This window comes from Melanostigma gelatinosum (genome assembly GCF_949748355.1).
Source record: "Melanostigma gelatinosum genome assembly, chromosome: 8".
Taxonomy (NCBI): Eukaryota; Metazoa; Chordata; class Actinopteri; order Perciformes; family Zoarcidae; genus Melanostigma; species Melanostigma gelatinosum.
The window spans coordinates 6,464,993-6,597,333 of NC_136641.1; the positions used below are offsets into that span (position 1 = coordinate 6,464,993).

At 43.6% G+C, this 132,341-nt stretch overlaps 3 protein-coding genes across 5 annotated transcripts in view; all 3 read left to right on the plus strand.

Annotated features, from left to right (window-relative positions):
• The window catches only part of calcrl2 (calcitonin receptor-like 2), a 24,933-nt gene extending 19,571 nt beyond the window's left edge, over positions 1–5,362 (plus strand). Inside the window, exons 12-13 of one of the 2 annotated variants that reach the window (XM_079273524.1) lie at positions 380–421; positions 1,087–5,362. In XM_079273524.1, the coding sequence (XP_079129650.1) occupies positions 380–421; positions 1,087–1,368 (324 nt within the window). In that variant the 3' untranslated portion in view covers positions 1,369–5,362. The remainder of the gene's footprint in view (positions 1–379; positions 422–1,086) is intronic. The other variant, XM_079273525.1, reaches the window with a different exon arrangement.
• A 25,375-nt stretch (positions 5,363–30,737) lies between these two features.
• Positions 30,738–87,642, plus strand: LOC306780845 (vitamin D3 receptor A). Its single transcript, XM_079273345.1, has 10 exons — positions 30,738–30,782; positions 31,681–31,849; positions 72,301–72,448; positions 73,094–73,224; positions 80,683–80,867; positions 82,152–82,251; positions 83,466–83,643; positions 85,758–85,909; positions 86,520–86,636; positions 87,272–87,642. Exons 3-10 carry the CDS (start codon positions 72,303–72,305, stop codon positions 87,523–87,525), a joined length of 1,263 nt encoding a protein of 420 aa, XP_079129471.1. The 5' UTR covers positions 30,738–30,782; positions 31,681–31,849; positions 72,301–72,302; the 3' UTR covers positions 87,526–87,642.
• Positions 87,643–120,099: 32,457 nt separating this feature from the next.
• The window catches only part of hdac7a (histone deacetylase 7a), a 60,720-nt gene continuing 48,478 nt past the window's right edge, over positions 120,100–132,341 (plus strand). For both annotated transcript variants that reach the window (XM_079273889.1, XM_079273890.1), the window contains exon 1: positions 120,100–120,222. In XM_079273889.1, the coding sequence (XP_079130015.1) occupies positions 120,204–120,222 (19 nt within the window). In that variant the 5' untranslated portion in view covers positions 120,100–120,203. The remainder of the gene's footprint in view (positions 120,223–132,341) is intronic.

The window sequence follows — 132,341 nt, forward strand, 5'->3', positions numbered from 1 at the left end:
GGATTTGTATTGAAAGCCATTCAACTCCATTTTCACTTTCATTTAGCAACAGCATCAAACTAAAGAGCTATTTTATCAGTTTTCCCAACAACGCAAAGCATGGTAGAGCCACTCTCTGCTCTTCAATTGGAATAAACAAGTGCTATTCTGCATCTTGCTTTTGGAAATAACACCTTCATCTGCTCTGTGTATCACTATTCGAATAAACAGGTTTCTAAATCAAATTCACAGCAGCTAGAGGAAAATCAGGTATCCCTCATTTGGTCCGTGCTTTTCGCATAAAACACGAGGATTCATTGACATTTATTAGTTACAGGATGATCTCACTGTGACATCTGTTCCCGTATGAATATTTAATCAATGTCCTATTGCTTTGCAGGGACTCCTGGTGGCAATTATATTCTGTTTCTGCAATGCTGAGGTACATGCAAACTATCATATTTGATGCATCACAGGTATTTTAAACTCCGTTGTTATAACTCCAGATAATGTAAACTGTTGTGTTATATACGATACAAAAATTCTGCATAGAGATGCTGTGATAAACCACACCCACAGGGGGAAACAATCAGCCCCACAATATGCAACCAAAGGCTAACAAATTGCCTGTAGCCAGCTAAAAAGCATCAGTCTCAGCATGTCAAAGGGTTATTATAGCACCCTGTTTACCAGGGGTGCAGGTGATAACTAAAATGATGAATACACCTCATATGACAAACTTTTGTTTTTTTAAATTATGACGCTACTGTTAGCTAAGACCCTTGCAAACTGATGTATCCACATCCACACTATGACACAAGTTGCATACCGTCAAAATAGCTTGAAACTGACCTTTGGACAAAATGCTTGCTGGACACGTAACGTTAGGCATACCGAGCATTTCCCCATTCTTCCTGCTGATGCCTCGTGTACTTATTGCCCGGTTCCTCTTTTTTTTTTGAGTTCGGCAGCTTATAAAGACTTAGTTCTGGGTTCTTGATGAATTGCTTTCCTCTCTGGTGTGGTCGTAACTTAATTTCGCCCTGTCTCTAAGTAACCTCTAGCTATTTCAAACGAGACTAAACTTAAACTCTGTTGACGTCCCAGGCCCAGACAGCGCTGCGGAGGAAGTGGGCCCAGTGGAAGTCCGCCTGTGGTAAAACCGGCTGGGGGGAAACACCCACCTCCAACAACCACTTCAACTACCACAACAACTCCTCCATTACCGAAACCAGCCGAGCCACCAGCTGCTCGGAGGGGCCTCCCGTCGTGCCCTCCGAACCAAAAGAAAGCAGCCACTTCCTGTCCCAGGAGAGAGCCAACGGGCAGCAGGAGTGCAGCAACAGGGAAGTGGACATGCTCAACAAGATGGAGGCCACCGACATTTGACCGGGAGGAAAACGCAGAGTTGACGGTTGCTGTGCCAAAACAACACACACACAAACACACACTCGCTTATTTGTGCACACAGAAAGACAGAAAAACAAACAAAAAAAACCCCAGATAGGCCAGGTGAATTTTCAAAATAAAGGCTAACTGATTGGGCACTTGTGAACTAAAAGCTCCAGTTTCTGGACTCTGTATTAACTGATGAGAAAAAGATCATTTATATGATGGTGTCATCCTGTAATCCTAGTCTAATAATGTGTTGTGTCGCTGGAATAAAGTCCACTTGTGTATTTTTCCATTTTGATATATCAAATGCAGAGCTGTTTGTGTAATCTGTTCACCCCGTACACCACTGTGACATGATGAATGTCATAGCCCAGTGATGTTTTCTATATCTTTTATATTCTATTATCTAAGGCAGCAGTTCCCAAACTTTTTAGGCCGCGCACCCCCTTCTACATCCCGACCGGGTTCACGCACCCCCAATCCCCCACACCTTAAAAAAGAAGAAGCAACAGAGCCTATTTATAGCGCATAGAAATCGGACCAATGAGAGAACAGTTTGCTCGCGCGTGGCGTTTGTTTACACTATTTAGTCCGCTGTTAAATGTTGCAGTGTGAACACAAACCGAACAAAGGGGCAACTGCAACATTGTAGCACATTAAACCCTGAATCAGAACAAAGCAAACAAACTGAAGGTGTGAAAACGGCCTGAAACACTGCAACAAAGTTTCAATGACTTTCAGTTACACAAGGCGTCACTTTTAAAGAGCAAGAAGGATGGCGAGCACACAGGCTCAGAGGCAGATTGCATCACATTTAATTTACAATTAACCACACATAGAATGAGACTGCAGTTGTTTTGGCTGTTTTGTAACTCCTCCAATTTCGATATTAAGCATGCTTGGTGTTCAGGTGGCGACGTAAATAAGAGCTTCAGACAGATGTCAGCCAGAACCTCACTGCACACCACGCACTGTGGCTTTGGGCAATCTGCGTTGCCAATCCAAGTGAAGCCCAGACACAGATCATTTTCATCATATTTCCTCTTTTTTTTCCCAGTCTGATGCTCTCTCGTTTCCTCTTTTTTTTACCTTGACTCCGCGATGGGCCTATGTGCTCCCGATTTGTCTGTGCAATCCCTTCCTCCTTCCTCCGTCTCATCTTCCTCTGACTCCCGTTCGACTTCTTCTCCCGGTCTCTCCCCAACGCACCTCTCTCTCTCTCTCTCTCTCTCTCTCTCTCCCTCTCTCTCTCTGTCTCTCTCCTCTTTTATGACTGATAGCTTCAGATGTCCCACCTGACAGTTTCCCAGATTTTCAGCCAGTTTATCATATTTGCATGAATGTTGCTGAATTAATGAAGTTAGCTGTTAACTGACGTTAGCTGCACAAGCTAGGCTAGCTAGTGTACGTAAAAGACAGTCTGGCGGCAGGAGCTGAAGTGCATTTATTTATTAAATTGTATAAGGGCACTTATCATACAGTAGTAACTGGAGTCGGGAGATTAGACATCTTGTATCAGCCAACGACTCTCTTTATTATTGTTTTCTCCCTTGGCCAGAGGCGTGGGTTTTATTTTGTGAAAACTATATTTAATATTAATTATTACACCATTCGACCACCATTACATTTTTCCTCTCGCGCACCCCCTAGAAGCAGCTTGGGGTCGAAGCACCCAGGGGTGTGCGCACCACACTTTGTGAATCCCTGATCTAAGGAAAGATAGTGTTATCATCGCTGACCTTCAAAAACAAGCCAGCATCCCCATTTTAACCTGCCTGTCAGAAAACAAAAACCACCAAACTGAAGACAAGTAATATTGTGTAATTGAGGATTTTAATTTCCCCACAACAAGCAACAGAAATAGGATATAGTCTCAGTACGAGGAAGTGTACAATGGCCCAAAACGTTTTAGACATAGGCTACTTCATTTTGTAGAGCATATCAGATTTATCTGCCCTAGAAAGTCAAAACACAGTAAATACCAGAATCTGACTTTTTGACTTGTGTTTTACCATACACATGTTTTATACTATCTAGAAATGTATTATTTCTGCTAAAACAGGGTGTAAAAACTTAGCTAAAACCTAGAAGTCGTCGTAACAAAAAGACAGCCAACACAACCGCTAAAGCAAGAGGGCTACATCACGTTCAAGCTAGCTGGTGAAGTAGCCACAGATAGCATTAGCATTAGCTAAGACTAAAACTAAATCTATTTTCTGACTTTTCCAGTCAGGACAGAGAAAAAAAATGAACGCTAACGTAAACCCAGCAAAAGTCATGTTAATGGTTGCCTTCCCAGTACAGCAGAGTAGCATTAGCTATCATGTCAGTGTTGAACTTGTATTGAGTTCATGTGATTTGATGAGGTTCAGTTACTTTTGAATTACGTTATTATGTTAAAATGTATTGAGCTACAAATTAATGAATTATATTGGTTTCAAATTAAAACCTCTTTTTCTCAACTTCAACATTTCAGCGTTTGCTGTTCGGCTTTGTAGGGCAGTGATGTTGAAAACAGATGTCACATTTCAATTTTGGTAAAACTATCTCTTGGCATGTGAATGGTCAGAAGAAATGTCGTATCCCAACATTGTCGCTGTAAAATAAGGTTCCTCGAGTTGATGGTCACTCACAATGTGTGCTAACACAAATCTTCAGGTTGCCAAAATGACTTATTTATGTTTATGGTAAATAACATAAATTCAAAAACAGACCTCATTTGAACATGAAATGTACTATGTTGAAAGGGCTTCTGACGTTGAGCTTAAGATAGTGGCAATCTGTACGTAACTATGAAATCTAACCATCGTAGGACATTCTGGCTACATGACAGCTAAACACGTATGTAAAGTAGTGGGAAGATCATTTTGAGGCTCAACTGATTCAAACTGATTTACTGAACTAAATGATGTGCCGAAAACTATGGGTCACAACTATTCTAATTCAACCCGGGAGCAGAGCTTTTAGGGCTGGAGAATCACTGATGCAGATAATGATAATGGAGCTGTGGAGTGCTGCAGTAAACTCAGTCACTCTCCTCACTCACTCCATTGAAAACAAACACAGGGTTTTGGGGGATTTTTGGCAAAAGGTAGCACACATACTACAGACACTTTGTTGTGTGAAATAATGTATATGGGGGAGCGTGTGCACATGTGTTTTTAGCAAATAGACCCTCCAACTTTGTTACAATTGGTGTAGAAAGAAATGTTGCTGATTTAATATCCCACAATCTTCACTTTCTATTATGACATTTATTGTAATACGATGGGAAATCTTAATGTGAAATAAAGCTTTTATACCCAGAACATTTAGGATGAAAACAAAGATGAGACACATTTCTGTTTGCAGACGGAACAAGACTATGCCAAATTTTTATATGAATGTTTTTCCATCTTTTAATAAAAGCACTTCCGTCTGCACGAGAATGAGACTATTTAAAAGATTTTTCACGTCTTTATTATTATAGTGTTCCTGTTGCTTTGTAATGTTCTGTGTTATTATTGTGACTATTAAAAAGGTCGTTTCACCATTTGTAATGGCATGTAATATTGTTACAATATTTTGTTTGCAAATACAATTCCCTGCCACTTCACATTGAATTTAATAGTTTTTCCATTGCTTGTGTACTGTGCTATATGTACACTGGCAGGCTGACAGTACCAGCACCTTTTTCAGTTTCCACCGGAATACTGAGCAAGTCTAATGTTTGAAAGTGAGCTTGCAACAAATGCATTTTGGTGTTCTTCCAGGAGGCATCCACACAACATACTGGGAATACAAATGTCCCAGTGTGGATACAGCAGGCTACACAACTGAAGAATGTCGGATCGCTGCACAGGGACGCCACCCTGTACCCGTTTGCCAATGCTGCCCTGTCGAGAAAACGCCTGTCTTAGATATATTTGTAAAGAAATTTGAAAAACATTCCAATAAAACGTCAAAAGAAAAGTTCAATTCAAGCATACTATTGGATATACATTTTTAACACTGCCATTTGTGTGGAAATAAAGTGGTTTGAACGTAAACATGTGGTATTTAGTGAGATGTATTTCTGGGTTGTGATTATTTAATCTGTGCCACAGTCTGGTTTTTCAGGGTTGATATATTCATATGAGCAACATGTAAGGGAAATAGTATGGCATGGTGCGCAGTGCTGCTTTGTGTTACAGATGTGGCTGCTGTTTCGACAAGCAGCTGCAGTCTATTGACTTTTGCTTTACACGTTAACGTGCACAATTGTGTAATATGTTGTTGTTATGATTTAAAAGAACGAGGTCCCACCGAGATTTGAACTCGGATCGCTGGATTCAAAGTCCAGAGTGCTAACCATTACACCATGGGACCAGATGGTACAGGCGGCATGGCTCGTCAGAATATCATGCTGAAGTGTCTCATATCAGTGCTTCTCTGTGGTACACCTAGTTCAGCTCTCAAATTGAGCCAACAAGACACCAACAAAGTATACATATTGCATGATGAAATGAGATTAAATTAATTATATTCACATTAAGTATAAAACATGCTGCCTGCATCTCCTGAGTTAAAGGGAAAATACACATAAATTGTGCGTAAAGTGTCTATTCTTTGATTTGAGGGTTGCTGGAAGTTAATAATACCTGACTGACAGTCAATTAAGATATTTTACAAAGCAAAAACTCTGAACTGAATTTGTATCTTCAAATGGCACATTTTTTAAATGTTTAAGGTTCTATAAAGATGTATTTCTCAATAATTCCACACAATGACTAATGCATAATGTTCAGAATAAAATGGGTAATATCACAATATTTAAGATGCTACAAAAATATTTTTCTCAATAATTCCAGACAATGACATATTGATATAATGATATATTATGTGTTGATGACATTGTTGACTCCACCCATACTGAAAATTAGACATTTTTCTGATTTCATTATGCAATGTGTATACTTTGTTGGTATCTTATTCTGAAAACCGGATGTTCGTCTGTAGAAAACCGGAAGTTGTCTCACGTTAATCTTTCCACTAACTTTGCAAAATCCTTCGCTCGCTCCCGATCTGCGCCGTTTGAATACGTTTACCGTAAGTTTCAGCGTATAGGTGCACTAAAATTTAAGTGTCTGCTGAGTTGACCACGGAGATCTGAGTGTCTGCTGACTTGACCGCAGTGCCGCGCGGTGCGTTATCTGTTCAGAGAAGCGGAAATCCTCTTATCTTAAATAGGTTAAATAGGTAACGTTAATGTCCAGGTCATGTGGCCGTTAATGTATCTGAAAAACTTTTAATGAAAGTAAAGTGTAATAGCACGTCGAGATGCGTCACTCTCCCTTTACTTGCGTTTCGGTATCAAACGCCGCTGACGTTGGGGAGAGCATTTCTAACTGCACATGTATTTCAAAACGTTAAACGTAATTAATGAAAAGAAAAAACGAGTTTGGGTAAAGCACCTTAACGATAGATAGTTGTAAGATCTGTGACAGAGGGGAGTTTACTCACATCTCTAATATTGGATGCAAATGTTAATTACGCAGTAGTAAGCACTGATGTTTTGGAGCCATGTCTCTACCTTTTTTTGCTGCCGGTAACTCGTTCAGAATTTCATAAATAAAAAGCCCCAAACATGTATAGTTTTTTTGCTTCACACAGCCTACTAGTTTGTATGGAAGCCCATTTCCACCACTGTGATGAAAAAATAACAATCCTCTAAGTCAGGGGTGTCAAACTCATTTTCACTCTGGGGCCACATCAGCATCACGGTCGCCCTCAAAGGGCCGGTTGTAAATGTAAGACGGTGTAAATGTAACTACGGTACTCCTAACATAGTTAGTTTAGTTTCCCGGGATATCTGTGACTTCCACAACACGTACTTCCAGTTGTGTGATTTCTCCTCCGCCATTGTTTCCTGTTGCTGGTGCAAAATGCATTCTGGGATATTTGGCTGTCCCAAGTACAGACAAGTCACCTCCGATGCATCCCGGGTAAAATGGGCAGAGCGAGCCACATCCGGGCATTAGGGCCGTGCTTGGCTCGATGTGAACTTTGAATTGGAACAGTACTTGGGCTGAGACTGATGGCGTTTCAGTACAGAGAAGTACGCATGTTGAGAAACTTGTTGGAAATCCTCTTTATGGGCTGTTGCATCTCCTGTCCACCTGTTGTGATAGTTTTAATGTCGGCACACAGACAACATGCCATCTCATCACTTCGACTTTCTATCTCATAATTTCGACCATGGGGATATTTTTATTTTCACATCTAACTTTAAATTTTTGTAAAAAAAAAAAAAAAAAAAATTATTATTATTTTTTTTTTGCTGGCGGATTCGTGGGCCACATAAAATGACGTGGTGGGCCGGGTCCGGCCCGCGGGCCGTATGTTTGACACCCCTGCTCTAAGTCATCATGATGAGAAACTTTCTCAAAATAATTATGAGATAGTATCTCACAGACATAAGTTATTAAGTCATAATTATGAGTTGCTAAGTCATAATGATGACATAGTAAGTCATTATTTTGAGAAAGTTTCTCATTGTAATGATTTACAGGATTGTTATTTTTTCAGCCATCCATATAGGCTGTAATGGGGTGTGAGCTATCTCCAAACCTTTTGTATCTTTGGTTCTAGCCACATAGAGTTGTAGTAACTAAAATGCCACGTGGGGGCAGCAGATGATCTATCTATCTATCCATCCATCCATCTATCTATCTATCCATTATTTGAACAAAACCACGCCTTCTATTAGGGTTGTGATTAAGTTATGGTCATGTTTTCTGGCCAGCTGTGATGGATGATGGATTAACACATCCAATTTAAACTGCTCTTATTTCTACTGCTCAGCCTCTCTCTCTCTCTCTCTCTCTCTCTCTCTCTCTCTCTCTCTCTCTCTCTCTCTCTCTCTCTCTCTCTCTCTCTCTCTCTCTCTCTCTTACATTTACTTACTGTTACTGTAACACACATCTCTCTCTCTCTCTCTCTCTCTCTCTCTCTCTCTCTCTCTCTCTCTCTCTCTCTCTCTCTCTCTCTCTCTATACCAGCAGTAACAGCTTAATGCACACAAACAGGCACACACTCATCCCTATAGCTTCCCAATCCCTATAACACGTGCGCATCCACATACACACGCGAGGGATCGTTGGTAAATCAATTTGGTGGTTCCAGCATATGGAAGTAGGTCTCAGAATGAAAATAATATCGTGGGATTATTTGCTTTCAGCTCCCTGTTATGTGATTTCATAATTTCACACATTTTTACCTTTAAAATAAAATCACTACAATTCTATGTGATCATATTGTGAGAGTGGTTCAGATATAATAATGAAAGGCCAGAAGGAACGGAATGAAAGATGAATTGTTTTCTTACTAAAACAATGAAATTCCTGTTGCTTGTTTCCTTGATAGGTGGTATGAAGAATCTAAAAGGGGGAAAAAAGGGTGAGTACAAGTGTGGATATACCACATAGATACACACAATACACGCTGTGCAGGCGTAGTCACAGCGAGATTAAATGGATTTTATGTCATGCTCCAGTAAACGCATCTTTTATTTTTCATGCTATATTTTGATAGATGTTGTACTTCTGCTGCCGTGACACTGTGCGGATCAATACCTTTGATCTTATCTTATCCCTTGCTCGATCAGGTGGTTATAGGCATTTCTATATTTAGCTCCGGATCACTGGCACAAGGGGTTTCCAAACAAAAGGTCACTGGGTCACTGGGAGTCGGCAGATTCCCCTTTGGTCCAGTTTAAGATGTTCTTTACTCAAATCAGTTCACAAATTACTACGAAAACTAGTGTGAGATGAGAGAAAAATAGATCCTCTCACCCTGAGGAGACTCAAGTCAGTTCCAAGTGAGCCAGATTAGCTTTCTTTTGTTTTGAAAAATAACGTTAATAACATCTATAAATTTGAACACCAGATTCATGTAGATTAGATAACATGACACATTTCTGTGGTATTAAATACTGTATAAAGAACCGCGATTGAAAATCCAAAACATCAGAACATATTTTGTAAAAGTGAATACATTTTTGTTTTAAAAATAAATTTTAAAAAGCGGCATTTAAGGAACATGTATGACTTCCAGAGCTAGCAATTCAGTACAAGAAACGGTTTTTAATGCTCGTATTATGTGAATCATTTCACTACATTCTCTTCTTCGCCGAAATGGATTATAAAGGTTAAGATTTTTCACCTACTCGGTTGTCTTAATTGGAGGTGATTTAAACTACGGTAGCTGCTTTGTGTCAGTCAATATCCAGAATATCCAAAAAAGGGAGTCCTCTGCTGCACACAGGGTCAGGGTAAAGGTTTTAGATAAAGGTTTCATTTTATGCCAAAGTCACAACTGGTGGCACCAACTGACCTCAGGAGCACAGGCCTCTCAAATGTCACACTGGGCAAGCATAAAGAGGAAGTATCCCATTGGGGTGGTGGCTTTATTCTGGGCTGACGGAAAGGTTACAAAAATGTCACTTGGAACAAAAAGGACAGACGCATAGCCGAACATGTATCTACTCGTGTAGAGGCAGAGTACATTGAAAAATGTAGCCCTCATCAGAACTTGAAATATTTTTGTAGATTACCTTAAATAACCCCCATTTGTGTGTCCAGGTGCGCTTGACACATTTTCTTCCAACTATTACGTAACTGTGCAGCCTCTCTCACGATGACAACACGCTCTTCTGTGTTACAAGTGAGATAGTCGTAGCCGTCGTGCATTTTATCAACCACCAACGAGAGGCACATGAACAAGAATGTGTTTATAAAATCAGCTGTCATCAACTGTTTTGTCTTTTGTCAACAGAGTTGGTTGTTGGCTTTTAGCCAAGCTCTGGAGATGGCAATGTCGGTTGGGCCGGATCACTTCTCTTTGGTCTAGATTGAAACAACTGTTGCATGCATTGCCTTTAAATTTTGCACAGACATCCTCAGTCCCCAGAAGACGCAGCATATTGCCTTTGGAGATCCCCTTATTTTGTTTCTCTAGAGCCAGATAGACATTTGAGGTTTTAAGTGAAACCTCAGGAGGTATTGTAAAAACTTCGGTGATCCCGTAACTTTCCATTTAGCGCCACCATCATGTCAAAGTTTTGATTTGTCCAATACTTTAGTTTGTGTCCAAATACCTGCAAACGTATGACATTCCCTCCATCGTCAGTCGTACTTTGTGTCGTGTGCTAATTAGCTAATGCTACCATGCTAACATGCTAGGTTAAGATAACCTGCAAAACATCGACATGCTAGCATTGTTGTTGTGAGCATGTTAGCTAGCTTAGTTTAGTTAGGATTTAGCTATTTTTTCATGTTTATATTTCACATCCTCAGTGTCGTCTCGTAGTTTTGGCAATTTAAATGTCCTTGACTAATACATTATGTCACAGTTGCCGTCGAAATTACCAAAATACGGACAGACAAAAACCTTGTAAAATAGCCAAATCTATTAACCTTGTGCGGTTTTCAAAAGGCCAAATAATCAGTTTGATCTGAATCACCCAATGCATTATTGAATGAGTTCTATCCCTTCTTACTACACTGTGAATATAAATATATTCATATATCAACAAATACAAACATATCAAGCCTAAAGAATCATGCAGAATGTAGGGATAGTGTTTACGAAACGAGCACAGCCCCAGAGCACCTTTGGACCCCCCTGCCCCCTTTCTCAACCTCGCTCTGAACTGCCTTGATCTCATTTTGACACCTCTCTCACACTCTCTTGTTCAAGCGTGGCAGGATGTGGTCTCAAAAATTCTGGCATTGACGCACCACCGTTTTTCTCATTTCCTCTCATTCTCATGCTTTCTTCGTGACGAAAATCCTGTACATGCATCTTGATATACATTGTACGAGCACCGCCTTGGTTCCCCCTCGGCGGTGACTGGCCTTTTTTCTCCAGATCTCCTCCTCCTCCTCTGTTCCCGCCATCATCTCGCTCTCCCGCCTGCCTCTTCCTCCACACTGGTTGACACACGAAGCTCCTTCACCGCAGCTCTGCCACATGTGATCTTGTCACTCTGTATCTTTGTTTCGAGCCTGTCTGGCTGTGGGGAGAGTCACCCTGTCCGACCTCCACAGAGGAGACGGTAGTAATTTAAAGCAAACAAAAGCGGCATCCTCGGCTCTGGTAGGCGGGATTGGGGTTGACTATCGTTGGGATTAACCTGCTACCCGAATGAGATCATGACTTCAGATTTTGTGTTGACCTTCCGGTTCCCAGACGACCCTCTTAAGCCAGTGAGCCACGGTTACCCCCCCCCCCCCCCATATTGTAATAAATATGTTACAATATGCAAAATGCAATGAAATCTATTCATTAAAATTGTGAAAATTGTGAACGTTTTTTAACAACAGCTGAAAATCTATTAATGGAATAACTATCAATTTATATTTAAATTAATTATATTAATTTCATTTATAATCACATTCATTCTTACTATTTGTTTTTCTTTACTAATTCTCTCATTTTTATTATTCTCAATGATCATCATATCATTTTTATTTAACTTAAATATTTTAGCATCTACTTTCTTTCGTTATCTATTTGTTGTACACAATTCTTACAGACAGCTGCAGAACACATGGCGGGTTCATCCATCTAGATATTATATATCCATCTATATTTATGCTAAAAACCCAGGAAACAAAACTTATGAAGAAAAAAGTGCTTGTGTACTTGCTTGAGTAATGGCCCACAGGCCAAGAACGTAAATCCAACTGTGGTTTGTTTCCCCCCCCAAAAATCTGCTTCAATGGGGCTTTTGACATTTCTCTCAGTCCACTAAAAGCTGATATTCTGCAGGAAAAACATTGTTGTTTATTGAAAAAGTGCCCGTCTTTGACACAGAACCTTTTAGACCAAATGTTGATTCAACACCATTCAACAAATACACACAAATCAGTGTCTATCCTGCTATTTTCTTTTAAGGTAAATTCCGCGTGTCGACATTTTGCCCGTACAGCATCATTATGCATCCTCACACTCCATGAGCCACTTACCAATGGGAGGCTCGCTCCCAAAAAGAGCAACTATTCAAACACCACGCAACACAAACACCGCCTATTCATTCCTGTGGAGTAGAAAGAGCTCTAAATCTGTCTCAAGCTGTGTTTTTGCTCCCAGACTCCCTCCAGGTGGGACACCTCTGATAAAACCCACAGACTGCACACTGTACCGAGGAGAACTCCCACAGACAGGCTCATACTGTGAGCGAGGACTGTGTGTGTGTGTGTGTGTGTGTGTGTGTGTGTGTGTGTGTCTGCGAGGAGGCGAGACAGTCAGACAAATTAAACTGAGACATAAGGAAAAGCATCTATGGCAAGAAAATACATGAACACACATCTAAATTATTCACTTTAATGAAGTGGTGTGACGTTGACTAAATCTATAATTATTACCAAATAAACTTGTGGCAAGACACCTTCCGATGTGTGTTGACGGCTTTGCAGAGCAGCTGAGGTTGGTGGCAGATATCGCAGAGGTGAGTTGAAACATGGACGGATGAAAGCTCAGGAGGCCTTCATGGCCTTTCGTGTCTCTGGGAAAAGAAAAGGGAAGCCGATCAATGCTGCCCTTCTCTACCTTGTATCCATGACATCGTCATGTGCACCACCGTGCACCACCGGCCTGCTAATTGTAACAGTGCGGATTGTGGTATACGTGATGCTTTTTGTTTCTGTGCAGAATAACAGACATGCAGGAAGGCGTCTAAAGACCCCTGGGCATGAACATTTTCAGCATGGGCATTGTTTTTTCTTAGCAACCATTCATGAGTGCATGAAGCTGTAGACATATATTGCATGAAGTGCTCACAGATAAACACCTCTGGATTTAATTAGGCAGAAATGTATCACTTTTTCACCAGCAAGGACCACACCGTCGAATATAAGCGTTTTACAGATTCGTGAAAGGAACACATGATTGAGAAGCGAGGCGTGAACTTCACGTTCTCCTCGGGACCCTACGTAAAGAAGGAGAAGAGAGGAAGAGGAAGTGGCTATGTATGAGGAGCGGTCCCACTCCTGACATTCTGTTAGTTAACTCCAATTAGGTGAAAGTACAGGAAAACACCCGTAGAGCTTTGAATAAAACATGTGTCATCAAGTTCGTCAAATTCTCATTCGTCGTATTTAACGTTTTCTATTACACGTGAGCTTTTCTTGCTGTCACATGCCAAAACATTACTCCCCTTAAAACCACACATTTTACACTTTAGTTTAGTGTGTGGATTAAACAAACGAGACATGATGTGTTAATTAGTGAGCTTTAGAGGGGCTAATAGTCGGAGACCGAACCCAAACCAGAGATTGAGTGGTATAAATATTGCCATCCAAGAAAGCGAGTAAGTAGTTTCCCAAAAATAAAAACACACAGTTTCCTCTGCCACAGAACCTCTGGATCCCCTCACAGCAAGACAGCTCTTTCACAAAGGGCGATCGTTCATTTTTGAAATAAGGGAAAGTCTTAGATTCTCTCTTTCTTTCCCAAAGTTTAAAATGATTTCAGATCGCAGCATCTCAAAACAGTCTCACAGGGCTTCTTGCCTGGATGAAATGTTGCCGTAACAGTTCATCCTCCTGTCTGATTGGCTTAGAAAGTCTTGGGCTGTAATCCGTTCGAGGTTAGGTCAGGCTAAGTGGTTTTCTCATAGAAGGAACAGTGTTAATCGTCTCATTTTTAGCACTTTAACAGTTGAGTGACCACACACTGGACTTCATGCTCTTTATTTGTAAGAGGTCCACCTACGAGTCTGTGGTGACTGAAAACCTCAAGAGGAATGTCAGAACTTCTACCAAGATTAAAGATTTTCTATTTCCACGCGTCCACGTCACAAGAAGACAGTGTTTTCCTGCCGGATGGAAAAGCCTCTGGAGCAGCATGTAGACCATCATGAGACATTAACTTTCCACTGAAACCCAGACTAATGAGGTTTCTTTGAGGCTGGCAGCTTCTTAAGACAGGGTGGGTGAGCCCCTGCAACCATCCAAAGGAAGGGATATTAGACTGCGAACGAATTACTGACAAGACCTTAAGTCTTGTTTCACCATTTATAATAAAAAAGAAACATTGGCGGCTGCCAAATTAAATACGCTTAAGTATTAGAGGTTTGGAAACCTTTTTGCTTTTCTGCTAGGTTGAATGTTGTAAGCACTGTAATCGAAGTGGGATTTTTCTTTTGTTTCATGCGAAATGTTGTCAGACCCCCCCACCCTCAGGAAAACACTGTCAGCTCTGCTAACGCTGTTAGCGCTGTTAGCGTTGTTCACTGCAAGCCACTGGCTCAGCCATCGCCATGTTGAAAGCCGTTTGGAGGCAGTTGAAATACTCCCAATCTCCTATTCAGCATCTTTAAATCAATACATAAAAGAGTTAAGTATGTTGTTAGTTGGCGGGTAAGTACATAAATGAGTAAATGAGTAACAGTAAGTACATATAACATCAGTAAATAGTGTACGCACATGTGTGAACAGCTGAAGATGCAATAGTTACACAGGAACCTGGGAAAAGTTCAGTTCAGGTTATATCCAAGCATGCTTATCCCAGCGTCTGACTTCTTGGTGACAACAGCGTCTCCTCCCACTCTCAGGCCTCCTCTGCACGCTAGCGTGCAACAAATACAGCAAGCGGCGACACACAAACATTTACCCGAGGCAGGCCAGGGAGCCAACAGCGCTGTCTAGGGAGCCCTGTTCCTATTCTCTCCTCCCGAGTCAACCTCTTCCACCTCACAGCGTTTTAAAACTTCACATTTCACAAATTAATCGTTTGCATTGCGTAACAGCTGTGTGGCTATGTAGCGGCGGCAGAACTTCATCTGTGGTGTAAATATGAAGCCGGGACATAAAAAGGGCAAAGTGCTGCAAATACTGATTGTTTTTTGAAAGAAAAGAGAGAGAGAAAGTTGGGAACATTGTATCAGTGAGCATCATGATTTTGCTGTGTGTTGGTTCGAGGGTGTATGCTTTTTTTTCCCACGGTATGCATCCGTGTGGAGTGTGTCCATGTTTGTGTGTGTCTCTTTTTGTCTGGTATCCAGTTGCAGGCTTGAGTCAGGAGGGGTTGGCACACCAGTGTGTAATTTTCTATGTATAACTCTGGCTCCGAGGCATGATGGTCAGGGTTGCCAGAATATGTTCTTTCTTCGAAACACAGCAAGCGCAAAGCACAAATACACAAACATATGGACACAAACATATACACTCACATGACCTCTGGGAACACGTATAGTTTTTCATTCGACTTTGCAGCTGGTGAAAAATACACAACTCTTAATCCTCCCTCCCTCTCTCTCTCTCTCTCTCCCCCCCTGTGGGGAAATCATGCAGGATAATGTAGGAAACAGTTACGCTTACAGAGAAGTGCACCTGCTGTCTTGGAAGGAGAACAACACGTCACGACAGTTTGTGCTTTGCTCTTGCAACTTTGTTTGCTGTTGCATGAGCAAAAGGGCCGAGGAAATAACTGCAGCAATGTGCAGCCACACACAGCACATCCTCAGTGTTACTGATTGTTAATAATAAGTGGGTCATTTGCACCTTTGAATGTCATATGCGCATCGTTTTCTTCAACTTACAATACATTTGTGACAGATGTAAGGTCAGACTTGAGCTTGTTGGGTCCAATACTGTGTCAAAATATTTCACTTTTGGTAAATCACCCAACAGTATTATAAAAAAGCAGCCAGACGCGGCTGGTTCAATACTAGTTTTCCAAATTGTTGTTGTTTCAGCTATGATCATGAGAATTCCAGATTATGTAAGGGCCTTTATTACTGCTACATACTGCAGTGAACTTTCGGCCTTTTAAAAGTCACGTGTGCACAATGTGACGGATTGAGTTTACTTGTTAAAGATGCTGTATGTACGGGATTCAGAGTACTCATATAGCAGTAAACAAGTATTTGCTGTGTAATAGAGATAGCGGAGCAAGAGAGTGGTGCAGGGGTGACGTGGTGCAGGCCAACCCCGGAATTTAGCATCGCACTCGGGCCCTCGACAAAAATCCACTGGGATTCTCATTGGATTTTGGGTTATTGCAGAAAATAAGCTCTGTTGCAAATACAAGTTTATTATTAGAAATGATTGTATTATTACATGTTTTGTTCAGCAAGACAATCTTGACAATTGAACACGACTTTTATGATTTCTGAAGCGTGAATGCAATCGTCAGAAGTAAAAGTTAACGTCGGGCTATAAATGAACGACACCACGGGCACATGAGCGCGAGTCTACACATCAAGGCTGTGAAGGTGGACAAGTCAGCGTGATGACGTTTTGTAGTCTCATTCAGCCACTCGAGACACGTTAAAGCTTCAAAATCGTAGAAGAAAATGTTATAATGTTTTAAACTAGACCCCACACTTTATGTCAGGCAGCTAACCAAAAACCAATTCAATAAACCCACTGCCTTCGAGGCAAGGGAACCGGAAGTGCACAAATGCTCATTTCCAAGTTTTAGGTTAAGATAAGCTAGCTCATGGCCGCCACTCTTGACTGCGCTCGTACGGCGGTTACAGCTGACCTTCTGGTCTCCCCTGAGGTTAACACTGTTAACTCTGTCAGCACTGTTGCCATTTTTTGCACTGTTAGCTACTAGCCGCTGGCTCAGCCAGCTCCATGTTGAGAGCCGCGTTGAGGCAATAGTTATGCTCTGTATGCCGTGCTAAGCACTTTTTATGTTCGATGGAGATCTCAGCTCAGTTGGACTCAATTAATTCAGTTCATTTACATTTAATGCATGCTACCTATGCAATACAGCCACATTAGTACTCTTGATATCAACAGCTGCCAGTAAGCAATGGATATCAGCAGAATATCACAGATGCCCCTTTCAATAACAATCCACGTCATCACCTTCTCTTTCTTATCCTCGTGTATGCTCATTCACATGCTCCCTGCTCTCTGTAACCTCTCGAGCTTAGCATGGGCTTCAGGATGTGGTGATCTGTGTCACATGCGTCCGCTCACGAATGTGCTCATGTTTATGCTCGAGTTATGCATGACAAACAGAGGAGAGTTGCACACTGAGACCGTCCAGACTTCTGCCCTGAAGCTCCTGTTGACATCAAGGAGAACTTGCTTGTGCGCTCCTCTGAAAAGAGGGGTGTCCTCACCAAGTCATTTTACAATTCTGCAGAAATCATTAAAGTCGTCAAGAAATCGCTTTGCATTTACAGATCTTAGCAAATTGTGGATCTGTGGTGTAAATTGCGTGCTTTGGGATACACTGATAAAAAGTAAAGATACAGAATTTACAAGTAAGATAAAGGACAAAAGCCTAAATGTGAGTGACATGTGAAAGTGATATTTTCCAGTGGATTCTGGGCAAGAAAAATAGACAAGAAAAGCGAATGGAGAAGATTACAGAATAAAGACAAATTAAGAAAGTGTTGACACCACACAGCCCGCAGTGGAAGGTAATGCTGGCCAACCTAAGACACAATGTCAACAAAAAATGAAATAACCAACAATGGAGGGTGGAGGATGGACTGGTTGAAGGGAGAAAGGATCCGTTGTGTCCTTTGAAACCTGCTGCCAGTTTCCAGCCGTGGGGAACTACATAAAAACAGAAATCTTAGCGGTAGGAAATTGCCAGTATTGAGTGAAAGTGTATGATTTCATAGTTCACTGAAATTGAATGAAAAAGGGACAAAAATGCCACGGAAAAAAGATCTAAAATAGGAGCCAAGAAATGCACTCGAAGTCCGCTTACCCCGCTGGGCAGCTGTGCGTTATAAAAAGACAATCCTCATCTTTTATACATGAAGTTTATAATATCGCAGCAGTCGTTGAGCTCGTTCTGGCCGGGGATCCTCATGAGAAAGCGTGTCGTTTGTGCACCATGGGCTTCAAACTGCCGGCACTATGCTGTCATGTGAGGATCCATTTTGGGTTCTGATGCAATGCCGGCGGAGCATTACATGACACGTTCTATGAAACACGGCACCGGAACGAGGGATGTTTTCAGGGGATGATGCGTGGCAAATAAAGAGGGGGAAGTGAAGTGCAGAAGAGCACTTTCAGTAGTCAAATTCCTCCCATCTATTTGTTGTGGGAGGGGAATCTTCACTGTTTGCAAACACAGACGGATTCACTTGACGCTGTGATCCGGGCCTCCTCTTCGCCACTCATGACGGATCCCAGTAGGGCAGAGGTCATGAGGGAGCAGAGGGAGAGGGAGGGCTGGAATGAAAAACAGCAAGAAGAGAGCAGACCCTGCCTTGTCATTTTTCTTTTAATGTCTACCCAAATGAGAAAAAACTGCGCGAAATGAAACGTTCCTTTGCAAGCTCAGACGTGAGGCAACACACTGCAGACAGCTGGAAACTGTTTGATTATTGATTGAATGATCGACATGACATATTTGAATCCTGCGTCCTCATTGCTACCACATCCATGTTTCTCTGCAGCAATAAGTGCTTCTGCTGTGCGGACTGAGCCGAACGAGGACGACAGAAAGCACGGCGGGCGGCAAGAAGTGAGGCAAGAGACGAGGACAAAAGGAGAGGGGTTTGGTTTGGTGTTGTGCAACAGCTCGACATTGATCAGGACTCTCGACTGATGACGCGGCAGTCCGTTGTTTCATCTGTCTGCAGCGTGCGGCCTCTCTTTTCTGTCTTTTCTCTCCTCCAAGTCAACTGGCTACAGGAAACTTTTTCTTTTCCATTCGTCTCCATATTTCCAATACAAAGTCAATTCAAAATGTGTCAATAATCTGTGCGCTGTTGTACCGGAATCTAAAGAACTTCCACAACCTTTTCTTTCAAAATATTAAGAATGGAGTGCATGTGTCTGGTTGTATATACTATGGTGAGGCTGATGCGGAGCTTTTTTGGATTAAGGTGGATTGAAATTCAGTATCTGGTGCTAATATGTGTAATAGTTAAGTATGATTTAAGGTACTTTGCAATTTTCATTCTTATGCTACTTTATATTTCTGCTCCACAACACTTCAGAGGGAACTATTCCACTTTGTACTCCTCTGCATTGATGTGAAAGTTGTAGCCAAATCAAATACTCTTTGTAAAATAGTGATATACTTCTCACATGGGTTATTGGTATCATCGTTTGACGCACAGGGAGGTGAAAGAAGTAAAGTTGAATAAAAAAAAGATTAGTCTTTATACATCGTTGTATTAATTCGGCAAAGGTATAGCTGTGTAGTATACTGGTGTATTATAGGAGGATAGTGTTTCTCACAATGAAGGAAGACAAATATTCCTTTACGTTTAAAATGAAGACAATTTGTATTTCATCTTTAGTTTTCTTCTTTTGACAAAAAACAAACCAAAAAAATATCCCCAAAAAACGATTTTCCTCCCTTCAGTGCTCGGGACACTGACAGAGGTTATTTTTGCTGACACTTGCTACACACAGGTTGCGTGTTGTGAGCTGATTAATGACTGCGTAGCTTTGTGCACTGGGCTGCATTCCGTCTGGCTGGAGGTGTCGGTGCAGGGTGTGTATCCTCTAGCCAGCCCGGCCACTTCACATTAAAAGCTTCCTGAAGAGCTGAAATGAGTGGAAATAATCCATCAAACATATTCCCCCTCGGATATAACACACCATATATTGGATTTCACTTTGGACCAGCACAATCTTAGAATTCAAGGTGCTTAATATCATATCGCGATATATAATCATATAATCATATAATCATGTAGTGATTAGGGGTGTAACGGTACGCGTATTCGTATTGAACCGTTCGGTACGAGGCTCACGGTTCGGTACGCATGACGAACCGAATACGTTTGAAAAAAAAAAAAAAAAGATAAAAAAAAACAACCTTTATTTAACCAGGTAGTCCCATTGAGATTAAAAATCTCTTTTGCAAGATGTAAGTAACAATACTACATAACATTAAGGAGCAGTTTTTGTTTTTTATGCTGATGTGTTGCTAAGAAGACACCCCAGAAGACGGGTCACTCAGGTATAGTTCCATCATTGTTCAAAGTCAAAGAATAACTTCATGATGTTAGTTGTAATGAATAAATATATTTTAAAATCAGTACATTTCTCTGCATTTATAGTTTTCTACTGTACCGAAACGTACCGAACCGTGGCTCCACCGTATCGTACCGAATCCAACCGTGAATTTTCTGAACCGTTACACCCCTATTAGTGATATATAGTAATGAGGGTTCTAACTTTCAGATGGTTCGACCCAGAACCCAACATGAAGAGTTATACCTACAACCAAAGGATCCACCCAGACTCCCCGATGTGAGGTTCTACAGAGAACCCTTCTATGGTGTAATGGTTCCACCCATAACCCTCTCCGGAGGTTCTATCCAGAACATTTCCATCTTCTAAGGATGCAAACAAGAACCCAGCCACTGGGTTTTATCGAGAACCCTTTTGTATTTCAAGGGTTTCATCTATAACCAATGAGTTATAGATGAAATGTGGGTGGGTTATAGTTACATTAATGAACAGTCGGCACAGGTGACACATCCTCTGGGAAATATCAAACATGTATGTGCCCCTCGAAAAAAAAAGAATTCTGTGGGCCAAACATTCCAATCTTGGGTTCTGTGTTTATGTTCCTTAAAGTGGACTGCAGAGTCAGTGGGATCTTGGTGGTCAAAGGTTTTTACTTTTATTGTACCATCAGTCTCAGATTTACAACTTCCTTTATGTGGCTGGTAAGGATTCGGAGCGCTGGACACAAAGGGAGGCAGATCGTGAAAGGTGGGCAGTGACATCTGCTGCGCAGATTTCACTGTCTATGTGACATTCCTATCATATCCACATTCTTGAAACCTGCCCAACACATTTTCTCCTCACTCCTCCCCTGCAGAAACACGTACGGGAAGAAGGAACTGAATGAGTAGAACAATGTGTTCAAGGAATTACATGATATTCCAGAGTCGCCACCCTGCGACCCTGCATAGATTCAATACAGAAGAAAACATATGACGACATTCAGAACTTTTGTTCTACTCTCCTAATTGGCTGTGGTCACGTCTAGTTCTCAAATCACAAACTATCTTTTGACTGCGCCTCCTGATTGGATGAAGGGACACAGTTGTGCAATCCACAATTTGTTGTTTGATTCAGGTTCTTGTAAATGTAATATTTCACAAAATGTGCATGCAATCCATGCTGGAATACTCGTCATACTGTCAAATAATTTGCTCTTTTTCCTCAGCTATCAAACTCCCCCATGTCTAATTGGAAAGAATGCAACAAGTTGTGAATATGGTTCGAGTTTATTGATGTTGGAGGCCGACGATGACATTGTTGAGGAGTTGGAGGTCGAGGCAGAGTTGAGGGGCACACAAATGTAGAAGGGGGCAGAGGGAAAAGCTCGGTCGTGGCTGAGGCAGCTCCCTCCCCGGACCGTGTGATGCTCTGTGTGGCTCAAGTCTGCCCAAATATCCCTCAGAAACTTGAGAGTGGTCACACTGCTACCAATCTTCTCCCTGCACACTGGGAAAGTCGATCAAAGAGTGTTTTGCCGACTGCTGTAGCATTTCCTGTATGGTTTGTGCTGTTGCGCTGCTCCTTGTGCTTTTATTTTTTATATTTTGACTGCAGCTGAAAAATCAAGTGTGAGGACTGCATTCATCCAAGTAAAGGTCCAGTGATGTGCGAGAGCCAGTGGGCCAGGGCTCGGCCCGCCTGCGACTATTTGCTTTTCCAGCTGTTTACTAGACTCACCCCGTGAGCGGGAGAGAAAGTGGTGTGTACGTGCATGTGTGTTCGGAGGTGGGGAGGAGGGGGCGGCGTCGGAGGAGTGAGATGGAGAGATTCCGAGCTCTAGGAAGGAAGACAGTGAGGAAGAGACAGCTACAGAGAAAGTGTTTGTGTGTGTTGAATTTAAGTGAGAGTGTCTCCTGTTCCCATTACGCTGTAGTGTGTAGTGTGTGCAGAGTGGAAACACCCTTAGGACAAGCCAGGTACCTCATACAGTATATACACTCTCTCATACACACACGCAAACACAGAGAAAGATGAAGTCCTTTGTGCGCATGCCCCCCACGCAAACACGCCCATATGACTGGCTGCCCCTCATATAGACTAATCCGCCTCTCAGAAACAAAGCCACAAGGGATGGCCTAGATTCCAGCACATGCACACACAGGCAGGCTGCAAGGAAAGCTACCACGCAACACATAGCCTATACATTTAAATGTCGAGCACTTAAGCTGTGGAGCGTGAACATGCAGTTACAGTTGTATTTATTGTATTCACTCTTCAACAATTATGAAAGTCAACACTGATTTATGCTCCGCTCTAAAAAAATCCTTGTGTTGGATGGTCGTTAAACCTGGAGGCTATGAAGAAACAACGTGAGGGGGGGGGGGGGGGGGGGTCAGGTCTGGGCTGTACAGAACCATGCTGTTTGGAATGTGATGGGTGCACTTGTTGGAGCTACGAAGGTCTCTTGAAGCTACACCAGCTCTTGGTCAAACCACATATTTACCATTGACTATAACAAACTCGCCATATTATATTTAACCACTTAGCTTTGACATTTGTTTTTAGGCACTTGGCCACCATAATCAGAATCAAGGCAAGGCAAGTTTATTTGTATAGCACATTTCAACAACAAGGTAATTCAAAGTGCTTCACATAAAACCATTAAAAGCATCAAAACACAAGGCAAAAGAAAAGGAGATTTAAAAACAATTAACAACATTCATTGCATTAAAACATTAAAAAACAGTGTAAGAAATAAAATATAGTAGTAAACTGCAGAAAATTGAGTAATATATTAATTGAATGTGGTTCAATTAAAGGCAGCAGCAAACTGAAAAGTCTTCAATCTTGATTTAAAGGAGCTGAGGGTCTCAGCAGACCTAATCAGAACCGTTTATTGCCAATGTATGTTTCACATACAAGCAATTTGTCATGGCGGGTGGTGCATAACACCAGACAATAAAATTAAACAATCAACACAGTGCAAGAAATATAAACATATAAAAATTTACAATAGAATATAAAGTGACAAGTGTATTTAAATATGAAGGGATGTGCAGGGGAGTGACCGGTGGGAAATTGTGCTGGGCATGACAGAGTCAGTGGGACCCGGGCTCTGTTGAGCCCGACTGCCGACGGGAAGAAGCTGTTCGTGTGTCATGAGGTCTTGGTCCTGATGGACCGCAGCCTCCTGCCAGATGGAAAGGGCACGAGCAGTTTGTGTCCAGGGTGAGAGGGGTCGGCTACAGTCTTTCTTGCTCGCTTCACGGTCCTGGAAGCGAGCAAGTCTTGGAGGGACGGCAGATTGCAGCCAATCACCCTCTCGGCAGAGCGGATGATGCGCTGCAGCCTGCCCTTGTCCTTGGCAGTGGCTGCAGCATACCAGACTAAAAGATTAGCATCATAATGTTTGCAACAGTTACATTAGCCTCAAGGAAGTTAACTTTGGAACTAGAGAGCCCTCACAATATTCCTGTAATGGATGTAATGTAAACCATATTGTAATATAGTAGGCTATAATAAGAAGTATAGTACAGTACAGTATTGTACAGTTTATAGTATAGTACAGTATAGAGCAGGGGTGGGCAATTCTTTTTCCCAAGGGGCCACATGAGAAACAGGGACTGTTGTGGAGGGCCGGACCAATAGACTGAACTCAATCCTGCTCAATGTTATTCCACCTCTTTAATAAAAGCAGTATGTTGTATGGTTTTTATAAGCTGCGAGTGGTAAGAGTAAATGTTATGCTCAGTGGTGGAATGTAACTAAGTATATTTGCTTAAGTACTGTACTTATGTACAAATTCAAGGTACTTTACTTGAAAATACAAATTGTATTTGTATTCTATTTAACTTTGTACTGGACTAAACAGAATCACAAAGTTATAGCTGTTTTATAATTCAATAACAATAAAGATTCAGCCCCTATTTCTCTATGCTATGCTAACCTGAGGACACCGAACGATTTGAACGTGGAACAATAACAAAAAACAGCTGGGGCCGAAAGTTCCCGGCGTTCCGAACGTTCCCGGCGTTCCGAACGTCCTTTTGAACCCGGAACAATAACAAAAAACAGCTGGGGCCGAACGTTCCCGGCGTTCCCAACGTTCCCGGTGTTCCCAGCGTTCCGAACGTTCCCGGCGTTCCGAACGTTCCCGGCGTTCCGAACGTTCCCGGCGTTCCGAACGTTCCCGGCGTTCCGAACGTTCCCGGCGTTCCGAACGTTCCCGGCGTTCCGAACGTTCCCGGCGTTCCGAACGTTCCCGGCGTTCCGAACGTTCCCGGCGTTCCGAACGTCCTTTTGAACCCGGAACAATAACAAAAAACAGCTGGGGCCGAACGTTCCCGGCGTTCCGAACGTTCCCGGCGTTCCGAACGTTCCCGGCGTTCCGAACGTTCCCGGCGTTCCGAACGTTCCCGGCGTTCCGAACGTTCCCGGCGTTCCGAACGTTCCCGGCGTTCCGAACGTCCTTTTGAAGCCGGAACAATAACAAAAAACAGCTGGGGCCGAACGTTCCCGGCGTTCCCAACGTTCCCGGCATTCCCGGCATTCCGAACGTTCCCGCGTTCCGAACGTTCCCGCGTTCCGAACATTCCCGGCGTTCCGAACTTTCCCGGCGTTCCGAACGTTCCCGGCGTTCCAAACGTCCTTTTGAACCCGGAACAATAACAAAAAACAGCTGGGGCCGAACGTTCCCGGCGTTCCCAACGTTCCCGGCGTTCCGAACATTCCCGGCGTTCCCAACGTTCCCGGCGTTCCGAACGTTCCCGGCGTTCCGAACGTCCTTTTGAACCCGGAACAATAACAAAAAACAGCTGGGGCCGAACGTTCCCGGCGTTCCCGGCATTCTCAACGTTCCCAACGTTCCCGGCGTTCCCGGCGTTCCCGGCGTTCCCGGCGTTCCCGGCGTTCCGAACGTTCCCGGCGTTCCCAACGTTCCCGGTGTTCCCAGCGTTCCGAACGTTCCCGGCGTTCCGAACGTTCCCGGCGTTCCGAACGTTCCCGGCGTTCCGAACGTTCCCGGCGTTCCGAACGTTCCCGGCGTTCCGAACGTTCCCGGCGTTCCGAACGTCCTTTTGAACCCGGAACAATAACAAAAAACAGCTGGGGCCGAACGTTCCCGGCATTCCCGGCATTCCGAACGTTCCCGCGTTCCGAACGTTCCCGCGTTCCGAACGTTCCCGCGTTCCGAACATTCCCGGCGTTCCGAACTTTCCCGGCGTTCCGAACGTTCCCGGCGTTCCAAACGTCCTTTTGAACCCGGAACAATAACAAAAAACAGCTGGGGCCGAACGTTCCCGGCGTTCCCAACGTTCCCGGCGTTCCGAACATTCCCGGCGTTCCCAACGTTCCCGGCGTTCCGAACGTTCCCGGCGTTCCGAACGTCCTTTTGAACCCGGAACAATAACAAAAAACAGCTGGGGCCGAACGTTCCCGGCGTTCCCGGCATTCTCAACGTTCCCAACGTTCCCGGCGTTCCCGGCGTTCCCGGCGTTCCCGGCGTTCCCGGCGTTCCGAACGTTCCCGGCGTTCCCGGCGTTCCCGGCGTTCCCGGCGTTCCCGGCGTTCCGAACGTTCCCGGCGTTCCGAACGTTCCCGGCGTTCCGAACGTCCTTTTGAACCCGGAACAATAACAAAAAACAGCTGGGGCCGAACGTTCCCGGCGTTCCCGGCGTTCCCAACGTTCCCGGCGTTCCGAACGTTCCCGGCGTTCCGAACGTTCCCGGCGTTCCGAACATTCCCGGCATTCCCAACGTTCCCGGCGTTCCCAACGTTCCCGGCGTTCCGAACTTTCCCGGCGTTCCGAACGTTCCCGGCGTTCCGAACGTTCCCGGCGTTCCGAACGTCCTTTTGAACCCGGAACAATAACAAAAAACAGCTGGGGCCGAACGTTCCCGGCGTTCCGAACGTTCCCGGCGTTCCGAACATTCCCGGCGTTCCCAACGTTCCCGGCGTTCCCAACGTTCCCGGCGTTCCCAACGTTCCCGGCGTTCCCAACGTTCCCGGCGTTCCGAACGTCCTTTTGAAGCCGGAACAATAACAAAAAACAGCTGGGGCCGAACGTTCCCGGCGTTCCCAATGTTCCCGGCATTCCCGGCGTTCCGAACGTTCCGAACATTCCCGGCGTTCCGAACGTTCCCGGCGTTCCGAACGTTCCCGCCGTTCCGAACGTCCTTTTGAACCCGGAACAATAACAAAAAACAGCTGGGGCCGAACGTTCCCGGCGTTCCCAACGTTCCTGCGTTCCCGGCGTTTCCCGAACGTTCCCGGCATTCCGAACGTTCCCGGCATTCCGAACGTCCTTTTGAACCCGGAACAATAACAAAAAACAGCTGGGGCCGAACGTTCCCGGCGTTCCCAACGTTCCCGGCGTTCCGAACGTCCTTTTGAACCCGGAACAATAACAAAAAACAGCTGGGGCCGAACGTTCCCGGCGTTCCCAACGTTCCCGGCGTTCCCGGCGTTCCGAACGTTCCCGGCGTTCCGAACGTTCCCGGCGTTCCGAACGTTCCCGGCGTTCCGAACGTTCCCGGCGTTCCGAACGTTCCCGGCGTTCCGAACGTTCCCGGCGTTCCGAACGTTCCCGGCGTTCCGAACGTCCTTTTGAACCCGGAACAATAACAAAAAACAGCTGGGGCCGAACGTTCCCGGCGTTCCCAACGTTCCCGCGTTCCCGGCGTTTCCCGAACGTTCCCGGCATTCCGAACGTTCCCGGCATTCCGAACGTCCTTTTGAACCCGGAACAATAACAAAAAACAGCTGGGGCCGAACGTTCCCGGCGTTCCCAACGTTCCCGGCGTTCCGAACGTCCTTTTGATCCCGGAACAATAACAAAAAACAGCTGGGGCCGAACGTTCCCGGCGTTCCCAACGTTCCCGGCGTTCCCGGCGTTCCGAACGTTCCCGGCGTTCCGAACGTTCCCGGCGTTCCGAACGTTCCCGGCGTTCCGAACGTTCCCGGCGTTCCGAACGTCCTTTTGAACCCGGAACAATAACAAAAAACAGCTGGGGCCGAACGTTCCCGGCTTCCCAACGTTCCCGGCGTTCCCGGCGTTCCGAACATTCCCGGCGTTCCGAACATTCCCGGCGTTCCGAACATTCCCGGCGTTCCGAACTTTCCCGGCGTTCCGAACGTTCCCGGCGTTACGAACGTTCCCGGCGTTCCGAACGTCCTTTTGAACCCGGAACAATAACAAAAAACAGCTGGGGCCGGCGTTCCCAACGTTCCCGGCGTTCCCAACGTTCCCGGCGTTCCGAACGTCCTTTTGAACCCGGAACAATAACAAAAAACAGCTGGGGCCGGCATTCCCAACGTTCCCGGCGTTCAGTTTCAAGTAATGACTGGGTTACTTTCGGTGCTGCTTTAGTATTGATCATGTTTTGATATTTGAGTCATGTTGTGGATGATCAGATGGAGTTATGATGGTAGCAGTCGCCCAATTGCAGATTCAGCTTGAGCAAAACCTTTGCCTATTGTGTTCAAATCAGGCCCATAGGAGTTACATTCTATGAGAATGTAAAGAAGTTACATTGTATTAGAATGTAGCTTCTTTACATTCCAATAGAATGTAAAAAAGCTACAGTGTATAGAATGATTCTTTTGAAGTTATTCCTTTTTTAAATGTTTTAGACGAGTCACTTATCACTTTAAAAGAGTGATTATAGCTGATTTAACTCATAGACATGAGATTGATCTTCTCATGTCACTCATACAATGATATAAATTCATTCCCGTTTTATTGATCTTACGAAAAGTTACTCCTCATTTTTCGCGCGTTTTTCCTGCAAACGTCCAGCAACATGAGTCTGTTTTGGCTTGTTACATGCATACTGTCTTTTCAAAATAAACTTCCATCTTCACAGGAAACAACAAAGGTTTAGGCGATGAAACTACTTAGTTAGGTTTAGGAAAAGGTCGTAGTTTGCGTTAAAATATCTACGGAAGCGGCGTTGCTTAAGTACGGAAGTCACGTCACAAATAAATCAACATTGGCTTCTCGTTTCACACACGGCACAAACTGCGGCCTCCTGGAGGAAACACCAGTGTTTGTTTGACCCATCCACCTCTCCTCATCCCACCCGTCCTCTGTGGAATTCTACTCATGTAGTCGCTCGCTAGCTATAGCATGTAGCATCCTGGGCATCACTGGGAATCAAAACAAGAGCTTTGAGAGCTTTGAGAGCACTTGTTTGCAATTGCGCATTAACGTGATTAATCAATGATTTAACTTGCTGCTAGCACCACTGATTCACCAAACCTGCTTGCTTGCAGTCTGTGTTCCACCACAGTCCCCTACGCTGCTCTCATGATTCATTTTGTTTCTAAAGATAGATTTGATTTTGTAGCGAGTAACGAAGGTTTCAGGGGAAATGTATCGGAGTCAAAGTATCAGTTTTCTTTGCAAAATGTAGTGAAGTAAAAGTAAAAGTCAACAGAAATATGAATAGTAAAGTGAAGTACATATATAAAAAAAACCGACTTAAGTACAGTAACAAAGTATTTCTACTTCGTTACTATACACCACTGCTAATTTCCCAATGACCTCCCGCGTGCCGGACGGCAACAGCTCGCGGGCCGGATGTGGCCCGCGAGCCTTACAATGCCCAGGTCTGGTATAGAGTATAGTATCGTAAAGCATATAGAATAGTATAGAGTATAGTGTAGTATCTACAGTATAGTATAGTAAAGAGTATGGTATGGTAAGCATATAATATATTGTATGGTGTAGTATTGTAGCTTATAGTGTAGAATTGTTTTTTACAGTTCTGTATAAATTCATATAGTATACCACCAACTGTCCTGTATAACCATATAGTGTAGTATAGAGCTATATAGTATAGTGTAGTATAGTATAGATATATATAATCATAGTATAAATATATAATAATAATATAATATTATGAATAATGTATAGTATAGCACAAATGTAGTCGTGCATAAATGTGCAATGGCATATATATGTATATATATATATATATATACGTAGAGAGAGAGAGAGCGAGAGAGCGAGCGAGTGTGTGTTACAGCAACATTGTTTCCAAAAGTAGATGTTCCAACCAATTGTGATAATCTTGTTGATGTAACTGTAACGACATCAAACTCCATTCATGTTGAGTACCAACAAAAGGGTATTCTGCAACAGTATAAGTTCTGGAGTCATTCACACTGCCGCTAAATCCAGAGCTTAACTTCCATGAGGACACTCGTTATTTTTTACCCCCAACATGTAACATGCCATACATCACATGGTGAGGATGGCTTTTTAAAAGCTTCCATTCACACAGCACAGAATGCAAGCTTTGCAATACCCGAATCCATTCACAGAGAACTCACAGCCACCAATAGTAAGGCTTCAACTCGCCTTTTTTCCATTCGTCAGTCAGAAAGATCCTAATGTTGCCTGTCTCACTTGCAACATTGCATGAAACATACGGCAAGTTATGGATTACTACCTGGAATGTTGTCCACATGGATCATATTGTAAGGTCATAGGTTGGATCCCTGTAACAGTAAATGGCCTTAAGTCCGGTTGGTATATGCACTCGATAAAAAAAACAGACGCCACAGTCCAACTTCTCCTGGCTGGTGCTGGGCACTGCAAAGCCCTTCCAGAGAAATGACAGGAGGTGGTTATAAGGAGAGAATCACTCCTAATTACAGAGTGGGTAATGTGGTGATTGAAGTGCTATCATAAAACCTCTCAGGGGTGACATCGTATAGCACCACAGGGCCCTATCATTTCCTCTGAATTCTTCCACCAAGAAGTCAAACTAGCCCCTCTCCACAGACTACGGACACAGACCATGTAGGTTAGTGGGTTAGTTTAAATGCTTTCCCCTACTCTTGGTGTACACTATCAGTTACCACCAGTTTCCAGGACAGAGAGATCAGAAAGAGAGAGAAGAGGATGCTGGAACTTTCATATATTATGTATCGTTAAATCATAAATTATTAATGCCTGAGAAATGTGGAGTTACAAAGTACATGCAATGCTCAAAATTCAGCATTGTCAAAACACAAATTTGCTCACACAAATGTATAAATACATACTTTTGGGTAATTTCTCACCATCTCTATGGCCTCTATGCAGGCAAGCAAACGCCCTGAACGTCACAGCATTCATAGTGTTGTTGTTGCCATTCTTATACGTAATGATGTATTTTAACAATAAAATAATTAACTATTTTTTTTTTACGAAATTGTTTACTACCTATCAGGCCGTCTGTGACGTCATGACACACCCCTATATGGTAAGGAGACAGCTGTAGACTCGGGATCGAGACGGATACGGTTCTCGACCAATGGGAGCAGACACTACTCCGGAGTGGAGAGCTGTGATTGGACACTGGAGGGGTTATATATTTGTATAGATATGCCTGACTAGTAAACCGTGGGGGCGGGACCATGGAGAAGCGCTGCCCGTCTATGTTGTTACAGATCTAAAAAAGTGGACGAACAGAGTGTCTGCTTACGTTGCCCTTCGCATGGACTAATGTAAGTTATTTCGCACTTTCCTTTACCTTTGGGGGCGTTCCGCGGAGTGAAAGGAGACGTAACAGTAGAATTGTACATTTAGGCATTGTAGTTTTTGCTCTTTGATCGTTTCGTTTTTGCCGAGAAGTGCTTTCAGGCAGAGTGGTACACGCGCTTTTCCATGCAACTGAAGTGGGCTGCTGGGAACGTAGCGTTAGTCGTTGTTGTTGCTGTTCAACGGGCTGCAATGTTTTGACATGCTGCCAACAACCAACGGTGTACGCAGCGAGCCTCGGCGTTTACTGTCGTTGCAGCGAGGCCAGTTCACACAACAACATATAACATAGTTATACCGCTTCCCGCTTTTGCTAGCCAGTGTCCGAGCCGAGTTATCGCCGTGCGGAGAGAAAACCGGGGGACGGCAAAACCCCCTTTTTAAAAAAATGTGGCAATTGAACATGGCTGTGCACGTCGGCGAATGTACAGAACTAGTAACATTATTTTACAGACCTAAATCATAAATATATTTGATCCCCTCCCTACCCACATGCAAAACACGGTACATACTGGCCCTGATTTTAGTGCCACGTTTTCTGAGCGAAATAGCAACGCGTAGGTTACGGTCCCGAGCAGCGTGAACACAACCACAAAACTTGGAAGTGTTGTTTGGATGAAGTGCATCACGTGTAACGTGCGTGCCGAACGTCCGCGAAAGGTCTGAAGTCCTGTTTCTTCAGAAGTGTTTACCTCGAGATTAAGCGAGGCAATAATTGCCAGATTTATTGAATGACGTTTGGCGTAACAGTGTGTTCGTGCGAGAAATAACGGAACGTCATCATAGGGGCTCAATACCCCCCCCCCCCCCCCTGAGCGTTAGATAGGCCAGTCTAATCACTCCTCCTTTCTTCTCTGTTGACAGTTTTGTTTTATACGGAGGAAAAGTTTTCCAGCGTGGGGAAATTGTTCAAAAAAAGAAAGAAAGAAAGCTGCCTTCAACTCCACTGGCTCGGACAATTTGGCGACCTGGCTCCAATACTTGGGGGTCCCCTCTGCTACTGCACGAAGTGAAGGTTGATATGCCACATCTGGTGAGTGAGCATTCACGAGCTTGGCTTTTTTGTTGTGTGTGACAGAAACGCACGAGACTCCGGCTAGCTTGTACTGTAATGAGCTAGCCGCAGCCTATGGGCAGCTTTTCTCTTTGTTTCCGCGCCATACCATACATTTACGTTCGGTCGAGGCCACATGCTTATTTCACACTGCACATCCATTTCGCTTTTAAAACGTGTTACACTGCAGCATCGTCCCAGTTATGTTTTTGTGCGTGGTGGTGGTGGTGTTGCCGGCAGGTGCTTCCCTCCACATTCCACATGTGTGTGTGTGTGTGTGTGTGTGTGTATATATGCCTATCCCGTCTGCCTGCTGCTGCTGCGCCAAGGGCCAGTGCCCATCCATCAGTGCCTCTTTCAGTCAGATTTTATTTATTTGACTTTTATTGAAGTAGTGGCAGTATATTTAAGTATGGGCATAATGGATTTCTGTGAGTGTTTCCTCAGGCGGAGGGTGGTTCCCTTGTCTGAATAGAAATGAAACTGCATGTCAGTTATACTTTTGTATGATGAGATTGTTTCTTTTCCCACATTTCCTGGGATTTTCTATTTGGACTTTTTTTTAGCATAGCATGTAAAAATACAAAAGCTGTTCTGTTTCTAGTTCTGAGCTGGAATTACAGGGACTGTTCCAGTCTCTCTTGTTGTTGTTTTTGTAACATTGCATATGATGAAACTCAATGTATCCTCCGTAAATTTGATGCAACTATGAGATTGGAAAGTTGATGTTTTGTGTATTTTTAGGGAAATCTTTTTGCCACGTTGTGGTTCTGTTTGCTTGTGTTTGACACGTTGTTATTTTATTACTGGGTTGCTGCTCGCCTACACTGTGAGTAAACGCACCCTGCAATAACGTGATTCACTGACCACTTACCTCCCACCGCTGTTGGCCCCAAACCCTTGAGAATCATGTCTCCAGTAACACAGCCTTGTGTTTCTCAGCCCCTCCCGCTCCACGTTGCCAGCGCGAGAGACGTACATCATGCTCTGAAAACGCGGAGTCAGTCCACGGTTTATCACTGCTTTTTATGAATCTGGAAAAGAGCTGGGAGGTACGGCGCTTTGAGTCCTGAGAGGGACAATCGCTGTGTCACATTGCCGCGGTGACTCCCTCAATCCAAAGGCTCCCTCCCACCCACCGATTACCTCAGCGGGTTACAAAGGCTATTTTTCTGTAATGAGGTGCTTAGTGGAGCACATTGTGCTCAGGAGGTTCGTACGCCGCTGAGTTACAGGTGTAGCAGTTGCGTACTCTCCGTTGCGTTGTGTTTAATTCAGGACACGATATATTTTGATGGCTCCAACCAGACGTTTATTCATCGGACAGAATATAGCTGGTAAAAGACAGAACAGCTTCAGTGACTCTCATAGACAACGTTGTGGTCACAAGCTCCGGAACACTGTTAAATCAAAAGGGACAAATACTTAAGCTAACTGTGGTTAGCATGTTACTCATGCTAAATGCTAAATCAGTTAAAACCACTAGAGTCTGCAAGCAGCCAGCAGAGGGCGCTGTTACACACAACCCACTTGTCTCCATGGGGAACTAATGATACGTTGTAAATGATATTTAAACAAGGAAATAATGTGAAAATGATCAGGATTAGCAATAACTTAAATAATATAGTAATACTAGCAACCAATGGCCAGTGATGGCAAGTGGAATCATTAACTCTGTTACACAGGCAGGTTGTAAAATGAGAACAGATGCACGGGGGCCTCAAGGTGCAGCACACTATTTTGAAACATAAGCTAGTTCCAGGCAATATGGAATGCATGTGTGCATACATGCGCACACACAGACACGTTCGCACAAACTGTACCCACAGGTCTGCACACTTTGATGCAACGAGTTAAAGTTTTCCAGAGACTTTGTTCAGTTCACGGGGTTTAGAGTCAGTGCTGCTTCTTATTTGCTTTTAAAGATGTTTGAGCAGGGACGTCTCACTGCAACACAATCGCTCGACTGATTGTATCATGCTGGCTACTGAAATTGATTTCAGGAGCAGACTTTAAAAGCAAGTGTTGTCTTACACAAGAGGAGTCTTTGCCCTGATATGGATTGACAGTTTTGTTTTTTTGTAAACTGAAAGGAGACTAGAAGGGGTGCAGATAACAATTATTTATACAATGGATTAACAGATTAATCTGGTGATCTCCACTAATTGATTACTAGTTTGGTCTGGAAAAATCGCCTGTTTTGTTTAACTGTTAAGGCCACAACTTCTGGACACAGGGAGAAATCGCCCCCCCCCCCTTGCAGCCATGCTGTCTCAGTCGCCTCCAAAACACAACAGCAGGTTAAAGTAAAAATCAAATGGATTTATTATCCAAGAAGCATAAAAACAGATACAAACAGTTACAAACCTAATCACACAATTATTAACAAAACAAACATATATATATAAAATCAAATGTGAGATCCAATCCGAGCCACCCAGAAGGCTGGTCTGCCTCCTCGGTGGCCAGCAGAAGATCTGAAATTCCCCCGTGCTTCAAACCCTTTGTCCCCTCAAAGTTGCATTCCTCAGCTCATCGATCAGCTCACTGATTGGCTGAAGTCCAACAAGCCCCACCTGGGCCTATGCCCCATTGTCCTAAACTTCACACCTCTCCCTGCCACTTTCACACCACCCCCACTCCTGCACATTCCTCAAACCCCATCTCACAGACACTGAATGCATGAAATAAAACTTAAAACCCTCACAATTCCCCCTTTACTCACTCTTCAGAGTGAGTACATGAAACAGTTGTATCCATCAATGCATCATCCACTCATAACTGGTTGCCCTGTATATTAAAAGCATTTATAACAGTTCTCGTGTGGCATTGCTAAAGTAAGTACAAGCTGTTGAGGGAAAAGGATTATTCTTTACACATAGGTGTCATCATGATGTGTAAGCAGAATAGGTGTTACAAATGACATGCTAAAAAACAGCAGACAACACATTGTGCCTCTAAGGTCACATAGTTCTGGGTGTTTCTTCGTCGTCCAATGGTGGGGAATTTGCTTTTCACTCATGTAAGTGTGTATCTCTGTCAAAAAGTTCAGGTGAGTCTGTGAGTGCAGTGACTGTTCAGGTAGCTCGTTCTCGTGTGGGTGGTGAAGAGAACTGTCCATGACACCGCTCAGCTTGCCAGTGCCTTTGTCCTTTCCGGTTGGGGGTTGTGGAGTGGTTTGGGGGAAGGGGGGTTAATGAAGCCGCTGTCTCAGTGGGTGTAACCAGCTCTGCTGCCAGGATCATCGGTGTTTTTTAAGTCAGTGAACTGAGTCTGACTTGCTGCCAGTCAGACATGTCCTTTCACACCATTCCTGGTCCTCGTACCAGAACACATGTGCAATCTCCACCTTTTACAACTCAGATTGTGTGGGAGACAGAGAAACAGAGACAGCAGTATATTTTGTCCAACAAACTCATTATACATTTCACTTCTCTCTCTTCTCTAAGCACACTCCAAGTTGATCACATTTTAATTGGCAAAAACTGCCTTTTTCAAGGAACCCCAATTTAGTCCACCCTTATATTTGCCTCTGGTTTAACAGGCCATCTATTTTTTCGCTGTATTCTCCATATCACATTGCGGGACTCTAACCCGGCCTCTCTGAGGTCTTATTTAGCGTATCACATTGCAGGACTCTAACCCGGCCTCCCTGAGGTCTTATTTAGCGTATCACATTGCGGGACTCTAACCCGGCCTCTCTGAGGTCTTATTTATCACATTGCGGGACTCTAACCCGGCCTCCCTGAGGTCTTATTTAGCGTATCACATTGCGGGACTCTAACCCGGCCTCTCTGAGGTCTTATTTATCACATTGCGGGACTCCAACCCGGCCTCTCTGAGGTCTTATTTAGCACATTGCGGGACTCCAACCCGGCCTCTCTGAGGTCTTACTTAGCACATTGCGGGACTCTAACCCGGCCTCTCTGAGGTCTTATTTAACACATTGCGGGACTCCAACCCGGCCTCTCTGAGGTCTTATTTAACACATTGCGGGACTCCAACCCGGCCTCTCTGAGGTCTTATTTAGCGTAAATGTCAGGAGAATGCACTTTTCCAGCTACAGGTTACTCTGCGGTCTTTCTCTGTGCCCAGATGCGGCCCTCAGGGTCTATGCGGTCCGTGAACACTTTCGGCTAAGATTACCAAAACAGATTTTTATTAAAATGGCTCTGCTCACCTTTTATTCGTGTACACTCCGAAAGTATCCGCGGTCCCACATCCCCGTCTTAGAGTTCGTCAAGTCCCATCTGCGGTGCCAAATTTGTTAAGGCCACAACTTCTGGACACAGGGAGAAATCGCCCCCCCCCCCTTGCAGCCATGCTGTCTCAGTCGCCTCCAAAACACAACAGCAGGTTAAAGTAAAAATCAAATGGATTTATTATCCAAGAAGCATAAAAACAGATACAAACAGTTACAAACCTAATCACACAATTATTAACAAAACAAACATATATATATAAAATCAAATGTGAGATCCAATCCGAGCCACCCAGAAGGCTGGTCTGCCTCCTCGGTGGCCAGCAGAAGATCTGAAATTCCCCCGTGCTTCAAACCCTTTGTCCCCTCAAAGTTGCATTCCTCAGCTCATCGATCAGCTCACTGATTGGCTGAAGTCCAACAAGCCCCACCTGGGCCTATGCCCCATTGTCCTAAACTTCACACCTCTCCCTGCCACTTTCACACCACCCCCACTCCTGCACATTCCTCAAACCCCATCTCACAGACACTGAATGCATGAAATAAAACTTAAAACCCTCACATAACCAACCGTCAGTCCCGAAAACAACAACAGCAGAAACAGTTTATTATCGCAGAAGACAAAATCAATCCGCAGTTTGAGTTCAAACAGGAGAATCAAATCAACTGAGAATTAGCTAAGAGGTAAAAGAAACCTCACGCAAATGTGTTTAAAACTGAATAATGATGCAAAAAGATAACGAAATGATATGCCAATCCAATCCAACCACAGATCTGTCCTGCTTACTGATTTGCATCATGAACCACAATGGGTTGAATATGTTAAAGGGAGAGCTATCATGATATAAATAGTGTTTCATTTATTTTACTTACTCGTTATACAGAACATGCTGGTTTTCCTTGTTGGCCCATAATGCTGCTCAGCCTCAGCCTGTCCTTTTTAAGCATCAGGTGCAGGACGTGTAGAGCCTCTCCATGGGACCGGGTAGGTTATGGCAGATGGGCGACACTTCGTCTGTTAACGAAGTAGAACGGCAGGCGACGATTGCTTCGGGTGCATGTTGGTGTCGGTCTGTGATTTTTATTTATATTTGGCAAGCCGTGATGCCGGTGTTGTCCTGAATCAACACTGCTGTGGATGGGGCTGGGGATTTGTTCAGACAAATATTTGGATACTGATTCCAGTTTAATCTGCACTGCTGTCAGATTTAGATGGTCCCTCGTCACAGGCGTAGAAGAAGGATGTTTTAAAGCAACTGGTAATGTGGAGGGACGTCCCGATCAAGTTTTTATTATTGGCCCTGATCTGAGTCCTTTTTAACAATAATGTGTATGATGCTTCCATTCACTTCAACGATGATAAAATATGTATCTGACAGATTCAAAATAGGTACCTGTTGTTGTTTGTATTATTCACATATAACAAATAACTTATTATTAATATATAACACCGTTACAACCCTGTGTGTAAGCCTCATTTATTGATATGTGGTTAATGCAATATGAACTTGGAGAATGATACACCTGAACTTGATTTGATCCAGTCGAGAGAAGATGTGTCATTAGTACTGCCATACAATAACGTGAGATGAAGTAGAAATAGAGTGACAACAGCAATACCATACATTCTTCCATTTTTTTAATCTTCTTTTGTTACAAGCTGCTGCAGTATTTCTGCTCTGCACCTCTGCGTTCTCCCATCATCCAAACAGCTCAGTGCTCTCGTTGTCTTTTGCTCTTGAATTTTCCCCATTGTCCGTTAAACCACGGCGTTCGTACGGTACTAACCAGTTTCTCTTTTTGCTTATTTCAAACAAAACGCACCACTCTGCTAGTAAAGAGCTACCAGACAGACACCAGGTGTTCGCAGTGGCAAAATCTATAATGCTTTAATGAGCTGGCCAAAAGGTCGAATCCCCGTTGTGAGGAATACACCTGTAATAAAGAGAAGAAAACATGTCTGCTTTGGGAAACTACATGTCAGGGATTACTCCATTTTTCATTTGTATTCCGTTATTCCAGCCTCCTCCTCTCCTCCGCCCTCTTTAATGTGGACGTGCTAAACAGGGGATAATGGATTCCTTATGAGAGGTAATTGTGCAGCTACAACATAAATATGATGGCGGCTCTGGTGTTGTGGCTGCTGCGATTAGTTCTCGTGTGAAGCCCCCGAAGGGCTCGGCGAGATGAATGTCAATAGCGGCAACCTTACAAGTATCGCTGAGCGCGTTGCCAGTGCTCAGGGCCGGACGTCTGAGTGACTGGTGGCGGTGGTGAACAACAACGCCATAGACCACAGAGATCAGTGTTCATGCAGCATGTTGTGGCACAATACAAACACCGTTTGTGTTAGATGGCAACAAATGTATTCCCCTTTGAAAATATAATGATTATGATTTTTGTTGTGCAAGTGGGTCAGGAATGTACTTCCCCCTATACAAATATTTTCATTAGCTGCATCATGCCTGTGTATAGTATTCATGCACTATGGCTTTCAACAGTATGTTTAATCCATGCAATCAATGCAATATGTGCAGGGAAAGTGAAATATTAAAGTCCAATTTAAATTGGCAGTAAGTTTATTGAATATTTTCCATTGTGACCAAGATATGCCTTCAGGCACCGATCCGAGCGTCAGCCCTTCATACAATGTTCATCAGCATCCATGTTACCTGTTGTCTGAAGACGCAGCACAGGCCCCACTTTTCTTTCAGCGGGACACACACGGGGCTTAACGTGAGCAAAGAGCGGCTTAAATGCTTAACAAGAGACTAGAATCACCGTCGGCCTGTCTTTGCAGAGGATTGGGCTGCAGATCTGGATTCAGGTGACAGAAACTCATGCCAAGTTCTGAAATGAAAAAATCAAGCCCAGCATTGCCAGTCCCCCCGCCACCCCTGACCCCACACAAATCATCAGGTTCAATATTTGTGTCATATTTTACGGTTTTAAATTGGCAGAATATTGTAATTCCAACTGTGCTCCAGTAGGTAAAACTAAATATAGCCTAGGCATTTCTGAAAGCTTCCGTAAAAGTCAGGAACATTGGTCGGTCACCCTTTGTCTCCCAGAGAAGTGCAATGAGACGTTTTGGTGAAAATGACATAAAAGAACACCGCGTCACGAGGAAAAAAAGCTTTGACATTTCATGGTCAAACACCATTTCCCATGTCACACCAACACAGGCCTTGAACAAGAAGCAATACAAGTCTGCCCGTATGTGTCTGAAAATGCACAGCTCAGTCATCGACTTTGATTTGGTTTAACTGGAACCGGACTACCAAACTCCACGCTGAAGACTTTTGCTTAAGCGGCCAAAAGTCTGTCAAAGCCATCACTGCCTTCTGTGTTTCGGTTGATTTAAAGCAAGGCTTTTTAATTCGACTGATGTGAGAGTTAACTTGGACGACCGGCTCTTTAAACCTGGGACAGGGAGAGTAAGCGTGTGTGTGTGTGTGTGTGTGTGTGTGTGTGTGTGCGTGTGTGTCGTGGACCTGCAGCAGTGCTGGTATTTGAAGAACAGCGACTGACTGTCCTTGGCTCTAAACCGTCAGCCCACTGTGAGAAGAACGGCCTGTGACTTGGAGTTGCACAAACAACATTTTTTGCGTTGTGACTATAAGTGCAGCAGCACCAGTTTAATATTTTTTTAACGATGTGTCAAACGTGCGAACAGCAGAGTCTGGAAAGTGTTGTTTCACATCTCTCAGCTCATTTCTTTGGTTTTACGGGCCCACGACCAGCCAGACGAAGGTTTTGCTTCGATCTCGCCGCTCTCATCGGCCTCGTTCCCAACAGCAGCCATGCAGCTATTTTCCCTGTAAAAGCTCCTGTAGACCAACTTTGCATGAGTCAAGGGGGGGGATAACTTGTCATGTCCCCCCCCCCCGAGACTCTGTTCTAAACGGAAACCAGTCCTAAATGAGTAAAAACCCAAAGTGTCGATAGGGTCCGGAGTTTACGGTTCAGCTGTCGGTACTTTTAGAAGTTACGGAGTGGAAAACAGCACTGTCGCAAACCTCCCCTCTGTGTTTTTATTTTCTCACAAGATAATCAAAAATAACCGCTCAGAGTATCAATAAGGAACCGATAAGCAGAATTGATAAGACCACTTTTAAAAACTCAAAACTGTCTCTAAAATGGGTGAAAATGTGACAAAAGTCTGTAGATCTGTTCGCACACCTTTTTCTCTTTTCCTGTTTGTCTGTATCATGTGCTGTAGTCGAGCTATACTTGATGGCTTTGTGTCTGGTTTTGGATGAATAATTCCAGTCAGGTCTCGATAGAATTACTAACGTCTTTGAAAGGCTTCCTGAAACCTGGTTTCTTTATCCTCTTTGTCAATCTATTTTGAATTAGGAGAAGACTCCTCATGCTTTTATGTATTTTACCTACCTTTGCATCCAGCATTACAAATACAATACTTATTGATTCATCCATTTTGCACCCGAGTGTTCCCGCTCTTTCTGTGTGTGTGTGTGGGCTGTACCCTCCTGCTCCTCTTTTTGGTGAGTGTCGTGCCCTCCTCAGTAGTGTCGTGTCCCCGTCCACTTTGCATTGTCAGGGAACACCGAAACGGTCGAAGAAGGCAGGAAAATAAGCCCTGCTTGGATTCATATCCTTGCTGATTTTAAGGTTTTAGTGCTCAGATAAATGGTGTGATTGTTTCTGTGCATACTGTGCATACTGTGGCATTTGCAGTATGTACAGTAGTGTTACATAAAGGTTGAGCTCTATAATCTCATTCATTTCATCTCATTCCACAGTCAAAGTGATGTTAAACTCTGCAACGTTGATTATATTGTAAGTCAATAATATTGATGATTACGTTATTTCATGCCAAACAATAATTATATATATATATATATATATATATATATATATATATATATATATATATATATATATATATATATATTACCCATTTAATTTAAATAAAAAAAATATTTTCAGGACCGTCTTGATGGAAATATAATACATTTTGTGGGTTGACTATTTATTTGGAATCAAATGAATACATCTGCAGGAGGAGAGTGGACATGCCGCCGCGTTGGTCTGTATTTCTTATGTTGATTTCGTCTTCTTTACTTCACCTCAGGTGGTCAAAGGAAGTTTTATTTGCATTCTTGTCCAGAGTTGAATTAAAACCCAGTGGTGTTAATGCAACCCAGCCTTTCCTGTTTTTTGTTTTTGTTTGTTGCTAAATTGGTCTTAACTCTAAATCCTGGGAGCAGTAAAGTCTTAATTTGCCTCTTAAACAAAGCTCTGTCTCGATCTACGTTCTGTCTCTGCCTCATTTCATGCAGTTGCCCTTCTTCCTCTCTTCCTCTCTTCCATATTTGCTTTCTCTGCCCCCCCCCCCCCTCCTCCTCTCCCTGTTTTTTCTTTTTTCTTTCTGCATTTTTTCCCTTGTTATGGTTTTCACTGTGTTGCTCCGAACCTTTTTTTCTACGTCTGCTGTGCGCTGTATTATGTAGCGTTTAAGACTATTTGCTTTTGACAGGAACTGGGAACGGTTTGGGTCAGATTTAGTTTTAGTGCGATGCTGATCGTGGCTTGCATATGCCTGAGGAGAAGGAGAACACGCACTCGTACGTAGTCTCTCCAACTCTCTCTCTCCACACTCCACATGCACCCTGCACACTGCCTTGCCCTTCTGTCTAAATTATTGGGAAAATGACACAGCTTGAAGGGCCATAAAAGTATTTAATGTCGAGATGGTGTGTGTGTGTGTGTGTGTTGTTGTATTGAAAATGTTAGATGTCAGTGAGTCAGATTGGTGTTGCCGGTTTCTTTCTTCATGGTTGTTGTGAACTGCTGTTTTATGTGAGTGGCTGACTGCTCTGCTGTTTTCACAGCTCCAGCTCTAGTTGGTAATCTAATGGAATAAAGCAGGGGTATTGAATTAAAATTCCAAAAGGTCCAGATTGCGAAAATCTCCTCGGGTAAAGGTCCGGAACATTACAATAATATCTAGCTTGCGCTATTTTGTGCCACATATGTATATCGTAGTAGTAACGTCTCTGTGTAGTCAACAACTGTCAAATCAAATAAAGAAAGTACACATCAATTATATTTTAATTATTATTATTCTCAGTTTTTAAGTGGATGGATTATAAATAATACATAAATAAATGTTCTTCTCATTTCAAGTAAAATAAGGGCTGGAATAAAGAACAACTGACATAATAGAAAGCTTTTCAAAAATGTGAAAAATAAATTACTAAATTTTAGAAAAATCGATTTCTCTGAATTGCCCTGAAGCTTTAAATTCAGTTCATTCAGGTGTGAAGTGATGTCAATCAAAATCAACATTATATTTGTCTCTTCTTCAAACAAGATAAATCAGTGAGCATGGACTTTATGTGAGGTTATTAACACTTGTTTCAGCTCTATTCACTCTGGTAACATCCTTGTTGGGCAGTGAACTCATGTGTTAGGATTCTGATCATTTTGGGCTCTTAGGTTTATTTTCTGTGAATTCATTTCAGATGTGAGTGGGTACGTTTGTTCAAAAGAGTTGTGCTTTGTCTCGTAGTGATGTTATTAACATGAAGAGTAAAGGGAAAAGTCAGACCACCAAGGCTGAACTCATCAACTTAAACTCCCACTGATTAACATCCTAAAAGTCTTTGAAATGCTCTCCTTGCAGTCAAGCTGCCGGTGTGTGTCCTTGGCAGTCGTAAACTGCCATCATTCATAACTACTTACTAGCTGCAGCTGACAGTGTGCGCCGTCATGACCACCGATCCTCTCCTGGTCCACGCAAACAACTGCCACAGAGATTTTCATCTTTATCAACATGGCTTCCACCCCGGAGGCAAGAGTAGATGTTATCTTGTACCTGCACCCAGGAGCCCTACAGGTAAGACCACAGGCCCTGCTATCAATGAGCCTTTGGCTATGACTGGTATTACTGGTTTACCGCTCGGGCCGCAATGCAATACTATTTTAGGATGGTGCTTTCTCCGTGCACATTCGTTCATTGAGAGATTTCACTGTACACGCAGCACTAACATCAGGTAAATAGATGAGTGAGGCAAAGTACCAAGGGAGTAAAGTAAAAAAAACAGAAACGGCATTGGTTGAGGAATGATTCTATCCCAAGGTCGATCACTGTCAACGGTTCCCACTGTATTTGCAGTATATTAACAGTGATATTATCTGTCTGTTATGAAGCAGAAAAGTACAGCAGATCTATCTTAATCATGCCAATAATTGTAGCATAGCGCTTCCTTCTTCCACCGAGTATTTGTGTCAGGTCGTGTCTCTGTTGGACAGACTCGCTCATCTCTGTGGGTACTCCGGAGTTTCGACACCAGTTGATTCAACTCACTCCCAGCCGTTCCAAAATTAGACCCGGGCCGTGCAGATGGTCTATTTACTGGGGTGGCTCTCACAACACTCACTTTCACTCATCCTCTCATTCATCCTTTGTTTGTGTGGCACATTCTGAGTATTCAGTCAGATTTGGATGAATGGATGAATATATTTTGCAGTAATATCTATGTCCTAGCATGTCTTGACTTGATGATTCCTCTGCGTGTGTGTGTGAAGCCGTCAAAACAAGGTTGCATCAGTCAGATGGAAGTGTATGTGGATGACACTTACAAGAAGTTAATGTGGTTATCTTTATGTCACCCATCGGTTTGTGGTCTGCCGTTTTTCAAAGCCTCAAGTTCAGCAATTTTGCCGTTGCCCTCTTGGATTTTGGTTGTCGTCTTCGTTTTTGGCTGTCGCCATCTATGCTTTTGGCAACCAGAAGTGACACAAAAGGGTGGAGCACAACAGCACACTGAATAAGACATTTTTCGGCAACCAACAGTGTTATAATTGTTGGAATGCTGTTAAGCATTCCAACTATTGTTATCCTGTTTCTTCATTGTTGGAATGCTGTTAAGCATTCCAACTATTGTTATCCTGTTTCTTTATTGTTGGAATGCTGTTAAGCATTCCAACTGTTGTTATCCTGTTTCTTTATTCAACTTCTATTTCTTCCGTCGCACCTCTTCTTCTCCTTCATATTTTAAGCTACAGAAACCGTTTAACTATTAAAATGTTCAGCGCTTTCACCAGAGGGGTGCTCTGACTTTTCATATTTCTAACCTTTAAACTTTTTGAATTATTAAGCTTTTTATTTTCAATGGAATCTCTATGGAGAATATTTTCAAATGGCTTCAGGCACACAGGTGTTCGCGATTGAGCCAATTAGTGATGTTGATAAACACACAGACTCACAGACACACACGCACATACACTTCTCTCCCTCTATCTCTCTGTGTCTCTCATACAGTCATTCAGGTCTTAAGGATCTTCAGAGGTCTTTCCCCCCTCCTCCACACACGCACGCACGCACGCACACACACACACACACACACACACCCCATTTTAAAATAAAAGCCGCACACACATGATTTGTTGCAGCTGTTACGTGTTGCAGCTCGGCCAATCAGATATGAGGATTCTGATAAGTTTCCTGATTAGAGTGACATTTACACACACCGCACCACAAGAGGGAGAGACGAGGAAAGACATGGCAGAGCAGGACAACAGTCATGTAAGCTGTAAAAGATAAAACATCAGACAATCTCCAAATGAGAAAGTTTGCCAGAGATATCAGAGCCTCTATCTCTCTGTGTGTCTCTCTCATACAGTCATTCAGGTCTTAGAGATCTTTAGAGGTCTTTCCCCCTCCTCCTCCACCCCCCCCCCCCACACACACACACCATTTTAAAATAAAAGCCCCACAGAATGAATCCTAACTGAAATGCTTGTGATGAGCCTGTCATTTAATAACCGGTTTGTGTTTATCTAACATTATGATTCTATCTCCTCTCCCCTTCTCCCCCACACCCCATTTCAAAATAAAAGCTAAATGAAACAAAAGAATGTCATCACGCCGACTTGTTCGCTTCCTTGTGTATACTCATGAAACAAGGGTGTAGTTTGTTAAAAACGTTTTAGGCGTTTTACTTTCTGGTAAAAATCCATTGTCTTCTTGTACAGGGAGGGATCCAGTGGATGCCTACTTCCTGGCTCGCCTAAAAGTGTGTCATCTTTTTGGGAACCACACCTTTCTTATTCTCAAAAAACAATCGTAGCATTGTATCAATGACACACAGACCAGGTAAACATAATTGCAATGCCAGGCAACATCTTGGATTTAACATTGTGGCCTGTAAATGATGACAATCTGGACTTTAAACACCTGTCGTGTGTGCATTAGGCTGATACAACTGCATCCACCTTACTGTTAGGCTCTATACTCAAAAATATAATAGTCCTTTATTTGTAAGCAACTAGCAGAGGCCATTAGATAGTCTGCTCTGCAGTTCTGTATGCTGAATTCTCCTAGTGATCGTATAATTGTAATCTGTTGTCTATCAGCATCCATTCTGTGTAAATGATGAGAAAATCAATACTAAGAAACTGCACTTCCCTCCCACGTGTCTACTAATTAAAAAAGCAGCAAAACAACGTCTGATGAAAATCAATCCAAAGGGTTGAGGTTTAAAAGTTGTAGTTTGCAACAAATGCAATGATGATAAAACTGTATTTTTGTGTGGATCGGCTGAGCTTCTGTTTCTGAGATTAAACGAGTAGAAAGCAGCTTTCAAAACTGTCCCTGACTACTGCTGGTTTTCTGTCCTTCCACTCACTTAATTACCGTTAATTACAGTTAATTGCAGTTGTTTGGGTTCACCTTGGGATCACCTTGTGTACATCACTCCCTGATGAGAACCAGCAGGACTCCCGACTCCCGATTATTGAATCCGATAGTGACTCATACCAGTTCAAACACTTTCTGTGCACTTTTAAAATCGACAGCGACATAATTGTTTTGTCTGTAAATGATGACAATCTGGACTTTAAACACCTGTCGTGTGTGCATTAGGCTGATACAACTGCATCCACCTTACTGTTAGGCTCTATACTCAAAAATATAATAGTCCTTTATTTGTAAGCAACTAGCAGAGGCCATTAGATATTCTGCTCTGCAGTTCTGTATGCTGAATTCTCCTAGTGATCGTATAATTGTTGGAATGCTGTTAAGCCGTTAATTGAGAGGAAAACCAACTTTCTGCTCCATAGAGACTAGGGGTGTCACGGATCACAAACCTCACGGTTCGGTTCGGATCACGGTTCAGGAGTCACGGTTCGGATAATTTTTCGGATCAACAAAGAAAAGGGGAGGAGACAAATATAACTTTGCTTTCCATTTATTAATGAAAGAACTTCAAGAACACTAAAAGCAAAGAACTTTGGGCTATAGTCTTACATGAAAACAAAAATATTGAAGATGTCCAATTTGAAACAAAATGAAATGAATAAATAAAAATAATACATTCAAGAATTCTGTTAAGTTTAAGTGCAACATGAGTTATGTTGATATCCTCGTCCTTTCATCAATGTTGAAAGAAAGAAACAGCCAGTGAGCTTCCACTGTTTACACTGAACTGAACTGCTCAGCAACAACTTGGTCTGTGTTTACTTCCTGTCAGGTTATGCCATTCAAATACACAATAATGTTACATTACTGTGACATTATTTTCAAAAAGATGAGAATATCTCCATTGTCTGGGGAGAGGGTCGACCTTTCTGTGGTGACTGGAATATTATTGGGCCTGTCTAGCTTCACTCTGATACTTCTGTCAGCACCTGAACCAGGTGTGTGTGTGTGTGTGACTCTCTCAGAGGGGGCGTGTCTACAGCACCTGCCCAGGTGTGTGTGTGTGTGACTCTCACAGAGGGGGCGTGTCTACAGAACCGGACTAAGAATCACTCCGCCGTGGTGAAAGCAGTCTCTACAGTCTTTTCCTTCTCATAGAGGCCTGGAACAGCTTCACACTGAAGTGGGTGCGTGAGTGGATTTCGTAGCGTGGCTCAAGCATTTTAACCAGATTTAGAAATCCTTTGTTTTCTACACCGGAGTGTCCCCGTCGCTGACAGACGGGATGGTGGCTCTTCATATGTGTGGACATGCCGATGTTTTGCCGTTGTCGTGTGTCTCTCTTTAAATAACGCCGACATACCGTAACGGTTTTGTCCACCACCCTCATCCATCATCATACGTTACAGGGAAGACAAAATGTTCCCAAACTTGCGACTTAAATGACGCCGCGGCTTCTGACGTTCCTCCGCTCGCCATGACTTTAAATGCTTCTAAGCTGCTCCGTTCACGTGAACACACTACTGCTTTATATCTGTTCACTGACACTCTGCATTGATATTTGGGGACTTGTTACTTGAAAAGGAACAGCAACAGTAGAACTTTACACACTATGATGATTACACTGTAAAAAAATAAATAAAAATACTCGATTGATCCGCGGTTCACGAGTGATCCGAACCGTGAGGGGTGATCCGAACCGTGAGGGGTGATCCGAACCGTGAGGGGTGATCCGAACCGTGAGGGGTGATCCGAACCGTGAGGGGTGATCCGAACGGATCACGGATCGATCCGTGACACCACTAATAGAGACCAATGTTAAATTTTGCTTCAAAAACATCTTCCACAGAACACGGTACCCCATTTCCCTTGTATATTCTGCTCTAAAAGGACCATAATTTAAGAAATGAACATCATGATGCATTAAAGAAGGCTTGAAACTAGTGATTGAGACCATAAACTCGTGTTTACAATGTTTACTGAGGTAATTAATCAAGTGAGAAGTAGAGTCATTTTCTCATAGACTTCTATACAATCAAACTTTTTTGCAGCCAGTGGAATCGCCCCCTGATGGCCATTAGAAAGAATGCAGCTTTAATGCAGGGGATCTGGCCGCCGCGCTACAGTGCGAGTATACGTGCGTACTCTGTCTGTGTGTGTGCTTGACTTTATCCAGGCTCTGTGTGTGTGTGTGTGTGTGTGTGTGTGTGTGTGTGTGTGTGTGATGGTGTCTAGTGTATATATGCTGAAAGCTGACACAGCTGTTTCACAGTAACCACACTGTGTTCTCCACACTATCTACAATTTCACTCCGTGGCTCGCCTCCAGTCAACTCCTGCCACTTCCCTCCGTCGTTGGTTTCTCTCCGTCTCACTTTCTCAGATGTCCTCCGTCTGTCCGTCCTCCCACTCCTATGGCGCTTGGATGTAAAGTAGCTGCGCACTACAGCCCCAGGGTTAAATGTCACCAGTGTCAGACGTCAGGTGGGTCACTGAAATAGTTAACCTTAGCCACAGAACACGCGAGCACCGTCACCCATAAGAATATCAAACATAGCGAGACAGTTTATTCCAATATTCATTTCAATAAATAGTTTGGTTGTGAGACTGATGAAAATATAAAGAGAAAAGCCTGTGCAGCTTTAGCGTGCGAGTATTGATAACGACTAAAGAGCATTAACAGCGTTTGAGGTAGCGCATCATATTGGGTCAGTCGTTTAGTACTTGTGTCCCTTTTTTTATTTTGTATGGTTCTGAATTTTTCGACAATGCAGCAGGACAATGATACTCGACACACAGCAAAACCAGCCAATGACTTTTTTTTTCTTCTATTGTGGCCAAACAGTGGAATGTTTTTTCACTGGTCAAGTTAGGTCGCCTGACCTCAGTACAGCGGAACATGTTTTTCACTGCGTGAAAACCAGACTGCAGACAAATCAAAAGGGGAGCTAAGCAGAGTCTCACTTGGAAGGATAAACACATGTTTGATGTACTGTACAGACTACTTTACAGCATTACTTATTTAAAACACATAAAGATGGCATAACAAAAGGTTTGTCAAAATGTCACGGTCCATATTATTTCTTCATTCTTTTTCTTTTTCTGATATAATGCACCACAAAAAGCCCATAATTCCTTCGACAGATAACTCCGTGATACTCAGTCGGGGCAAGATAGAGGCTTTCAGCCACCGTCATCCAGGAGGCCCCTCCGCTGGCTGGCAGCCAGGGGCAGCAGGGAGGTGAGGTATTTTAATTCACCTTAGCCAGGGAAGGATATTGTTTCCACCGGAGTGAGGCAAACGATGGGGGCAACAGACAGAGCCGATCTCAACAGAGGGAAACGGAAACAGTCCGGGTTGTCTCATAAAAACCCTTGTGGTCCGAGAAGATGCAAAGCAACGGATACTAAACATTCAGGAGAATTATTTTGTGAATGGACTCTCTCATTTTGACAGCAGACACTTTTGTTTTTTTACTGACTTTTCTAGTTTACTGTATTCTATCTGATTTATTTATTTCACTGCCGTTAGTTTTCATCCTAAAATATACACTGAAAAACAGCACCGGCTCTTGCAGCGATGGTAGTGTTTTCCAAGTTGTTAAGAGAGGAGAATTATAATGGACAGGTTATTTACAACTAGTCAGTCACCCTTCCAACATGTTCATATTGGCTCAAGGCCAATTAGAAATGGACTGAAGTTAGTTGAACCGAGTGAAAACTTTGTCTTGTTCGATTCAACAGAGGTTGACAAACGAAATAGGAAACAAATCGCAATTTATTGCAATGTTTGATACCGCTATAACATGGTGACTTAAATATCCTGATGATATCGTATCGTGGGGCTTCTGGTGATTCCCACCCCTTGTAACGCGGCCAGGTACGTTTGGATATTGTCTCCAAGGACTGTCTTGTCGTCTGCACGGTTAACTGTAAAAAAAAAAAAAAAAAAAAAAAAGGTTGTGTAATCTCATGTTTAATCAGTCAACATGTGCTAATGAATTAGCCATATTTCTTTCCCCCCGTCATGCTGCTTTTGCAACAGCTGTTATGTTGAGTTTATGCTGCTAATGTCACGCTGACATCGGTCAAAGGCAGAACGAGTAATCCAACCATGATTGGATGAGAAGACGTTTAGAAAATGGCATTTCCAGAGTTCTGCAGAATTTGAAGGCCGTTCTCGAAGTAAGCAGTGAGGTCAGACATGTGCGTCATCGTTTATATCAACAATGTGCAACAATATGCAGTGAACTGATGCGAAGGTCTGGCTGTTCTGGGCTCACTGTTTGTGTGGGTTAGGTATGAAAAGAGAAGTATGCAGGAACTGCACACAACGCACCACTTTACTATCCCGGAGTGTTCTGCTGTAGAGGAGTGTGTGGCCCTGGTGCAGACAATCCTTTTCAATGGCAGTACGTCTGTGTACGATAATAGAATTTCACTTTTTTCCATCCATGATCAGAAATGAAGAGAACTTAAGGAAAAAAAATTTGAAACCTTTTTTTGAAGACTCCAAATCTCACTCAGCCTCACATTTGTTTTTCCATCCAGGCTCCTGCTGGCAGCTTTGACTGGATTCAGCATCCGTTACATAACGCTGTCATTCCATGAATACCTTGTAACAGATTTTTTTGTTTTCCTCCACACATTTGTCTTTGAATCAAAGATTTCATACTTTTATTTTGACGATTCAATAGGCGTTAAATCTGTCAATTCCCTGCTTGCTGTATGTACGGTCTGTTAAGAGTTAGTTGTGGCCGTCATCTGTGTGTATAATGAACATACAGTATATATGCATTTCCTCCGCAGTGATCCCAATTACTTTTTTCTCGTACAGTGCCTGTATCTCTCTGGATTCCAAGCCGCTGAACACCCTCTTGTTGATATCCTTTGGGGGTGCGAGTCAATAACACCAGGACTCGTGGCAGTGATACACATTTGTGGATCTAGTCCAATGCAATTAGCAGACAACCGGTGATGCACATTTAGCGCCTTTCTGTGCCTATCACCACATGGCCAAAAGTCTCCAGCTAGTGCGAATTGTAAACGGCTTCCTAAGTCACTCCATCGTCTTCATCTTAACCTGCTAGCTTTGGCTAGTGAGGAACAGTAACGTACCTACGGCGAGGCTATGCCGCGATACACAATATATATGTTGATCATTTTTTTTCTCTGCATGTGATCATACCGGCTCGTTCCTTCTAGTAAACCAATCTAAGTTCAGAGAGAACACAGCTCGTATATGACATTTTAGGGGGCTTTTATTTTGAAATTCAACATCAGATGTCCTGATATTGTCTGAGTGACACCGTGACTGTTGTTTTAAAGTCTTTTATTTTACTAATTATTTTTGGGAAATGTATTCTTGGTTACTAAGTTTAACTAATTAATTATTCACACAATTTAAATTCAGTCCCCCCCCCCCCCCCGAAATACAGTTGGAACAATTTCTTTAATTATCATTTATTTTCATACAGTATTTTTCACTTCCTACATCCCCCTTGGAACAAGCCACAATACATCGAGTATATCCAATATATATCGCCCGCCCCTAGTACTGACTGAACTCAGCTGTACAGCAGATGTCAGGAGCAGCGTTTTGTTTGTCCGCCTAAGACAACACGCAGTTCCATTCCCTCAAACATATTTCCTGCGTGTACATGTTTTATGTAAATACCGGCCGCCGAAACCGGGAGAGAGTGGTTATGTTTTCCGAGGACGTGTGCTAGTTTACACGGGGAGGAGAACAACCGAGCAACAAACAACGGCCACAAATAGTCTAAACATAGATAATGATTTGTGCGCCTTAACCACCCTCTCGTCTCTCCCCACTCCCTCTCTCTCTTTGCTCACCGTATGGTGACGATTGGTTGTGGTTTTTGCATTCTGCAGCTCTGTTGTGTGTGTGTGTGTGTGTGTGTGTGTGATGATTTGGTGAAAACCTTGAGTCGAGCGCTGAGCTTCATGGGATTTCACACATAAATCCACGAATTCTGGCACATTTGCAGAAGAAGAAGAGCGACCAAGCGTCTGCACACTTTGCTCTGCGTAACCCCCCCCCCCCCCATCTCCCTTATTTATAGCGTAGTCGGTCGCCGTAGAGTTGAAACTGCCACTCAGAAACAGATTCTGCTTTCACATGTGGTGATTCAGGCCGCCCGTTAAAAACAACAGCCACCCCGTTTGACAGTCGCGTACTTTACGGCCTCACCAGAGACAACATTCACAAACCCTGTTTTTCACCGTCGCTTGTACTTGTGTTACGTGTTAGTTTTCTGTTGGCGAGGCTTTTGGTTTTTTTTCCTCCTCGTTTGCTTTCAAGTGCACCAGAAATGTGAAGAAATTCCTCCATGAGAGCAGTGGCAGACAGGACAACAGCTATTTCAACTGAAGGAATGGCATTTAAAGGTTATTAAGTTAACTCAGTTACCAGTAATGAGACTTAATATTTACAGAACATCCTTACGTAAACATTTGGAAGAACGAACTTAATCAGTCACTTTCCCATCATACTGCTGCCGACAGCACGGATTCTCTCCCCAACACCCTCCTGCTTATAACGGAGCTAACGTCATTGACTTGCATCATGGTGCGTTCACGCTCTACTCGCTAAGACAAAGGTAAATCATAACGCCATCATGATGTGTTCAAATGTAATCTTGTATAATGAAGTTTTTGATGGTACATTTGAGGAAAAAAACTGTTTCTTGAAGGATATGTTTTCATAGCAATATAAAATAGATATCAGATAGTGAATTATGACCTGTTTAACTTCCTAACACTAGCTCTAAGCAGCTAATAATACATCATTAAAATGACTAATGCAACATTGTTTTTAATCAAAGCAAGTAGTTAAATAATAATGCAATAATGTATTTCCTAATCATTTCAATTATAATAATTTTTCTGGAAGGGTTCCGGGACAGTAGTTTTATTTCTTTATTTATTTATATATATATATATATAAATATAAAAGAAGTCTGGAGCTTAGCTGTCAACTATAGTTATTTTAACAGAAAATCTAAATCTGTAATAATCACAATCGGCAGGTCAGACTTTTAAAAATTCTGAAATCGGCCAAGGAAATTGGTGCATCATCTGAAGTGTTCCGCCCACAACCCGGGAAGGAGCTGTTGAGACAAGTCATGTGACACGATGTCATCCTTTAGATCGGCTCACTCTTCGTACACCATGGCGTAATCTTTGAGAGCGGCAGACCTCGGAATACCTTCGTCACACAAATATGACCGTATCTTTAGTTTGCAAAACTCTGACTGGAACCACGTGCTGTGAAACTTTTGGACACGGGAAGAGAACTATTAGGAAAAAAAAAAGAATTGGTGAATTTAATTTAAAAAATGACTTGTGCCAGTGCACGTACACAGAAAGAAAAGTATTTTGAGCCCTGCTACTTTCATGTTTCCATCATTTCTTTCCCTGATCACAGAGACGGTGATCGAAAAACATTCTTCTTGAAATCCATGTAACCCAGCTGTTCCTCCAATACTTTCACGGCTTTTATCCTTTAAGTTGTGCAACAAGCAAGGGTGCTGACAAGGACAAAGTAAGAGTTATCAAACCAGCCAAGGCTGAATCGTGTCACTCAGCAGCTTTCTCTACAGGGGCCTCTCACACATACATGCACTTGTAAACACACACACACACACACACACACACACACACACACACTCTTATTCAGCGATGTCCCGCTGTTCTCAATCTGCAGGAAGCCCTCTAATCTAAGTGGTGTATCACAGTAAACAAGCATCTCACAAGTGTTCTGGAGACGAAGAGGAGCGGGACATTTTTTATTAATGTAATATAATACTGTTTCCTCATACGATAGTCTGTACAACACTTGCCAAATAAGACATCTTTTGCACTTCTGTCCATCCGGGGAGAGGGATCCCTCCTCTATTGCTCTCCCACAGGTTTCTTCCTCTTTCCTCCCCGTTAAAGGGTTTTTTTTGGGGAGTTTTTCCTGTTCTGATGTGAGGGTCCCGTGACAAGAGGATGTCAAATGTGTACATATTGTAAAGCCCTCTGAGGCAAATTTGTAATTTGTGATTTTGGGCTCTACAAAAATGAATTGAATTGAATAATAAATGATTCGTAGCATAGTCCCTTGAAAAACTGCTTTTGATACCCGAGTTATTTTTTTATTTAGTGCCAAACAATGTGTCCCTCTGGTTCTGTTCGTACGGACAGAGAAATGATTTCCAGCATGCATTGTGCAAGAGATTGTTCTGATCTCCTTTTACCTACCGAAATCAGCCATTTTGGCTTCTCTATCCAAAGTGGAAATACATGTGGCTACTTGTGACAGGCAGCCCTTCTGCATTTTTTGACTATTGACGCCTGGAGGCGAAATCCGTATATTATAGAAATCCCACCCTTATGACTAATGCATGGGAATGAGGTTAAACATTGGTGTCCTTTCGTGTTCTTTCTGTGCTCCTCTTGTTCCTCCTTTTTCCCCCCAATTTTCTAATTCTAGAAGAACGTATCTTGTGTATCATTTGGACACAGCGTTTATTTCCTCTCATTGTTTTGTGTCAGCCTGCCCCATCGGTTCTTGGAACAGAGGGGCAGCGTGTCGGTGGCTATGTTCTCAGTTAAGTTCAGCGATGTTTTTATGTACAGGATGTTCCGGAGCTGGTAACCAGAAAAGGGGAAGAGAGCGAGAGAGAGATGGAGCGAGAGATGAGTCATTTTCTCTGTCAGACACTTGTTTTCCACCAAGCCCTGTTATTTTCGCTCATAATGATGCCAGGTAGTGGGTGGAAAGAGTCTTTTTATTTTTTGTATTTTCACATTTGGTGTAATTTTATAATGGGGGCAGACTGTGGTTAAACATGTCCCTACGTAACCTTCTTCTCCTATTTTCACATGGACCAAAGCATGTGTTGTGAAATCACCTGGCAATAGATGACAGGCTTCATAAAACATAAAAGCCTTCATTTGTGAAGACTATCTTGCTGAACAAAATGTACAAGTGTCATCAGTGTTTTATCATGTTTGCTGTGCTTGTTTTCTGCAACAGTTGCTTTAGCTTGTTCGTACCAATCGGCTGTTAGCCGACCTAATGGATGCATGAGAAACTGCGGACAGAGCGGATTGAAATGGTGCTTTTCCACATGCTTATACTTGTTGAACAGGTGTGTTGGTAAAGTTTTGGCTTTTCACTCGCGGAGGTTTTATTGCACTTAAAGTAACGTTAACGAGCATAGTTGTCGTAGTTACTTCAATGTCTCCAGCGCGGCCTCTCTGCTCTGCTGTTTCTTTGCTCTGTGTGTGTGTGTGTGTGTGTTTGTATACTTGGAGACTTTACTCCACTTTATCATTACATTGTAAATTGTTGTTTGCTGCTATATTAATGCTGGAGGAAGAAATCGGCCTTGATTGCTCTGTTTGAAATTGGAAGCACACACAGTCTGAAGTGAATGTCATCTAAAGGCAGTCAAAGGAGATTTTGACTGTAAATTTCCTACAACTGACGCTGGATCTCTGCTGATCAACTGTAGCAGCCAGGCAGTGGAGATGATGTGGCTATCCTCATAGGGATCCATTCACGCCAAGTCTGCCATGCGAGCCACGCATGTGTCAGTCTGTACTGTTTATAATACCGGTGATAAGCCTGCACGCGGTGTTCCCGCACAGAGCCGCTGAGTAGTCGTTGCATGAGCAGGATGTGCTAGTTTGTGTGCCAAAATTGAAGAAATGACTGCTCAGGTTTCCCTAAGGTCATCAAAATCCATGTACTGATAAGGTGATATGTTCCCCTGCCACAACAGGTGCTGCAGCAGAGTGAGGGAGACCTTCATGAAGCACTGTCTGGACACACACACGCACACACACTCTCAGTCCAGGGGAGAAGTGTAATTCAAGCTCTAGATTTTCCATTTTGTATTTTATGATGTGCACCTGATTTGGAAATGAACTTGGAAAGGTAACAATAACACCAATGTTTTTTTGTGAATAAAAACACAAGTACAGATGAGCAGTCAGTGTTCAAAAGAGGACAAATCATTTCATGTCATGATTAAGTTTCAGGACACCGGACTCCATAAAACCCATTCATTATGTAAGGCAAGGCAAGGCAAGGCAAGTTTATTTGTACAGCACATTTCAACAACAAGGTAATTCAAAGTGCTTCACATAAAACCATTAAAAGCATCAAAACATAAGGCAAAAGAAAAGGAGATTTAAAAACGATTAAAAAACAGTGTAAGAAATAAAATGCAGTAGTAAAATGCAGAAATGCAGGAAATTGATTAATATATTAATTGAACGTGGTTCAATTAAAGGCAGCAGCAAACAGAAAAGTCTTCAATCTTGATTTAAATGAGCTGAGGGTCTCAGCAGACCTGCAGCTTTCTGGGACTTTGTTCCAGATATGTGGAGCAAAAAAACTGAACGCTGCTTCTCCATGTTTAGTTCTGACTCTGGGAACAGAAAGTAGACCGGTCCCAGACGACCTGAGGGGTCGGGATGGTTCATGACTTTGAGAGAAGGACTGAAGAAAAGACTAAAGCCTCTGTGATACTTTCTCTAAGGACGGCTGCACCGTCATGAGCCGACGCAGAATCGCAACGCGGAGACGTCTTCTTTTATACAGCATGCTTGAGTAGAAGAGTAGAAGAATTCCATTGTTTACAAAACGGCGAGCTCTTTCAGAATAAAAGCGATGTGTTTCTCCCCTCTTGGGTCTCCATATCTTTGTTCCCCTTTTTTTAGTTTTCACATAGTTTTTCCATCTCTTCGGGCACAATTCCTCTTCTTTTCCTAATGACAGCTCAGCCTCGATTTTCTACGGAAAACAGTTAAGTACTGAAAACCACCTCCCATATAGGGAGCAGTGGGCTGCCCATGACAGGTGCCCGGCGAGCCGTTAGGGGTTCAGTGTCTTGCTCGGGGACACTTCGACACAGGACACGTAGCAGCCAAGGATCGAACCGCCAACCTTGCGGTTACCGGACGACCCGCTCTACCCAGTGAGCCACGCCCCCGTCTTCTGCTCTATGGTTGATCGACAGACTGTGGCATTGAATATGCCAGCCTTGAAACCTCGTCTTTTTTTTAAATTCTTCTCCCTCAGTGAATAGGAAAGAGTCGAGTAGTATGAGATTAGTGGCAGAATGTATTAAACTGAATCAGAGGACAGATGGGATGGAATTGAATTGGATAATAGGCGTTTGAATGGAAGCTTATGTCTGTGTTTTTGGATCTGAAGGATCTCTCTTCAAGGGGCCATTTCAACTCCGTTAATCTGCCCGTGAGAGTTTCTCCTTTTTATCACAGTGGCTGATCTCCACCCTGGATCGCTGCACTGTAACCACTTCTTTCCCGCAATGACTCCTGTGAGATTATGCTCCGGCCTCTCACAGTGGAAGCCATTGTAGAGGGCGGCATTCATCGCCCATTCATCCTTTCTTTTCTTTTTTTTTATCTGTAGTACTACGTTTCTGATGGCAGTACTGCTGCTATCAATTATTCTGGATCTCCAAGGCACTAAGCACATACTTAAAGGACTGAGCATGACACAACCACCGTGAACGGCATTCTCTACTGTGTGTTTGTTCAGCCGAGTCAATCATTTTCTACCTAGCAAATTGTATTTCTTGGCAAGTTACCATCGCCAGCTGATTCTGTGTTCTTTGATGCTCGTCCATCACACACACACACACACACACTCTCTCTCTCTCTCTCTCTCTCACACTCACACTCACACTCACACTCACACTCACACTCACACACACACACACACATCATGTCAAACTGCTTATATTACATAATATGCACCTACCTGTTAACTGAGGATACAGAGGTTGATAAAACATTTTTTACAGATGTAAACAAGCTGGCGTCTCATTTAGCAATATTAAATCACGTCTTTCATTCCTTCCATTTGTCACATTATTCTCACTGCTCGCTTCACATAGTTCTTCAAGGAAACAGACTGTGGTGCAGAAACGACTCGGGTGTCCACGTGCTGAGCTGTGACACCTTGCTTGGATTATAGGCATTATAGTATTGAGACCTTCGTGGTCACACATCAGTGTTGTGGTGCGACGGATGTGTTCTTATATTCCTGCGAGATAGTGAAGAAGCTTCCTTGTAACAAATGCAATAAGTACATGACATCATTGTACTTGCCCTCTGCAGGGCACTGCCAACTGAACTACGTCGCAAAAACTTCTATTCTGTGTCCTACATCCCACTTAAAGAATCCATTGTCCGTGTCCTCCACTCTGTTTTAGTCTTTATCACGCCTTGATGTTTGTATCAGCATTTATTTGTACATGTGTAACATATTTGTAGCCACAGATCAGCTGTTTTTCAACAGGGACTGTTATTTTCTGATCACCCGCTACATCACAGCACAGCATTGCAACAAAATGCAGCTAATACTGGCAACAAAAATCTGAAAAAAGTCTGGTTCTGCTCTTTCAACGGAAATGATGATGAAGAGCTGCTGGATCAGGGAATGTGAAAGAGCCCGTCTTCAAGTACGGACTCAAGATCCATCACTTCAGTTAGTTAAACCTTTATCACAATCAGCTGGCTCTAATGAGGCGGTATACTCTTACGTCTGTTTATCTTGTGATCTATGCGTTTGTTTTTTCTTGTTTTACTGTTGTAAAGGCTGCAGAGGGCACGCTGTTAAATGCACTTCGAATTCCAGTGAACTTTGTGTGGCTGTGTTGCTGGGGGGGGGGGGGGGGGTGGTGGTATTGGTTTACACCTACATACCTGGCAGTCTAGACTAGCTGGGAGGAGTCCCACGCACAATACTGCGGTGGAAGATAAACTGATACATGGCTTAATATTGCGGTTATAACTGTTATTACCTGCTCGACAAAAGGTGCTGGCAGCTGTGCAGCACCGTGCCAACTGTGTCGAGGCCCAGGGTGACAGGAAACTGGAATCACAAGAGACTAATACACGTGTAAATAAATAATAAATGTGTTTTTTCTTTGTGCGCATCTTTTGTCTCCTCAAACCACCGCCTGGTCCCGTCGACACGTGGAAATGATACACAAAGGAATTCACCTTTCTGCCTCTTTTGAGAGGATGAAGGCAGCTATGAATTAGAGTTGCATACCAGGCAGGCTTATCCTGTTCTTTTGGCTGTTACCACACACACACACGCACACGCACACACAGCACAGTGCACTAAGCTTGCAACTTCGGGGAAAAACAGTGTTGGATTTCCCTCCAAAGTCCAGTTAAAAAACAGAAAATCAAAGCAAGTCCTAATACAAAATGGAAACCAAAGCTTGCAGATGTTTCTCAATAGAGATCAGAGATGTGTGTATATATATATATTTTTAGACCATGTCGAGTGCTTCCTTCGCTGTCGTTCTTAAAGGGGATTTAACCATTCAGTTCAACCACAGAAAATTAAAGTTCATCACATCAGAGAACAATCAATATTTTAAACAACATTTGAGCATGTTGATGTAGGCATGTAAAAGGAGCCTGCTTAACATCTGTCCTGTACTAGCTGAAGTGAACACGCACTCTAGAATAACAGGAAGCAGAAGATGCTCATGCGTTGCCATTATAGTTCATCAAGATAACTGTACACTGCTGTCACATCTTCAACATAGTGTTTTCATTTATTGAGCCGTCTCCCACATGTAAACCTTTTAACAGTTTCGTTTCTTAACGGAAATTAGCAGCAGGCGATGCCCTGAGGAAGAGAAGCTTTGTCTGCTGTCGGCTTTCATCTTAGCGGAGCAACAGACTACAATCCCAGATATTTTAGGAATGCCACACAAACCTCAGCTGATGGAGCAATAATAATTTGATACGACTGAAAAGAAAGTATTTCCTGATGAGTTTGCTTCGGATGCTAGAAAAGAGTTGTTGTCGTGCCGGTAAAGTGAGAGAAAGTTCTGTCTGACCACATTAAGCACCATACGTGGCAGTGAGCTAATATGTTAGCTTTGGCCTGTTGCCTTTTTTTCTCCCTTGTGACATGGAGATTTTGGGAGAGGGCAAAAAGGTCTGACATTCTGAGATGATGAAACTCTCGCTTTGTGGACGTTTCATTAGCAAAGGCGGTTGGAATATTGCAACACCGTAGTGGGATATCTGTGTAAGGTAGGGCCGGGTATACCAACACCAGTACAAGTATTGGCAATACCAATGGAGTACTTCATTCGACGTCCATCATGTGAATGGTAGCAGTGTGTACGTCCCACTGGCTCGCTAGTGAAACTGTTAGCTCTGTCAGCACCTTTGCGGTTGTTAGCACTGCTTTCGCTGCTGGCTTCAAGCCGCCGGCTCAGACATCCGCATGTTCAGAGCCACGTGCAGGCAATATATCCCGGCTGTATGTGTTTTAGCTGCTGCTGCGGTGGGCCCATCAAACGCAACATTAAAACAGAGAGGGAACGAGAAGAAACAAATAGTCGTGTAGTAGTATAATAGTATTTTTTTTTTCTAGATCTTGGCACAAAGAGAGCGATTGCAGGTACAGTTTGACCTGTAAAAGTTTCAAGCCCACTTGGTACTGGGTTATTTTGGTCGATACATTTAATTTATTTAAAGGTATCAATTACCGATACCCAGCCCTACTGTATGGAAATGGTTCATGGCTCAATATTTAAAAAAATACAGATGATTTCAACCTCTTAAACATGAGCACATTGAAAGTACAAGTGTTAAAAAGTCAATAAATGAATAGCTGTTTAGATAGTTTTTTATCTGCCAGTTTTTGTTAAATAAATCTATAAATGTCTCATGCCGTCTCACTCTCAGTCAAAAACCCCGTTGATGTATTATATATATATAGTGCATTAGATCTCCTAAAAAAAGCAACACCCGTAGGCTTCTACTGACTTGCATGTCGTGTCAGTTGTCATCATGTCAGCCTTTGGCATACTTGAAAAACTAGCTTTGTAAAAAATCTGCACTATATACCCATTTGACATACAGTAGTCAGTATACTACAATGAAGTATTTAGAAATATATATTTCTTTTGGAATTTCCTATCAGACTGACCGTTAGCTGCGTACGTCACTGCATCTGGTATGAATTCATACCGTAATTTACTGCGGTCGGTCTTGGGCGAGCTGTCCAAACATTAACATTATTATCTAGGAAACGCTGCTCATGTGCTGCTTAAAGTCACGTCAAATGGGACGGTTGGACTTTGAAGACCACACATTACTGAAATGTTTCTATTTAAATCAGGGTAAAGTTGGGGAGTAGTTGAGTTATTCAAATCCCATTTCTTCTTCAGCAGACGAAGATGCACCAGATGTGTTCAGGTGGCGTTCGTCCATTGCTATCGGCTTTATTTAATACACCCAGAAGTATAACTCTCAATTATGTCATCCTCCACATTCCCTTTTATCTTCTGTATGTCTTGATTTATGATGGCTAATCTTAGGCTGAAGAAATTCACCTAAAGTTGCCCTGTAGCATTCCAACATCATGTGGCTGACACCCTTAGCTCAGACCCCTTCTCACTAACCCGAAGGAGTCACCAGACCCGTTATCCACTTTATTATTTAGGTCATATGTCTTTAAGGACTGCTTTCATCCATGGGCGTCATTGTGTTGCCTCATCCGGTGATGGACGGTGACTTGACAGACGTGTGTGGTTAAAGATCTACGAGATTGCCACTTTAAGGCTAAGTCTTAGTCCTTTTTCTCTAAGATTTTGTATTTTTTCTGTTCTTTGTGTATGACTTTTTTATAGGACATAGCTTTCTATTGATATCGCTGTTGTTTGCAGGTTATTTTGTCGGTAGCGGATTGATCTAAGGTTAGCATGGATTTGGTGTTCCAAAGCAGTGAGGCTTGGACTGGGTCTTTGTAAACGTGTACAAAAACACAAGCAATTCACACAAGCATTGGCGAATACGCCGTCCTGCTAGAGGAAGTCTTATTTCCTGTATTGATACAGTTATACATGCTTTAAAGCTGCACTCATCAATATTGTATCACTTATTATTGCTTTAAATCATATAGTTTACTAATATGGAATCCTGGTATGAGTGATACCAAACCACAAAAGAGACTTGTGAAAATGATTGTGATCCACAAAGGTGTGACTACGCTAACCACACTACACACACACACACATTACTACAACTTAGATTTTGACATCATATAATACCACATGATGATGATGTATGAAGAAAGAAAAGCAGAGTCTGCTGTTTAATCACCAGTCACTATAAACTGGCATTAGATGGGGTGTGGTATCGCCAAGATGCAGCAGGGATTTATCTAAAATAAAATTCACATTGGCTGTAATAAATGACACATCAAAGACCAGCGTCTAAGAATCTGAATTGAGCCATTGTGTTGATGTCTCACACTTTTCTCTAATTTGGCATTCTTGAAAAATTAACCGAATTATGAGTTCGCAAAAACGAGTCTCATTGAGCTTTTCTAATCTTTTTATCACACTCGATTTTAAGTTTTGTGTCCTTTCTCTGGCCTCCTTTCCTTCCTGCCTTTCAGATCTCCCTTCCTTTTTTAAATTTCCTTTTGATTGCATTTGCATCTTTAGCGTGACCTTACCTCCCCCCTTCCCTTCCTTTAAACTCTTTCCTTGTGTCAGTGATGGCTTGTGCTCTATTTGTGGAGTTTGCCCTCATTCTGCTGACCCCGATTATCAGGTTAACCATTAACTTTCAGGTTTCACCTTGCTGGCCCGTTATCCCCCCCGCTCCTCGTCAACAGTGACATAGCTACAGGCTGCGCTGTGTTTTGATTTACTTTGTTGCTGCATCAAATGTGCAAGCTTCTGGCAGAAGAAGAGAGAGGTAGAGAGAGAAAAAGGAGAGGAAGTTATCGGTGTGGTGGGAGCAGTGGGAGGAAACGGGAAAGGTGTAAACGGAGAGACGGTGCGTGGGAGCGAAGGGAGTATATCGATGGATATCCGAATCAGTGAGGCAGCTAGAGAGTTAAACCAGAGGAAGGAAGGCAGAGGAAGAGCTCTGGACCTGGAGGGGGGGGTTCTCTGGAGAATGCCGACCGTAAGCTGCCGTGTTTAGCTGCTGGGAAGAAAATGGAGTAAAAGGTCTGTTGTAGATACTCTGGCACACCATACAGGCAATTAGCGGCTCCTTCAGCACTTTTCCTGCTGATGTGTGTGTGAAGGAGATACAGACCTGTTCTTGTTTTGCTGTGAGTGTGTGTTCAGTGTGGCTATTTTTTGGAAGAAAAAAACGACAGATCAGCACCTGAAATTACAGTCAGTATTTGTAGCTAATGCACACTGTGTCACATTAGAGTATGTGGAGGATGTTAATAATTCAATGATCATTGATCACTGACGGTTAACAATCCGACAGACTGAAAGTATATCACTGTGAAAATCTTAAAATGCAGATGCTCCGACATGATCAGAGCATTTTGAAGAGGAGATAATTGATCACTTCATAATGACATTCTTGTCAAACATAAATTAATCCTGTAATTACACTATCAGTGTGCTAATAACAGCAGCTGATTGTGCGAAGATATGCGACTTTGCTGCTGCAGCTGCAGTTATCGACCGGTCACGTCCATGCTGAGTCAAAAAAGTAAAAAAAAAGACGATAGATTGACGAAATTGTACTGAAAAAATGTGCATTTCCAGCATGTAGCACCTTCAGAATGTTTTCAACCATCCGGACATTTTACAGAGCGCTGATTCTGAAACGGCTCACAAAGACGGTATGTCACTTTCTGGATAGGTACAGAGATATTTCTCTGTTTTTATTCCTGAATGGATCAGAAAACAAACTTACAGCATCGTCTCTTTGGTTTGAAACATGTTGTGTAGATGGAATCTATCACAAAGGGTTTGATCACATGTGGACAGATGTCTACTTAACCAAATTGGTCGAAAGCAAAGGCCACTCAATTCGGTAGTGTGTGTGTGTGTGTGTGTGTGTGTGTGTGTGTGTGCATGTACTTGTGCATGTGTCAGGGGGGTGCACCGAGTTCCGACCAATCCCATCCGTCCCTCTGTGTAGCATACTCTTGCAGCCAATTGGGACCCTCCATTAGTTCAAAAAACACAAATGCATATACAGACTCAGACCCCCCCCCCCATCCCCCTTAATGTCCTCAGGCTCATTTGTCGGCTGTGCAGGCATCTGTTTGGATAAAGTCTGAGCTCTCCATGTTGTACTGTACTGAAGCCCGGTGTGGCATATTGATACTGACATTCATGTCGTGCATCGCTGCCTCCCGGATCACTTTACATTATGCAATGATGTGTCAGATTCAAATTCACTTTCATTATTTTGGCATGAATATCTGCATGTTTCCACACATTCTTTACACTTTTGCTTCCTGTTGCAGTCTTTATCATGTCTGTAAAAATATCGCCCGGTTTATTTAGTTTCCCCCGTGTTGTCTGCGGTGGCTTTTCAGTTGCATAGACACTCACAGCTTTAGCACATACACACACTTGGCAGTTTATCAGGTTAACGAATGCGGTCAAATACCGCATTCGTGCAATCCGTTCTGCTTTTATGAAGGTGAGAACGAGGATGTGGTTTGTTAAACAGAGAGGTGTTTTTGTTATTCATGAACATAATAGGAACTCGCGAATTGTTCCACTAAATCCAAAAATATGATATTACGTTCAGCCTGTCGGAGATTAGAGGGACTTGGGACATACCAGTGGACTCTTTGTAATCTGTCGGGTACCAACTCGGAGAGTAAAAAACAAACAAGAAAAAACCTTCTGGCTTTGATCTTTGTGTCCCACATTGTGGTTTGGACCAAAAGTAGGTTGTTTGGGTGCCTTTTTAAACAGGATGTCACTCATCTCACCGTCCAGATGTGTAAACAAGTCCAACCCGAAGATGACTCTGTGTTACATTACCGTTAGGAGACACAAGAAGCGTCTGTTTGGTTTTCCGAGCGGTGGGATTTTTTTTTTTTTTAAGTGTGTGTGTGTGTGTGTGAGGCTCTGGCCCTGCTGCCCGCTTTTGTTGCATTGTACTGGACTGTGGAGTTTATGGCGGTTAGCTGTTCGTGAGGCCCACAGCGGGGCAGCTGGTGGTAAAAGTAGGCCAATGTGCCCTGTTGTGCCTCCTATAGAGTGAACCCCTCTATACGTGGCCGGTGCATTTCCTATGGTCCCCTCCTATACTGGGCCTTATGCAGGACCGGGCTGTGCTGGGTTACTGCTGAGCTTTGAAGAGAAACTATGTGAAAGCAGAGAGTCCCTCGGCCTGACATTCCCATAAAGTACAGCCCATCTGAGGGAGCAAAGAGGAAGAATAGACTCCTTCATCTTCCTCTTCCTCTCCGCTTGAATGTCAACAGTAAAATCGAATCAATTTAAGTACAGTGCGGTCGGAATCAAATTTGGAGATCTTAAGCAGAGATATATTTGCGGTTGTCATTCCAGCGCTCTGAAATGCCAAATATCTGCAGTCGGAGCAGAGAACAAAAGTCAACTCCTTTTTATTGTAAGCAGACGACGGGGTCCTCTTGCAGACAATGGCGGCACTTTATTGATCCCTGCGGGGAAATTGTCCTGTCTCTTGCCTCCTCCACAGGGAGGTCGGAGGTCAGGGTCACCAGCTCCGCAGCTGGGAGGGGTCGTAGTACGTCAGGGCAGTGTTGCCGCTCACTGGTATGGTGGTGTGAACCGGGGTCCTCCGTTTAGGGACGATCTCTTTAACCTTTCTTTGTTCTTCCCTGTCGCCAAGTTCAAACCACTTCAGCAGCACTTAGCCACTCTGTCAACATGTGATCTGAAAGCTGGAGCTCAACCGTGCATTTATGATAGAAGGTTTAAAGACACTGACAAAGAAGCTTTAGCGTGTTTTAACCATCCCACTGGGCAATTCCTTATTATTTTAGTATTTGAATTAGCAATGCAACTCCAACGCTTTTTCCTCCTCAACAAAAAAATCCACAAGGATCCGTTTTGCCGGCCTGTGGTTTCCTGTAAACAAGCACATTGGGGTCAAGGCCACCAGATGCTCGTTAATTATCAGGCTCGGTCTCAGTGTTGTAGTGACAAAACGCTCAATCGCGGTGCTGATATTTGATGGTACTGCCTAGTGTTGATCAATACATTGAGTCCACCTCACGCTCAATTTAGCAGAAAGCCTCACACGCACACAGAAGCAGGGAGTCCCAGCCCACCTGGAGTTTATTGCACAATGGAGAGCACATACTAATTCTTATTAAGACGTGGTCCGCCGTCCTCCTCCCCAGTCAGGTGGTCTTGATGTTTTTAGCGGTTCGTGGGCTGTGTAGGTTCTGCAAACTGGAACATGAGGTTTACGAGAGGAGGGAAGCCAAACTAACGCAGCGCGGTAGTTTGACTGGCCCCCAAGAGGCACAGAGGAGGTGAAGGAGAAAAGAGCATCAGACACAAAGTCCCAAGAGAGCCACGTGGAGCTTTTGAAGGAGGTACAACTGTTTCTGCACTGCTGTTAACCGGCCTGTGGTGGGATTTGTCTATGTTGACTACCATGGAGGTGGGTTTGAGTACTTTGCCAGGTGTTTATATTTCCGTGTCTCTGCCTGTGGACAGATTTTGTCACCGCGATAGCATTGCGACTGTTAAGGTAGTGCTGGGCGGTATGACCAAAAATGTGTATCACGGTACTTTTTAAGATTCTGGCGGTTTCACGGTATATCACTGTATTTCTTTGGCTTACTCAACTGTCAGGAGTACATAGAATATAAAAACATGTTAATGTCATCATGTATAAAGGCGTTGCTTACTGTAGGGTGTGCTCGTTTGTTCCAAAATGTTGGGATAGCAGTTTGGCTGAAGTATTGTCGCCCCGGTAAGACATACCTTGAATCCAGTGTTTTAATCATTGCTCTGAACCCGTCTTTCTCGACTGTCTGTAGCGGGACCATGTCCTTTCATAGATGGGTCGTTATTGCATTCGTAATGTTGCTCCACCGCTTGCTTTTCTTGTCATATGCAGCGCCTCGAGCTAATGCCTCTTCAAGCGATGTCTGACCCTTTGGCTTCACTGTTTCACTGGCGCTAACGTTACTGGTTGTCTGCCTAGAATCCGACGACCGTAACCGCATACACTCTTGGTATTCCAACACATGTTTTCTGCTGAGGTGATGGCGTAAGTTGTTACCACCAGCGGCAACAACAGTGGCTCGACAAACGTTGCAATATATAGTCTTTTGGACGTCGGATTTTTTAAAACCAAAACACTTCCAAACAGCAGACCCAGCTCCTCTCTTGGGCACAGACTCTATCGGTGCATCTCCGGTCTGTCTTTGTTCATCCTGCATCGCTCTGTTCTGTTCTTTAATATAACGTTACTGTCGCGACGGAGCCTCTCCCAGCTGTTAGCAGACTGTTGTGCTAGCGGGCTAGCTAGTGAGCTGTACCCAGCATGCCGTTTGGCGGTGTAATTTTATAAATGTACAATTATTAGTGTTCCAAATTGTTTATGTGTCACAAACTGTTGTGTCGTGGTGTTTTTCCCTGTTAAAGAGCGTTAGTTGTGGGATATTAATTGTTGTGTTATAAAGTTATAACCATGACTAGGGGTCCCTCTCAATACACTCTAATCAACTAGCTCCGCCCGAAACGCCCCTAGAGGGGAACAATATATTTTGCTGGCCGTTGAAGAGTGACAGCAGTTGTTTCGACTATGCACTGGTATGGTGAAAAATGAATGTGTGAAAAGTGAATACAATACGGGCCCAGCACTACGTTCAGGATGCAGTCACGGAACTTTACAGGTGTGTTTGAGATGAAAATGATTGTCAAGTTTAAAGAAGGGTGTGGTCTGAGCAAGGGTGCAGGAAGTAGAGGGGGAGGAGATAGGAGGGGGTCATTTTTTCCGTTATTTGACAGATGACAAATGGGGAGAAAGACCGAGGGGTGTGACATGCAACAAAGGACGTTGCGGTTAAATGGAACGTGCTGCAACCACTCAGCTAACAAGATGCTCCCTTTTGTATCTCTTTAATTATATATGTTCTCATGCACTGTTGTAGAGATTTGGTGTGTTTTGTTCCCCTCATAACTTTGACTTTTGTAATCTCGTGCTTGTTGACCATTATTTGCAGTTTTCCAGGCACTGAAAGCAAAGTTAAATCCTCCTTTTATTATTGTCATTAATGTGAAGTGGGAAAGTGGAGATCTTATTCAGTTTTCAAGTATACGATGCGTTGCATGATTCATTGAAGAACCCCCCAGAAAAACATGTTTTTACGATGCGTCCCATCAATAAACTTTACAGGCGTACCGGAGCATTGCATTGGCCATTACAGGCTGGTCCTACTGTGTAATGGCTGTAATTGTGTTTGAGAGTGCACTGCTGAACAGGGCCTGGCTGTGTGTTTGATGCATTTTCTGAATTACATACTCATTTGTGTGGAAACAAACTATTCTCCCTCCGTCGGTAATGCCAACCGTCCTTCAGTGAATGTTTCTTTGGCACTCTGCGTGGTGACGGGGTCTCTACTGGTCTCGCCTCACGGGACCCAGTGTTTACATCCTACGAGGGGGTTCATGAATTTTAACACGATGAAATGGCACTCGGCTGTCGCGCTGCTCGCTGCTTGGGCGAGGGGAAATAACATCAGCATCAGCGAAAAAACTGACGGAGCGGGCTCTGCTGTAATCCGGCCAGATTATCCTTCTCACTAAATGTTTCATCTGTTGACATTGGATGGCACTTGTAGCCGACTCTGCATCGCTCTCAGAAGCAACATGGACAAAATGTGTTTACAGCTAAAGAGGATGGAGAGTGAGATTAGTGAAAAAGGGAGGGAGAGAGGAACGGCAAAGGGAAATGGAAAGAGAAGAGAGGAGGAGAGATGAAACAGAGATATTTGGGATGGGAGGATTGACAACGATGCAGGGACTGCATTTGACATGAGGCTGTTGTTGGACGCTTTATTGACCTAGAAATAGTTGCGATAAATGATATTGTTGTAATTTTAAGATTACGACAGCATAAATTAGCCCATAAGACCCCTCTTCAAAACACCCGAACTGTCCCGTTTAAGGGTAAACATGACTAGAATAAAATAATACTCACTTGCATTAACAAGCAAAGGGTGTGATTAAAAATGATTAGGTGTTACAGATCAACTCGTAACCATAATTATTTCTGTGCGTATGTGCTTACGGTATATCTTGTCCTCCACAGATGATCTGAGCCTAGCTGTGCAACACGTTTGACAAATCAGTTCCCCAGTGTCGACACATTTACACATTCATTCGGCACTTTTAATGAGAATGGATCCATGAAGAATCCATTATGCACGGCCGAGGTCTGTTTTTGTCTGGCAACGTTGCCTCCCGACCCAATTCAATTTGTTTTGATGGCATGGACGTCATATTAAATGATACCGAAACATCCAAATAAGCATGAAAATTGAGTAAACTAATGTAAATAAACGGCACAATCTGGGTTTAGTGAGAGCAGCTCCGATAACAGGAGCTCTCGGGACATCTCTAGTCAATGCTCGCATAAATGAATCCCCTCATCTCCTATGAAATGTTTAGAGGGGACCGTTGCGCTACAATATTGCCAAATAATGAAACCAAACTAATCAAAAGTAAATGACAGATACATTATAAACCAGGACACGCTCTGCCTCTTTGTAATGATCACACTAATACACCATATTTCCGTACCTGAGTGCTGCCTCTTAGGAGGTTAAAGAGAGAAAAGGAAAAAAAAGACGAGTATGATGAAGAACTAATGAATTTGTTCCCTCATCGGTAGATTGGCAGATATATAGAAAAAAAGTGTAATCATGAGAAAAAATTGTTAAAGGATTGTTAAAGTGGTAGAAAGAGAGACACGCCTGCCCCCTCTTTACCAACTAATCATGCTGACTATACATAATTAAAGATGCTCATTATCAAAGCAGCGTTTTGGCAAATGACAAACAAGCGAGAGAAAGGATAAAAACAATGTGACAGAGAGGTTATTGAAGGAGAAATAACACTGGGGTCGTTAATTACAGACCTGGATCCCACTCATGCTGTTGTTAACCGGCACCGCTAATGAAATGGCGGCTTGTTTTCTGGGCTTGTTTTTGCCGATCCGTTAAGGTGTTTTGACACGTCGTCTCTCCATTTCACCCTCTCCAACGTTTTCATTATTCACCTGTTGCTGCATCCGAAAAAAATAACACACAGCTGTTTTTGTGACATGATGACTAATGGTGTGTGTCTTGTTGTTGTGCCCGTCGAGGTGCTCACTCCCCAACACCCCAACGCACACTGTATCACTCATAAACACACGCCCCGTGCTTGCATGTGAGCCACACACACACACACACGCATAGGTACACACAAACCTGGCAAAGATGCTCATCATGCAAAAAGTGATACTCCACCCGTGTGTGTGTGCGCGTTAGCGCGTGCCCTGCTTTCCCGCGTGTGGTGCGTTCTGGGTAATGAGACCGATGGCCTCACAGCCAGCAGCTCCTGGCTCCGTGTGCTCTTGTTTTCCCGGGAACTGGCGCTGAAGCTTCACCCAGCCAAGATGGAATGAGAGCTAATGGAGTCTGACTATGTTTGTCTCCATCCTTCACTCGCGCTCTCACCTGTCCCCCCCCCCCCTTTATCCGTCGCTTCGCCGGGCCCATTCCTCCTATCTCTTGTCCTCGTCTGACACTACCCGAGTCCTGCTTCTACGCACTACAACTCCCCACAGGCTATATTCTGCAGACTGTGCTTCCACGCTGGGCCTAAGTTCATCGCATGCGCCCCCTCCCCTCTTTGTCCTCATTTCCTTGTCTTCCCCTCACATGACCTCTCCCTCTCTCACACATAGGACTTCTCCGTAGTGTTTGTCAACAGGCACGGGTCTCTCTGCTTAAGATTAACAACACCAAAAGCCTACTCACCATATGGTTGTTGTATTGGACAGTTTCATCTCTTTGTTGTATTTGTCTTTTCATTTTTTGACAGTTTTGTTTGTTTTTGTTTTGACTTTCCCTCCTTCTTTCAAACTGATAACCATTCAGGTCATTTCAGATGTTATAACATTGTGTTTACTGTTCGCTGGTGTTGCATGAGTCAGAAAAGATCAATTGAACTGAAGTCTAAATGTAAACCCTTAAATACACAATGAAATGACCTCATTCTTATTCTTCGTGTTGTAGAAAACTGTGGATTTTTAATTGTAACCTCATCCTGTGCTAGTGGGGGCGACCATAAAACCAAACCAACAAAGCCCTCACTCATTTTTAATGCACAACAACCAGCGTTACTCTCATTCTCATGTTTTTGGTTATCCTGCAATAAAAACTTGTTTGAACAGAAATGACATCATATCAGGAAATTAAAGGAGCCATTTCATTTATTGTCTTTTAAATTAAGACTACCGATCAGCTTCTTGCCTCTGGCCGTCTCCTCAACTCATCCTCCATACACCGTCATGAAAAATCATTGGTGTTTTTTCCTCTTTTTCTTCTGCTGCATAAAAATACGTAAACTTGTGCAACCCCATGTTGTAGAATAACAATAAATGGACCTTGAACCTTGAAAAGTACCTGGTCACCTGCTGTGTAGTGTTCCTTCATTAGCTTTATTCAGTAAAATTGAAGAAAACAAATAGTGAGCCTTGGTAGCGCCGAATGGTGCAAATGATACCCACCGCCCCTCGTGTCCTGTCTGGATCACTATTAACCACCGAATACTCCTGAGCAGATAGATAGAATATAGTGTGTAAATAACTAAATAGTGTATTCAAAAGCATTATGCCACTACAACTTGATGAACAAACTGTCTTTTTCTGTCTTTTCTTGCATGCGGTTCGGTCAGTTCCACTGAAACACATTCATGAGGTGACATCAGCATATGCATGAAGATATAAGTGACAGTCCTGTGAGGCCATATTAAACACACTCTGCACGGGCCGACACTCGAACCCACCGATCAAACCTACAGTAATATGCAGTGTTCCTCTCCTCCTTAAAGTATCCTCATCACTCCAATCAGACAAACAGAGGATCTGTCTGTACAGATTGATCTGGATTAGTTTGCTCATAGTTGTGCCTGTCGGTGTGTGTTACTCCACTGCTGTTTATTTCATAGGGGACGGCCAGATGGCGTGAGTGTGGTAAAATGAGCACTTTTCATCTTGGCAGTCATTTCTTAGCCTTCGGCAAACAGCCCCTTCTTTCTGTCATTAATTCTCTTTCCCATTAACATTGACTTCATCATGAGTGTTAATATTTTGTGTATATGTGTGTGTGTGTGTGTGTCTACTGAGTCACTCAGCCAATAGCTTGCGAGAGTCCGAGCGCGGCTGTCAATGCCGTTTGCTGAATATGCTAATAGCCTAACACCTGTTTGTATAAGAAGAGGAAAACACACACCTCTCCATCAAACACTCCCACACAACACGAGCAGAGGACCAAAAACTGATTTTGAAGCTTTTTGGGGCGAGGTTGGTGAAACTTACGGACGCACACGTACACGTTCCTCACCCTCTTTTTTTTTATATACGCATATCTTTTTGTGTTTTAAGCATTTCTCTCGTGTACGAGAAGCAGGCGAGCGGTGTCATACGGGCCTCTAATCCCTTTTTCCCCTCTTTTTTTGTTTTGTTCCGTCCTCTGCAGTGATGGAGCCCATGACGGTGACGACGTCGGCGGTCGGACTGGATGAGTTCGACCGCAACGCCCCGCGGATCTGCGGCGTGTGTGGTGACAAGGCCACCGGCTTCCACTTCAACGCCATGACGTGCGAGGGCTGCAAGGGTTTCTTCAGGTGCGTGCCCCCCCCCGTGTTGAGAATTGTGTGTTCATGTTGTCGTGTGAGTTTTTAAGTGTGTTTTGATGATGACGCTATAGCAAGTGTGTGTGTGTGTGTGTGTGTGTTTCTCTCTGTTGTGAGGTGGTATTCGCTGCCTTTTCCATGTGGAGGTTCTAAAGTCACGATACAGTGTCTGATGTTATGGTACACTGTGTTATTTTTATGTCTGGCTGCATAAACAATCTACATTATTCAGTGGAGTTCACTCAGTTTTTTCTCTCTCTCTCTCTCTCTCTCTCTCTCTGGCTCGCTCGCTCTCTCACATTCACTCACACACACAACATGCTTTTTTTTCATAGATTGAGGATTCTGAATATGATTAAATAATGAGGTATTGTTGTTCATTTAAATCCTACCAGCTGAAGGTCATCATTTGTTTTTTTTGTGAATGAAAAGAGCTGGTAAAGTATATGCACTCGGTTCCCACATCTTATGGCACCGTATATGAAATATTCCTTCAAAGGTGCTTATTTCAGTTTAGTTTAGCAGTTCGTTTTTGGGGGTTCTACAATACATATGTTTAAAGTTGTCTTATCATCAATGCGCAGCGGAACGTTTGAACCCTCACAGGGAATAAAGGATGGATTTGCTCTCATATAGGCGCAGTATGAAGCGCAAAGCCGCCTTCACCTGTCCATTCAACGGGACCTGCACCATCACCAAGGACAACCGGCGTCACTGCCAGGCCTGTCGTCTCAAGCGCTGCGTTGACATCGGCATGATGAAAGAGTGTGAGTACACTGTTTTTATAGCAATGCTGCGACTGATGTCGAAGCCATAGCTTGAGCTGGAGGTGTGAAGACGAGCTGCAAACATTTTTAGTTTCAACCGTTTTTAACTCTTCTTTTTAATTTCTTTTTTAAAATCTCATATTGTAATGCGTGTTAGCTGTGCATTAAAATGATGAGATGATCGGACTTATTTCCAATGCAGTTTCTCTCCCAAACGGCAGTAATACTTTAGACATATCGAGTGATATTTAGGTCACGTTAATGTCACATCTCACCTTATAGACAGATATTTGGAATTGCTTAAAGAACATTTTCATTAAAAGACTCATAACCAGAAGACTCATAACCACTGTGCATACTGTCATACAGTAGGTCTGATTTCTTAAACTTTGATGCTTACAAAATAAAGCGCTCTGCCTCTGGACATCCGTTTGGTGTGATATCCATGTGAAGCTGCTTCTGATGCGTCTTCAGGATCAGTGCTGAGCTTCAAACTCGCAGCCGTTGTTGCACGAAATACATTTCACTCGATTCACGGTTTTCACTTCTGTGCCATATTTCAGCACATAACGCCAGTGAGAGGAGGGCAACCTACTGGCCAGTTGATTAGTTGTCATGTCTGGCTCGCACAACAGCTTTGAATTTTGTTCCAATCCAGGATTTAAATCAATGCATTATTAAAAACCAACCCATAAAAATCTATTTGTCACTGTTGCTGTTTTAATGATGCAGTTAATTATGCTGTCATCATCATTATGACAGTTCTAATATTCATTGATATTCACTTTATTAGCTTTCTCTGGACAGAAAAGGTCAATAAATTAGTTTTCCGATGTTCCAACTGCTTGGAGGCATAAAGTGTCAGGTTGGCTTGTGTAAGCGGTGAACAGGTTTCCTGCTCGCAGAGCATTTACGGTAATCTGATATTTAAAGACATTCAGGAAGACCAGCGGCCAATAGAATCGATGGCAGGGTGTAAATTGATCTGATGTGAGACAAGGAGACAGTCAATAGTGGTTATACATTAGGCAGGCTGTATGTACCATATGGCAAACTCGGGCTTCGGGTCAAACACAAGCTGCAAGATAATAATTGTTGTGTTTAATCCTGCTTTTAATGGCAGCACATGGGGTTTCCATCACCAGTGCTGTGTGGATGGTATTCATCGAAAGTGTCGAAGTAATTTATCCTAACTGGATGGCAATTGCATTTGTGTTACATTTGAAAGGCTGTTTGACACAGTTCCGCTCCTAACCACCTTGGTTATGCATGCGGTACCAGGGTGTTATACAAGTAGTAGCCGTTGTGAGGGGAGACTGAGACGTCGCCTCACCCCGCGTTACCTCAAAATGACACTTTGTCACAACTGATTCATAGCTTTTTCTTCATAACAGAGTTGCAAGACGGCGTGCGCTCGAATTTCAGCAAACCAATGGGAAGTAGCACCAACAGCAGCGCGTCAGCATAACCACGACAAGACGTTGACGACAAGGGGAGAATGACACAGAAAGAGAGAAGGCAGGAAGTAAGGAAGGGAGGAAGGAATGAAGCCGGGGGGGTAAAGTGCTGCGCAACAATGACTCTTTCTTCAAAGAGACACACAATGGTCTGAGCCACATTTCGTTTTACAAACTGTGTGTGTGTGTGTGTGTGTGTGTGTGTGTGTGTGTGTGTGTGTGTGTGTGTGTGTGTGTGTGTGTGTGTGTGTGTGTGTGTGTGTGTGCGTGTGTGTGTGAGAATCAGGGATGATGCAGGGCACGGCTCAGACTGCCGATAACTCCTGTGCTGATCACAAATAGCCACATGACATTGGAGCGTCTGTATTGAGAGAGAGAGAAGAGTGGGCGGGAGGAGCGAGACTTATCATTATGAAGCGCTCTCTTTGTCTCTCACAGTCAGCATTCAGGTTTCAGGCTGAAGGAAGTCCACTGTACTCACCGAGTGTTACAGCTGCCCTGCTCGTCCCCACCGTGTCTGTGGACCGCACTGTACGGCCGGTGCAAAACTCCCACCTTCTGCAGTAATAAGCCAGTTTCAGGAATGTTGCATTAACTGCGAAGGCAGGATCGCTCCGGGGAACCACGGCAATTAGCGTTTGACAATTTCAAATGATTGACTCTGGGTAATTCCCATCACAGTCGTCTGAAGTCTGAGACATGAGTTGGATAAAATGTTCTCACACACTACAAGTCCCACAGGTTACATTCAGCCAATGTTGTGCCACAAGCACCAGGAAGCTTAAAAAAAACAAACCCGCACATGCTTCTGCACTCCTGTGCACATGTGACTCATCATTTATATCCTGTTGTTGCACGACTTCATGCAGTGCAATTCAGTAGAAATTTAATTGAAAATAAGATGACTCAGTGTATTGCAGAAATGTGCTGGCATGTGAAATGTATTTATTTTCCCCGTCGGCGTCCTGTGAGGATGTTTTGTGTGCATCTCTACATGTTCGGTCTTGTGACAGCACTGCCGACTTTCTCATCTATCCTAAAAATACATATATATTTATTTGTTATCAGTACATTTACAGTCTTTCTTTGGATAACTTTTTCAAATAACATTTTTGTGGCTTCTTGAAAGACATTTTGAAAAAGATTTATTTCATGTAAAATTGACAAGACTGAATAACAAACAATCCACTGGCATTAAGATGAGGTTCTCAGGATGTATTTACGCACTGATAATACATGTCTCATCTTTTTGGACGCAAGATGGTATATTACGTTCACAAGGACGAATTACAATTCAGTTACCGTCTGAAAAGACTTCTCCGTGTGTGTGTGTGTGTGTGTGTGTGTGTGTGTGTGTGTGTGTGTGTGTGTGTGAGAGCGTATGTATTTGCATGCTTGCCGTGTTTGCCTGCTTTTGGGGTGTGTGTGTGTATTCCTAACAGGATTCCAATCACAGGAGAGTTTCTGAAACGTTTGAGCCTTTTCAGATGATTGAATTCCCGCCCTCGGTGTCTTTCAGTAGCAACAGCTTCTACTGCGGCGCTGCCCTCCATTTGTCGCCCTAATTTGTATTCTTCGTCCTCTCTCCGACTCCTTTGTATTCTGTCTCTTTGACAACCCTTACACCGGCATTACCATAAGTGCCAGATGCTTAATTTATTGTTGGATAGACTTGTCAAATGGACGCGTTTATGCACCACAAAAATAAAACAAAACCAAGGCTTGTTCTCCCAGACTGTTTACCTTTTATCTTTCTAAGCCATCCATAGAGAGTTGTGTGTGCTGTGCTGTCCAAAGAAATTCTCAGATTTGTTTTTGCTGATAATGCGGAGCCAAATTGATCCCATTGACTGAATGAGCGCAGCATCTACACATACAGTATGTGATGGTATGCACCTTTTAAAGTCGGTTAGAGTTCTGTCAATAAACAGAAGGAAGAAGAACAGGAACAAATTTAAAAAAAAAAACAATTGTATGTACTTTACTCGAAAAAAAAAATTTGACGAGTCAGATCTTTTGTTTCTGCGGTGTGAACAGAACAGTGATGTCAGTGTTAGCTGAGTTAGCTCAGAGCTGTGGAATATTGAATCATCTTTACTCACCTCAGTCTTACCCTCAGGTGTTCATCAAGCTCATGTTTTGAACTTATTTTTAAAATACAAAAAGTGTCGGTTGTCTTATCGCTGTGGGCCATGAGAAGCAGGTCGATATCTGTCATGGATATCGGCTGAAAAATATAAATCCGTACCTTGCATCACTAGCTTCTGATAAGCCGTTTTGCCCGACTCTCTGCATGCGTGGGCGCCCTGACGCCCGACTGACCTGAATTCACCTCTCGCAACATCACACTCCCAGGCCAGCGGTGGAGAAAATGAATTGCCTCACACCAAATCCAGCTTGACGCACATCGCACCAAATCTGAGCGGCATCCATTGTGTTTAAGCGGTCGGTCGGCGGGTTAATGAGTCAGCCCGCTGTGAACCTCTGGCCTGGGGGGTGGTCAAGATGCTCTTTGATGGTCTATTGTTTTTCTTTGGGTCGACCCCTGCCTTAATGATACCGTCCTGGCTGGGGACTGACCGGTCCAGGACTGACCCTGGCTTCTGGCTACATACTCGGTCGTCCTCACCGCGGAGGAGTTGTTGTCGGCAGTCGGCTCCTGGCGTGGGACCGGGTGGACGTTGGAGCGTAGCCCAAGCCTAATTAATGGCGGTCGGTTCAAAGAGATGAAAGCCAAGTAAATCCTTTGGCTAGCGAAGCAGTAAGAGTCATTCAGTTGCCTTTTTAAGACTGTGTAGCCAAAATGTTGTTGTTGTTGTCTGCATCGCCACATTATGCGCTTATGTAACGGTGTTCCTGTGGTTGCCATTCAGGGTGCAATCACTGAAAATCCTCTTCAAATATAGTTGTTTACAGCTTCCAGGAAAACAACCAGTATTCAGTATGCGGTGCATGATCTCAACACATCCGTGCCATCCCATTGGTCTCTTAAAGTAGCAGTTACTCGAAAGTACTGATTTGCTTTATTTATTCCTTTGATCCGAATTTGTACTTACCATTGCCGAGGCCAAAAGCTGCAGCAACATATTTTATTGACGATTTAGGAATAGGTAACAGACAAACCATTTAGACATTTCTGTATTAACAGAGGAAGACGGTAAAACAGTTTGACCACATAAAGGTACATTTAGAGGAGGTTACTACAGCAGACCAACCAAACAAGGTCTCTAGCTCTTAAAAACGGTACACGACATGCCTGTAAAACTTTTAAAAAAAATTGCATCATCTGATGGAGCTAAATTAAATGTCAGTTTGGTACGAATCGTGAGAGAGTGTCTGTTGCTGCCAGACTGCCGGGGCATATGTGCGCGTATTATGACCTCATGGCTCTGGGCCTGTCTCTCCTTGGCAGTCGTGATGTCTGTCTGTCTGCACAGTCGAGCGATCAGTCACTGTGGCAGAGAGTCAAAAGGATTATATGGGCCGAGGCATTCAGGGGTCAGTGCGTTACTCCATCAGTGACTGGATGACGTGAACACTAACTTTAACTATAAAATACCATGGAAGTAGTAGGTTTACTGTTATGTTATTGGGCAGTATTATATAGATATATATGTATATATTTCTATATTCTGCCCTGTTTCTTTGTTCCCTGTGTGCTATATTTAGGGTGCCACACGATGCTGAAGAAGCAACGCTGTGTAATTAACCTGCTAGATAATACGCATCCTTTTGCTCTGAACACATAAATGTATAGTCCTCCCCCCCCCCCCCTCTATCGGTCTTGTTGCCATTGCCACTCTTCCTGCTTCCTTTCTCTGGACTCGACAGAGACATTGTGTTCTGAAACAAAGAGTAGACAAACATATACCCGAACACAGCGTGTTAAAGTTAACAGTTTCTAAATTCAAAATTCTGAGAATGTCTATGATTCAGAGGATGCCTCCACACGGCCCAGCGGCGGCTAGTTGCTAATTGTGCTAACATTGGAATAGTGTGTATGTGGTAGACATTACTGCAGTATATCCTTACATAGTAAATAGTTGTTTGCTGCTATATTAAGGCTCTGAATTTTTAATTTAGCACATTGTCATGATTAGCAGTTGGTAGTGGTGCGTATGTTCAGTGTGTGTGTGTGTGTGTGTGTGTGTGTGTGTGTGTGTGTGTGTGTGTGTGTGTGTGTGTGTGTGTGGGTGTGTTCGCTCAGCTTGTTCCTCTATAATGAGCATATACAGGCATGTATTTGGCACGGTTTCTATGTTATGACGTCTTTAATCTTATAACTCAATTAAAGCACTGACTGTAATATAGTGTCAAAATGTGTTCCAATTTAAGGAATAAACCAACAAGAAATGTAACACAGAAGCATTTCTTTCAGACCACCTCATTACAGATGTCCCATCGGCAAACGGAACGTTTGAGCCGCCTGTTTTTCATCTTCATAAAATCTCTTCAGGCACAGCTTGTATTCCGGGGTTTCCTGTTTCACACCACGAGTGGCCGGTCCGCAACACACATCCAGATGTTGGGTCAGTCAGTGTGTTGCTGAGAGGCGCCTTTTGAAAGGAAAAATATTGTACAGCAGGAATTGTTGGGGTTTGGGTTAGAGTGTTGCAATGGCCTTTCCACAACAACAGTTTTTTACTGGAGCAACCAGACTAACGGCAGCTGCAGTGGTTTATGGGTAGATCTCAGAGGGCTGTGAGATACCAGTCATAGAGAGACGTCTAGAGACTCTGCACGTTGATATTTTAGAAAGCCAATAGGCCGAGATGCTGTTGCTAGTGTGACCAACTCAGCCTTCCCGCTATGTTCATCCACTCATGGCCGACCACAGCTGATGTTTCAGAACCCAGTAGTTGTCTTTGATTTTTTTTTTAAGGTATTGAAAAGCAAACGAAACAATGTTAATTCTTTATGTATCGGAGTGCATTGGGTTTTGAAGCCAATAGATCTGTTGTGAACTGTAATACATAATGAGTGTTGTGACTATAACATTACAAAGTCATGTAATGCTCTAAGACATGTGGAAGTGGCACGCAAACCCAGGAATTCCCAAAAGATCCTCTCATCTAGTCAAAACCTAAGAGCGTCTCCAAACAGTATGTCTAATCCACTCTGCACCACCGTTCCACTCCGCAGTCTCAACTCCTGCAGCATGAATAAGGCAAAAGGCTCTTAAACATCCAGCATCGGCCGCACTAAAAAGGCAGCAGACATGAAAGTTAATCGTAACATTTTGTTGCTTAAAAATGTCTTATTCAGCGTTAGGTTGTCCATAACTCTGCCCACATGTGTTACTTCTAGTTGCAAAAAAAACAACAATCCACTTATATATATATATATATATATATATATATATATATATATATATATATATATATATATATATATATATATATATATATATATATATATATATATATATATATATATATATATATATACAGTCTGTGGGCCCAAACAACAACACACCTAAAGTTCCTCCAGTAACGATTGTTACCTGTAGTCCTTTCCTGTCATTAACAGTGTAATGCAGAGAGTGCAAAGAGAGAGTGCTGTCACTACGCACTGTGGGACCACTTGTCTAGACCTGTTCATGTGTTCACTTTCACTAGATACATAATGAGAGGAGTCCAGATCAGTTACACCGTGTGATACTTTGGGTGTTAATGGAGCTCCCTTTAGATTAAATCCAAGACTTGTCCGCAGCTTTCTCTCTCTTTTTTTTGATGGATTTCATCATCAGATTTTCAATGTTTGCGCATGAATGCAATTCAGTACCTAAAGGACTTTAGTTTATGATGTAAGGAGGGTTTAAAGCACATTGTGGCAATGTATGTTTAATGATAATCTTTACTGATTTGCCTTTTTTTCATTGTTTCTTTGGGGACTTTGACATCAGTATTTGTGAATACTGATTTGTGTGTGTGCTGGGGAGTTTTTTACATCTGCTCCATGTAAGATTTTTTTATTTATCTTCCATTCCATCCTTTCACAGTCATCCTGACAGACGAGGAGGTTCAGAGGAAGAAGGACATGATAATGAAGAGGAAAGAGGAGGAGGCAGCCCGGGAGGCGATGAGGCCACGCCTGAACGAGGAGCAGTCCCAGATCATCTCCAGTCTGGTGGAGGCTCACCACAAGACCTACGATGCCTCCTATTCTGACTTCTCCCGCTTCAGGGTTAGTCCAGCACAAAGTTTCCTCCTCTACCGCAACCACACTCAGTTTTCATTTATCATCTGTGCAGCCAGAATCACTTTGTTGTCCACCATAAATATGGGTGCAGCAGGTCATGATGCCATGCAACGGAAGGGAGGCTTCCCTGAAGCACGGCATCAGACCATAATGCTACGTTTCCCAGTGAAAAGCTAATTGATACAGAAGCAACTTTTCTCTCAACACAAGTTCCCTACACCACAGTGTACTTGATGTGTAATTTCAAGGTATCACCAAAGAAACAAAATTCCTTGGAGGTTAAATGCTTAAGATCTGAGCAAACAACAAGAACGTAATAATAGGATATGGATACCATCTGCTCTGGTTTACCACATCATAACAGACCGTAGCATTCTCTCTTTTAGTTTGTGTCCATTACTGTAAGTGGCAGCAGTATAAAGTATGTATCTGTCCTTACTTCATTTATGCCATGGCCACTGAGAATACTTTGTTTGGCTTTGATCACCTTCTAGTGACTGGACAGTTTAACCAATGGCTGTAAACTGGAGGCAAGGACAGCACCAGTGAGGCTTAGCTAAACGTCTCTGAGCTCGCATGTGTGTGTGTTTGGAGTTTGCTTGAATCCTGACGTCTAAACCGAGAGCATATATGTGACCCCTTTGTGGTACTCCCGTTTATCAACACTGGTCATCTTGAGACAGCTGTAAATAGTTCCTGTAAGCTCAGTCACATTTACTTCAGACCAACACGTTGGCTACCATCGCACATTTGTGATTTCAATTAGTAACAACAGACACCAAAGGCGTTGATCCGCCCGACGGAGGCGCCGTATTTTCTTTCTCCACGTCACAAACTTGATACTTTTAGAGGACGTTCTCCCCGCAGATGGAACGTCTCAAAACACTTCTCCCTTTGTCTGTTATCGAAAAGCGACAAGTGTGATTCTAGCACACACTGTGCAGACGGATACTAAATTGTAGGTGTCACTTTGGGCTGAGTGTGAACCTCTTCAAAATGAAGCACTCCATCACAATAGATCAGACTAAAAGACACTGAGGTGTACTTCAGAAGTGATTAGCAATCGCCTCCTTAAATAGACCGATGCACACTGAATAAGAACATGACGATGGCCACAAACCGATACTTTACATGGAAAACACCCAGTGTCATTGCTTTTATACGTTTTATGCCCCCCCCCCCCCCAGGTGGACGAGCCCCAGCAGTGCATTGAGTTGTGAACGTGCTGCGCTGCTGTATGAATATTTGTGTTTCTCTGTGTGTTCACAGCCTCCGGTGCGTGAAGGTCCAGTAACACGCAGTGCCAGCAGAGCCGCCTCCCTTCAGTCTTTGTCCGATGCCTCCTCTGACTCATTCAACCACTCAACTGGTGAGAGTCGTCCTCCTCCTCCTCCTCCTCCTCCTCCTCCTCCTCCTTTTCCCGTCCTTGTTCGTTTTTCATGCTTCAGGGTTAACTTCACCAAGGACACAGTTGTGATGACCTCTGTTGATTTACAAATACATCGGGATACAAACAGCAACCATCTGCCCGCTGTTGACCTCTGCTCTCTTACTAAGTTGTATTGTGCCAGTGAAAGCCTATTCATAGTCTATGTACAGTTGTACAACCGCTACTCTTTTACTCAGCAAGGCCCCTCACTGGAGAAACAAGCACATGGGCTATGCATGCATCAGTGTTTCCCACAGGACTTTGTGAGACTGTGGTCGGTGGACTTCAAACCCTCTAGGGAGGGCAAGAAAATTGAGTGCATTTTAAAGCTAAATGCACTCAATGTGGTGCACTTTGAGCGTACAATTAAGAGACTAGAAGCACAAAAACGTGGTAAATGAGACTGGTCCGTATTTTTAGACGGGCAGAACCCCTGATGCTCTCTGAGGAGAATCGGACCCGTCCCTCCCCTCAGGCACACCACCCGTTGAGAAGTGTAAATATATTTTCAGTTCATCAAGGCCACAGTAATTAATGGGAAACACTGATGCATACTTCTTACACTCATGACATAAAACTCAATGTGTTTACCGTTACATTTATTGTGAAGGCTGTTGTATATTTCATATATACAGTAGCCTGTTGTCCTTGATGGATGGGAAGTGATAAGTGCAATTAAATACAGTGACAGTGTTGGGGTTATTTCATGTAAATATAACGGCATATCCACAGGTCTTTAAAAGTCTGAAATGGTCTGCAATTACCAAAACAAAGGCTTTAAAATCATACAAAAAAAATCACATTTTAAATGTATAAATGATGTATGTTTGTACTCATCTACGTTTCGTGTTAATGTAGATTTTTCTTACATTGCTCATTTTAGCTTCAAAGTGATAGCTTCATAACAGTTGTTAGTCGCCCCAAGGTAGAAGCTTCTGGGAATGCCAATAAAGAAATAAACTACTTATTTTGCCAGCTTTTTTATTTCTATGTTTTTTTAATTGATTTTCAACCTGTGAACTCACCTCCTGTTTTGCCATGTTCAACATCTCATCGGCTCGTTGCCTTTTCTGTGTGTTCAACGCGCTTCCCTTTAATCACTCCCTTACTCTGCCTCTGTGCTCATCTTGTCTCCTAATCCCCTCCTCAAACAGAGTCAGTGGACACCAAGATGAACTTCAGCAGCCTGTTAATGATGTACCAGGACAGCGCGAGCAGTCCAGACTCCAGTGAGGAGGACACAAAGCTTTCTATGCTGCCCCACCTGGCTGACCTGGTCTCCTACAGCATCCAGAAGGTCATCGGCTTCGCCAAGATGATCCCAGGCTTCAGGTACAAACCGACACACAGGAACGGACATTCAGCAGTGGGGGCTGTCCCGGATATCACATGAATGTAATGTAGTACATTTATTACAGTTAGATCTGTAAAACACTTGACCTTAAAGTACAGCGCTGCAGCACAGTGGTTCTAAAGCAACGTCGGTCAGCTTCATTGCAACAACCGACCACTAGATTGGCCGCTTTAAGCCCCGTACGAAACATGTACTAACCGTGTTACCGTGTTTTATACACGCAAACTCTTTGCAGGCTAATCCGTCCGTGGTGTACACTTGAAGCTCCGTCACCAGCCTGTTACCACGGTAACAGTAAAACAGGGTCCTTATAACTGTCCTTGGTGCTGAAGATTTTCTCTGTCATTCATAAAAACAATTCCTATTCTTCAGAACTCTGAGAGCGAAAGCCTGTCGAATGCCTGGCCTCATGTTTCGCGAAGACGTCGCTCCATAGAACTCCTCAATTTGAATAAAGTGATCAATTCGATTTTTATTTTTTACTTATGAACTCGACTCTTCAATGAATATAACTTGTCAGTGTAGGCCTCCCTCTATGTGCGGTAGAGCAAACAGTGTTTTTACCGCAGTGTGAATGATGTTTTTGGAAGGCTACAAATCTCTCATATAGATATGCAATATAAGTTATTAATCATATTCTGGCCATGTTAAATATTGAATCCCTATTAACCCTGCAGCTATCTGCTGCTTTACCGAGTTCTGGTAATCATTCGTTGAAATTCTGCTGGGTCCAACCAGTCGCACTCACCGACACAAAGGCTAGCAGCTCCTCGCCCACGCGCAGAGCACACTGGCTTGCTGGCTCCGTTAATGCAGGGACATTGTTGGGTAAAGCGAGACTCTATTATCACTCCCAAACAAACAAGCTCTTCCTGGAATATGCTGGAACAGGCTGTAGCTCCATCAACGCATGCTGCGCTGAGAGATGAGTTCATACATGTATGCACGTACAGAGGTCACATAATCAAAGAATAGAGGAGACCCGTATGGGTGCGCATGATGCATGTGTGTTTGTTACGAAACGGAAAACAATAATCGTTGACGTGCTAGCTTTGCATTTACCTACATTTGTTCCTGCCGCTCGCCTCGTTGTGGAGCCGAGTCTCAGCTGTATGTCGTATTTCCTCTGGGAAGATAGAGTAAGAGTGTCTGGGAATACTTTGTTTACCGAGAAGATGCTGCAAAAAGATGATAACCTGGAGCTCTATGCGGCTCTAAGCATTGACTAAAGGTGTTCGGATGTGTTCTCATCCTGGACCTCTAGATTAACTCCGGTAACACCCTTAAACCTCAGGGCAACTCTGGCCGTTGATTTGTGAAGCACTTCTTTAAAGTGTTTACCTTCTCAGTCTCACACACCCCTATTTTGTCCCTGACTGTGCTGCACAGTTTTCATTCAAGGTCTCGAGGCCTCTTACACACCACGTCAATACCTCACACACACACTCTCACACTCAGACATGAACAAACATTTACGTGTAGGTGGTTAAGTAGACCCTTCTGACAGTTCATTCTTTGTGAATTTTTGCACTCAGTGTTGTTTGCCACACAGTGGATGTATAAAGAGAACTGGATACAGTGTTGGAGGCGCGCGCCGTTCATTCCTATGAAAGTGGCGCACGAAGCCAAACATGTTTGATTTTGGATCGTAAGATTCAGATGGAATGACCCGGATCTTCTGCCAATCTGAAGCATCCATGGGCCCGCAGAGCAGGCGCAGTAGGGTTTCCTTTAACCCCGTCTCCCGGCCCTCGGTCCAGCCTCGTTCTCGGCCTAGGAAAATAACTCAGACACAGAAGTTGTAATTACCATTTGGAAACTATGTCAAATTAGCTTCCCAGCCCGGTGCTCTTGCTTTGGGCTTGAATAGCACACACCAACCCCATGTATATGATGGCTCAGACAGTAGACCGTTCTCTCTGTCTACTGTAAAATAAAGAAAAGTCAAATAAAGCTGAAGCTGAAGTAAAGACACCACCAAAGACCCCCCCCCCCCCCCACACTCTTGTCAGAAGTGTGAATGCTGAAACCTGTCAGTGCCTGTGAACATTGACTCATTAACATGCCGTATCTGTGACTGTGTGTGTTCCAGAGAGCTGACCGCAGAAGACCAGATCTCTCTGTTGAAGTCGAGTGCCATTGAGATCATCATGCTGCGTTCGAACCAGTCCTTCAGTCTGGACGACATGTCCTGGAGCTGCGGGGGGCCGGACTTCAAATACTGCGTCAACGACGTCACAAAGGGTCGGTCACATCTCACTGTCGATCTCGAAACAAAAACAGAAAGAAGCATGGCAAGAGTGCGTTTTACCTGCAGAATCAGCACATAAAGACAAAGACTTCATGTACTTCAGCAGACTTTAAAGACACGGGCCTTGCTTATTGATGACACATCCTCTCAGTACACACACACACACACACACACATACACACATACATTCATACATACATACGTACACGCACACACACCTCTTCTTCCCTGTTCACCCAAAGGCTGCAGCATCAAGCATTTATTTTTCTCCCACCTTATATAACGTAACCTTACATGATCTCACACACACACACGCACACGCACACACACACGCACACACTGCTTTTTCTACGCACACGTGCTTTAGGTATTTTCATGGAAGCAATAAAGCAGCCGCAAACACACACTCCGCTTTTAGTCCCTCACACATGCATGGCAGGAAGCAATGCTCTTAAGAGAGTAATGATTCATCCTTGAAGCCCACTGCTGTATAAAGTGTGTTTTTCATTCATGAATCAATAAAAAAAGCCTCTCTTAGTGGCAGAAGATGCAACCGACTCTGCAGCACTAACGGTATGTTTCTGTGTCGCCCCCCCACCGTAGCGGGTCACACTCTGGATCTGTTGGAGCCGCTGGTGAAGTTCCAGGTCGGCCTGAAGAAACTCAACCTGCACGAGGAGGAGCACGTGCTGCTCATGGCCATCTGCCTGCTCTCCCCAGGTACTGCTAGTGTTGTGTGCTTTTTTTTTTCTTTTTCCAAACAGTGGAGCAAGGGGGGGCTGTGTCGCTTGCTGAACAGCCAAGAATTCACACATGTGGTGAAGGATGTTTGTCAGCGAACGAAATCACTGAATGAGTTCAAACAGCAAGTCCCACTTCGAGAATAGGCGATGAGTCATTCCCCATCTCGAACATGTCAAAGGCTGTCTGGTTCCACTATTAAACGCTATTGTGAGTTAAAGAGCCAACGAGCTTTGATAAATGTTTCTGTTCAAAGACCTCTTTCAAGATGGGAACAAATTCAACCACAGAAATCTGAAGATGTACTCCTCTCCAAAGACAAAAGGCTGCTCTTTCACTGTAAAACTCACATTATATTGCAAATATATACGATGACTTGCAACCAGTCAGATATATATAGATATATATACACATAAACACAGTAACGTGGTTACTGTGTCTTATGTAGTTCTGTAATGGACAGTATTGTTTCAACTGGGCTTGAACGTCCTGACTGATTCTCTCTCTCTCTCTCTCTCTCTCTCTCTCTCTCTCTCTCTCTCTCTCTCTCTCTCTCCACCTGAACCTTACCCTGCTTTCCTTTTCTCCCTGTGCGCCCCCCCCCCCGATGGCAGACCGCCCCGGCGTCCAAGACCACGGCCGCATCGAGCAGCTCCAGGACCACCTGTCGGAGACGCTGCAGGCCTACATCCAGGTGAACCACCCCGACGGGCGCCTCCTCTACGCCAAGATGATCCAGAAGCTGGCCGACCTGCGCAGCCTGAACGAGGAGCACTCCAAGCAGTACCGCTCGCTCTCCTTCCAGCCCAAGCACAGCATGCAGCTCACCCCGCTGGTGCTGGAAGTGTTCGGCAGCGAGGTGTCATAGCCGAGGCGGAGGAGGCGGCGGTGCGCACGCTCGCTCGCATGCACACACACACACACACACACACACACTGATAACCAACCCTTACCGCCCCTTTCCCCCCCCCCCAAGAGAACCCCAGCCCCGATACACCTGGACGTGAGGGAGAAAGATGGATAGTCTGATAGCGAGACGGTTACCTTCACCTCTTCATCATCACCTCCCTATCCTCCTCCTCCTCCCGACCTCAAGCTGCAAGACCCACGTGCCCGGATTTATGGATTCAATACACCTCAATATGCTCTCAGATAGCCAGATTGTATGTTAAAGCTGATTCTTGCTGTTTTGCAAAACACAGCTACGCATTAAGTCAGGCAGATATCCTTGACTCATCGACATCCACAACAGGCCCCGATCCTCTCCAAATCGCCAAACTCTCCTCTTCCCGTGAGTAAATCCCCCCCCCCCCCCTGGACATCCCCGCTAGATTCCTGCCAATTTTTTTTTTAACAGTGCGCGGGACCCTCCTACCATCATCCTCAATGACATCGTTCAGTGTTCACATCATCTTCGGTGAATCTATATATACCACGCTGGCACCTGTGGGGTGGAGAGCGATGTTGGTACAATCGTGTTAGGCTAGCTATAAACTGCTGTTGAAGGCAAAGTAATCAAAATATATTCAACATCAACATGGCCAGCAAGCTTACTATGATGGAATTTCAAAGCAGTTGACCAACTGCTTGGCCCCCGTGTATCTGTGTGTGTTTTAAAGAGAGGTCTCGGACGGTCCGCTGAAGCGAAGAGAAGCAGTTTAAGTCGGAACGTTTCAGTGCGGGAGCGGTGAGAGGAGAGGTGAGATTTGGAGGAATGAGTAAAAGGAGGTCGGAGAGACGGAGGGATGGAATTCCCTGTTCACGAGACAAAAGGGAATTTCACAAAACAAGAATGTATGTATAATGCCATATAAATATAAATTAAATGTATAAGCTGATATATATATATATATACATATATATATGTACATGAATATATATATATTGAAGAAAGTGAAACATGATTGCTTCCATGGAAGCAAATAGTTCCGAGTGTTGTATAGAGGACTCGGAGGCCCCTCCTCAGTCGTGTGTGTGTGTGTGTGTTGTCTTTCAAAAGACAAATGCACACACACACACTCACAAGAGAGCGCTGAGAAGTGTGTGGGGAGTCCTTCTATTTGTGTGACGTGTGTACAGTATATGAGACGATTGATGGACCACAAGGGGGTGTGTGCCGGGCTGAGGGGCTTCGGTGCAGGGAATCACAACGTCGTTTTTCTTTTTTCTTTTGCTCTGGGACCTTTGAATTTTGTAGACTGACACGACGTCATGTTTCGTGGATAGTGACGATCCAAAAATATATATTTTTTATTTCCGGCTGGTTAGATTTGCTGCTAAGACAGTTAGCGATAGATAGTTCGACCGAAACCGACTGCCGGCTGTCTGCCTCAGGGAAACGTTTGTCTGGTGATGTTGTGTACGTGGTGTTTATGGTGTGTGTGGCGTAAGCTTACAATCATAAGACAGAGATTGTTTCGTTTTTTTTTCTGAAGCTCCAGGCATCACTGTGATTTCTAATCATGCTAAATAACAGCAGAAGTAAGCTAAAAGTGGAACTTTTTTGAGATAACGATTACTACAAGATTTTCATTCCTAAACGATTCAGAACTCCTCTTATGAGACGGTGATCACTGTTGCACCTTCACATTAAATGGCTAACATACAGAGCCATGCGTGTTAAACCGTTGAGTGATAATATCAGCCTTCATTTTTATTTTTTCAAGTGAATAATCTACAGAAGGCAGCAATGTATAGTTGTTAAACGGTGCACAGCCTGTAGTGTAGTTAGAATGAATCCCTTCACATGTTCTCAACAGCTGGGCAGTTATAAAACACGGAGGAAGAAGTTTTTTATGTCAAATATAGAATCAAGCCTCATCGTTTTTTGTTGTTTTATTCACATCTTTATCATTTCAACACCAGCCACATCAGCGAGGTTTAGGATGTTACTCATAAACATCACTACATATCACATCATATGTCTCAGCCAACACTAGTGCACGCTCACCCCTCATGCGGGCCTGGATCACCCCCTTGTGGACAACCTCTGTAAATACCACTTGCTGAGTCTGTACATAGTTTAGAGATTAATGTAGGCAAAATACTGAGAGAATTCAGTTGTTGATGGCGAGATGCTCTCGGAGATAAGGCACTATATGCAATCGGAAGATGGACTCTTTACATTGTGTTCAACTCGAAAGGGCAGAGTTTGGCGATCCTGGTCCGGTCGCTGAGTTGTTTCAGCGTGCGCTGAAGAAGATTGGCCACGATGGCTTTTTAACAGCCGACTAAAACCACCCAGTGTTCTGCAAATTCAGAGCCAACCAATTCTATAGCAAGAAAATGCTGATATTGGTGTGTTTTTCACAAATCAACACACCTGGAAGAACCTGGTTTCATACCAATATAGTCCCCAATAAATGGCCAGAATAGGTCCAACCCTGTATTGAACGACGCGCTTACCAGTGCAATGAACAAGACCCGGCAATCTGATGTGTCATAATTGTAACATTCCCAGCGGGGGGGTTGCTTTGGTTGATCATTCCCACTGGCTGAGTCTCGTGCACCATGAACACTGAAACATCAGTGTGAGAACCCGGCGGGCTTTTAAAAGGCCCCAACAACTCAGTGTCTCCTCACCAGGAAGCGTCCTCTCTGTCCATTTCCAAGCTTATGGATGTTTCCCTTTCTAAAGTCTATCAATAAGCTTTCGACAACTATACAGTACCGATATATTCATAATGTTTTCATTTTTGGTGAAAATCTTTTTTTTCTCTATTTTCTTTTGTTCTTTTCAAGCTTGTCAATATGTGTCAGAGTTCGCTGTCTCTAGCTAGCGCTTGGCTTGCTGCACTGTGACATCATTGTAATGAAGCAGAGGTGAGACCTGGTGGACTCCTGGAGCCTTTTCCAAGAGCAAAGCATGAAGCTCCACCCAAAGCGGTTAAGCTCCACCCCCCCATGTTAACCTTGATAAGCATGTGAAAACAGAATAGCCCTTCTTTTTTTAAATAAAGATGCAGCTTCACTTTCTTGTTTGGACCGGGACGGGACACTGGCACTCACTCTCCTTCCTTTTCCATTGTTTTAATGGAATAAAAACAAAAAAAGACAATGCTGCTTTGTTTCACCTGGAGCCTAAAGGGGGAGGGAAACCCCGTGGAGATAAAATCCTCTCATTTGTCGATGGAAAAGGCAGTCCCAGGCTCTGAGAAAGAAAAAAAAACCCACTACATCTGCTTTTCCAGAAGCAGGATGTAAAACACAATCAAGTAATCATGGACTAACACTGCCTCAACCGACTTACACGGGAATTAGCCAATGGCAGACTGTCGCAGCAGCGGCGTGGACCGCGTACCTCTTCATTCACCATCCAACCATCTAACCTCTTCTTGTTCTTCTTGTTCTTCTGCAATAGCCTATTCACAAGCTTAGGCCCCCACCTCGGCAGGAGCGATCCTTCGTCGGTTGTTTGGAGTGTTGAGGAATGGTTGATGGAGATTTGGCCTGATGCGGTTTGGGGGAGGCTTAGCTGCGGATCCACTGCGGCTCCCGGGCCTTGCAGACCCCCAAAATAAGCCTGTGCGCTGGTCGGCAAGATCGAGTGAGGATTTGTGGGTCTAAAGACAGCGTTGGATATGCCGAACCGATGTTGGACGGGTGTCTGCAGGAGGGCTGAACTTCTGGAATGGGAAACGAGAAGCCATGGCGTTGCGGTGGCCCAGACGTGAGCTGCATCGAGGACGCGCCCTTGGAGGACGGGTGTCGCGGCGTCATTTGATGATTGGGTAACCGACTGCTGGTTGTCAGGAGTTTAAGGGATGGACTTGCTGGCCCATCCGCGGCCCCACGTGATGGCTGTGGCTACTATTGGTCCGATTTCATAGCATGAGGGGAAACGACTTGGCATCTGCTTGCAAGATCCGAGGCTGGTCTACGGCAATGTCGTCCGTCGTGGAAACCCCCCAAAAGACAACAGAGGGAGTGGCATCGTTGTTGGCCAATGTGTGGGTCCATCGCTGGAAGTGGGCGGGGTGGGGTCACTGGCATCCCGGTGCCCGGTGTCCCGGCAAGTTGCTGTGGTTGCTGGAAGTCGGTGGCTGGGGGGCGCTGGCGTCCTGCGTTCCGTTGTTGCGGTTCGTTGTTGCATGCTGCGTTCGGTGGTTGCGTTGTTGCGGTTAGAAAGGGGGACAGCGGCAAGAAGACCTGGCAACCCGGTGCTGGCAGCTTAGAGGGGGGGGACAGCTTATAAAGGGGGACAGAGGAAATAAGACCTGGCAACCCGGTGCAGACAGCTTAGAAAGGGGGACAGAGGAAAGAAGACCTGACATCCCGGCGCCGGCAGCTTAGAGGGGGGGGGCAGCTTAGAAAGGGGGACAGAGGAAAGAAAACCTGGCAACCCGGTGCCAGGAATCTGCATAGAGTGAAGAGTATGCGTAGTAGGAAATGCAGGATCGGTGAGGGGGACAGAGGAGAGGGAACCCGGCAACCGGTGCCAGGAATCTCTTAGAGGGGGGGGACAGCTTCGAAAGGGGGACAGAGGAAAGAAGACCTGGCAACCCGGGACTTGTGGGTTGGGGGGCGGAGCCTCGGGGTGCGTGGTGGCGTCGCGCCGGTGTGTTTGCATGTAGGTACGTTGTGTTTGTTTTTCCCAAACGTGACTTTGGGAAAGTTGTGAGGAGTTGGCACGGTTTGCTTGTTGCGTCGATGCTCTTAGCAGGCGGACTGTGGTCGAGTTGGAGATCAGCTGGCGCGTCTTCGATCAGCTGGTGAGTCTTCGATGGGGGACCTGGCTGGAGCGCGGGGGGGGGCGGCGTCTTTGAGCGCTGCATGCCGAGCTGGGTCTGGAGCGAGCGAAGAAGTAGAGAGCTGGATTTACGTTTCCGTTGTCTACATCAGGAGGTAGCGGGTCTCCCTCTGCCGCCGAGATGTGAGTAACAGGAGGATGGCCGTGAGTCCGACCCGTCGTATGTCAGATCTCTTCGTATTGTCAGATCCTGGCGGGTGGATGCAGCTGGTCGGCGAGGTGGAGATCGCGGGTTTGGCTGCCCGGACCCTCTCGATGGCGGTTGGCGGCGTCCTCTGCGTGGTGTTCCGGTTGCGAGTGCAGAAAACTCGAGTGTGCCGAGGCTTAGAGTGGGTAGGTATTTATAGGAGCGTGGCCGGAAGTGGGCGAGTGGCTGAGGTGTGGTCCTGCTCCTGAAATTCAGCTAAGTTTTATCTCCAATTATTACAGCAGGACTACTCATCATAGCTTTAACTCGGCAGCCGCTCAGGCTCTGCTTTCGTACAGCTGTGATTCACACAAGGGCTGATGGGAGTCTGAAGTCTAGTGAAACAGCTGCTGTGGAATTGGATCGTGTCACTTTACTGTGGAAAAGAAAAGAAAGACAATGCGGATATTGGCTCCTTTTTTTGTCCTGTTTGACCCCGAACGCCCTTTGGATTGGACCTCCAGAAGACTGTGTCGAACCTGTATAGAAGATCTCAGTATCAACGAGTAGTTGTTGCAACACATGAGAAACTGGACTTTTTTACATTCAACTTCTACATCTGTTTCAAAAGGAGTGCAGGTCAGGGCGACGGGGCGGGAGTGAGCTCGGTGGGACAGGCTTCTCTGAGCTCGGTAACATCGCGTTCATTCCACTCTTCAGCCGCTCTCGGCCCCTTTCAGCCCTCCTCCCCTCAACCCATGCTCCACCTCAGTAGCCTTACTCATGGAAACCTCACTCAGCTGGAAACATTGAACAGATACCTCAATATTTCACAACAGCCTTTAAGGGAACCAAACATAGACTCATGCAACACTCTCTCTCTCACTCACACACACAGATCTCTCTCCTCAGCAAACTTTGCAATGTTTTGTTTTTTTTACGTCACAACGTACGGGACACTAGATGCCAGCTGTATAAAGAAGAAGGTTGTCCGGTAGAATCCTCTGGCCAGTAGACCAGTTAGTGTACGACTGGATCCCAATGTTTCTACGTGCGTCGCTTTCCTCGCGTGGTCCTCATCTCTGCCTCTTAAGTCTTTCCTGTTGTCTCTCTGTCTCTACAAACAGATGACATGCCGCTATAAGCTCTGGCGCTGCGTTCAACCAAACATACTACCTCTTTATATATATATATACATATATTGCCGCAGCAATTTATTTTAATACTACGTTAGAAGGTTTTTTTGTGTATGTGTACAGTAAAATTCATTGAATTTCCCTTTTCTTTTCTTTTTTTTTAAATGCTGGATAATTTTGTTTTACCTCAAATCTCAATATAAGCCTATAGAAGTCAATAAATCAGAGGCCTCGTGAGCATCACGTCGCGTGTTTAAATGCATGTTAAGACCTGCGTTCACATCGCAGCAGATTAGAGTTAGAAGAGAGCGAATAAGCATATAATTCCCCAAAAAAAATGTTTTTATCGCGAAGCTGTTAGAATAACTAAATGTGCAAAATCTGTATCACTGCAGACGTGGAGAAGAAAACAGCACGTTTTAAAAATAAATAATTGGTAATAGAAGCAGTTTAACCAACACAGACTGCTTTTTAATCAAGCAGGCTGATTAAAGACTACAGATGAAAAATAGCCTTTTGGCTAACTCTGGCACATTTGCAGAAATGTTTTTATTAATGTGCACTGTCCCGTTCAAATAAACCAACAAAATAAATAAATAAAGAATCCATCATCCAGAAAATTCAGATCCGATCAGCAAATAGTATTGGAGAGTCTGCTATGTGAATGAAGCATAGAACCACAGAGGCAGCGGGGGTTCGCCTCTGATCACCGCCCCGTCCTAAGTTAACGTCTTCAATGTAAACAGTACTTCACGCCCAACGCGGGCGTCTCCATCGTGCCGATTGGCTTTGAGCAGCAGGTTCCCCGTGTGTTTCGCTTTCCCTAAAAACGTCTGATAAGAGTTTGTAACGTTGGGATCCCGTGTTCAATACTCTAGATACAAATAGTGTGTATGGAGTGGTCTCACCGACGTCACGATCTCCTTAGTTACGAGGTCGGTCGGCCATGTTGGAGTACATACAGATCCTACATGGCGGCGCGTAAACAAGGAAGTGCGGCGAAAATACCATACTTTGAATCACTGGATAGTGCATCAAAGGTTCGCTACCTGGCCAAATTGAAGGTTATTGGTAACTTGGATCCCTATACGATGAGTGCAGATCGTTTCAGTGCCGATCCTATTTATCTTCCATCGGTAAACTACGCCAACATCTACACGTATCTCGTGAACACCCCCAGTCCTCACACAAAAGACGAGCTGGAGGGGCTCGACGCTTATAATCAGTTTGTCAGTGGATGGGTCCGAGACGTCAAAGCAACGGTCGTCGACAATTCTCATCTCGTCATTGGGAGAGTAAATATATACAGATCTGGTCAGATATTTAGCAATATTCAATGTTTACTCAGCGCAAACAGACACGTGTGTTTGTTTACATTGTACGTGCACGTCATTGTGTGCGGTGTGTAGGAATTCACTTTCAACTAACTCCTAACTTCATCCCCCCCCCACACATATATATATATACATATATATATATATATATATATATACATATATATATATATATATATATATATATATATATATATATATATATATATATATATATATATATATATATATATATATATATATATATATATGATCTGACGTTAAACTCATATCAAGCAATGCTGAGGCTGCATCTCTGTGTTTCGCCTGTTGTACGCGCTCGACACGTCTCTGGTACCGACTGCTGTCACGGGCTGATGAAGCTTCGGAAACCTTCTCATGTCCAAGTTTAATTTATATTTCCTTTATTATTACTGTTCACAAACGAATTTGTAAATAAAATCACTGACCACTTATAAAGTGATCCGCACATACTCTAGTGTACGCCAAATTCCATTCCTTTATATCTCGAGAGATGCGTGACAGCCATTTCTCGCGACGTCGCTTGGATAGCTCCTTCGTGTCATTTCCTTGATGTGTAATGACCGCTGGCAAACGAAAGAATGATTTCTTGTCTATCAGCTCTGCTGCCACAACCAAAGACAGCACAAAAGTTCACCACCGATAGGTTATGCGACTCAGCCGTGCATGCCAGTGGCTTTGTGTGTACTCCAACATGGCCGACAGCTAAACTGTGACGTCACACGAGACCACTCCATTCATTTTTCTACTCTAACCCACCTCAGCACTCTGCCTTCTTCTAAAGCCCTCTTAACTCTGCTACTGAGTCCTTCGTTCATTTGCTGCATCCGCTCAGCTTTCAGGTAACCAGGCCTTCGGATTATATGCTGTAAACGACGACGCGACGCGCCTTTTAGTGAACACTTACTGCATCCACGACTCAATCACGCTTCAGCTCACGGCACGCGGGAAACGGAAAAAAGAAAAAGCTTGTGGCAGATTGGGAAATTTGTGGATTGATTGAGTTTATTCAGATCTTAAAAGTATGAAAAAAAAATGAAATATTTTGACTCATTTGGTAAAAGTGACACCCAATTTATCCCTTCAGAACAGATGCTTCTTTGTTGATTAATTGCACCCTGTGAAATTAATCAAATTAGAAAGACTGAATTTTGAACTTTAGCAGATTTTTGAACTGCGTTTGAACCCGAGGAGAGTCAAGAACATCATCTGCTGCTCTGATTGCATTTCTCTGCTACCTCTTTAAATATGCGCCTGCTCACACACACACACACACACACGTAAACAACTGCACTCACGCCGACCGAAAAAGACAGACACCGAACACAGCGCACTAACACTCAGACACACACACACACTGCACATTTGTGTGCACTTATTTATCCTTCACCAGCAGATGTTTTGCCAATGATGCACTTGTCTTTTTGTCTCTAAAATGCTCTGCAAAATGTGTGACGTCTAAAATAGGTTTGTTGTCATCATCTTTATTTTTCTTCAACAACTCTAATCTATATAGCAAAGTCCTGGGCTATAGCCAGGTGGTTAGAAAAATAAATTGAACATTAATTCATCCAAAAAACATAGAAAGTTTTGTGTCTTTTGAGAAAAATGAAAACATAACTGCACATATTGCTCAGCTCAGTTGTACCTTGGTGTGCCTAGAACCCACAGCCTTATTTTGGGACAATATCAGGAGTTTAAAACCAGAATACAGGACGATCTGTCTCTGTATCGCTGACCGCTTTCATTTAGTCTCAGTAACGGATGTTTTCCTCTCTTCATATCCACATGTGTTCCTTGCTTCGATGGTTGCATCGCGTCAGAACAGTTGCTTGCTCGTGGGAGGTGCATGTCCTCTGTGTTTTTCTGTGGGTTGCTCTTTTGTTTCATTCGGAACTTTAATTTATTCCCCTTGGCTGATTTGTTTTCAGTGACAGTTGGTTCTTATAAAGTTTGAAAAAAATGATTTAAATGTTAAGAAAAGATCTTGATTGTTGTGTAACAGAGTCCTTTTTATTCTTATTTCATTTGATATAATTTAAGTCCAGCAGACCGTGACCTCCCATAGCATGAACTGTTGTCATCATTAGGAGAATAAACTGGGAATCAGCAGAGTCCCAAGATAAGTACCTTTTAATTCACTCATGCACACCACCATGCAGTAAGACTCACCAGACCTCAGTGCTTCTAGCAGAAACTTGTCTTTTCAACGTGTATTGATGGCACATCAACGGCCCGACAGATGAAAGAAATGGTGTTCTACATGCAGTACCTTAACCAACGGCTCTCTTTGTGCTCAAAATCACCGCCTGGTTTTTTTTTTTTTGTGTTGCTCTTTAATTTTTGCTCTTGTCTTTGAAGTTTATCCATTGTACTTTGATTACATGCATTGTATGTAGTAAAAATACTGATAATGTTTTGGGGAAATCGCAAATAAAAAAGCTGTACATAATGATGCAAAACGTCCCTCGTGTTCCTGGTTCTCTTCTTTGGAAATGTCAGTAGAGGGCGCTCATCATCAGCAGCTGGTGTGTGTGTGTGTGTGTGTGTGTGTGTGTGTGTGTGTGTGTGTGTGTGTGTGTGTGTGTGTGTGTGTGTGTGTGTGTGTGTGTGTGTGTGTGTGTGTGTGTGTGTGTGTGTGTGTGTGTGTGTGTGTGTGTGTGTGTGTGTGTGTGTGTGTGTGTGTGTGTGTGTGTGTGTGTGTGTGCAATTTTACATTTCCAGCAACAGGTTAGTCACACTTGACGAGAACAAAAGTGTTCAATAATTCACCATTTGGCAGAAAGTAATAGATTCTTTATGATGAATTCTACAAATAAAATAGTTCAGCTGTTTAATCTCAAATACTCCACAGACGCATGAAGAAGAGGGCAGAATGAGGAGCCAATTAAATCCATTAATGAGCTTAAATAGAGACACTTAATGGCATGAGGGATTCTGCTCTTCCTCGGGCACAATCTTGATGCTAAATATTCTTACTTTTCTTTTGAGATAAAAAGGAAACCAAAAAACATATAGTTTACATCTATATATGTTTGTTTTTTTAGGTCTTTTCTCAAATTTCAGAGTGTTTTTATTTCTTGTAAGAGACTGAATACTTCAACCACTTCAGGCTGCTAATAATCCAAGACGCAAGACTGCTGCAGCTCCCGTGTGGGTTTTTTTCTTTGCACATCCATCGGTAGAGTATTTGAGATTTAACAGCAAAAACTATGATTTGTTTTTGCCAAACGTATTATTAAGGTTTATTGACTGTTTTCTGTCATTGATGACCCGCAGTAGCCTACTGCACACACCACTGTTTGACCATTCTCATGACAAACACGAGGTCTTGACTGCTCTCGGTTCAGTGAGCATGTTCCTTTGTTTATGCTAACGAGCTTCTCCTCCGACCGTCAACCAGATGCTAATGGCTCATGCTGCAGCGTGTTGGTTGGCTATTATCTCACCGGTTTCGCGGCTATAAAGTGATTTATACAGTCATGGATGAGACAGAAAAAGCCAGGCGTCTGAAGTGCTTCTGCAGTCACATTCCTGCATAATTACTGACACACAGCGGAGTCGGGAAGCTGGCTCTGATGTTGCTCTAACAGTGTGTCGCAACAATGCAACGGATCAGGACTCGATGATCGCTCTGGTGCTGTTTTCTTCCACCAATTACTGGAGAAGTTATGGCATTTTCAGAAACCCACCCTTAACCCAAAAGGGCTCACACATGTTGGTTTTTGAATGCCATTTATATATTATCCTGAGTTTCAAGATCTTTAAATTTTACCATTTTTTAAACACCAAACCATGGTATTTCCTCCAGAATCAGATTTGGTCAGGATTGAAAAGCCTCTGGATCCCCAACGGGACACTAAGCGGGGCACCGGCTGAGCCGTCTCCATGTTGAGAGCTGTGTGGAGGTGATAGATTCGCTCTGAATTCCGAATTGAGCACTTTCAAGTTATTAGGTCGGATAGTGATTCTGGATTTTTCTCACTGTTAACAAACCCCATGAAGAGTCCCCCAACCCCACTAGATCCCAATAAATGAATCAATCTCTAAGATCACCTCCCAAATGTATCGTTTTCTTTTCAAAAAAGGATCAACATTTTTCTTAAAAAACTGGTCACTTTATTTTGCAGCAAACATCCCTCAAACAGGAGTAAATAGTGCATTTTTTTGGTGGGGGACTACTTTCCGCAGTGGATTGATACACATTTGGTGTTTCTGGCACCAGAGCGGTGTATGCAGAGTTGTCCAACCCCAGAAGGGAGTCACCTCTAGAGTTTCTTACTTGTCTCATCTTCACATTTCCCAGCGCTGTGCAGCTTTTCCCTGTGGAGGAGGAGCGCTTTAGTGAATAAGGTTCTTGTTTCTCCAGCCAAGCGTCCGACATCCACAGCTGTTGCGGCAGACAAATGGTGAAGGAGTTGAGTCTTCAACATTGCATTTATATTTATGCCTCCTATATTTCTCACAGTTAATCAGGCTTGTGCTCAAACAGCCTGCCATCTTTATGTAACGTAGTGTAACAAAAACAGCGACCGCCCTGCTTCTCACGCGCTCCACTCCGGAGTCTGGCTCGTCTGCTCTCATTCTTCATGTTGCTCTGCTGGTGTGGTTTCTAATGCTGAAGCTGTGGAACTGAGGCAGAGCCCTGTACACATGTTGATAATGATCAGAACCTCCTCAGATGTTTGCAAATAGAAGATAGCCTTTCTATGTCTCTGTCGAATTCTAACCACCAGTATAACCAGCGGAGCAGATGTCAGTTGTTATCTGCTGCAGGCGCTGCTGGGTTTTGATTTCCACAGTATGAACCATAGTGGAAAGAAGAAAAAAAAGATGAAATGTGCAGCACAATTTCCCGAACTTTCATTTCCAATAAATAGTTTAAATTTCAAGAATTGACGTGTAATCACCAGATAAGGTACGTTGTGGTGTCAGCAGTGATGGGACCACATTAGCGTTCACTTTGAGTCCTTTGCTCTGTGTTGGTCTCCAGCAGCTCTTTCAAAGAACATCTGTCTCTTTAGCCTTCCGAACGTTCCACTGTGTTCACCAGCTCGTCCTCAGACTATTGCTGTCTTGTTGTTCGGTGCTGAGCAGGTAGTGTACAGTGGATCTCTGTACTTTATTGCTAACAGCTGAGGGAAATAGCAGAGTTGGGTGATAATCCTCTGCCGAAGAATAGTGCAGCTTTAAGTCGTTAGAAAAAACAAACCAAAACATTGTTCCACACTGTGTGACAATTCCATGTCATCCAACGTCTGATTCCAGCTGTTACAATGTTTTTATGGCTGCTCTACATCAAAATGAAACATTTAGTATTTCCCCAGTTAACTCGACAGTTCAAGTTCTGCAGGGTTTGAACAGTTGTCGGCTTTACAACGTGCTGGTTTTGATGGACCCACTGGTGGGTTTATGATGACATCTTATTTGATTTTTCTTCCCTTCTCGTTGAGGATTGCTCCACAGCTGAACTCATTGTAAGTCAATCTGATTAAGAGCTTCAGCTCAATGTTATGAGGAAAGTGAAGGTTGGGGGGGTTTGAGCGTTTATAACAAGGAGATCGTGGGGTTACAGAAAGAGAGGGGAGGGGGGATGGAAGGAGGGCGTGAGGGAGGGAGGACGAGAGAGGCTGCGGTAACGTGGCTGACGCACATGTGAAACATGGAGGGGAGGGAGGGATGGAAAGGAATCTCTGGCAGAGATCACCAAACCTCGAGACGAGGTCAGAAAGCCACTGGCGACATGACCAACACACACACACACACACACACACACTTGAGTAGGGGTAGTAATAATAACAGTAAATAGTCGTTTAATAGGTGATAATCATCGATGGGGTTATGATCGGGAAAACCAAGAGGAGCGAGGGAGCGGAGTGGTGAACCCTAACCTCTCTCTCTCACACACACACACACACACACACACACACACACACACACACACACACTAACCTTTCTTCTTCGGAGACATTATTATTTTAGTTCCTCTCTCTGGGTCAGCCCTCTGTCACCACTCCTCTGTCCCTGTTGCTTTCCTCTGTGTGTGTGTGTGTGTGTGTGTGTGTGTGTGTGTGTGTGTGTGTGTGTGTGTGTGTGTGTGTGTGTGCGTGTGTTTACATGCATTTTGACATGAGCCAGTGTGTTGAATGGTTTATGTTTTGGAGGTTTGTGTAGCTTTGTTTGACAGTTTCGCTGAGCGTTTTCTGTTGTGCAGCGTTTCGCTATAAATGTCACACACACACGCATGCACGCACGCACGCACGCACGCACGCACACACACACACACACACACACACACACACACACACACACACACACACACACACACTGTTTTGTGTGTGGGTGTGCCTCTCTGTGTCTGTGGAGGCTTGCATGACCCTACAAGTGTTTTTATTTGAGCCCGGGTGTGTGAATACATGCATCAGTGTGTGCAGTCTTCGTGCAAGTGAGACAGATAGAGTCTCATCGGTATGTATACGGAGTACATATGTGTGTGTGTGTGTGTGTGTGGTTACATGCTTATGTGTTCTGGCCAGTCGGAGCGTGGGAATGCGGTGGAGGATTTCTGTGGTATTTTTAATGTTTGTTATTAAGTATTACCACAAGGGACCACGACCAAACCCCAGGCACTCCTCCTCTCCTCCTCCTCCAGTAACAATGAAAACTAAACTGCTTTGTTGAAATAAATCTGACACTTCAGGAAAAGGCCAAACAAATTAAGTCAGAGTCAGGTCAAAATAACCAGGGTAACACAAGAAGTGAAGCACAACTATGGCGAACAGAATGACACACAGCAGCAGGTGGAGACGTTAGTGATGACAACACGTCGGGTCACTCACGAGTAATGAAGGAGTGACGGAGGGACAGACAGACAGACAGACTGGTGTCTTGAACGCACAGATTGAGAATGGTGGTTAAGACCCACTGGTAGCTCCATAGAGTAACAAAGTTACAATTATTAGTCCTCATGTGTTGAACGTTGTCATCCCAATGTAAAGTCTGTGGGACGTGTGTGGGCGGAGCCAGTGGGAGAAACACTTCATTAACTTCAACGAAGATATTCAGAGTTATGTAAGGTTAACATTCGGTCACATAGCGATGCAACTTTTCTTTTCCTATACCGATGCTGGCATATTTCAGAGGTTTTATTGTTGATTGATCACATCATTTTTACTCTACATTTCATCACATGATGGTCGACTAGCTCCAGTGCCGTGAATCACAGAGGGAGTGAAAGGCTTTTGAGAAACCAAATGATCTGATGATGTGTTGTAGCCATAAAAACAGAAACGGGAGTACAGAGAACAGTTCTTACGGCGATAAGCAGCGTAAACACTGCGAGTGTTTATCTCATCCTCCCTGATCTACACACTTGATGTGCCTACAAGACACCAACCATGTTGTAAAAAAAAAAAGGTTGCTGAGTCACTCCAGCAGATCATCTTCTGGCTTTTGTCTTCATCTATCGATCCCAAACGTAAACCCAGAGTCCCATCGGGGTCCTTAATAGATCCTAAAGGTTCTGAGAAGAGGTCATGTTTGACTGAAAATGACGATGACTATCCACGTTGATTCTTACAGTATGTCACCTACTCTGGAGTCAAATAACAAAACAAAAACCAGCCGTCCTCATGCAGAGTCAACTTTGGCTTATTGGTGTATTTCGGCTTGATATTAACGTTTGAGTAACCCAAACATTTCAACTTCAGTCCGCTGCAGTTTGCCTCGTCTGGCATTAAGCTGCACTATGCTCCCTGGTCCGGGAAGAGGAGTTCAAGTTTTGGGTGGAGCTGACAAAAACGGAGGGATTTATCCCGTACAGTAAACATCTTTTCTTACTTACTTATCTTTTCCTCCTCCTGCCCCGACCGGCTGATTTGTGTGTCAGTGTGGTAAAACAAGAGGTTGATTTTACTGCACACTTTATTTATATGGCAAATTCCTCGTTACCAGAGGAATTCAGTAAAACACTGCACCAGGCCTTATTTTAGTTTGATATGAAGACTTACATTTTTCTTCTGTTTTGCAGAAACGGGTGATGGATATCTTCAAATGGCACGAGGTATTTTTAGCTTTCCTTTAAGAGTCTTTTCCTGAATCAATATCAAGACATTTAAAGCATTTTTCATGTGATGTTTAGGTCACTGTTTATAGTTTTTACACTGCAGTCCTAAGTAAACATCTCCAGTGTTCATCCTGGATGTGTTTACAGTGTGTTGCAAACTTTTGACAGGAGTCCTCGCATTCCCCCATCAGCCCCTGTTTTCCTTTTTATGTCATCCATCTGTTCCCAACTTTCTCCATTCCTGTTTGTTCCCCTCATCTCCGCCTCCCTGCTTCTCAGCTATCTTTCTCCTTTTCTTTATTTTTATTTTTTTAAAGGAGTGTGTGAGAGCGCAATCACAGAAACTCCAAGCTTTTCCGCACAAGCAGCCAAATTTATACTCGTGGTTGTTCCCCCCCCCCCCCCCCCCCCCCCACATGTTTATTTTGGGTTTTCTTGAGGGACGACATATCTGCGGGGGAAAAAAAGCCAAACGGCCCAGAGCGGGTGCTTTCCCTCTGGGGAACATGGCGGCGCGGGGTAAAAATAGGAAAGTCTTTTTTTGGGGAATGGAATTAAGGATTGGTGAGCGGCCTCCCTCCCGAGGGTCCCGCTCGCTCAAAACTGGGATGGGACGGGAGATCTCATCACTCATTTATTCCTTTGTATGTTCTTTCTTTTGTTGTTGCTCGCGTTCCATTTGAAAACAACAATTTACGGTAGGTCTTGTTTTAGACACAATAAAAAAGTACCACAGGCAGTCGGTCATTTCTCAGAACAATTAGCAACAAAGCATGACATAATTACTTTACACAAATCCCTTTTTTTCCTTTTTGCTGATTAAACAAATCACTTCCTGTCTCCTCCTCCACTTATCTCTTCTGTCTGCCCCTGTATGTAAATCTACTCCATGGGGTGGATTCATCCTCCCCCCCCCCCCCCCCCCCCCCCCCTCTGAACTCCAATGTCACAGTGTGTGTGGGTTGGGAGGAATTCTGGGATAGGAAAAAAATCCTCCTCCTCTGCTCTGACTTCTTGGTTTGACCTGTGCTTAACATGCTGTCTGCTACGGCAATCTACTACTACCGCGCTGCTGCTGCTGCTGCTGCTGCTGCATTCATGGCAATGGTTCCTCTGCATGGTGGGCGACCTGCTCAGGTTGCATCCAGTGGGACGGTGGGCGAGTGAATTGTTTTGTTCCTCCGGGTTTTTTACTGCAGTTAAGCTGCGGAAGTATTTATAATGTCTCCCTTGGCGGATATTGGCCGTCATCCAGCAACTGTCATCGATACAATGGAGGTTCTCCCCTGCAGAACCCTCTGACCCTTCAGCGTTCTTTCTTCACTGAAAGGCAGTGAATGAGTTTGGAAGCTTGTCTTGCAGCGAGCTGTCAACACACCAGAGAAGATTTTGATCACAGAGTTCAAAGTGTTCCATGTTGTTCTAAAATCTGCAGTTTAACACTGAATATATGTGTTTACTCGACATAAAACACTACACATACTCATCCCTGATCTCATCAGCCTTTAGTTCATGTGTTTACCTTCTTGTTATTAGTTAACAGGAGCAACCGTAACTCTTTATATTGTGCTTTGTGCATGCATGGCTACAGAAATACACGTGCACTATGAAGTCTGGCCTTTCAGCATCAGGCAGCTTGAAGATATAGAAGAGGTTCATTCAGTGTGCGCATGACTTTCAGGCTCATTTATGGAGCTTTTATATTTCGAACATTTTAATCAACAAAAGTATCATTTTAATTATCAGACTCACACAGTCAGTCTACCGGTCACGGTGAAAACTGTTGTATCATATCTTCTGTGGTTTCCAACAACACCCAAAAAAAATGAGGGACATCAGAAGGATGATCTCAGGCATTAGCAGGCAAGAAGTAGGGCCAGATAGAGCCATATTAAATATTAGTAATATTCCTTCAAAACAAGTTAAATGGTCATGATTTATATTTATTTATATATATATATATATATGCTGTGTATGTGTGTATGTACAAAACGTGCTGGGGACCAGTCAGCACCTACGTCTTACTTTTGTAGGTAAATACTTTGAGTCCAAATGAACAAGTGATCTTGAAAGCGCGATGATGAAACAGTCATGTCCCGAAACCGTTGCACTGCAGTGATCATTTCCCGTTTCATTCAGCTTCGTCCTGTAATTCACGCTCATAATTGCGTGGGCAGATGTGTGAGAACTGTGTATAGAAATTTCGTTGGAAACAACAACAGAAAAGGGGATGTTGGCATCAGCAGATATTAGTGTGACACATGTGGTGGACTGAGGGAGAAGTGTGATGTGGTGAACACTGTGAAAAACTGCAGTTTATATGTGCAAACGCCAGGGAGGTAAGTTCATCCCAACTTGATGCTTCAGCCAAGTATTGATGAGCACTGATTGCTGATGTGATGCCTGCTCTTTCTCACAGTCCCACAGTAAGCCGCCTGCGTGGCGGCCACGTCAGCACCGACCACAGCTTTCATCACTCAGCCGGTCACTTGGGTGCGGCCGGGAGCTGCTGTCCCTGTGACTAATGAGAGAAATGTGCAGGAACACAAATATAAACAGCTTTATGCAGCGCAAGAACGCTCATCCTGGCATTCCCACACATAAAACGACTTAAAAAGGAGGCCGCATTCGCAAGTGTTTGCAGGAGAAATTCATATTCAAAACACGGTTTGAAATCTGTTTGACATACAAAGTGGTTGTGTGAAGGCTGCAGCGGGTGATTGGAACCAGAAACCGGGAGAACATAGACTCAAAACACCTAGAATGAAGACGCAGAGCGAACAAAGTGCACGGAAGACTTTGCATGGTATCATGAGAGCACAATAAGCTCGATGTGGTAATAAATGACTGATTTAAGGGCTTGTCAATGACGATTATTATAATGACAGGATACAAGATGAATGTCTGATGTTTGTTGGGAAATAGCTAGATGAGAACATGGATACCACTTTCATACGTCTGTCCAATATGAAGCTCGAGCAATTAGCGGGTTAGCTTAGCTTCGCATAATGACTGCATTACTCTTTGATTTTTGACAAAGTGAAACAGAAGAGACGAGGCTCGAATGAGCCTTCGAGGTGCTGGTAGGCATTTTTGTTTTACCTATGGTCAGACCCACTCGTTTACAGTCTTTATGCTAAGCTAAGCTAACTAGACAGTCATTCTTGGGAAAAATACACGTTGAGATGAATTTGTCTGTCCTCATAGGTCACGTGACTTCAATCACTGGCTTTTGAAATGAAGTAAGACCCTCAGAAAAGCATCAATATAATGTGTGTCCACAGTTTCTCCAATCACTGGATTATTTATTCAGCTGTTTTCACCTTCCATAATTGAGTAGAGAGCATTCTTGGAGTGCCTTTTTTTTCCAGCAGGTCAGGACAAGGTCTCTGGCCTTCGACGTGGTCTGAGGGTGAATGGGTTTTTAAAATCTTCAGTTGGGACTATTGCTGGACAGGTTTTTCATTTTTAAATAATTGTTATCTTACCATTTACCGATTAAATGTTATTTTTGTCAAAGATGCACGCAAACAACGTATCAATCAATTCATCAAGTTTGTTGTCTGACTGCATCGAATCCATCCTTTTCAGAGGCAACGACCGGACCAGATGTGACTTCGGGCTCCGCCCGGTCTGTACTGGTCTGAGACTACTCGAGTGAGTCGGTCTAGAGGACTGTAATTCTTTGTGCAGCCACAGAGTCAAGGTCCCCCATCAAAGAGGAAATTACTACACGAGACTCAGAGGCCTATGCAGTGCCTGGGGGTAGGGCTGGTATGCGACACACACTCACACACACGCACATACACACACACACACACACACACACTCACACACCTTCAAACCCGTGCGTTAATGCACTGCAAGCCGCCACACACAAATGCACAATTACAAGACACAAAGCAAACACAACCCTGCAGGAACACACACACACACACGCACGCACGCACACACATAGGTACTTTAAATATACACACACACCGTCTGGCCTGTCGGGTGCTGGGCGCGTTATTTATTTTTGCTATCCTGTGTGAGAGTTAAAAATGGAATGTTTCAGCGACATAAAACGTTTCCTGTTTTGACGACTCCCTCGCTGAGCTGTTCCCTCAGCTAAATAGTCCCAGAGCACCACGCCATGACACACAGGGAAAATGTGTGTGTGTTGGTTTCTACATAAACAGTGTACGTTGACTCCGCGTATGTGTGTGCGTGTGCGTGTGTGTGGGTTAGTCTGTGTGCTCGTGTGTACACTGGTGGACATTCTTGTTGTTCTTGTTTGTGTTACATGGTCGCTTGCCTGCCCCTTTGTGTGTGTGTGTGTGGGGGGGAGGGGGTTGCCAAAAGAACAGGAAGAAAGCACTGTGCTGCATTTGAAGTGTAGCACAGGCACGTTATTGGTACCGGACTCTACGCTAGGTCGATGCATTTAAGGTAGTACCTCCCCCCTTTTCTTTTTTATCCTACTTTATATTTTCTCAAACCACAGGTCAAGACCCACAATTGGGCTGCAGGTCCCACTCCCGCTGGGCTCTCTGAGTCAATAAAAGAAGTTCCGAGAGGTGCTGCTACAGATGCATCTGCTTCAACAGTAACCCGGGCCCCTTTTATTCGACCCTCACTGACCCCCAAACGCTTCTTTCAAACTCTTTTCTGTTTGTAAATCTCCCTGCAGAGCCACAGGAGACATGATGCTGTCACAGGACGAGTTGCTCTCTTCGTGATGAGGAAACCGGAATGTCACTTCAAGCTTGTTGCAGGAAGTGCGTGTTGGGCATACAGTGCCAACACGACACCAAAACAATGTAGGTTGTTGTTTTTGTGAAAAGTGGAATTGAGAGCGATCAACTTTACCAAAAATAAATGATTCAAAAGTTTAAAGTCACTGTCAACACAAATTATCAAGGTTCAGAGTTCATTTTTCACCTTGTAAACAGCAGTTAGATACCAATCTGACCGAGAGCTGCAACGATTCATCTCGATTGATCAGCGAGTATTTTGATCATCAAAACGCTGGACATTTGCTGGAAACAGCATCTAAAATGTGAGGATCTGATGCTTTTCTTTGTCCTTAACTGTAATGAAGTAAATTGAATAGTAAATCTTTGTGTTTTGGACTGTTGATTGACCAAAACAAGCAATACTTCATACCATCGCAGCACTACTCTCACCATAAGGTCCCTTTAGTGTAGGTGGAGCTTTCGACCATGTCACATGATCTTCATCACATCAGCAGATGAGAGTTGTCACGAAATGTCCTTGTAGTTGGCTCTAAAGCTTCAAAGCAGAGGTTCAGAGTTAACCGTGGAAACAGCAGCTGAGTAGCAGTCCTGGAACTTTCGATCATGTTCAATGATTTCATCAGCAGGCGAAGCTGAGTTTTGAAGCTAACATGGAATAACGTTCTAAAATAAGAGCGTACCGAGCACACAGTTACACCAAAAGACATCATTCCTCTCACCGTCAGATTTATTTACCGTGCAAACCTCCTTCGTAGTGAATATTGTAATCATTCCATAGTTCAAAACAAAACAGATCATCGTCTAATGGCAGGAATCACAGATACAGATATTTAACCAAGTGATTTTTGGACAAATCCCCGCTGCTCTCTGTCCAAATCACTCACAAGTGTTTCAGACATTCTGCTGACAACCCAAAGAAAACACCTGCAGAGAGACGGGAGCTGCTGCAGACGAGAGCCGATTACATCTCCATTCTGTGACACTGTTGACTTGTGTCTCCGCGGAAACAAAGCACACAATCACACACACGCACGTCTCCCACCCACTGCCTTTGAAACCACGAGCCCACAGCTCAGACAAAGCAGCATATAGATGCTTACTGAATATACTTTGTGCTGCTGACTGCTCTCATTACATGCATGACGTGCGCTCAAATGCAGACATTTTATCTTCTCTTTCCGTCACTTGACACATTTGTCTTTCTCACCCACAATTCTTCTCTTTGTCTACACACACACACACACACACACATACACACGCACACACACACACTCCCTCTTCCCTTTCCCTCCCTTGTCTGTAATCCCTGCAGCTGTTGCTCTTACTCACACTGCTGCCAACTCCAGCCAAAAACCTTGTGTGTGTGTGTGTGTGTGTGTGTGTGTGTGTTTGTGAGAGAAAGAGTTACAGAAAAGCTAGATTCTCAATGAAGGAAGTGGGACAGAAAGAGCGAGGGGGAGAGATGCGAATGAGAGGATGGGGAGATGGGGAGATGGAGAGGAGGAATTCAATATCCCCCTCCAGTTTCCCCCCTCAGGGAGCCTCCATCTTCCTTTTTTTTCCAGACCCATTGTGTTACCTCCTCACCTCCTTCCTCCGCCCGTCCATCGCCATATCCTCAGCGAAAGCGGGCTCCGCATTGGGATATCACAAATCCATCAGCCACATCTGGCTCCATCGCGACTGTCGAGCGGAGAGTTTGGCTGCGTGCAAATACGAGCTAAATATATAACAGGGGTAATACATCTCCCAAGCCGGCTGTGGCTTGGATAGAACTCATTTTTGTGTGCTCTTAGTGAACAGTCTGAGAAATATGTTTCCAAATGAGGATACAGCAACGCAGGAAATCTCGTGTTTTGCTTTCTTTGCTAATCTTTCGTTCCTTTTCCCTGTTTCGTCGGTTGTTTTGGCTTAAAACAACAGTACATGCCATTATAGCTGCTTGTCTGATGGTCAGCTTCGCCTCCAAGTTCAGGTCTCTGGGCGTGATCTCCGTAGTGTCTTCACCACCTCTGATACCAGCTGGTGAAAATGACCAAAAACTACTTCTCACCAGTTTTTGGGTGGTTAAAAAAAAAGAAGAAAAAAAAGGTTACCAAGCTCAGTGTCATTGCATAACTTAGTGTCTCTGTATAAATCACCCGACAGGTGCTGAAACTGTAGCGACAAAGCTCCCGTAACCATGTGACGTTTTAATGGACTATATCAAATGTGCATGTCACATCCAGATGTCTAAATTCAGACATGCTACCACAAAGCAGACCCTAGACACACACACACACACACACAGCAGTTTAAAAGAAGAGTGATCGTGATTAACTTACAACACAGCTACCAATGTGTAGAATATTGAAGTTCAACTTGCAGCGGCACAAACCTGAATGTTCATTTCTCATGTGGGGCATTATATAAATGTATGAATACTTCGCTGTTATATGTCCTAAATAGGTAATTGGTGACCTCATAGTGTTATTTATTTATTATCCATGCAAATGTGATGAGAATATATGAGCTTCCTGTTGTTGCTGTTTGTTAATTTCATCCACTCTTGTTCATCTCGATCTTTTCTCAGCAGAGAACATTCTGTTGTGTTCATTCGGTTATTTCCGACACCGCGGCTTGTTATAAACAGTTCTGATGTGCTGGACAGAATGAACTGTCTTCGCTGCCTCCATGCAGCTTGTGTACATCACTGGCAGCATCATGTACACACTGATGTTTGGATGAAACCAGGGTTTATTTACATTCAAGTCAGGCCGTAGCGACACACTGAAATATGAAAGTGTGTGCAGGCTGTGCACTCCTAATGATGTGTTAGGGGCTGCTTCAGATCTGTTTCTATCCGATTGGTCATCAGATTATCATGCTGTTACCCCGACTGGTACTTACGGGGTAAAAAGTTGATTTCCCGAGAGACGGCCTTTCGTGTATGGCAGCTTTGTTGCCACAGCGACGGCACCCATGGCTGATTCGGACACATCCGCTGCTTGGTAATACACACCGTACTACACACAGTCAAACAGCCACAGTTACACCAGTGCAGCTCTACATTCTCGATGATCTCATATGAGCTATAGGTTCAGAGGCGTGTGTGTGTTGGTATGTGTGTGTGTGTGTGTGTTAGTGTGTGTGTGTGTGTGCCCTATGTGGTTCACTAGCAGTGAAGAAAAATACATGACCCGTGTTGGAAGGCTGCTGCTTGAGAGGCCAGAACCACACCACTTAACCTCTGCATCACACACACACACACACACACCCTTAGCACAACCATTCACTGTAAAATCCTCCAACACATGGATGCTATGAATTCAAACAGACCTATAAATTCTTCAGCAACGCACTTCAATGTTTTTTCAGTAGAAATGCTGTTACTCCTCTGGGTTCGATGCAGGTTTTTACAGGAAGTTAAAACCATAATTCTTCCCTCAAAGACAGCTGGCATGTGAAATCGACCGAGCTATTGACGAGCTGTACACTGTTACATTTGTGAGAGTTTCAGTGCTCGCGTTTTCTTGAAGAAGAAAAATAAGCTTGTGAAATGTTTATCTTTATGAATGATCGCGTCCTGGACATTTCATTCTTTACTAACAACACCAATAATGAACTCTGCTGATGTAATACCGAAAGCTTGACAAGTGCTTTGTGGGACTTCATAGAAAAATATGATAAATGATGAATAAAACTCAAAACAATTCACCCACCCAAAGCCTCAGAGCCAAGACGCTTTCAGGGTCTGCTTCCTTAATTTAACAGTCTTTCAGAAACTGCTAATGAAAAGATGAAAACAAAACAATGTGTGTTGTTGCACATCGGGTAGTCGGTGAGTGAGTGCTGGGAAGCCGGGGAGTATTGCATGTCATCTAACACTAACATTCTTTAAGTAGGTCAAGTGGAGACGTGATTCCCAGCCTTTTCCATAAACCCACTGATGTAACGCTGACCCACAAAACAGCAGCAGCTGCTGGGATCAGGGGTCTGGACCCCATCTCATCTTCTCCTTCCTCCTCCTGCCTGCTCCTCCTCCTCCTCCTGCTCCTTTCCTTTCCTTTGGTCGGTTTCATTTTTACTCTTAAATTAACCTGCGTCGTGACATCATTCTGCTGTGATTCTAACCTTAACCAAATAGTTGCCTAATCTTAACCCTAACCATAACCACAGCTGTTGCTTGTCTAAACTTTACCTGCATAGTTCCCCTGCAAGCAAACGTGGATGTGTTTGGCTTCACTTGTGCAAAGTGTGTAATTAGACTGGACTGAAGTTATTGCCTTTAAAGGTCTAGCTTAACATGGGTCAAAGTGTTTACGTCTGGGTTTCATTGCAGTGGCTATGTATAGGACGCTCCCACCCCTTCATTTGATCGATGGATTGAGTCAAAGATGTTCTAGGTGGCAATACCAGCAGGGGACACTACCGGTTTTATATGCCCTGAGATTCGCCTTACTTTCTACGGTTCTGGCGAGTAAATGCGGAATTGTCTTAAAACGTGCATTCTCTCTACTGACCAGCAGGGGGCGACTTCTCTGTTTGCCAATAGAAGTGTGATTGTCAATGAGAAAATGACCCTACTTCTCACTTGATTTATTACCTCAGTACTCATTTAGTAAATTGCATTCCTATTTAGAGTCAAACAGACCATAAAGCAGGGTTTGCTCTTGGGAGTGGCTCCCTTGTGATTGACCGGTCACGGCATTGTAACAGAGTAAAATAGACCATAAAGAGGAGGACGCTTTAGGGCGGACTTACTGTGATTGTCAGGTCTCTGCCGCTACCAGAGCCGTATACGGTGTCTCAACATCACCCCTCCGCATTCCAAATATGGTAACTTCTGTTCATTGGCTGCAAAAAAAATAAAAGAAGGCGATGGCCGTAATCCAAGATGGCGACAGCGAAATCGTCGAACTCGAGGCTTCAAAACTGCAGTCCACAAACCAATGGGTGATGTCACGATGACTACGTCCACTTCTTATATACAGTCTATGAGTAGAACAGACTTTTTAAATTAACGTCGCAAGATGGTCAGAGTCGCGGCCATCTTTATGTCTACCATTGCCATTGCCACAGTTGTGGCCGGCTCACTTCCTTGTAAACTAAACCCACTTAGCGAACGAAGAGTGCCAGAGTAAATTGAATAAACAACCTTAATGCTTCACCTACGCACTATTGTCACTTGTAAGAAAGCACTTTTAGCGGACAGCTTGTTAGTTAGCTGGCTTGCTAGCTTTATTGTTACATTGGTTACGGAAGACAAGCAGAACAGCGTGCTGGCGTATGTTGTCACCATAAAAACCAACAGCAATCGCCATTTTATTTGGCTCTAGTCCAGGGGTGTCAAACATACGGCCCGCGGGCCGGACCCGGCCCACCACGTCATTTTATGTGGCCCACGAATCCGCCAGCAAAAAAAAAATAATAATAATTTTTTTTTTTTTTTTTTTTACAAAAATTTAAAGTTAGATGTGAAAATAAAAATATCCCCATGGTCGAAATTATGAGATAGAAAGTCGAAGTGATGAGATGGCATGTTGTCTGTGTGCCGACATTAAAACTATCACAACAGGTGGACAGGAGATGCAACAGCCCATAAAGAGGATTTCCAACAAGTTTCTCAACATGCGTACTTCTCTGTACTGAAACGTCATCAGTCTCAGCCCAAGTACTGTTCCAATTCAAAGTTCACATCGAGCCAAGCACGGCCCTAATGCCCGGATGTGGCTCGCTCTGCCCATTTTACCCGGGATGCATCGGAGGTGACTTGTCTGTACTTGGGACAGCCAAATATCCCAGAATGCATTTTGCACCAGCAACAGGAAACAATGGCGGAGGAGAAATCACACAACTGGAAGTACGTGTTGTGGAAGTCACAGATATCCCGGGAAACTAAACTAACTATGTTAGGAGTACCGTAGTTACATTTACACCGTCTTACATTTACAACCGGCCCTTTGAGGGCGACCGTGATGCTGATGTGGCCCCAGAGTGAAAATGAGTTTGACACCCCTGCTCTAGTCAAATGACCACAGAAAATAGTTCAACGTTTCACTCCCATTCTAATTCTATGGGTGCAGCACATGCACAGTAAAGTCTGGTCTGCATTATCATAGAACATTTGGATGATTGATTCGTTTCCCAGAGGCATCCGCAGTCAACCTTGGGACATAATGTATTTCATACGTAAAATAAAAGTATGAATCACGCAGACTGTGCTATTAAATTAATCTTATTTGACATTTAAATGTGTGCACACCCATAGAGCAACTGAGCGGACACCATTCCTTTATGGTACGTGCAGCGAGCAAGCGAACTCTAGCCAATGGAATTGCGAGAAATTGTCCTCATGTACAATGGGCATAGAGAGAGGGATATTATGTAAGTAAGAGGTGTTAAACTGTATGTCTTATAGCCCATAGCCCCCCATGATGTCAGAGGCCGTGGCTTATTTTGCAATAAAACAGTCTCTGTCAAGGACACTAAGCAGGTCATCTTCTTTATTTCATGAGGAAGAAGTCTCAACTTCAGGCTTCACATGCTTTCAATGAATTCAACTTGAGCCCTGACCTCGGCTAGATTTGTCGTCTTGCGCCAGCTATAACCACTAGTGTGCCAAATTCGATCGGACCCTTTTCCCTGAAAATTTCATCAGCATGTGTAAGCCCTGTCATACACGAATACCTTTACCTGCGTGTGAACATACATGTCTTACTGTGTCTGATTTGATTTAGTTGAAGCTCAAGGTAAACATGTATCCTGAACTGCAGCTAGTCTGTCACTTAGATGATCAGACATTCTTGTTGCTATGAAAAATGTCTTTACATGAAGTGAATTTCCTCCAAAAAGAAGATTATTGATAAGTCTACTGAAGAATGGTACATCGTGTAAAAGGCGGACTGTATGAAGATCAATGAGAGGCAGAGTCCCTCCCCCATCAGAGTCCCCCAATTGGACCTTATTTTGGAAAGAATGATGTACTAATTGTGCTGCCCTCAGTATATGTGCTGTGATACACCTTGGCAGTTAGACAAACTCCTTCCTGACATCACGACTCTGAAGACAGTGCCCGTTGTCCACAGGTTTAATGACGTAAGAAAGAGTAAAACTAAAACACACAAAAGGCATAATGAATACAAATAAAATGATTTCTCTTTAACCTTACACATACACACAATGTACATAAACTGATTCTTCAATGAAATACATTGCTTTGTTTTTAATCGCTGCTTTTTATGTATTTACTGCTGATATGAACTTTAACAACAGTCATAGTGGCGTTATTAACGACTCGATGGAGTTTGTGCATAAAACTTCCCAAAACTAAACATTGTCACAAAAATAATCATCTGCGATCATAAGTAACAATAAAACAAATCAATACATACCAATGATGCTATCAAAAGGCATAAGATGCAGGCAGACCCAACTGGATTGGAAAACTACCGAAAACAGCGGCTCTGAGCCACTCTCTTCCTTCACTTCCTGATTATAAGTCACCTGACAAGTTACAGGGCATTTCCTGTTTCAAAATAAAACGTATAACATACTGACTTAACAATTGTAACAAAACACCAATCAATGGCGAAAGACAAATATTTTTTGCCGTGAATTACACATAATTTAAAAAATAATTTCTCAAGTCAAGAAAGTAGTATCATTTAGTTTTACGTGAAACCGCTCGGTGAACTACACCTCTCGTCTCGCACAATGTACGTCACTAACACGGCCGTTACCTTGGCTTTCTAACTAGCCAGGTAACTTAACTATATCCATGCACAGATGTTACGTGATCTTACCCAATGTGTTTCATCCAGCGACTCTTTTTAGCAGCTAGGAAGCGAAAGCACGAGCGAGACCCCTTGTTCTTGTGAGTACGTCACGGTACCAAACACACAGGCATCGTAGCTCCAGAGACAGACCTCACAACCTTTGGGTGTGTACTCTTTCTGACAACATATTTTCACAGTCTTTTACTTCGACAGTTTTTACGACTAAATGCATTTTTTCTTGATGTGCAAAAATATATTTTTAAGGCCTCCGTCTTGTGTTTCTTCTCCTGGCAGCGGGACTGATCAGTGATGCTCAGCAGACAAGACTGGTAACCACAACAGAGGAGGAGAGGTGGAAACACACAAGACACTCACTCACTTACTCACTAATCACTGTGTACAAGCATCACACCCACATCTGGAGACATCTTTCCATGTGTGTGTGTGTGTGTGTGTGCGTGTGAGCGAGAGACGGCGAGGGTGAACAGAAGTTTATTCAGAGAGGATGACAGAAAAGGTCTGTGACGGTTTGTGTGTGTGTGTGTGTGTGTATGTGTGTGTGTGTTGTGTGTGTGTACGTGTGTGTGTGTGTGGTTTGTTGAGGTTACACGGAAGTCAGAAATCAGGGTTGCTGGTTTGATTTCTAGTCGTGACGTTGCAAACGGCAGATGAGGACACCTGACCTCTTCCAACAACGGGAACGGAAAAGTACCACAAAAAAAGTACAAATCTGCACTGTGTGTGTGCGTGTGTGTGTGAATGTGTGTGTGTGTGCGCGCGCAGATATGTAGCTACCCACCCTTCCAGAGGGACCTCGCTATTGCATTCAGTCAGTTTAATAATAAACACATTCTCTGCTTTTGGACACACACACACACACACATACCCATATACACACACACACCCAGACTTTCTTTGTCTTTTTTTTAACACACGCCTTATGTTTGCCATGCATTTGACAGTGTCGCACGGCATTGTTTTATTCGTCCAAAATGAGACTCAGATGTGTTGAGGGAGTCTGATAAACAGCGTGCGGTGAGCCAGCCGCTTCATCGGGCTGCATTACACAGAATCAGTGCAAAAAGCCTGCAGATCTGACCTCTTGCTTCAAATTAAAGTGAGGACTTTCATTAAAATATGTTATCCCCGGCATCCAAATGAGAATTTAGTGTCTTACTGTGGGACCCAAGATTTCATATTGCTAGCTTGTGTTCTGGTTGGACCCGCCAGAAGAAGGCCTGTAACCTATTTTGGGTCTTTTCTGGACCCCGAGTTTAAGAAACCTGGGAGGGGAACATGACAAAGTCAGACCAACAACTGATTCTCATCATTTTGCATCACCACCCTGATTTTAACGTTTTTTGACTCATCGCACATCATTTTCTTTGGAGGCTGTGAGAGAAAACCTCCGCAGAGAGAGAGAGAAAGAAAGTGCAGCTTTAATTAGCATTTTGTGCTTTTACAACTGAACTGTACAGCTATAAATTAAGAGTGTTGATGTAATTAAAGAAACAAAAACACTGCGGGATGGTTTTCATTCCCAGCTCATGTGGCTATTCAATACTCGCCATACTTAACGTGGCACGAGAGAGCTTGCATAACAGTGAAAGCTCATTCAGCTCAACACAAAGTGATCTGTCATAATCTCTAACTCCAAACCAAAACATTCTATTCTATTCAAGTAAAAGGGACAAAAAGCAAAGACACAACATGCGTTGTACCTCAGTGCTGTTGTAGTAATATTTATAGAATTGAAAGTCTTTTGGCAACAACAATACATCTTTGGTACATCCACCCGACTTGAGCAAGACTGCACTGCATTGTGACTTTACAGTATGTGCATGAAAAATAGTGCCCCCCCCCCCCCCATCTAAATTATGAATCATAAACAATGAGAGTTGAAGCTTTGAATCACATTTTGTCGTGCTTTTCAGCCACAAATGGATACAAACACGGTAACCCGTGAAGTTTCCTTTAATATTTTAACATCCATGTGTGCGATTGCTACCGGTCTGATCTTTGCCCCCCCCCCCCTGCTTTTACCAGGCGGATTGTTACATTTCTTGGCATGTTACCACCACCATCTCTTCGGTGAAACAGTGCATGACCAACCTCGTTCTTGGGAGGCTGTCCTCTCAAGAAAAATAACTCATCATCAGTTGTTTGTCCAAATGCCTAAAATAAGGTTTAACTGGCAACGACTTTAACTGGGAGTATGCCTCTTGTCTGTAAGGAGTAAAGAGCTGTTAGTTCGACCTACAATCTCCCCCTAACATGACCTCAGTGGTGTTGGTCAGTCGGTTAGTCCACCACTTTGCTCCAGACTGAAATATCTCAACAGTTATTGAATGGTTTCACATTCATGGGGACATTCAAGACCCCCACAGGACCAGTTGTAATAACCTCACTGGTCCCCAGTAATTTATCCAGGCTTGCAAACTTGTATTCTTTCTACTGACCAGCAGGGGGCGACTCCTCTAGATGCAAAAGAAGTCTGGTTGTATAGAAGTCTATGAGAAAATGACTCTACTTCTCTCTTAATTTATTACCTCAGTAAACATTGTGAACATGAGTTTATGGTCTCAATCTCTAGTTTACAGTCTTCTTCAATACAGCGTGATGTTCATTTAGTAAATGATGGTCCATTAAGAGTTAAATAGACCATAAAGGGTATGCTTTAGGGCGGGGCTACCTTGTGATTGACAGGTCGTTAACACATCCTGTTACAACTTTAACCCTTTCACAGTGTGTTTTCAGTTCATGACAGTTAATTGTGACATCTTTTGTTGCCTTTAAATGTCTTATTCGGCATTCACTTGTACTTAGCTCATCTTAACAAGATGGTGACAGCTAAAATGCCGAACTCAAGGCTTCAAAAGGACAGTCCCAAAACCAACAGCACAGTGACTACGCCCAATTCCTATAGCCAGTCTATGCACTTATCAGGTCATCAGGTCAAATTCAGCATTTGTCTAATAGGCTACTTGGCCAATGACAACATGCCTAAACGAATGACATTCTCATCAGTCTGCAGTTTGTGAGCGAGCCTACCCGTCCAACTACGATAGTAAACATTATAACCTCTAAATATCAGCTTGCTACGTCATACATCATTTCAGATTTTAGAGAGGAGGAAGAAAGCTGATTGGATCCAGCTGTCATATCTAGTTAAGATAATTTGATGCTTTTCTGTAAAAGCCTTACATCACTCCAATAAACAACAGCGGGAACAACTTGTCAGCAGTGAAATATGTTGCTGGACCAGCCATACCTGCACATAACACTCAGTGTTTTGACAGTCCAGCCAAGTTTTACTTCCAACGCAGCCACAACTGGACAAACAACTACTATATCGATCAACAACCACATTACCACACACGGATTATTACAGTTTTTGTGCAAGCAGCTTTTTCCCTTAAACAACTGCTTAATCAGTTCCTGCTTCTGCACTCACACACACACACACACACACACACAAAGGTTGACCCGAGGGGAGGAAATTGAATTAGCAGGGTGTAATGCAGCTCCTTATGTGTGTAATCAGAGCAGGCTCAGAATACAGGGCCATTGTAAGTCACTGTGGTCGGAGTCGGAGAGCCAGCGACCGCTGGGGGAAGCTGCCCTTATCACTCGATATGATTACCAGCCAGGGGAATGTGTGTGTGTGTGTGTGTGTTGGTGAGATTGGTGTGGGAGTCATGGCTGACTGATTGCACGGGGAATGTGCGTCTACATGCTTGGGTTCGAGTGTGAGAGTCATTTTGAAAAAGTTTGATGAATGCCAAAAAAAACTCCAAAAAACTCCAAGCTTTTACACATCCAAAAATAAAGCGAACATTTCTTAAATTCAATCGTCACTAACCCCTCAGATATTTCTGGATTTGGGTTTTTTATATCCGAGAGTAACAGTCAAAAAGAGAAAAAAAGCCTTTTCTGCTCGTTGTTTCCACTGTCATTGTTCGGCCCGGGCCGTGTTTTCCACGGTGGATGTCATTGTTTTTCACTGTCTGTTCATTATTTTTGCGCTGGTATTTTGCCTCCTCCTGATATAGTGTTTCCTGCAATTGTCTTTTTTTTCTACCAGGCAGGCTGGCTCTGGACTCAAGCCAGCCGGTCCCTCCTACCTTAAAATACACACACACCCCCACACACACACACACACGCACACACACACACACACACCCATGACCATGCATACACACACATACTCTGGTTTTCCCTCTGCTCTCCCTTCATCCTCTTGGCACTTGAGCAAAAACACAAGAAGTCAGTGATACGGAAAACCAACTGTGTGTGTGTGTGTGTGTGTGTGTGTGTGTGTGTGTGTGTGTGTGTGTGTGTGTGTGTGTGTGTGGGAGGGAGAGAGTCCACCAGTCAGTTCAGATGGGTTTATCTCTCTCTCTCTCTCCCTCCCTCCCTCTGTTGCCTTTTGTTACGGCCCCTCACTTTCTCAACACTTGGACACAGGGAACTGATACTGTGCCGGTGTGTGTGTGTGTGTTTGTGTGTGTATGTGTGTGCACGTGTAGTTTGGGTGTCCTCACAACTCTCGATCTCTCTGGACTGAACTGTACGTGAACGTGACTGACGGGACTTTCTAACACGCTCCTGATGCTGAATGTTCACACCACAGACTGGTAAGGCAAAGTTGTGTGTTTTGGGTTTGCAGAGAGGATGAGTGTGCATGCATGTGTGTGTGTCGGGGGAAAATGCCACTTTGCGAGTGTGTGCATGTGCGAAATGCTGTCTGGAATGCAACAGGTCATTTGTGAACCTGGGTTTCCTTTTCTTTACTTGAGCAAGCTCCGATTTCATGCCTTCAAGATGTGGAGACATGTAAAGATGTGAGGCGCTCGTACGTCCTTTCCCCCCGATCCCCCCTCTCTCTGCCCGGCCCAAAGTTACTCAAGTTACCGGCTTCCTCCTGTTGTTATGAGCCCCGTGGTTTCTCTGCAGCATTCTGAGGGCGCTCCCACGCTCTCCCGAGGAGAAAGGAAGGAAGGAAAACAGGGATAACCATTTCGGAGCCACAAAAGAAGTGGGAGAAGCAGGCACGGTTTCATCCCGTCTCCTCTCGACATCTCTCGTGCACGCTTTTGTCCCTTTAACGCTTAAGCAACTTGGGAAAATGTTTTCTTGCTCTGTTTTTTTTGCTTGTCTGGTTGGCTACTTTTTATTTTTTTTATGAACAAAAAGTTTTCTCTTTTCTTCGGAGGTGGTGGATGGGCTGAGGTGGTTAGAAAATTGGAAACAGAGCCACCCACAGTGGAAGTGAGTCAGCCCAGCATTTAGTGGTGTGTTGACTTTTGAAATGGCAGGGATTGAGGGTGAGGGGGGGGGGGGGGGGGAACAGACACAATCGTCAGAAGAAAAGAGGAAAAATTAAAAAGTGTCACTTTGTTCAGATTTTCTGCTGAGGGTATATGTGAATCCCCACAAAGTGGGAGCAGAGTGCATGTGTACAACAGGCATTGAAGGAAAGAAGGACAGAAGGACAGATTGACGGAGAGGAGAGGAGAGGAGAGGAGAGGAGAGGAGAGGAGAGGAGGAAGCCAGGGGCTGTTTATAAAGGGAGGGAGCGGCTTGTGTCCATCTGGGACAATCCCAAGTGCTGAAAGCTTCCCCATCCTGATGCCCCCCCCCCCTCCCTTGTCTCCCCCTCTGTCTTTCTTGTTGTCTCGCTCCTTCAGAATAATGGGTACTTTTTCGTCATAACCTGCAAAACACATCCAGGTTGTTGCATTTGTTCTTTTTACACACACATGCTGCCTACCTTTCTTTCTGTCTCTTTCCTCTTCTCTCCGCTCATCTGCCAGCGTGCTACATGCAGCTCCGTCTAACAGGAAAAACACGACATGTCTTTATCCACGTTCATGTCCCCTATGTATATATACTGTATATATATATATATATATATATATATATATATATATATATATATATATATATATATATATATTGTTCTGCTTGGTTTGCAACATAATGCAAGTGAAATCTGTATTTTTGTGTCATTTAAACTATAAACGGTCTCACTTTAGCTGCAGATTTTCTGACATACAACTACGTTTTTTGGATCATAAAACAAATCATTATTTTCATAACAAATGATATATTAAAACTACAAGAAGCATAAGCTTCTACATATACATGTCAGATGCATTTTGGACATGCTCTCCTCATTCTCAAATCAACAACTGGTGGAACCAGCCGTATTTGCCTCTCGTCCTCTCCGTTATGTCGCCTGCTTGAGCAGCCTGTGTCTCCTTCTCCTCTTCCTCTTCACTCCCTCCCTGCCTTGTTCCCTCCACGCTGCCTGTGTATCCAGCGATAAGGGGACAGCGACGGTAGCACTTCCTCTCGCCACAGGAAGCAGGAAGTGCTGATTTTCACCGCAGCCTCTATGGGAAAACTCTGCGCCCGGTACACTTGGGATCCTCGTCGCTCACACACATGCACGCACAAACGCGAGCAGCACACACTCCCAGAGGTGCATGAGCTCTGTGTATGTGTGTGTGTGTGTGTGGTGTCACCTGTCTGCAGACAATGACTCCACTATATCTTTGCAGCCTGATGGTTTTCATGTGAAACCACCTGGGAAGCAGAACCCACTCTGTGTCTCTTTGACCTCAGGGTTGGCTCTCAGGTCAGAGGATGATTGGCTAATTATTCCTCTAATCACAGCAAATGTTTTGTTATCGCCCTCATTGGCCGCGGAGCACGTGGGTGGCGCTGTTGAGCTTAAGAAAACACAAATAACCATTCATCAGCTAATGGATTGCACTTCTACTGAGGGGTGAGAGCGCTGGATGTGAGAGAGAGAGAGAGACAGAGAGACGGAGGGATGGAGGGATGGAGGGAGGCTGGCGTGTAAAGAGAAAGTGGGGGAAGGCAAAGAATAAGGCATCCAACGGCAAAAAAACCCTACCTGTTGTTTTTGGGGTTTTTTCGTACAAGTGAGAGTCTTTCTCCTGTCTCGACCCAAATGAAGGGTTTGTATAATCACAGCGGTGGTTCCCTTGTGAAGACTTTCAAGTTTGTACGAACAAAAGGACGTCATCGGTACTTCTTTAAGCAAAAGCTAAATATGGCAGAACAAGAACACACGAATAGCACAAAGAAACTCACGCTTTATTCAAGAACATCTTGTCAACAAAGAACAAGGTCATTGACCGATTTTATCTTCACTTGTTCCAAGACAGTGTTAGGAGGGGTATTCTTTTTCAGCTCGTGACGCAAATGAACAGATAAACAATTGAAATGATGTCGCAGGGAACATTGTTAAAAGAAATATAGGGAGAATTAGGAACTTTTCGATTTAAAGAGAAGAACAAGGTTGAGAGGAAAGTGACAAAGAGGATAGGCAACACTTTTCCAGCCTTTTTCACACATGTGGGTTTGACCTAAATTAAATGTCTCAGCTGTCATTGAACACTTCTTGTTTGGTGAAAGAGGAGTCAGTGACAAGAAAACAGATCAAGATGGTCAATAAAAAAGCTAAAATGGTCATTTGTACTATGGATATGGATGTATGATAAAGGAAGCTGTATGTTCAAATGTTTCCAATAAAAGGCGTTATTGGAAGTTATACTATCAACCTGTTGAAACATGCATTGCATGCAGTACATACAATGGTTCTGGTGTCAATGCATAAGCCACACATTTGTCAAAAATATTTTTCAATGATGCAACTGATCAAACTTATGAGTGACAGGTGTCAACAAAAGGCAAAGTCTGACGGGATTAAAGCAAATAAAAACTTCTACGGAGAGAACATTCTAATGCTTCCAACACTCTCTTAAACTGTCTTTTTAAAATCTAATCAAATACCATTATTTTAACACACTACTAGAATGACTTTCAACTTTCAGAACAGATAAATCTGTCAAATGTCTTGTTTTGCCCAACTATAAATCCCAAACTCAAGCTATTCAATTTACTATGAAGCTGAGGCAGCAAATGTTCATGTTTGAGTGGCTGGAACTCTCAAATATTTGGCATTTTTAACTTGGAAAATGACTGAATACAATGAATTGGTAAATGTTGCTAATAGGGCAAATGCTTTAAGAGAGAGAAAATAAAATAAAGGATATGAGGACGGAGAGGAAGGCTGGCACTATATTGAGTGACTGCAGACAACAGAGAAACTAAGAGGAAAAGGAAGGAGGGAACATTTAGGTGACACCTGTGAGTATGACAGAGGAGTTAGGAAGGAGAGAAAGCAAAAGGGTCCACGGCACAATTGAAAGAAATCGAAGAGATTTGGGCGATTAGGAAACGTTGGAGATGTGAGCCTAAGCTATGAGCGGGTCAGAGGTCAAGAGGGTTGAGCAGGTCAGAGTGGGCCCAGCAGCTCTACTTAGAACAGGATATCCTGCAGGGAAAAACCCATCTGTCTCTCTCTCTCTCTCTCTCTCTCCCTCCCTCTCTCTCTCTCTCTCTCTCGCTCTTGCTCTCTGTCTCTTAAATTCCCACAGAGGGCACAGTGGAGAGGAGAGGTGTAACCTTTCACTCAGAACAACAGAGAAAACACAAGTTCCCGACTGAGAGGCTTCACTTTCATCAATCATCGGTGGCTGTGACAGATAGCAGAGATGCACGCCTGATGTGTCTTGACCCGACAAACTGAGTGTGTATAAAGTCTGGTGACAACAGTTGTATGATGTTTCATCCTGCGCTGTTGTTTGCGCAGGGACGATATAGGTATTGGTGAAGATTATAAAACATCCCAATTTTGTTTTTAATATACTCAGGCTTAACGTTAATATCAGCATGGACCCTGGAAAAACAGCTGTGGTATCAAACTCCTCATGTAAGATAGTGATTGCTTGGCTCAAGGTTTCAGAGTCGCTTTCCTTTGTTACCTGCCCTGCTGAAGGGTCTTTGGCTGAGGGACGAGGACAGGGTGGATGGTTGGGTCAAACTAACACCGGCCTTTCACCCAGGAAACCGCTGTTTGTGTCCCGAGGGAAAGCAAGTCAACATTGACTTACTTTATCTTACTTTTGTTACGTTACTAACTTAGCTAACACAAGCAAAACAAATTTTGATCGAAACTGCGATATTTTCTTAAACCCTTGTTGCCTAAACCAAGTGTGCGAAATGTGGGGAGTCAGGGTGGTCTGAGACCTCTTGATTGATACTTGTAGACCCCCTGAAAGTCTGAACCTAACTAAATACTTTTGTTGCCAAAACCAAAGAGACAAAAAACTAGGTAAACCTCTGTTGACAGTTTATTTTGAAAAGACACTGTATGCATTTAAGCGGACACTGACACTCTGTACCCGACACGTCCAGAACTGAATACTAGAGAGTCATAGTTTTGGGAGGATAATGACATATTATAGGCAAACAGATGTACTAGATATGTGCGAGTGCTGGAGAGTAAAGTGGGTGCCTTTTGATTGGGTGTCAAAGCCAAATTTCCGAAAATGTTCACCTTTTTTTTGGCCCTGTGATGACAAAATCATTGAAACTCAAGTGTCACCAGAGAATTACACAAAGTTCTCAAAAATTGTGATTCTCCAAGACTACTGTGCTGTGGTCTGACAAGACTGAGAACAATCTGATCCAATAACAGGAAACGACCCAAAACACAAGATTTAGGTTTTGTTGTTTCAAACGTGTAGACGTCTGACTGCCTTACACTGTCGATTATTTTAACCCTTTCAGTATTCTTAAGTGCAAACGGAAAAATTGCACTAATCCTTTACTAAAATTTATCTTGGAATTGATTATGACCAATTATTTGTTTTCTTGATTGACGTTCTGGTTTTTTTCGACACTATGCAACATTGCATACATACTTTCCACTCATGCACTCACCTACACTGCTGAAATGACTGAGTTTAAGCTCGCCTCAGGCTACATCCACACTCATACGTTTTCGTTTTAAAACAGAGTTTTTAGAGGTGACACCTTTACCTGATACCTCCATAATGATAAAACTGGGTGGTCCTCCCTCAGCTGAGCCCCCCAGCAGTGGTGCCAGTTCAGCTCGTCTGTTGTAACGGGCCTGATCCCGTTCTTGTCTGTGCTGGGACTGTTTATTTGCTGCTTCATTTGCATGACTCAGCGCTTTCTGGTGTTGCTTTATGCAGCCTTGTAGAGTGTGAGACTCCACAGTAGGGCTCAAGCCAGTTGGCCAGTCCACAGGTAATCTGGTGTGTCTCCCAAACACCCCATAGCGCGGGGTCATCCCTGTTGTGCTATGGGTGGTGTTATTATAGGCCTGGATAAGGGCTGGCAGTTGGTTGGGCCACTGTGCCTGGACGGTCTCGTCCAAGGAACTTAACAGCCTCAACAGGGTCGGATTGAATCTCATCAAAGTCATCTGTCTGCAGACAATGACTCCACTATATCTTTGCAGCCTGATGGTTTTCATGTGAAACCACCTGGGAAGCAGAACCCACTCTGTGTCTCTTTGACCTCAGGGTTGGCTCGCAGGTCAGAGGATGATTGGCTAATTATTCCTCTAATCACAGCAAATGTTTTGTTATCGCCCTCTTTGGCCGCGGAGCACGTGGGTGGCGCTGTTGAGCTTAAGAAAACACAAATAACCATTCATCAGCTAATGGATTGCACTTCTACTGAGGGGTGAGAGCGCTGGATGTGAGAGAGAGAGAGAGCGACAGAGAGAGACAGAGGGATGGAGGGAGGCTGGCGTGTAAAGAGAAAGTGGGGGAAGGCAAAGAATAAGGCATCCAAGGGCGAAAAACCCTACCTGTTGTTTTTGTAAGGCAAGTTTAGGCAAGGCAAGGCAAGTTTATTTGTATAGCACATTTCAACAACAAGGTAATTCAAAGTGCTTCACATAAAACCATTAAAAGCATCAAAACATAAGGCAAAAGAAAAGGAGATTTCAAAAACAATTAAAAAACAGTGTAAGAAATAAAATGCAGTAGTAAAATGCAGAAATGCAGGAAATTGATTAATATATGAATTGAATGTGGTTCAATTAAAGGCAGCAGCAAACAGAAAGGTCTTCAATCTTGATTTAAATGAGCTGAGGGTCTCAGCAGACCTGCAGCTTTCTGGGACTTTGATGTGGAGCAGAAAAACTGAACGCTGCTTCTCCATGTTTAGTTCTGACTCTGGGAACAGAAAGTAGACCGGTCCCAGACGACCTGAGTGGTCGGGATGGTTCATAAGGTAGTAGCAGATCGGAGATGTATTTTGGTCCCAAACCATTCAGTGCTTTGTAAACCAACAGCAGGATTTTAAAGTCAATTCTTTGTTGGACAGGAAGCCAGTGCAAAGACATCAGAACTGGAGTGATGTGGTCCACCCTCCTGGTCTTAGTGAGGACTCGAGCTGCAGCGTTCTGAATCAGCTGCAGCTTTCTGACAGACTTTTTACAGAGACCTGTAAACACACCGTTACAGTAGTCCAGTCTGCTGAAGATAAATGCGTGGACAAGTTTTTCAAAATCCTGTTGAGACATAAGTCCTCTCATCCTTGATATATTCTTCAGGTGATAGTAGGCTGATTTTGTAATTGTCTTGATATGGCTGTTCAGGTTGAGGTCTGAATCCATAACTACACCTAGATTTCTGGCTTGGTTTGTGGGTTTTAACATCGGTGATTGAAGCTGAGCGGTGATTTTCAATTGTTCGTCCTTGGTACCAAAAACAATTACTTCTGTTTTATCTTTGTTTAATTGAAGAAAATTCTGGCACATCCAGTTGTTGATTTGTTCAATGCAGTTACCCAGCCCTTGTATGGGATTATAGTCCCCTGGTGACATAGTTATGTAGATTTGTGTGTCATCTGCATAATTATGATAACACACTTTGTTGTTTTCCATAATCTGAGCGAGTGGAAGCATGTAGATGTTGAACAGAGGGGGCCCCAATATTGAACCTTGGGGAACACCACATGTCATTTTAGTCAGCTCCGATGTGTAATCAGCTACAGACACAAAGTATTCTCGGTCCTTCAAGTAGGATTCAAACCAGGTAAGTGCTGTGCCAGAGAGTCCCACCCAGATTTTTAGTCTTTCTAGGAGTATGGCATGGTCGACCGTGTCGAATGCAGCACTGAGATCTAGTAACACCAAGACTGAACTTCTGCCATTGTCTATGTTTAAGTGGATGTCGTTGAAAACCTTAACAAGAGCAGTTTCAGTGCTGTGGTGCTGTCGAAAGCCTGACTGGAAAACATCAAAGCAGTTATTTACGGCCAAGAGGTCGGTCAGCTGTTGGAAAACCGCTTTTTTAATTATTTTACTTAAAAATGGGAGGTTTGATATTGGCCTATAATTTTTCATCGTTGCGGAGTCTAAACTAGCTTTCTTTAGGAGTGGTTTAATAACTGCAGTTTTTAGGGCTTGTGGGAAGACACCTGAGAGAAGGGATGTGTTTACAATTTGTAAAAGATCAGTGGTCATGCAGTTTGAAATATTTTTGAAAAAGTGTGTTGGTAGAATATCCAAGCAGCAGGAGGATGACTTCAGATGTTGTATAATGTCTTCTAGGCTTCTACGGTCGATTGAATGAGCTTAGCTTAGGTCCTTTCGTAAGGACGAAAGGACGTCATCATCACTTCTTTGAGAAAAAGCTCAACTATAACTCCCAAACTCAAAGATTCAATTTACTATGAAGCTGAGGCAGCAAATGTTCATGTTTGAGTGGCTGGAACTGTCAAATATTTGGCATTTTTAACTTGGAAAATGACTGAATACAATGAATTGGTAAATGTTGCTAATAGGGCAAATGCTTTAAGAGAGAGAAAATAAAATAAAGGATATGAGGATGGAGAGGAAGGCTGGCACAATATTGAGTGACTGCAGACAACAGAGAGAGACATTTAGGTGACACCTGTGAGTATGACAGAGGAGTTAGGAAGGAGAGAAAGCAAAAGGGTCCACGGCACAATTGAAAGAAATCGAAGAGATTTGGGCGATTAGGAAACGTTGGAGATGTGAGCCTAAGCTATGAGCGGGTCAGAGGTCAAGAGGGGTGAGGAGGTCAGAGTGGGCCCAGCAGCTCTACTTAGAACAGGATATCCTGCAGGGAAAAACCCATCTGTCTCTCTCTCTCTCTCCCTCTCTCTCTCTCTCTCTCTCTCTGTCTCTTAAATTCCCACAGAGGGCACAGTGGAGAGGAGAGGTGTAACCTTTCACTCAGAACAACAGAGAAAACACAAGTTCCCGACTGAGAGGCTTCACTTTCATCAATCATCGGTGGCTGTGACAGATAGCAGAGATGCACGCCTGATGTGTCTTGACCCGACAAACAGAGTGTGTATAAAGTCTGGTGACAACAGTTGTATGATGTTTCATCCTGCGCTGTTGTTTGCGCAGGGACGATATAGGTATTGGTGAAGATTATAAAACATCCCAATTTTGTTTTTAATATACTCAGGCTTAACGTTAATATCAGCATGGACCCTGGAAAAACAGCTGTGGTATCAAACTCCTCATGTAAGATAGTGATTGCTTGGCTAAAGGTTTCAGAGTCTCTTTCCTTTGTTACCTGCCCTGCTGAAGGGTCTTTGAGCAAGGCAATGAACATCTGCCAGCTTCATGGCTGCTGTACTATGACCCCCTCGGCCTACCAACACATTCTCACTCCCAACTCGTCAAAAAACGTTGTTTGGTCAGTGTCCCTCTGGCATCGGGCTTTCAACCAACTCAATGTAAACCCATCCGCATCGGTATAATATTGTTGCCAAAATTGTCCTCTGCAAACATCAGCAACAGTTTACGGGCTTTGCTGTGAGGATGTCGACACATTCCCAGCAATCACTTGAATGCATTGCTATTGTTACCGAAAGACCTGATGAAAATGAGAAAAAAGGTCAAGGCCGACATGCTTTGCTCATTTAACTGCAATTACTTTTATTTTGAAAATCTCTGACCTTGCAGGATGACAGTTTGCTAAAACTGTCCAGTAAACATGCTACTTGTGAGTCCATGTGACTTTTGTTTACAAGCCTTGCTTCACTTGGAATTGGGGAGCCTGAAGCTAAACAAACTGACAAAGTTGCCACCACGTTTTTGGACCAAAGCAAAATATATCTGTGGGTGTGACATGTTGTGAAAATAAAGCTGTCTTTCACACTTAGAGCGGATTTAAGAATGAAACAGAAGCTCTCAGAGGCGTATAGTTATATTAAAGCAATAGATTTATTTATCAACAGAGTTATTCAGCCCAGCAATCAAACAAGCTTGGGTGCTAATGGTTGAACTTCGCAGAGATTCACCATGAGTCACACTTGAACACTGCAGTGTGAAGCTTAATATAGGGTACCTCCCCTTGATGTCCATTTGTCAAAATCAAAGATGCAGGCGTGGCACGTTTGTACGTTATGACACCTGGGTGGAAGCCGTAAACGTCCGTTTACCTTGGCCCCTCCCAGAAGGCGTCTTCTTCTATCAGTGTGCGTGAAATGTTGCATGAGTGCGGACCTGAGAAACAAGTTGTCAAGAGAGAAAACTACTTAGGGCGTTGTCCCTGAATCTCTCTGTCTATTGTTCCTTCCTTATCTATCTAAAGATGGCTGCCTGTTTCTTGTGGCGCAGTTAAGTCAGTAATCTCCCTCCTGCTTCTTCCTTGCCCTAGTGTATAAAGTGTGTAATGCGTGAGTGGTTAATAAAGCCTCATAAGGTAATGGTTATTAAAACTACAAATATACTAGTGATTAATTAAACTGTGTATAAGCTAATTGCTACTTAAAGCTGCATATAAGCTAGCTGCTGATTAAGCTGTATATAAGCTAACTTTATCAACAGACAGGATCCTAGAAAATGTAGATGCAGGAGAATATAGCCCGATGAAGATCTAGCTACGTGGCAAGAAACATGAGCATGTTAACATTATCTCGCAGCAACTTTATTTTGGAAAAAAAACCAGAAATACCAGTGTTTCCTTTCTACAATATTTGAAAGGAATATCTGACTTCTCTCATTGGCGAGATGTGTCAGACAAACGGACTGATTTCAGCCTACTCATTTCTCCCTCTGTTGAGAAGCTTTGTGTTTCCCCTTGAGCAACAGATATTATTTTATTCTCTCCATACACACTCAATCACATACTGATATTCTTACATTCTAGTGCACTCTTAAGTGGGTGAAATTTTCCGTACGGGAACATTAACTCGTGTTTTTTTCCAACCGATGGTTCATAGTGATACAAGCGAGAGAAAGAAAGAAAGAGAGAGAGAGAGAGCGAGGGATTGAAAGCGAGAGATGGGGAACAAGAGTGTAGAGCTATTTTTGGCCCATCTGGGTGTTTCCTACACACACACACACACACACACACACACACACACACACACACTTCTCAGGCTTGTTGTTGTTCAGAATGGTGGGTGTTGAGAGGGTGAGTTTTGATTTGATTCGACTTTACGTTTTGAGGGTTTCTGTGTGTGTGTGTGTGTGTGTGTGTGTGTGTGTGTGTGCTGTTGATATCTCTGGGATTTTCTGGTTGCTATAGTTTCTTGCTGTGTTTTGAACAACTCGCTTTAACTCCAAACATCTTCAGGGTGTAAAGTATCCATCATTATACGCTCTTGCTTGTGCTGTCACCGGGGTATACCTCATTTCACTTTCAATCTGACCAGATCAAACGCCCAAAAGAGGCTGCGATTCATTCAGATACCATCTTTAAATCTACGGCAGTCATTAGTCTCCATATTTGCTGTAAAGTTTCTGCACGACTTTCTATTTTAATAGTTATGGTATTTTTTATCTGTAAGATGATTCGTATTGTCCTACGTGCCCCTGGAATAAAGTCACCATACCTTCCCCTCGACACTGGGTAGTGATTACTGCACACACGACACCGTTGCTCTGTTGTGGAAAATGTCTGTCAGCGATCCATTGTCTTTTCTGTGGACTGCACATGTCAACAAGGCAACCGATGCGGCTAGTCAGACACTCACTCTGTCTCTCTTTTTTCACACATATACACACACCGGGGAAACATTTTGAAAATGTGTAAGGGAATGTATGATTGCCTCTTGTTTGGGTTTCCAGTTATGTTTGCGCTGTATTAGCATTTTAAAGTTGTTGCGTGGGATATATGTATTTAGGTGAGGAGTATTATTTAAAGATGCTAAAATGTTTCACATCTTTTTTTTTAAATATCACACAACTGATAACCTTGAGCCGGAAATATAATCATAAACATGTGGTGTACCTCAGTGTAATCCTAAAATACACATTATTTTCTTCTTTAACAAGCTTGTAAATGCCATCTGACATGCAAACAGAGACCTTCATTCAACAAAAGAAGCCAAAGTTCTGAAATGTAAAATGTTGTCCAGACACAAGCACATGTTCAAGAACTATGCCTAAATAAAATAGGCTAAAATGGGGGAAATGATATTGATTTCAACCTATACATGATATAATGAGAAAACAAGGCCACGAATTTAACCAGACATTAGCTATGTATGTGTGTAACTTTGCAAATGACAAGCTGAAGCGAGCACTAACTACAACAATGCACGTCTTCTCATGTTAGCATGAGGAATGCTAGTAAGCTGTTAGCAGCCAGTCGGCGGAAGACTCCTGCGGTGTGTTTGGCTAACAAGAGCTAACAGCTAATAGGGCTAATGCAGCTAACATAGCCAATAGCTAACGGAACTAAACACGGAGCAGGACTGACAGTATCTGTTCAGAGGAAGCGTAAAACAGTTAACATGAAACATTACGCAGTAGACTGAGGTTTAGCTGCAACATGAGAGCGTATCTGTTTATCGCGACGTGCAAGTTTGTAGCACTGACCAAGCGTCGGTATTTGACGAGTTGGGA

Coding starts and splice junctions, on each gene's coding strand:
- LOC306780845 (XM_079273345.1), top strand. CDS start 72,303: ATGGAGCCCATGACGGTGACGACGTCGGCGGTCGGACTGGATGAGTTC. Junction 83,644..85,757: donor AAGATGATCCCAGGCTTCAG/GTACAAACCGAC, acceptor TGTGTGTTCCAG/AGAGCTGACCGCAGAAGACC. Junction 86,637..87,271: donor CATCTGCCTGCTCTCCCCAG/GTACTGCTAGTG, acceptor CCCCGATGGCAG/ACCGCCCCGGCGTCCAAGAC.